This window comes from Rhinopithecus roxellana, chromosome 11 (genome assembly GCF_007565055.1).
Source record: "Rhinopithecus roxellana isolate Shanxi Qingling chromosome 11, ASM756505v1, whole genome shotgun sequence".
NCBI classification, from domain to species: domain Eukaryota; kingdom Metazoa; phylum Chordata; class Mammalia; order Primates; family Cercopithecidae; genus Rhinopithecus; species Rhinopithecus roxellana.
In genome coordinates this window covers 138,086,937-138,231,115 of record NC_044559.1, presented here as the reverse complement: position 1 = coordinate 138,231,115, position 144,179 = coordinate 138,086,937, and the positions used below count along the sequence as shown (strand labels likewise).

At 45.0% G+C, this 144,179-nt stretch overlaps 1 protein-coding gene and 1 non-coding gene across 5 annotated transcripts; one reads left to right on the top strand and one right to left on the bottom strand.

The window, feature by feature from the left end:
* Nucleotides 1–56,110: 56,110 nt before the first annotated feature.
* Nucleotides 56,111–103,791, bottom strand: BMS1 (BMS1 ribosome biogenesis factor). 4 transcript variants are annotated; one of them, XM_030940556.1, is made up of 23 exons: nucleotides 103,261–103,791; nucleotides 101,472–101,680; nucleotides 100,381–100,571; nucleotides 99,145–99,224; nucleotides 95,894–96,082; nucleotides 94,664–94,806; nucleotides 93,817–93,938; nucleotides 93,288–93,475; nucleotides 92,445–92,584; nucleotides 89,716–90,473; nucleotides 89,424–89,525; nucleotides 88,318–88,475; nucleotides 84,812–84,893; nucleotides 70,997–71,070; nucleotides 70,171–70,347; nucleotides 67,255–67,443; nucleotides 66,991–67,171; nucleotides 66,686–66,744; nucleotides 65,445–65,567; nucleotides 64,381–64,528; nucleotides 63,840–64,015; nucleotides 57,135–57,296; nucleotides 56,111–56,651 (listed from the first exon to the last, which is right to left on the bottom strand). In XM_030940556.1, the coding sequence occupies exons 2-23, from the start codon at nucleotides 101,645–101,647 to the stop codon at nucleotides 56,421–56,423; spliced, it is 3,849 nt and encodes a 1,282-aa protein (XP_030796416.1). In that variant the 5' UTR covers nucleotides 101,648–101,680; nucleotides 103,261–103,791; the 3' UTR covers nucleotides 56,111–56,420. The 4 variants fall into 4 exon arrangements, with proteins under 4 accessions (XP_030796416.1, XP_030796418.1, XP_030796417.1 ...); XM_030940558.1 differs by having other exon boundaries at nucleotides 103,471–103,791; XM_030940557.1 differs by having other exon boundaries at nucleotides 103,241–103,320.
* LOC115900607 lies at nucleotides 77,014–77,117 on the top strand. The gene has a single exon (XR_004060276.1). It is a non-coding gene; the product is annotated as a small nucleolar RNA U13 (small nucleolar RNA).
* Nucleotides 103,792–144,179: the final 40,388 nt, after the last annotated feature.

Genomic DNA, 144,179 nt, shown 5'->3' with positions numbered 1-144,179 from the left:
ACTGGGGGAAGGTGAGTGCAGTGATTATGGAACCCTGCACTGAGCTCTGTGCTGCCCTGTCATAGCAGAAAGAAAAACCAGGCTAAATTCACTTGACAGCCACCCACAGAGGAAACATTTAGACCAGTCCTAGGCAGAGGGACATCATCCATCCCAATGGTTGGAACATAAGTTTTTGCAAGCCCCACCACTGTGGGCTCAAAGGCTTTGGGGTCCTAAATAGACCTGAAAGTCAATCTAGGCCACAAGGACTGCAATTCCTAGGTAAGTCCTAGTACTGTGCTGGGCTCAGAGCCAGTGGATGTGGGAGGCACGTGACCTAGTGAGGCACCGGCCAGGCAGGCTGAGGGCATACTTGTGCTATCTTTCCCTCAGCCCTAGGCAGCACAGCTCACAGCAACGAAAGTGACTTCTTCTTTCCACTTAAGGAGGGGAGAGGGAACTAAAGAGAACTTTGTCTTGTGTCTTGAATATCAGCTCAGCCACAGTAGAATAGGGCACTGTTCAGGATCATAAGGCCCTCATTTTGAGCCCTAGCTCTTGGATAACATTTCTAGACATACCCTGGGCCAGAAGGGAACCCACTGCCTTGAAGGGAAGGACCAAGTCCTGGCAGGATTCATCACCTGCTGACTAAAGAGCCCTTGGGTCCTGATGAACCAGCAGTGATATCCAGGTAGTATGCCGTGGGCTTTGGGTGAGACTCTGAGACATGCTGGTTTCAGGGGAGAACCAGCACATTCCCAGCTGTGGTGGTCATGGTAAGACACTGCTTCTGCTTAAGAAAAGCAGAGGGAAAAGTAAAGGGGGCTTAGTCTTGCACCTTATGTACCAGCTCAGTTCAGTGGGGCAGAGCACCAAGCAGGCTCCTGGGATCCCTGATTCCAAAGGCCTTGGCTCTTGGATGACATTTCTGGACTTCCCCTGGGCCAGAGGGGAGCCCAGTGCCCTGAAGGGTGAGTCCCAGGCCTGGCAGCACTGACCACAGCTGACTGAAGAGCTCTTGGGCTTAAAGTGAACATTGGTGGTAGCCTGGCAGTATCCCATGTAGGCCTGTGGTGGCCATGACCATGGGAGAGGCTCCTCTTCCTGTGGAAAGCAGAGAGAAAAATGAGGACTTTGTCTTGTGATTTGAGTGCTGGCTTACCTGCAGTAGAATAAAGCATCAAGCAGATTTCTAAGGTTCTTGACTCCAGTCACTGGCTCCCAGACAGTATATCTGGACCTGCCCAGGGCCTGGGGGAACTTGCTATCCTGAAGGGAAGGACACAAGCTTGGCTGGCTTCATCCCTACTGATCGTAGAGCTCTAGGGCCTTAAGCAAACATAGGTAGTAGCTGGATAGTGGTTACAGTGGGTCTTGGGGGCGACCCAGTGCTGTGCTGGTTTCAGGTTTGGCCCAGCACAATCCCAGTGGTGGCAGCCACAGGGCTGCTTGTGTCACCCCACCTAGCTCCAGCACAGATTTGAATAGACATTTCTTAAAACATACGAATGGCAAACCGGCATATGAAAAGGAGTCAACATCACTGATCTCAGAGAAATTCAAATCAAAACTACAATGAGGTATCATCTCACCCCAGTTAAAATGGCTTTTATCCAAAAGACAGGCAATAACAAATGCTAGCAAGGATGTGAAGAAAAGAGAACTCTTGTACACTCTTGATGGGAATGTAAATTAGTACAACCACTATAGAGAACAGTTTGGAGGTTCCTCAAAAAACTAAAAATAGATTTATCATGCAATCCAGGAATCCTACTGCTAGGTATATACCCAGAAGAAAGAAAATTAGTATATCAAAGAGATAGCTGCATTCCTGTGTTTTCAGCACTGTTCACAATAGCCAAGATTTGGAAGCAACCTAAGTGTCCATCAACAGATGAATGGATACAGCAAATGTAGCGTATATACACAATGAAGTACTATTCAGCCAGAAGAAATGAGATCCTGTCATTTGCAACAACATGGATGGAACTGGAGGTCATTATGTTAAGTGAAGTAAGCCAGGCACAGAAAGACAAACGTCACATGTTCTCACTTATTTGTGAGAGCTAAAAATTAAAACACTTGAACTCATGGAGGTAGAGAGTAGGATGGTCACCAGAGTCTGGGAAGGGTATTGGGGGAGTAAGAGAAATGAGGAAGATTAATAGGTACAAACAAAATATTAGAAAGAATGAATAAGACCTACTATTTAGTACAACAGGGTGACTGTAGTCAATAGTAATTCGATTGTATATTTAAAAATAACTAAGAGTATAATTGGATTGTTTGTAACACAAAGGATAAATGCTTGAGGGGATGAATAACCCATTCACCCTGATGTGAATTTTTTTTTTTTAGATGGAGTCTCGCACTGTCACCCAGGTTGGAGTGCAATGGCGCGATCTCGGCTCACTGCAACCTCTGCCTCCTGGGTTCAAGTGATTCTCCTGTCTCAGCCTCCCGAGTAGCTGGGATTACAGGTGTCTGCCACCATGCCCAGCTAATTTTTTGTATTTTTAGTAGAGATGGTGCTTCACCATGTTGACCAGGCTGGTCTCAAACTCCTGATTTTGTGATCCACCTACCTTAACCTCCCAAAGTGCTGGGATTACAAACTTGAGCCCTCGCACCCAGCCAATGTGATTATTGTGTATTGCATGCCTGTATCAAAATATCTCACATACCCCATAAATATATACACCTACTAAAATATACCCATGACAATTAAAAATTAAAAAAAGAAAGGGTCAACAAAACCAAAATGGTGGTTCTTTGAAAATACTAATAAAAATAAACCAACCTCTAGAATAATTGACCAAAAAAAATGAAAAGAGGGATGGCACAGCATACAATACAAGAAATCAAATGGAAACATAACTTGAAATATAACAGACATTTTATAAATTACTATAGAACATTATTCTGCCAATAACTGACAAAACAGACAGTAACCTGAAGAGATCAAACTTGGAACGTGTCTGGAAAAGACACAGAAAACCCAAATATGCCTATGAACCTTAAGACAATCTAGTGGGGATTCAAAATCTCCTCCCAGAACCAGCAACCACAGGTTCGGGCCCAAGGCCCTCATGCTGTGTTCCACTAGGGTGTGGGGTGCAGGACACGAGTCTCGCAGAGCAGGGCACTGGCCCCATCCTAGAGAAGGGGAGGCTGCCCCCAACACACGGGCCCCTGGTGATGCCTGGACCTCCCCAGTCAGGCCTGCCTGGCTGCCCCCTCTCTGGGCCAGGGCCTGTCCAAGGCCCTTTCTCCCTGCTGGGGTTGGGGTGTACCTGGCACCAAGTAACTCCCTACCCCACCAGCCCTGGTGCCCCCAGCACATCCAGTGGCCTGTCCTTGGCTCTGAGTTTCTCAAAAGCAGAGGCACCTGCAGGGAGGAGGAGGTGACCAGAAGGGCCCTGAGGCCCTGCCACGAGGCCCAGTGGGTCCAGCCTCCTGCTTACAGAGCCAGGCAGCACATCTGGCACCAGGGAAAGAGGTGCCCAAAGCCACAGCCATGCTGCCCACTGTGCACAGCTGCAGGCATGGCTCAGCATCCCAGCATCTGTCCCAGTAGACCTCCCATCTGGCGCCATGGTGACATCAACCCTGAGTCCCAAATATCCACCATTCCCTTTCAGTGGGAGAAAGGAAATTTCCAGCTGGGCAACTTCAACCTGAGAACTTTGTGCCTCTTCCCTCTGAACTGCAGCTGTCCTGACTGTAGGAGGTGACCACCTCCACCTTCCCAAAGTCCTGGGCTGAGACAGGAAGCTTCCTAGAAAGCTAGAGAGGCATGGATGTGTCCCTGATGGGCAGCCCAAGTGCCCCCTGCCCTCTGCAGGGTCCAGGGTAAGAACTGGTGTAAAGTTGGTCCTCAGCAAGGGAAAGCACTGCAGGCTTCCTGGAGGAGGCAGCTGGGAGCTGAATCTTTTTTAAATTTTATTTTTTATTGACAAATAATAATTGTATACATTTGTGGGATACAAGGTGATGCTTTGATATGTTTACAGTGTAGAATGATTGAATCAGGCTAAGCAACAATCTATTTCCTCACATGCTTCTGAAGGAAAAATCAAACATTTGTGGTCAGTGGGGATGGATGAACTGGGCACAGGGACTGCTAGTGGGACATGAAGTCATGAGATGCTGGGGGTCCTTTGAGGGTGGAGATATCTGGCATAGAGCTGTGGACCAAGCATGTCTCACCAACAAGCCTGGCCTTGACTGGACATATTCAGACCTCTGTGCTCTGAAGACCTCTGTGTGAAGGAGCAGAGGGAGAGGTCAGGACAGCTCAGTCCCTGGACAAGCAGGGCGGGCGGCAGAGGAGGCCATGGGCCTCAGCCTCTGGCCTCCGAATGCCATGCTTTCAGACCCAGTGCTCAGACACACCGCTGGTTTCAAGGGAAGAGGGGGCAAGCCAGGTGTGGGGTGACCCTGCTCACCTCACTCCTGGCACCTGAGGACCGTGCTCCTGCATCACTCTTGGCAGAGTCCCCAGGGCACCAGGCACTGGGGCCTCCATCAGGATTCAGAAGCTGGATGAGCTTGTCAGTCTTAGCCCTGCTGTGCTTGGGCACAATGACAACCACCAGCCACCCTGGTCCCCACCCAGCCCTCACCCATCCCTCTCCCTGCCCCCTGGGGACTCAGAGAAACAGGTGCCCCATGACCCCTCCACTCAACTCGCACGGACATCTCACCTTCATCAAAACCTGGCTTTCACTGATACCCACTTCCCCTGAGCAGCTCGCTCCCTTTCCCAAAGACTTTTGTTCCCTTAAATCCCAGCTGTACCCTGTAAGCAGAAGGAACCCAAAATCTTTCAGGCTCATTAGGTCTGAGTGGTCTCTCCACACCACTACCATGCACCTCAGTAATCCAGGACTCTGGCATGGATTCCCATGCCTCTACCTCCAGTCTTGCCAAATCCTGGTGGGGCCTGATGTCTATCTTGATGGTTCATCCACACAGCACAGTCCATCCTCAAATGCTGAATCCAGCATCCCTGACCCACTCCCCACACTCTCAGCAGGACTCCGTCCTTGACCCATGGCCCCAGGCCCCTTCCCCTGGCCACTGCTCTCAGCCTCCCTGAGCTCTCCTTCTCCAGCCCAGCTCTTCCTTCAGCCTCTTCCCTGAGTCTGTTCTGTGCCTCTTTTCCTAACATCTGGTGTTGAAAACAGAGCTCATTAATTTGCCTTCTATCTTGTTCTCTAACATAGCACTTAAGGTTACAAATTTCCCTCTAGTGCCATTTTACCTGCATCCCATGAGAGTCAATATACGCTGTTTCTGTCATTGCTTGGTTTATATCTTTTGTATTTTCCATTATCGTTTTTTCTCAGGCCCATGAGTTATTGTCTTTTCCAGATGTAACTGGGCTCGAGGCTGTCTTCCTGTGATTGACTTCTAACATTATTGCATTGTGATTAGAGATGTCCTGCTTATCATCTCTGCTATTTGTTGAAGCCTCCTTTGTGGCCACCTTCATGGTCAGTATTATAAATGTTCCATCTATGCTGGAAAAAATGCGAATACCCTGCAAATGGGGTATATGATTCTGTATCTGCCCAGCAGCCCAAACTTAAAGTCTACATTTCAGATCTCTTTATTTTCATGATTTTTATTGTTTGATGTAAATTTTAGAGTGAGATATGCTCAAAGTTCCCACCATGCCTGGGGACATGATAGGTTTGCTGTCGTCTCACTGAGGCTGGTGGCTGTGTCTTCCAGGTGCGTGACCTCCTTCCAAGTTACCTGGTACCACCCCCCACCCGACCCCATGCACCTCTCCCTGCCTTACTGGTCGTTTCCCACGCCCACTTCCTTTCTGTTAACATTTCATAGCAGATAGCTTGCTTTAAAAACAAAACAAAGCAAAAACTAAAATACCACAGCCTGAGAATCCATGTTTCGAATAGATGAGTTTAATCTTATTGAAACCATCCCTATAGGTTTTACAAATTTAATTAGCGAAGAGGGAAGGGAGAGAAAGGAAAATAAACCAAGCTTGCAGTGTCCTGAGCGCTGGCTTTTAGGCCAGCTCGCTCTCTGACCCTTCCTCACTGCCGCTCCATGCGTACTGCCTCAGAATCACCTTAAAATCAGTTACAAGACTCCAGTTCTCCTAAGTTCAGATAGATAACAACTATCCTCTATAGATAGCAACTTGAACATTGTGAAGTGTTAAGTTGTCCACTTGAGATATCCTTCTAGGTCCTGCATGCCAACCAAACAGCTGACTGCATCTGCTCTGACTCACCAGAGCATGCAGTGTCCACACCCCAATGATTGCATTCTCTTTAGCCCCACCAATCAGTGGCCCCAGTTTTCCACCCCTTGCCCTCCATGATCCTTTAAAAACTCCAGCCCAAAACTCCTCAGAGAGATGAAGTGAGGGTTCCTCCTGCCTTCTCACTCAGCCACCCTGAGATCGGTAAACTCTTTCTCTGCTGCAAAGCCTGTTGTCTTTGTGCATTGGTCTGTAACTGTACAGCAGGTGTAGGAACCTGGTGGTCCTGTAACATCATTACATTTTACTGTCTTAAGGATATTTTGAATGGCTTTTACCATCTTATTTTCTTTCCACCACTTTTTCTTGGTCCCCAGTGGATTGTGTTTCCTTATTCCCTTTCCCTCCCTACAAATCTAGAGGTGATAAAATTTCCCTGTTTTAAATGGCTTTCAGATGCACAAAGCTATGTGGTCCCCAGTTGGCAGGGTGCCTCTCTTCCCCCTCCTTTTCATCTGTCTGTGAGGGACCCACTTCAGCCCCTGATACTGTTGTGCTGGTCTAACCCCTTCTCCCGTGTCCCCATCTCCGTCCTCACACACTTAACATCGGCAGCCTCCCCATTTATGTGGTACCTCTCCAGGCCACGTGCCACTTACTTACAGTTGACCCTTGAACAACATGGGTTTGAACCACACACATCCACTTACACACAGATTTTCTTCTGCCTCTGACACCCCTGAGAAAGCAAGACCAACTCCTTCTCTTCCTCCTCCTTCTCAGCCTGCTTAAGACAAGGATGAAGACCTTTGCGATGCTCCACTTCCACTTAATGAGTAAATACATTCTCTTGCTTATTATTTTCTCTGGCCTACTTCATAGAAGAATACAGCATGTGATACATCTGTGTAGTGTGAGTAAACAAAAAGATAAAAATAAAATAAAATAAAAAATAATACAGAATATAACACATATAACCTACAAAACATGTGTTCATTGACTGTATGTGTTATTGGTAAGGTTTTGGTGAACAGTAGGCTATTAGTAGTTACATTTTGAGGAGTTCAAAAGTTATATGCAAATTTTCAACTGTGAGGGGGTTCAGTGCCCCTACCCCCCACATTGTTTAAGGGTCAGCTGTATTTCCATCTATTTGTAGATAAGAAAAATACAAAGCATCATTTATGTGGGCATTAGTGGTGCACACTAATAGTATATTGGGCTGAAATTCCAATTTGATCCTTCTTGTTATTTAGCTATGCCCGCTTCACACCTCCCGTCCATGCTCCCCACTGACCTGGTGACTTGGTCTCCTGCCTTCTGTGGGGCCTTGAGAACTCTGAGGTCAGACTCACTCTTGTTTCTCTGTAGCTGTTTTTCCCTCTATGATTCTAATTTTTCTGGTGTGTGTGCCTGCCACTCTGAACACTTCCATCTAAAGTCTTGTGTCTGTGTTTAGTTCTGGGAAATTCTCTGCCAGCCCTTCTTCAAATATATTCTCCTGCCCTGTATTCTTCCTTTCTTCTCAGGACTCCTTGGAGATGGGCAGGGCTGTCTTGTTCCACCTTCCTCACCTCTCAACCTGCCTCCCACCTCCTTATACCCTCCTGATGCTTTCTGGAGAGTCCCTTGGTGAAATCTTCCAGTCCCTTTCAACAATTATACTTATTTAGAATTATATTACAGTTTCATACATTATATTTATGAATTTTAGTCTATCTATAAATTATATTTTTTACACCCAACATCTCCAACTGGTTTGTCATGATAGCCACTTCTTTTGAGCTCATGTTCATTGTATGCTCCCTTACGACGAAGTCCTCTGAGGACTTTGGTCACTTGTTCTAAATCCTGCTCTGTCTGTCTTCTATGGCACAGGTGTGTCCTTTAGGAGTTGGGCGCAGCTGGGAGCTGCTTCTGCAGACATGTTTGGATTTTGTGTTGGGTCTGAACTGTCCTGCTCTGATACCTGCTGTACCCAGGGGCAGAACAGCCATGCCAGCTCAGAGGTTGTGTGCCCCTTGGGCTGGCTCAGCCCAGGGAGCAGGAGGGGGCCAACACCATGTGGAGGCTTCCAGCTGTCCTCCACCTGTGTCATGGCGTCCTCGGCAACCTGAACCCGACCCCGTCTGTGCCCCAGGCATCCCTGTGGGGCTGTATTTGCTTTGAGTCTTTCTCCTCCAGCATTTCCTGGGCTGTTTTAGGGGGAGGCTGCCAGCAACCCTTGATGGCTCACCATTTCCTCCACCAACAGAACACGCAAAATGCAAAGGCCTCTCTTCTCTCTACCTCACCACCATGCCTGGAGCGCCCCTCACCACCCCTCATTCTTCTGCCAACCCCCAGCGGGGCCTCCAACCTGAGTCAACCCAACCACCTGCTCCTAGGCGCCTTCACTGCCCTGCACTTCTGTGGGCAGCAGGCGGCCCTGACCAAAGGGCTGTCACCCTCGCCTCGTCCAGTCCCCATCTGTGCTCCCTACCACACACACATGTACCCAGCCTTGCACACTCACCCTCGCACACCCACACGCACATGCATGCCCAGACACTCCCACTCGCACCCCCAAGAAGGCGGTGGGGCCAGGGGCTCACTCCTCTGTACACTCCAGGACCCTCTCCCCCAGTTCCTTTCATCCATTTCCTTCTCTGCCCATCTCCAAAACTTGTGACTCTGCTTCTGTCTCTTCTCTCTTCAGAAAAGGTCAGGGGATAAAAGCCTCCCCAGTCCCGCACTCCTCTCCACTCAGCTCTGGCCTCCCTGTCTCTCCACTGTGGCTGCTCCTCCCATCGGGGCCGCAGCACCCTGCATTCCCTGCCCTTGCAGGAGCCCATGGTGGGCCCTGAGGGGAGTGGTTGTGAGGAATTCAGCTTTCTCACACCTACTAATCTCAGTGCCGTTTCTCACGTGACACCCCACACAGCCCACCACGTGCCCTGAGGAAGCCTTGGAGAACCACTGGCCATGCCCCCCATCTTGTTGGCTCATGCTTGTCTCCTCATGGAATGCTGACTGGCAAATCTGAAGGACGCTGGCGCTCCCTTGTCCCTTCTCGGCCCTGATGGCACCTGCCCTGTGCCCTCTTTCCCTTCTTGGCATCTGTGCCCTGACCCACTTCTTGGGCCCTCCTCCAGCAGCCCTGGACCTGGCCCTTCTAGCCCTGAGCACTGAGGGAGACTTCGCTTTCGATGACCACCTCACTGGGGGCCCTCCAATCGTGGAGCCTCCAGTCTGGGCCCCCTGTACTTCAGCCCTGCCCTGCTCTGGACACCTCCTCTCCCCCGGCCCGGCACAGAGATGGTCAGCTTCCTATGAGGAGCAGTTCCCCACCTATAGCCACCTACCCAGACACAGAGCCAGGACCTGGGCCAGGCCTTGCCTCACCCCAACACCATCCAGCCCCGAGTCCCTGATCCTGCCCCCTCCACACCTTTCAGGGTGTGTACTCCCTGGAAGCCCGGCTCCAACTCTGTGCCTGCATCACAGAAGCCCCTGATGGACCCCGTCTCCCCTGCCCATCGTCCTTCCAGACACAGCCCAGACCTGAAGCCCCCAACTTTTCCTTGGTCCACACCCCCTAGGTCCAAGTCTAAGCTCCAGGTGGCTTGTTGCCATCTGAGCATCTCACCTTACTCCCACACCCTGCCTCCCACCAGGGGAATAGCCATCCCATCTGGGCTGGGATGGGCACTTTCCCAGGTAGATTCTGGGCAGAGGGACGAGCTGGTCACCTGCAGCCTGCTCTATGCCCAGGCTGGTCTATGGCCCCTTCAGCCTCTTCCCCTCCAGGCTGCCCATCCTATCCCAGGGCTCACTCGGGGCCCTCCCAGGTGGGCTGGGGGCTCGTGTGCTCCCCTGGCTTTATCCCATCTCTGCACAACTGTGGGCTCTGACCCCTGCAGAGAAGGGACCATGGGCTTTATCTCTGCATCCTCATCTCATGAGTGCCTGCAGCCCCAGTGGTCTCCACTCACAACCCATCTGATTATCACGAAAGGGGGGCTGGCTATGGCTACACGTAACCCCCAGTCTCTCTGGGGGAGTGAGAAGGACAGAAGAGAAGCCCAAAATCTTCAGGACCCGCCCTGAGTCCCTGGGCGTGGTGTGGGGCTGGGTAACCAATGCAGAAAGCAGAAGGTTCACCTGCCTCTCCAGAAAGCGGTAAGCACTCATTCACCCAGACCCCAGGAGGGTGCGCCATGATGCAGTGGCCTCCCCTCTCCCTGGGACAGGAAAAGGGTGTGCATCCAAGGGGCCATGTCCTCTCCCTCCCAACCCTGGCTGGGCTGAGGATGGGGCTGCATCGGGGGCTCCTGTTCCTCTGCAGTGAGTAAGCAGGTCCCCAGCAGACCCGCAGTCAGCCTTCCAGCCATCAGCCACCGACCTCACTGACTTCATCCATAGAAGGATGCCTCTGGCCATCCCAAGGACACTGCCCCTCTGTCCCTGCCATTGGACCACCCGCCACCACCCCAGAAGCCCAAGGGGCATGTCCAGACACTTTCACTCCTGAGCAGTGACAGAGACACAGCCCCAGGGAGGGGAGGCAGAACCTGCCCCCCAGGAACCTGCCCAGGATCCCAGGGTCAAGCCTGGGCTGGGGGCGGGGCAGCCCCACTTGACATCCACTCAGGTGGCCACAGGGGATGTTCAGACTCCCACTGGGCAAGGCTATGAATCGCTCACCAAGCTCTCAGTGCGGTTGACACTCCTGACACAGCTCCAGGCAGGTCTCAGGTGACACTGCTGGGGGACCAGAAGATAGTGAGGGAGGCTAATATCATGTGGAGAAGAGACAGGAGGGCACTCCAGTGTGGGCAGGCAAGAGGGCCATGCTCAGGGCCCTAGGCCCTGAGAAAAGCTTGGGGCCTGCTCACCCTGCCTTGCATGTTCTCTGCCTCCGTGTCTCCCGTAAGAAGGCAGCAAGACTGAAGATGAGTCTAATAGCCCAGCCATGGTTGCCCTGTGCACTGAGGCTTCCTGGTGGAGGCTGGCACCTCTCCAATCCCCTTCTGTTCTGTGGTCTTGCTGAGCTCTCCTCACTGGGTCCCTTTCACAGGGAGAGGGTGGCAGCCACATGGCTCTGGACCCACCGAGGTTCCCGTGCTGGGGGGCACCCTATGCAGGGGAGCACCCTAAGCAGCTGAGAGCTGTATGCAGCCAAGCATCCTATGCAGCTGAGCAACCCATGCGGGTGAGTACTGTATGCAGGGGAGCACCTTATGCAACTGAGTGTCCCAGGCAGGGGAGCGCCATCCAGCCCCCAGACATAGCTCTGCAGTTGGCCTCTGAGCATCTCTATTCATCCCTGAAGAACGCAAGCACTGCCCTCGGACTGAGCTGGGCAGGGAAGCGGATCCACCAGTGATCCTTGGACACAGGGCTGCTGCAGGGGGTGCTCAGCCAGTTTCTAGGATGAGCCAAAGGAGGACATTAGTGCTTGGAAAGTCTTCTATTTAATTCCAACAGAAACCTCTTATCTGTCTGTCTTGTTTGTTTTTCACAACTGGCTGGGCTGTATCCACCACCTCCATGTGTGTGTCAGGGTCTTCCAGAGGAACAGAACCTGTAGGAGACGCTCAGGTTCATGGCACAGATTTATCATGGGAACTAGTTCACAGAACTGTGGAGGCCAAGAAGTCCCAGGATCTGCTGTCTGCAGGCCAGAGCTTGGGGAGCCATTGTTTGGCTTTAGTCTGAGTCCAGGGGCCTGAGAACCAGGGGAGCCCATGGTGTGAACCCCAGTCCAGGGGCAGGAGAAGACCCATGCCCCAGCTCAAAGGGCAGGCAGGAAAGCGTCCTACTTCCTTGGCCTTTCTGTTCTCTCCTGGCTGTGAGCAGAGTGGATGCTCCCCACTCACAGGCAAGGGGTCGGCTTTACTCAGGCGGCTGATTCCGACACTAATCTCACCCAGAAATGTCCTCACAGACACCCAGAATCATATCTGACCTGGGCACCCCAGGGCCCCATCAGGTTGACACATGAATTAACCAGCATAACATCTTAGTTATGCCCACCTTGTGCCCCATGCCTGCTGTCATGCTGGGGCTTGTGGGCTGTCCTGCCGAGACAGGCACCTGAACAGCAGGCACATGAATGACCAAAAGGACCCTCATACATCAATCTAAATGCCAGATGCAGCAGCACATGTTTCAGGCTCACATGGCCCTGAAGGTTGAGGAGAGCTGGCCACACAGGTCACTAGTGGGGAGCTGGGACCTAAACCCAGGCCCAGCTGGCATCCGAGCTAAAGCTCCCCACCACTGTGCAGTGACTCAAGGGATGCGCCAGTCCCAGGTGCCTTATGGCTTTCCCACTGTCTGATGACAGGAACGAGGGCGCCACTGTGCCAGGAGCTGCATGGCACTGTGGTGACAGAGACCACCCCCACTGCCCACGCCCCAACCCCCAAGGACTCTAACCAGCTTTCCAGCATCCTGTAGCTGGTGGGTTATATTTATTTCTGCCCTTACTTATCTGAATGAATTTGTAGCAGCTCACAACAGAACACAAATATAAGAAAACTGAAACCATCATGGCTAGACAACAGTTGTGTGTGTTTATGTGACCATATCACACAGATAACAATTTGTAGGCACACGTGTGTATCACACACACACACACACACACACGAGGTCTGCCCAGATTTCCAACAAAAATGGTGCCGGTGCAGCATCTGAACAGCTGAGCAGGGATGGGAAGGCCAGGAAAGAAAACAGCAGCGTGAGCCTTCAATGATTTCTTAAGGACATGTCTCTAAATGATTTAATCCCTTCCTGAGATACTGCCCATGAATTGATGACCTCTGCTTTTCCTTTCTCTGATGAGCAGTGGCTCTTCTGACAGGCCAGTAAATTTCTCTCATTGCTTCTGCTAAGAAATTTTTTTTGAGATGATGAGGGGAAAGTGCTTTCTTGCAAGCACTCTGCACCCCGCCCCCTTCCTCTCCACAGTGGAAGGAAGGATGAGCTGGTGGCAGAGCTCCGGGGATAAGCCAAGTCCCGTTAAATTAAAACAAATGCGGGTGACTTCCTGATGGTGACTCATACACAAGGAGGCTGGAGACAGGGGATGCAGAGCTGGCTGCCTTCCGAACTGTGCCCAAGCCCATCATGAAGTGGCCATGAGCGCAGCACCTCCTGGACTCCTGCCTGACCCAGAGAACCCCAAATCTCCACACTCGCCTCTGAAGTGGGGAGGGAATGCTAGAAGGACCCATAAGGAACCGCACTACAAATGCATGCCTACCGTGCATTTCTGCAGGCAGGCACACAGCAAGCTTGTGCCTGCCAGACACCTCTACTGGGAAGTCCTCTAGGATACACCACCAGGAAGTGCTGTGCAAAGCCCTGGAGACTGACTACAGCAGCCAGTCAGGGAAGGCTGGAGGAGGAGGGGACGGCTGCAGAATCAGGAGCATGGTGACAGGCGAGGAAGGCACCCCGAGGGAGGGTGCAGTGGGCAGGGGGCTGAGCCCACACTGATCTGGGTACCCTGTGAGGTGGTCTGGAGACCCCAGAGGCACGGGGAGGGGACTGGGTGAGCCCAGTCCTCTGCCGGGTTAGCAGCCCTGGCCTCTTGTCTCTGCCGGGGTGCTGGGAAGCTGTGTCACGAAGACCTTTCCCATTGCCATCAGGGTTTAACCCACACATCTGGCCGCCTGCTCTGCCTGCCTGCAGGGAGAAGTGGGAACCGAGGTCTCAGGTATGGGCAGGATCTGGGACAGCCTGGATGTCCTCAGTGAGGATTCAGGGGTGGCCACCCCCGGGGGCTGAGCTGGGAACTCCCCACTGTGGCCCCTCTGGCCTGGGAGACTGGTGAAGTGCTCCCAGCCCTTCTCCAGGTGTCTGACCACTCCCAGCTACCAAGCCTGCTGGGGAGAGGCCCTCAGTGGGAATGAAGCAAAATGCCAGTGTCCAGGCGCGGATCCTCCAGTGCCCAAGACCTGTCCCGGGGAACACGCACATCCAGGGCAGCTCCTGGGCTGGACTCGGGGTGAGGGTGTGGCACTCTCCCAGGGAGGCCAGCCAGGGACTCAAGGGACATTCCCTCCTTAGTGGAACCAGGGCGGTGACTGACTAGAAAACAGTCTGAACTTATGAGTGGATGAAAAAGAAACAAAAAGAGATGGAAACAGGCCAGAAAGATGCTTGTATCAAATATGACAGACCAATTGCTAACATTATTATATATTAAAAATTTCCTTGCGTTTTAATGAATTTAAGTTCTGGATTGATAGAATCGTGATGGGTATGAATACATCATTCATGGGTGAAATACAAAGAGCAGCGAAACCAATACCAAAACCCAAAGTAGGGCGAACTGCTCAGCCACCACGGCAGTCAAGGAAACTCAGACGGAAAGAGACGGTGCAGTTTTATACCAAACTAGTGTTACCATGGCAAAGCCAACAGCAATGAGTCCGGGTGCAGGAGCCAGGTCGGGGCAGTGTCCTGGGAGCCCATGGCCCACAGTTCACTGCATTCACAATCGGCTGGAATGGTCATTCCACACTCAGGGGTTCACCCATGGAAATGATTGGGAAAAAGAAAAGCTGTGTGTACTGCTAGGCTCACCATGGCACTGTCTTCATCAGTAAAAATCAGAACAGTCTATGTGAGCCCCAGCAAGAGGTATGGAGGAAACCTTGAGACAGGACAAACTGTCAAGCCGCTTTTTGGCACAAGGTTAGGGGCAAAGCCCTTGAACAGACAGACACGTCTGATGTTGCCCAAGCGATACGTCAAGATGGCCAAAGAGCATGACAGCAGTGGCGAGTAAGGAATGCTTCCCCCATATGCAGGAGGCTTCGCCATGTCCTATGCATGTCATGAGCAGTGGCTGTGATAACACTGCAGGCATGTGCTCCCCGAATGTGCTCCTGGTTGCCCCTTGAGGTGCAGGGTCCTCATCTTCCTACCCAGCCCACACCTCATAGCCCACATCCTTGGCAGAGGGCCCTGTCACAGCCTGCCATCATCTACTCTATGCCCTATCTCCTTCAGGAAAGGGTGTCCAGCCGTCAGCACCAGTGGACAAAATGTAGAGAAACCAAGCAGGCTCATGTGATAAAGAAGGGAGAGACTAAGGGCTGCACCCGAGGACCAGTCGAAGGAAAGTAGGTCTAGAGTGGAGCATAAAACTTGGCACTGAGCTTCCTGGAAGCCAAGGTAAAAAAGGGGGAAAGGTCTACGACAACCCTCCTCAAGCAGGACAAAAAGTCACGCCTATTTCTTGGGAAAGAGCTTATCATGTGTTTCCTTAGAAAAAGGTCCTGATGACATCCTGGAGTCTCCAGCTGTTTCCCCCCTAACTTGGGGACATTCTTCTGTGACCTGATCTCACCTCAACCTCATCCAAATGCCCTTAAGTTCTGGTTTTGTGACACATTTCCATGGAGAACTTCATGATGTCATCAAGGCAGGCCACTCTGAACTATTCCGAATGTGGATATCAGCTGGAGTGGGTGACTGTCTCATGGCCACAGCCCCTGGCTCCGATAACACCTTGGGTTTCGTCCCGTGATGAGCACTAGCATGAGGGAGGGGGGCGCCTGCTGCTCGCTTGTGGGTCCTGGTTGCCTCTGGGACACAGGAGGCCTTGCTGCCACGTGCCTGAACGTACCCACAGACACACCAGCAGGAGGGAGAGGGAGCGGGGTGTCAGCCCAAGCAGCCGCCATCATGAGCAGTGGACGCAGGACCAGCTTCCAGGAATGATCCTGTCCTCTCCTAGCACAGCCCTGCGCGCGGACGGGGCATCTACGCCATCCGTGTCATCCAGGGCAGGTCACTGAGCCTCCTACAGCCCCCTTTCCCCGAATCGCCCAGACGCGGTGGAGCATATACAGCACAGTTGTTTTAGAAATTGGATGACTCATGAAGCTCCTGGCAAGTAGCAGGCCCGGCACGTGGTTGTGGCACTTTTTTCTAACTGCCTGGGTTCCTCCATCTCAGCTCCCAGAGAGTGAACATCCCACCTCTCATCTCAGGACTGGTGCTCTCCGAAGCATTAAGTAGGAAATTGAGAGTAGCAGCAAGTGAGACTTAGAGGGCAGGTGGGCAGAAATCAGTAATGGCATAGCCGTGCCACTGTGACCATCCTGGCCATTGTCTCCGGTGTCTCCTGCTCCTCGAGGTCTCCAAAGTCTCATGCCGCGTTCTCCAGCAGCTGCTCTCTGTGATGGGAGGGTGGGTACAGGGTGGGTTTGCGGGTGATTCTGCTGAAGCCAGGGAGATGTCCTCTGTCCAAGGACCCTCAGTCTGGAGCCCAGGCTCCGGAAGCTCTGCGGCGGACAGCTGACGTCACTGGGCATCTCCTTTCTGTCTGCTCTGCACACAGAAACCTGCAGGACACTGTCCATAAGGTGAAGTGAGCAGCGAGGTCAGGTCAGTCCTTCCCAGCCCCACAGCAGCCAGCTCAGCAGGACCCCACAAGGATGGGCTTCTGCAACTGTGAGCAAAGCCTGCCCATCAGACCGTGCCCAGCACCTAGGACACACATGGGAAGGGCTTCTTCCCAAGACCTGCCACCGGTGCCTCTGCATGGCTGTGGTGTGCACCCTGCTGCAGGGAGCAGGCACCCTCATCCCTGTGGCCCATCTCCCCCTTCTTGTCCTCACTCTGAGGCCATAGAAAACTGGCCTGCAGCATCCTCACCCTCAACCTTACCCTGCTGGGAAAACTTAGACCCTCAACTAAACTCAGGCCCCCAGACGCACTCGCTCGGCTGCAGTTCTCAATCTTCCCTCTGCCTGGAAGGCCCTGTCCGGTGTTTCACACTTGCTAAGCAGAGTCCCCTCTGAACTCAGCCCCCTGGATCCAGCCCAGCCCTCCTGGATCCACCTGCCAGAGCACCCCCTGACCCCGCCAGCCCCTCCCACTGACTCCAGTGCAGGTCGGTGAAGGTGACTGTGACAGCTCTGGTAATCCTGGGAGAAACCCCGGGAGTGAGCGCAGCTCTCAGGCTCTGATTACAGCCGATTACCATAATGGAGAGAATATCTGGATTCTCCCCTAATTTCCTCTCTTCTTAAAATTTTCAATTAAGGGCCTAATCTTGATGGAAAATGGCTGCTTTCTGGAGTATTCTCCGCAGTGCTGATTCCTCATTGCTAACTGCTTTTTCTGGACAGATACAGGCTCTCGATGATTCCAAATAAAATCAGAGCAGAGGAGCTTACCCCAAGAAGGGAGGAGAGCAGAGCAGCAACGGACTGTGCCCCGGAGCCCTCCCTGCTGCCAGAGACAACGGGTGGGTGGAGGGTCTCTTGGGCCCTTCCAGCCTGCAGAGCTGCTGAGAGCCAGGCCTGGCCGCCAACAAAGCAGCTGAAGTCTTGAGAAAACTTCCTGATTGCATTAGCGAGGTCGCACCACCAGGACATAATCAAATCTCCCTGGAGGACGTGGCTTCCGGAAGGGCTGCTATGAGCCGGTGGCAGAACCAGGGCAACCAGGGTCAGACACGGCGGAAGGAGGGAAGTCCCAGGGCTGAGTGTGGGTGGGCATCAGAGGGGTGTGGGCTGCACCATCTGGGTGCAGGGGCCAGTGGGCAGTGCGGGTCCACCCAGCCCAGAGCCAGCCTTCCCAGCGGTCACGTGCAGAAACCTGGCACACGTCATGGGGCAGCGGTCCCCATCATAGGCCCTCCTGGTGTTAGCAGTCAGGAAGGTGCCTAGAAAAGCCCCACGGCCACAGGGACAGCAGGATCTGAGACCGCCCTCCACACTGGGAGCCTGGCCAGCACCGGGTGCTCTTCTCAGGAATGAGTTCTGATTCCAGCTCAGCCATCCTAGTTCCACCCTGTCTGTACCTCAGCCGACCAGGAAGATGGCTGTGAGGACCACAGAAAACTCCCGACACAGAGCTGGCACGAAGGAGCTGTGTCCATGGGAGCTTCGGAGTCCTCAGGCCAGGTCGGCCCCGGCTCTGCCACCTCCTGGCTGGAAGACCGTCAGGCACCTACCGAGCCTCTCAAGGGCTCAGCATCCTCGTCTGTGGGACAGGGATAATAACAGGGTTGTTTTGAGAGTCAAAGCACAAAACACAGAGCCTGGCTGGAGTAAGCACAGGTAGCTTAGGTCGACCGAGGCTGAATTAAATGTTCTTCTTAGAAGAGCAGACAGGCCATCCCCCGAAGGCATCAGTGCGGGCAGGAGGGAACCTGCACTTTGTAGTCCCAACACCTCAGGGCACAATTCCTGCTAACCTGACCCACAAAAGACCAAAGGACGCACCCAAGACCCTGGACCAACATCCCACAACGATGCCTCCTGGTTTCTTTTCTAAGAATACTTCTTTAGAATTTCCCCAGGAAGCTAACTCTGTATTCCTAATGTACGGACCATGGAAAGAAAACAAGTGTCTCAGTAGGTTTGTTTAACAAATGTGCAAATGCAGGGATGAACGAAGACACCCAAAGTCACGGAGCAGCTCAGTCACCTCCGACGTGCTCGGGGGCCACATCCACCTCCAGCCTCTGCCCTGTTCACGCTTTCCTCCACCCAGGTTCCCCTCTTGCCCGGGCACTCCAGGAATTATTTGCTGTCCTGGAAGCTTCCTTTCTCTGTTCCACAGACCCTGAGCCTGGAGCCTCCCTGCCTGTGTGTCCATCTCGCCCTCCGAGTTCCAGGAGCAGGCGTCTGTCCTGCTCACCCTGACTCGGCAGGGAGGGCTGAGCTCTGGAGCCTGAGTAGACCCAGACCTGCCCCATGGCCTCCTGTGCCTCTGTGTCCTCCTCTGCCTCCATGTCCTCCTCATCCTCGACTCACCGAGGAGCCCTGAGGACATGAGGACTGGAACATGCCCAAGACCCACGTTGCCGCCTGGCACACACCAAGCGCCCAGTGAATGCTCGATGACTTAGGACAGCATCGCTTCTTCTAAGAGGGGAAAAAAAAAGGAAAGTCAACCAGAGACGATTTGTAAAAGATGGTTTTGACTGAGGCCTTGAAGGATGGGCAAGGATGGGCAAGAGGAGGGGGGGACTCAAAGTGCAGAGATAGAAGGCTCTAGGTGCATGAGTGCCTGTGCATGTGTGCCTGTGCATGTGAACGTGCATGTGCATGTGTGCATGTGTGCACATGTGCATGTGAGCGTGCATGTGTGTGCACGTGCCTGTGTGTGTGCATGCGCCTTGCAGCCTTGCATGTGTGTGCATATGCATATGTGTGTTCATATGAGCATGCATGTGTGTGTGCCCTAGTCCAGACAGGGCTCTGAGTGCACTGTGGGGGACAGATGATTCCAGACTCTGCCTTGAGTCTGAAATTAGTGGGACAGATGATCTTGAACAAGCCCTTATGGCTCACTTAGTGTGAGCCAGACTCCGTAGAGACAGTGACGGCAGGACACACTCGTGGGGGTCCATCTTCCCTTCAAGGGAAGTCCAGGGGCTGAGGGGCCCAGGAGGCCCATTCATGTGATGGACCCAAGGAGGCTTTGGTAGCTTCTCTGTTAAGATTTGAAGGGGGCCAGGTATGGTGGTTCACGCCTGTAATCCCAGCACTTTGGGAGGCTGCAGCAGGGGGATCACAAGGTCAGGAGTTCAAGACCAGCCTGGCCAACATAGCGAAACCCCGTCTCTACTAAAAATACAAAAAAAAAAAAAAAAAATCAGCCAGGTGTGGTGGCAGGCGCCTGTAGTCCCAGCTACTTTGGAGGCTGAGGCAGGAGAATCACTTGAACCTGGGAGGCGGAGATTGCAGTGAGTTGAGATCGCACCATTGCACTCCAGCCTGGGAGACAGAGCAGGACTCCGTCTCAAAAAACAAACAAACAAAAAAAGATTTAAAGGGAGCCCAGGGCTGGGTGGTCACAGGATGGAGACAGTGACACCCTTGGTCTTGGGTAGCCCCTGCCAGCCCCAGCGTATCCTCAGCAGATGGGGTGACAACAGCACCACTACCTCTAGTGTGAGGCTCGAGAGAAATTCACGTGACACACCTGCCTGGGCTTGGTGAGTGGAAAGCTCCCACTGACACGAGCACTGGTGGTGAGGATGGAGAGGGAGGTGGAGATGGAGGCGACAGTGTGGGCAGAGCAAGAGCACGGCCGTGGCAGGGAGGTCCTCCCAGCCAGCCTTCGGGAGGCCCATGGCCGGCCTCTGGATAGGAGGAAAGAATGTGGACCAAAAGCGGAACGTCCAGCCAGGGGAGGCCCCAGCAATGGCTGTATCAGGGCTGAGTATGATCACAGGAAAAGCGACCCAAGGATTCAAATCGAGTGGAGTCAAGACCACATGGAAGCCTACCTCTCCATGACGGCAACTTTGGAAGAACGTGTGAGCTTGCGGAAGTGCACAGAAGGCACTGCTGGCCTGAATGGGTCCTTGGGCCCTAGTCTCAGGCTGGCTTCTCTCCCTTCCCCAGACCTGCCGCAGCTCCATCCCCTCTCTCCTGCATCCTGGAATTGCCCCCAATTAACTACCTGCTTAATTGCCTTTTCTTTATTTTCTTTTTGCCTTTTCTTCTTTACATTTAAAGCATGAGTCCATCTGGAGCTTATTTTAAAGCACAGTATGAGGACTGACATTGACCTGTTTTTTTAAATGAAATAACTAGTTGTCCCAACCTTGCTTGTTGGATAACGCTGCTCTGTTTCAGGAGCACCCCCACTGTCATACACCCGTGGGTCTGTACCCCTGGGCTCTCCATCTGGGCACTCCCCTGCCTGTGGCACCTCCTTCCTGAGGGCCGGCCTCACCCAGAGCCCAGCTGCCCTCTCCGTGGCCTGTGCCTTCCTTTCCTGATGCTTCAGATTTTCCCCATTCTCCAGCACTCTCTCCATCCTCCTGGCCTCACTCCGCACCTCCCCTGAGGTGCAGGACCGCCCTGCTGCAGCCCCCAGCTTCCTCACTTCTGAAGACTTGTGCCCCTGAAGAGGAGCCCCAGGTTGCACCTGGATGGCAGCTTCTCTCCTGGCCAACAAACGCTTGGTGCTGGTTGCCCTCCCAGCATCTCCCCTCAACTCCTCAACTCCAGCCCAGGGACTTGACACACACATGCACAGCACACACACATACAAACATATGCACACACAGACATGCACACAAATGTACATATGGACTTACACAGACACATACAGATGTGCACACACTCATGCATACACAGATGTGTTCATGCAAACACACATGTGCACACTCACGGGCACATACACATGTGTGTGTTATGCTAAGAAATCTATTTTGTGTAAAAGACACTCAGGCTCAAATATGTGTCCAAAGTCACACAGCTACAGAGCGGCAGAACTCAGGTCTCTAGTGCACACAGCCCCTGACTTACTGCAGTTCCACTTAACAGTTTTCAACTTTATAGGGATGCAAAAGCCATCACATTCAGCAGAAACCCTCATTTGAGTCCCACACGGTCACTCGGTTTCTTACTTTCAGTACAGTAGTCGATGATTACATGAGGTATCCGACACTTGACTGCAAACCAGGCTTCGTGTTGATGCTTCTACCCACCGCAGGCTCAGGGCAGTGTTCCCAGCCGGCCAAGGTGGGCCCCCACGCTGTGCTATTCGGTAGTCAGGCGGACTTAGTCATGTTCCACTAGCAGTGGCCTTATCGGGCCGCAGCCAGGGGTAAGTTGAGCAGGGTCTATAGTTTTAGCTCCACTCGGGGTATTTTTAAGTGGCAAATTTACAAAAACAAAAAAACAAAAAAACAAAAAAAAAACACACAGGGTTCCAAATAGTAGGGACATAAAAGGAGAGAATGCAGGTTGCGGTCAGCCCATGCCTGGGAGCATAAGCACTACAGGGGCATCAGCAGGTGTAACTGGCGATTGCTCCTGCTCTTCCTGGAAGCAGCGGCCCGGGCCTGCCCTGGCAAAAGCCCTAGGCGAGGCTGCGGTGAGCCGGGAGCCGCCGCGCTCCGCGGTCGCGAGTCTGCGGTGCCACCTAGTGGCCGCTCTGTGGAACTCTCCGTGGTGCGGGCAGGGAAGGCCAGGTCCCCACAGAGCCGAAGCACAGCGGTGCGCGCTCGGCCCAGAGCATCCCACAGCACCCGGAGACTGGGGCTGGTCCCCCGAAACCCCCAGGGGTGAGAGGAAGGAGATCCTCAGCCTGCTGAGACCTGTTCTCTGAGCACACACACGCGCACACTCACACGTGCATGTGTGCATCTTTGGGCAATCTGACGCATTCACACGCACGTACACGCGTGTGCACACGCACCGTCTTTCATAAGCGTGTGCACATGCACGCACACTCCCTCTCCCTCGAGCCTGGAAGGCACACTGGGCTCATAGGGGTGGAAATCTCTACCGCGGGAGAGGCACAGCGCCAGGGTCAGGATGCGCGCTTTTATTTCAGACGCGAAAACCGAGGCCCGAAAAAGACAGCAGGTGTCCAACCCTGTCCAACTTATCTGCTGACCGCGCCTCCGGTGTGCGGCCAGGGCAGATGTGAGGGCAGCGGGCCCACCGCACGCCTGACCCGCCCCGGGGCCTCGAGCCGCTTCCTCAGCAGCTCCTGGCAGCTGCAGCGACGGCGCACCCAGCGCCTGAGGGTCCCGTGGAGCCAGGCTTCCCAGCACACAGGTGCGGTGGAGCCTCGGGGCGGACATACACTCCGCGACCTCGCCGGGGCCAGGCACTGCGGGTCCTCGGGTGGGGACTCTGGAGTTGAGTTTTGAAGGACAAGATCACTGAGGATCAGGGAACCAGGAGGGCAGGGAGGGTGGGGAGGGGTGCCTAGGCCTAGTGGGAGAAGCATGTGAAAGTTTCCTAAGAGGGCTGGGGGTGAAGAAGCACTCGGGCCGGCCTCTCCTGGTAGACTTCTCTGGTGCCCTGGAGTCTCCCTTCTCCAAGGCCCCACGGACGCCCCAGAAGGGTGACGCCCTTGCCCACGCTGAGATCTGAGTGCTGCACGAGAACGCCCAGAGCCGCGTGCCAAGGCACACGCGCTCCCCGTGTTATATGCAGGATTGAGGCACCAGGAGGCCCAGGTACTGGCTCAAGCTCGCAGAACTTCATGGGAGGATCTGAAGCAGGCAGATCAGCTCCAAAATCCATGCTGTTTTCAAATTTTTTAATTGTGGTGAAAATATACCTAACACAAAATGCACAGTTGTACCACCTTTTAGTATAGGGTTAACTGGCATTAAGTGCACTCACATTGTCGCATATCCGCTACCACCGTCCATCTCCAGAACTTTTTCATCTTCCCAAAAGGAAATCATACCCACTGAACACCATTGAACACTGAACTCATTGAACACCAACTCCCTCCTTTTGTTAACCATTGCTTTGTCTCTGTGAATTTACCCCTCATGTAAGTGAAATCGCAACGTATTTGTCCTTTTGTGGCTGGCTTATTCCACCTAGCACAATGTCCTCAAGGCTCATGCGTGTTGGCACGCCTCTCAGAATTTCCCTCCTGGCCCGGCGGTATTATAGACTCATGCCTATTTTCCCAGCTCTTAGGGAGGCAGAGGCGGGAAGATAGCTTGAACCCAGGAGTTCCAGACCTGCCTGGGCAATATAGCAAGATCCCATTCTCCACAAAAAGAAAGAAAAAAAAGACAAAAAACAAACAAACTAACAAAACCTCCTTTCTGGCAAAGGTTCAGTAACAGTCTACTGTATGCATAACCACATTTTGCTTGCCCATCTACTCACCCATAGACCCCCAGAATGCTTCTACCTTTTGACTCTTGTGAATCATGCTGCTTTGAACATGGGTGTGCAAATATCTGTGAGAGTCCCTGCTCTAAAAAAAATCCATATTCTTGGCACCGTGAAGAATCACCTCTCACAGATACCAGGGAAGAACAGGTCTGTCTGAGAGCAGAGGGCGAGGAGGGGAAAGTGGAGCTGCAGGCTACAGTGGGAGGAGGAAAGCCCACCACTGTGTTCCCATGTGTGGGAGGAGAGAGGAGAGATGTCCTCTAGTGAAGGAACTCTTGTAGCAGCCAGCTGCATTCCTGCTTGGCCTGCGGAAGACCAGCTCAAGAGTCCAGGCCAGGAAGAAGCCAAATGATCGACAAGATCCATCAGGAAACAGAAGTGGGCAGTGTCTCAGCTGCAACAACAAACAGGCAGGACCAGCCACCCACCCCCTAACCCAGGGGAAATGCATCCACCACTGCACTCATGACACTCTCAGGGACAGGCATGGGAGCTCCTGGTAAGGCACAACCAGGGCAAGTGACAGTTTGCCAGTCCTTGGGCAAGCAGACACCTGTCCTCTCTCCAGTCCCCCATCCTACCAGCCTGTGCAAGCAGAGAAACATCCTGCATAAATTAAAAGATTAACCAGATCATCAAAAGATCTGAGCAAACAAAACAAGTGAGACAAAAAACACACAAACAGAAAAACCACCAACAACAGAAGAACACTCATTTTTACAGAGAGATTTTAGCCCATCCCAACAGAGTACAACGCTCTTTCCAAGCTCATGGACAGCATTTGGAAAAATTAGCTGTGCTAAAGGAGCAGGAAGCCTCAGTCCCTTTCCCGGAATTACTGTTACACAAATCACATTCTCTCACCAGGGAGCAACAAAATTAGAAACATGCAATAACAAAGATCATGTTAAAAGTGCATTTTGGGGCCGGGCGTGGTGGCTCATGCCTGTAATCCCAGCACTTTGAGAGGTTGAAGCGGGTGGATCACCCAAGGTCAGGAGATCGAGACCAGCCTGGGCAACATGATGAAACCCTGTCTCTACTAAAAATACAAAATATTAGCTGGGCATAGTGGCAAGCACCTGTAAACCCAGCTACTGGGGAGGCTGAGGCAACAAAATCGCCTAAACTTAGGAGGCAGAGGTTGCAGTGAGCTGAGATTGTGCCACTGCACTCCAGCCTGAGCAACAGAATGAGACTCTGTCTCAAAAAAAAAAAAAAAGAAAAAGTGTGTTTTGGAAACAAATTTTCACAATGAAAAATATAAAATGCCTGGAAATAGCAATAGGATATTACATATTAAAATTATGAACCCAACAAAATAGACATTTAGGGAGAGATTTATATCCTCAGATTAATTTGTCAGAAACAGGATAAAAGGAGAAAGCTGATGATAATTTGAGTAAAAGAGAAAATAAAAACTAACATGAAAAACTTTTCAGAAACAAACTACAATAAGCGTGTGACCTATCAAAATCTTTGGATATGTCCAAAGCAGTTCCCAGGGGAAATGTTATAGCTGCAAGTGTTTATTAATACGCTTGAACAAAAGACATATAAAATTATATAAACTAAGTAAACATGCAAGAATCTTTTTTAAGGGAAACAAGAAATCAATGTATTTAATTTTAAAACAGCCATAATAAAAGTAGACTTGATAAATAAAACGCACAACCACTTCTTTGAAAAGACAATTAAAATAAAAAAACCTCTGGGAAGTCAAGCAAAAGAGGAAGAAAAGGCACAAATTTCAAAACGTTAGATTTAGAAAAATGGCATAATAGCCAACATGGAGAAGCTGCTTCAAATCAAGGAGACTGGAGACCAGCTTCATTCCACGGGAGGCCAGCTTCATTCCACAGGAGGTCAGCTTCATCCCACGGGAGACCAGCTTCATTCCACGGGAGACCAGCTTCATTCCACGGGAGGTCAGCTTCATTCCACGGGAGGCCAGCTTCATTCCACGGGAGACCAGCTTCATTCCACGGGAGGTCAGCTTCATTCCACGGGAGGCCAGCTTCATTCCACGGGAGACCAGCTTCATTCCACAGGAGGCCAGCTTCATTCCACGGGAGGCCAGCTTCATTCCACGGGAGACCAGCTTCATTCCACGGGAGGCCAGCTTCATTCCACGGGAGGCCAGCTTCATCCCACGGGAGGTCAGCTTCATTCCACGGGAGACCAGCTTCATTCCACGGGAGGCCAGCTTCATTCCAGTAGGTTCTGTTTCACCTGGATGAAATGCAAGATTTTCTTGGAATGTATAAGTTGGCTTAGCAGGAGGCAGAAAACCTGAATAAACAGAACAAACAGAAATGGTAAGCAGAGGTGGTCGAGGGGCTCCATCAGCCTCCAGGGACGGGCTGCTGTGTTAGGGAGGGCCAGAGCACAGGGGAAGTGGAGCGCAATTCTTTCTACAAGATTAGCAAGCTGAACTTGAATCTCACACACACACACATGCGCACACACACCACAGTGACATGGAAAGAACCCCCAGGACACTTATGAGATGTAAAAATAGAAGGTTTCTGCACAAAACAATTCTGTGTGTTTAAAAGATACCAAGTGGCAGCAAATAGTGATCTACGTATGCCAGTGTCTAGGAAGAAATCTGGAAGGCGCACGCCAGACTGGCGGCTGGGTTGACTGGGGAGGAGACGAGGGGGTGGGAGCAGCTAAGGAGGACACACACTCGTTTAACTCTGTTCCCGTGTTGCCAGGACATTTACCAACTGAAAATATTTTTTAAATTATCTTTTAATTAATTAATTATTATTTTTAAAATTTTACTTTAAGTTCTGGGATACATGTGCAGAACGTGCAGGTTTATTACATAGGTATACATGTGCCATGTGGATTGCTGCACCTATCAACTTGTCATCTAGGTTTTAAGCCCTGCATGCCTTAGGTATTTGCCCTAATGCTCTCCTTTCCCTTGCCCCCAAACCCCCGATAGACCCCAGTGTGTGATGTTCCCCTCCCTGTGTCCACGTGTTCTCATTGTTCAACTCCCACTTATGAGTGAGATCATGCAGTACAAACTGAAGATATTTATACATTACTTTAAAGTAATTAAATTAAACTAAACTAAATGTAAGCCAATCAATACATGTAAATAAATAAAACCAATAATTAATAACAAGAGAAAAGTAATTCATACTTTAATAATTACTAATTTAAATATCTCTCAGCTAAAAATTAAAAATTTAGAAAATGTGGAAATATGTTTCATAATAGGAGGATATTACAAATGAAAGAGCATTTCTGTAGTCAAAGGGGTAGGAAAGGCTCACCCAAACAAGACACAACCTCAAAACCAAAAGGAAAACTACCAGGTTTTGATTATATGAATATCTAAAACTCTGAATACAGAAAGGCCTCATGGACACATCAAAAAGTAAGCTTCACACCAGGGAAAAGTATTTTATAACATGTATAAGCAGCCACGGGATTTATATGTAGAACATATAAAGAGCTTTTACAAAATCAATGTGTGAAGGACAACCAACCCAACAGAAAAATGGGCAGAGGATTAGCACAAACCACAGGAGACAGGAGAATGGCCAGTAAACACTTGAAGGGATGCTAAAGCCTCCTGCTGTCTAATAAGAATGCAAATGTAAACAATAATGAAATGCGCCTTGTGCTCACCAGACTGGCAAGATGAAAAGCTCTGAGCCCCTTCACCGCCAGTGGAGTTGGGAGATGGGAACTTCCTGCCCTGCAGGAGGACATGGGATCTGGCAGAGCCATTTAGGAGCACGGAGTGACTTGAAAATGTGGAGGGGAAATGCACCTACTCCCTGACCGACGATTCCAGTCCTGCTTCAAATAATCTACTCCAGAAAAGTGGTCACCAGCATGTGCTGGGATGTGCCCCCCAAAACAGCGAAGGATTTAAGACTTATCACCATTATAAAGATTAGCAAATGGAGGCTGGGAAAAATTAAATGTCTGTCCCAAGTCACAGGACTGGCAAATACAGTCGTCCCTAGGATTCTGTAGGGGATTGGTTCCAGGAACCCTGAAGATATGAAAATCCACAGAAGCTCAAGTCCCTGAGCATGACATAGTATCTGTATGTAACCTGCGCATATCCTCCCGTACAGCTGAAACCATCTCTAAGTTACCTGTAATACCTCATATACTGTGAATGCTATGGAAACAGGTGTTATACTGTTAGGGAATAACAACAAGACAAAAAGTCTGTACATGTTCAGTACAGACAGTACCATCCACTTCTTTTTCTGAATATTTTCAACCCACGATTGGTTGAATCCAAGGACTGGAACCCATAGGTAGAGAGGGCCCACTGCAGTAGAAACACGTTTTGAGTTTAAGCAGTGGAAGTCCTTTGCTTTCAACCTCTACACTGCACAAAAGCCATCACAACTGGACATGCAGGAAAAGTGAAAGCAACCAAAATACACTCCTTAAATAAAGTATGGTCTAAGCACTCCGTGGAATTTTTGCAGCTATTGAAACTGGTAACACAGTGACATGCAGTGGTCAGTGGTCTCTGAAGCATATTTTTATCAGAGGCATTAAAGGAAAAAGAATTAAGTTTATCTAAAAGAATAAACACAAAAGAACAGGCAGAAAAAAACCCCAAAATGAAGAGAAATTTGCCCTGCAAACGTTAAAATGCCAGATACACCAAATCATGCAAACACAACATCAAAACACAGCTTGGTGGAGATGGAGGGACAGATGGGGAGGCGGAGAGTGTGGAAAGGCTGGAAAACAGTCCCAAATGGACACACGTCTCCATGTGACACTTCTTCTTTTTTTTTTTTTTTTGGAGACAGGGTCTTGTTCTGTTGCCCAGGCTGGAGTGCAGTGGCGTGATCTCAGCTCACTGCAACATCCATCTCCCGGGTTCAAGCGATTCTCCTGCCTCAGCCTCTTGAGTAGCTGGGACTACAGACATGCACCACCATGCCAGGCTAGATTTTACATTTTTAGTAGACATGGGGTTTCCCCATGTTGTTCAGGCTGGTTCTTGAACTCCTAGCCTCAAGTGATCAGCCCGCCTCCGACTTCCAAAGGGCTGGGATTACAGGCACCTGCCACCACGCCCAGCTAATTTTTGTATTTTTAGTAGAGACAGGGTTTTACCAGGTTGGCCAGGCTGGTCTCGAACTCCTGACCTCAAATGATCCACCCGCCTGAGGCTCCTAAAGTGCTGGGGTTACAGTGTGAGCCACGGTGCCCGGCCAGAACACATTTCCTTTTAATGGAAACAGTAATTCTCTGTGGCCACCCAGCCATCCCACATTCCTCCACCAGGCCACCAACCGCCTCCGAGGAAGCTGGACTGTGCGGCACACGCGTAGATCATTGCTTACTTAGATGACTGTGAACCATCCACGCTGGGGAAGCACCACTCCTCCCCAGACCTGGCAGCATCCTCCCCGGTTCCTTTTTCTTGCTGAAATATTTCTCCAAGAGTGTTTCTCGGGTTGACTCTCAAGGGGCTGATAGGACTGAAGATGGCTTCCTGCGCGCCCGTATTTCATGGCGGTGAGCAGGACGCAGCCCTGGGTTCCAGCGTCCTTTCCCCTCGCGTCTGAAGCTGTCACTCCCTTTCTTCTTGCATCCGTTGTCTGTGCCGCGATTCTATCGTCAGCACCACTCCCGTTCCTGTGCGCGTTACCTGCTTTTTCTCTTTGGAAGTTTTTAGCAAATTTGACTCAAAATGTAGATGTTTTTCTTTGAAATTACACATAACATTTTAACTTTAAAATATAATTAACGCTCCGCAAGCCCTTTCAGTCTGAGGATGTGCGTCTTTTCTTAATTGGGGAAAGTTCCTAGTCATTTTTCGGATACCTCCTCTTATCTATTCACTTTTCCTCTTCTGAGCACTGAATATTTCTCCCTCACCTCTGTCTCCTCAGCCCCTTCAGGTCCTTCTAGAAGGGCTCAGAGCCTGATCTGTCTCACTCGTTCATTTTCTGCTCTCCAACCTTCCCATCAAGTTCATCACTTAAGTCCCCGCGTGTTCCATCCAGTCCAGCATCCCCGGCTGCGGCTTCTGCATAACTGCCGATTCCAGCCGCTCTCTCCCTGCGTCCTGAGGGTATGTGACGGATTGGGCTCTTGTCCCCTCATCTGCTCCCTCCCATGTAAGACCTTGGAGTTTTTTCCCTCCCGGAGTTCACTCCCCTCGCTGTCTCTTTTCCTCAGGCCGCTCTCTGTTCCCTGGGAACAGTCAGCTGCCTTAGGCCCCAGTTGACACCTTCCTGATGGGTTTCAGGGAGGCAGGCAGGGGCTACTTGAGGCAGAGCCTCTGGCAGGATGACTGGGGCCCTCTTTGCTCATCCCCGGGGGCTGCTCTGATCTGCAGGGAACGCCCCTGTCCTTCTAGCCGGTGCTGTCTCTCCAGGGCTGCCCCCTGCTGTAACTGGCTGTCCTTGGGCTGGGGAGGAGGGCTGCCCAGGGGCCACCAGCCAGCCTGCTCAGGCGTCATGGCCCTCACTCCAGGAGGCTGCTGAGGTGCTCTGGCCTTGCCTAGATTCCTGGGGCTGGTACGGGTGGGATCTTCTACAGGAAAGCAGGGCCGGGCAGATGACAGCCCCAGGTGGGCCCCGGAGCAGAGAGCTGCAGCCTGGTCCGGGCGCGTGCAGTGTGGCCACCTCCACCCAGACTGTGCTTCCCCTCCCGCCCCAGACTCCACCACGTTCGCCCGGCCTCCGCGAGGCTCTCAGGGATTTCCTCTTAGGTTCTAGGCTCCAACAACTGTCATCCCTTTGATGGCATCTCCAAGGTCTGGATTCATGGGAAGGAGCCAGCAGCCTGTATTAATTAACCACCTCATAAAGGAACCAAAAGCCAAATTTACAAACAAAAATCGTAACATTAGATGTTGTCAGGGGCAGAGGAAATGGAGATGTGGAAACATTGCTGGTGGGTGTGTGAACTGTCACACCCACCCGAGGACCTTGTGGCAACACGTTCCAAATGCCTGGAGAGTGGACCCTGGTGTTCTATGACGAGGTGGCATCTGCTCTCTAAATACAACTGGACACCCTGGAAATAATTTAACAGACATAAGAGGACTCTGGGAGGTGGAGAGGAAGGAAGGCTGTCCAGGAACCTCAGGACTTTGGGGGTGACGCTGTACCAGGCCTTGAGTTTTCTTTTTCTCTCTCATATCCTGGATGGGCCCAGAGAACCCTGCAACCTGCAACTGCCAAACATGCAGGGGGAAAAAAGAAAAGAAAAAGAGCCTGTTCTCTCTGGTGAAAGGACTGAGAAGGGCATCTCACTGGAGACCCAGTGAGGAGATTCCCACTGATTCATGTCACAGCAGCTCCGCCCAGGCCTGCCCTCAGCATCACATCCAGGCCACAACAGCCTCTGCTGACTACGGCTCAGAGACCACACCCAGCACCCGGCGTTCCTTAACTTACCCCCACCACACAGGGCAACCCTGGCAACACACGCAGGGATTGAACCAGAGCCCCAGCAGATCCAGAAGAACAAACCAGACCGGAATAGCACTGGGAGGGCTTTGAAAACTAAATTGTCATTGACTCTACATTTCCCCAAAGCAGGCTGGGGCCTATATGGTAAACCAAATTAAGGGTACCATGGACTGAACTGGAATGTTCACATAGGATCAAAAGTTTCCTTACATAATAACCAAAATCTCCAGAATATATTTGAAATTATTTGTCATATCAGGAAACATAAAAAGGAACTTGAAGCCAGGTGAGGGGGCTCCCACCTGTAATCCCAGCACTTAGGAAGGTCAGTCAGGAGGATGGCTTGAGCCCAGGAGTTTGAGATCAGCCTGGGCAACACAGTATGACCCTGTCTCTACAAAAAATTTTAAAATTAGCCATCTGTGGTGGCACACACCTGTGGTGCCAGCTACTTAGGAGGCTGAAGCAGGAGGATCGCTTGAGCCTGGCAGTTTGAGGCTGCAGTGAGCTGAGATCATGCTACTGCACTCCAGTCTGAGTATCAGGGTAAAACTCTGTCTCAAAAACATAACAGAACAAAACAAAAAACAACTTAAATAGCAAAATAAGATTAATCAAGATAAATCAGATGTTAGAACCTTAAAGCAGCCATCATAAAAACACTTCAGATAACAATGGCGAATTCTCTTGAAACAAGAACAAAATGAAAATCATACAACTGAAAAATGCAATAACTAAATGAAAAAATGTGCAGTTGGGTTCAATAGCAGAGTGGAGATGACAGAGAACAGAGTCTGTTGATTCAAGGACGATTAATAGAGCTGACCCATAGGAACGACGGAGAGATAGGAGACTGAGAAATAAACATCTCCTTGAGGACGGGCGGGCAGTGACAAAAGGCCCAGCATTACTGTCACCAGAGTCCCAGGAGGAGAGGAAGGAATGTGTAGTGAAAAAGTATTCAAAGGTACAATGGTTGAAAACTTCCCAAATTCGGTGAAAGAAATAAACCTGCAGATTCAAGAATCTGAGCAAACCCCAAATAGGATAAACACATCATAACGGAACTTCAGGAAAGGAAAGACAAAGAAAAAAATCTTTTGAACCACCAGAGAAAAATGATGCATTAAGGGACACTGGTTCCGAGGATGGTGGGCTTCTCTAAAACCACGAGGGAGAGGGAGCAGCACACCATCGCCACGTGCTGAGAAAAACTGTCTGCCCAGAACCCTATTCAGTGAACATATCCTTCAGGGATGAGGGGAAAATAAAGATATTCTAAGAGGAAGGACAACTAGGATAATTTGTTACCAGAAAACCTACCCTTAATAAATGGCTAAAGGAAGCTCTCCTAACAAAAAGGAAATAAGGAAATCAGAAATAGCAACAACAGAAGGGGTAATCATATGGTAAATATAATTGAATACGATAGTTTCTTAAATTATATTTTATGGTTGAAGCAAAAAATAATAACATCATCTGCTGTGGCGCTCTACATCTGAAGAGGAAATATTTATGATAATTACATGTTTAAGTGGGGGAGGCAAAGGGGAAATAAATAAAAGTAAGCTTTTTGATATTTCTCATGAACTGGTGAAACACTGATGGCAGCAGGCTGTGATAAGTTACATGTGTATATTATAATCAATCCTAGAGCAGCCACTTAGAAAACGATACAAAGCAATGCACCCAAAAGTATAAATAATTCAAAATGAAATGCTAAAAACTGTTCAACTAATCCATGACAAGTGAAACAGAACAGAATAAACATAAGAAACATGCAGAAAGTAAATACAAATGGCACATTTGAGTCCTAAATGTAATTTCTGTGTGGTAAAGAATTCGGCCTAGCCCAAAGAGAGGTCTAGCCTTTGTCCTGGCTCCTGGTAAGTAGCCCTGAAGCCATGTGACAGGAGGGTCTTTGTTATTCATCGTGGGCCCCTCAGACCATACTGAAGTTTCTGCCACCAGCTGGCCCATGGTGGGTCCTCCCAGGAATGTGCTGTCAGCCCCAGATTCCGGGAAAGGGAGCGGTGACGACAGAGTTCCAACCAGTCTGCAGCAGATCAGTCAATTATGGCTGCACAGTGCAGCTCCAGGAAACAGTCTGGACACCACAGCTTGGGTGAGGTTCCTAAGCTGGCAGTGCTTCATGGTATTGTCACACGTGGATGTGGGGAGGGTAATGCACCTGAGGACAATAGAGGCTTCACAGACCCTCCTAGCCCTGCCCTCTGTGCTGGTTCTGAGTTGTATCCTTTCCCTGCAGTAAACAGTAACCATGTGTATAGCAGTTTTCAATGAGTTATTTGAGTTCTTCCAGCAAATGATTGAAACTTAGGGTGCTTTGGAAACCTCTAAAACTTGCTGTTGGTGTCAGGAATGAGGGAAATTTTAGGAACCATGCCCTCAGACTTTGCAGTTTGGATAGATCTGGGAAAAACATGGGAACAGCAGAGTAGATGCAAAAATATGACCCATTATATGAGGTCCATAAGATATTCAGTTCTAATATCATGGTATTTAATAGATTGAAAGTGAAAGAATAGAAAAAAATATTTCATGCAAACAAACAGGAACTTTTAAAAAAGCAGGAGTTGTTATAATAATATCAGATAGAGTTCACAGCAAAAAGAATTTCTAGGACAAAGGAGGAATATTACATAATAACAGAAGAGCAAGAGTATATCTTGATCCTAAATATATGTGCACCAAACAACACAGCTTCAAAACACATGAAGCAAAACCTGATAGAACTTAAAAAATAAATAGAAAAATCCATAATTATAGTTGGGATATGTCAACATCTCACTTTCAAAATTTGTAAAATTACTAGACAAAAAAAATCAGCAAGAATATAGGATAACTAAGCAATATTATTAGCCAGCAGGGTATCCTTAACATTTATGGAAAACTCTATCCATCAACAGCAAATATGCATTATTTTCAAGCTCTTATAGAACAGACTCTAGATCTTAAAACAAACCTTAACAAATTTTTAAAAACTGAAATCATACAAAGTATGTCTTCTGACCACAATGGAATCAAACTAGAAATAAATTGCAGAAAGACAACTGGAAAATCTGCAAACACTTGAAAATTAAGCAGTAAACATTTATATACAATATGGACAAGAAGAAGCCTCAAACGGAATTTTTAAAAAGCAAGTAACACAATGAAAAGATGGCATATCAAAATTTGTGGATGTGGCTGGGTGCAATGGCTTACTCCTGTAATCCCAGCACTTTGGGAGGCTGAGGTGGGTGGATAGCTTGAGCCCAGGAGTTCAAGACTAGCCTGGGCAACACTGTGAAATCCCTATCTCTGCAAAAAATTAGCCAGGTGTGGTGGCATGCACCTGTAGTCCCAGCTACTTGGGAGGCTGAGATAGGGAGGATTGCTTGAGCCCAGAAGGTTGAGGCTGCAGTGAGTGAAGATTGTGCTACTGCACTCCAGCCTTGGTGACAGAATGAGACCCCGTCTTAAAAAAAAATTCGTGGGATTCATCTATAGCATAGCTGAGAGAGAAATTTATAGCACTAAATCCTTATATTAGTAATATTGAAAGTTCTCAAAGCAGTAGTCAAAAAAACTAAAAGAGGAATGGCAAAATAAAGTTAAGGCAAATAGGACGGAGAGTGAAGAGCAGAAATTGATGAAATTAAAAACAAGAAAGCAATGCAGAACATTAAGGAAATAAAAAACAGGTTCTTCGAAAAATTAGTAAAACTGATAATCCTCTAGCATGATCAACAAAGATAAAAGGAGATAACACACAAATCACCAATATCAGGAATGAAACAAGAAATATCACAAAAGAGGCTGCATCTATGAAAAATGCTATAAAAATTTCATGCTCATAAATTTGACAACCTAGGAAAAAATGGATCAATTCCTTGAAAATCACAAATTACTACAACTCAGAAAAGATGAAATATATAACCTGAATAGTCCTATAACCATTATATAAATTGGATTTGTAGCTAAAAAGCTCCTGAACACAATATATCCAGACCCAAATGGTTTCACTGGAGAATTTACCAAATATTTAAAGAAGAATCAACACCAGTTTTACACAATCTCTTCCAGAAAATAGAAGAGAAAGGACTATGATATCATTATTTTGATATCAAAACAAAACAAAGACAGCACAAAGGAAGGAAGGAAGGGAGGGAGGGAGGGAGGAGGAAGGGACAGAGGCAAGAACACTGCAGGTTGATTTTGCTCATAAGCTTAGATGGAAAAATCCTCAAGACAATGTTAGCAAATTGAATTTAGTAATGCATAAAAAGAGTAGTAGACCACAATCAAGAGGGAATTTCACTCAAGTTATGCAAGACTGTTTTAATATTTGAAAAACTAATCGATGTGTTCCACCTTGTAAACTGAAGAAGAAAAATCATACAATCTTATCAACTGACATAGGAAAAGGTTTTGACAAAATTCAAAACACATTAATGATAAAACTCTTAGCAAACTTGGAACAGAGAGTAATTTCCTCCAACTTCATAAAGAGCATTTACAAAAATCTACAGTTAACATCACACTTAATGGTGAGAGAATGAATGCTTTCCCCTTAACAGCAGGAACAAGGCAAGAATGTTCCCTTTCGCTATTTTAATTCAAGATAGTACCAGAAGTTCTAGCTAGTGTAATAAGTGTAATAAGACTAGAAAAGGAAATAAAAAGTACACAGATTGAAAAGAAAGAAAGAAAACTATCACTACTTGTATGTGGCATAATCATCTACATAAACAGTCCCACAGAATAAACAAAACATCCTTGATATAAAGAGTAAGAATATCAAGTCTGCAATACACAAGAATAACACACATACACAAATTGTATCTCTCTATGGTAACAATAAACAAGTGGAAACCAAAATAAAAACTGCAATACCATTTACAACTGCTCAAAATATATGAAGTATTAATTTGTAGGTATAAACCTAACAAAATATATACAGGAGGATACAGTGCACATTACAAAATTCTGCTGAAAGAAGTAAAATATCTACATAAATGGAGAGACATGCCATGTTCAGGGATGGGAAGTGTCAACATAGATGTCAGCTTCCCCCAAATTGCAGATTTAATACAATTCTAAATCTTGGAATTGTTTTTTGTATACATATGCAAACTTACTGAAACAATTTTGAAAAAGAATAATTAAATGGAAAAAATCACTGTACCACGTATTAAAGCTTACTCTACAACTACAGTAATCAACTCAGTATAGTGCTGGTGGAGGGATAGATACATTAATTACTGGTGCAGAACAGAGAACCCCAAAGTACCCACAGAAATATGCTTAATTAATTTTTGAGAAAGATGCAACAGCAGTTTAGTAGAGGATTGATAGCCCTTTCAACAAGTGCTGCAGGAGCAATCAGACATCCATAGGCAAAAGAGATGAGCCTTGGCCTGACTTCCACATTTTATAGAAAACATAACTCAAAGATCATGGGCTTAAATGTAAAACTGTAATATTTTCAGGAAAAAAAATAGAAGAAAATCTTCAGGACCAGGGACTAGGCAGAGCTCTTAGACTTGCATTCAAAATACAATTCATAAAAGAAAAAATTTATAAATTGAACCTCATCAAAATTAATTTTTTTTTTTTTTTTCTCTGCAAAAGACCCTGTTGGGATGATGGAAAGTAGTTACGGAATGAGAGAAAGTATTTGCAAATCGCATATCTGATAAAGAACTTGTATTAAGAATAAAGAACTCTCAGAACTCAACATAAAATAAATAACTAATCAAATTAAAAATGTGCAAATGACACGAACAGATATTTGACCAAAGAAAATATTCTATGTATATGAAAGGATGGTCAGCAACATTAGCCATTAGGAAAGTTCAAATTAAAACCACAATGAGAGACATCACTACATATTAGAATGGCTTTTTAAAAAGTGATTAACACTAGGCTGGGTGCAGTAGCTCACACTTGTAATCCCAGAATTTTGGGAGGCCGAGGTGAGTGGATCATTTGAGGTCAGGAGTTCGAGACCAGCATGGCCAACAGGATGAAACCCCATCTCTACTAAAAATACAAAAATTAGCCGGCCGTGGTGGTATGAGCCTGTAACCAACTACTTAGGAGACTGAGGCAGGAGAATTGCTTGAACCTGGGAGGAGGAGGTTGCAGTGAACTGAGATCACACCACTGCACTCCAGCCTGGGTGATGGAGGTGCCAACAACAACAACAACAAAGAAAAAAAAAGAAAAAAGAAAAAAATGAATAACAGTAAATCCTGGCAAGGATGCAGAGAAACCAGAGCACCCACACTTGCTAGTGAAAATGTAAAATGGTACAGCCACTCTGGAAAAAGTTTGTCAGTTCCTTATAAAACTGAAAATGTACTTATCATAGGACCAAGAAAATGAAACCATGGGCATTTCTAGCACATAAATAAAAACTTGTTTTTAGACAGAATTTTATATACAAATGTTCACAGCAGCTTTATTTGTAGTAACCCCAGACTGAAAACTACCCAGATGTCCTTTAATGGTGAATGGTTGGATACATTATGGTACATCCATATTATGGAATACTACCCAGCATTACTAAGAACAAACTACTGATACATGAAACAACTTGAATGAAACTCAAATAAATTATCAATCTTAAAAAGAACAAACTATTGATACATGAAACAACTTGAATGAAACTCAAATAAATTATCAATCTTAAAAAGTCAATCTTAAAAAGGTACATACTATATGATTCCACGTATATAGCATTTGTGAAATAATATAATTACTGAGATGAAGAGAAAATTAATAGCTGCCAGGGGTTAGGGATGGGATGAAGGATATGTGGACCTGTGCCTCTAAAGTGGTATCACAAGGAAGCCTGTGGTGCAGAGGTATGCATCCTGATTTTGATGATAAGTACAAGTATGTACTTGATAACATTACAGACAGCTATATGCACACATACACAAGTAAGCACGTTACTGCCTCGTTGAATATTAGTAAGCTCTGTGGACTGTACCAATGTCAGTTTCCTGTTTTGATATTGTAGTTATATCAGATGCTAGCCCTGGGGCAGCTGGGTAAAGGGCACAAGGAACCTTTCTCTACACTCCTGCCCAACTGTGTGTGAATCTATAATTATTTCAAAACAATGAGCATTTAAACAAATTCATATGTTTGTAGGAATTCATTTCTAGTTTATAAAAAACTAAGGGAATTTCAGTTTTGGGGAAAATGCAGTAAGCACGTTTCACTGTGTGTCTCCCACTAAATCAGAGAGAGTACATAAAGAAGCTATTTGAAGACTTTTAAAATCAAATAACCCCTAGGAGAATTGGGGGAAAAAACCACCATAATTCAAAGTAACACTGATCTGGCATTGAGTTTTACCATTTCCCTTCTCTGGTGTCTCTCAGTCTGTCTTCAAGGAGGCCTGAACTTGGAAGTGGACTTGCGTGCAGAGAGGGCTCAGGAGAAGCCTTCCTGATCTGACTGAGGAGAGGAAACAGTCTCCTAACACACAGAGACAGTGCAAGAAACTCTTTTCTCTTTACTCCATTTTCTTATGCCTCAGTTCCCTGCAGCCCACTGGCACCTCATTTCCTGATAACTAGAGCAGTGGTCTAAGCAGGTGGGCACACTCCATTGCTTTTTTACTCTTTCTGTCCTTTTCTTGCTTGATGCTGGATGTGGGCATTGTCATGACAAGCAAGGAGCAGAGTGAAGTAAATAATCCCCTTGCTCAGCTGGAGCGCTGAAAAGGAGAGCTCCTAGGAGCTGAAAAGTACCAGGGAAATGATGGCACGTGAGTTCAGGACGGTGACATTGAAAAGTTGTTTATGAGCTTCTGGGCTCATCTCTGTGATAGTTAATTGTTTCCTTTTAGTTTTAGTTGACATGTAATAATTGTATATATTTATGGGATACAGAGTAATATTCCCATATGTATATACAATGTGTAAATGATCAAATCAGGATAATTAACATATCCATCACCTCAGACATTTTCATTTCTTTGTTTTGTGAACATTCAAAATCCTTTCTTCTTCTAGCTTTTTGAAAATATGCAATAAATTGTTGTTAACCACATTCACCCTACAGTGTTGCAGAACAGAACTCATTCATCCTATCTAGCTGTAATTTTGTATGTCACCCAGCCTCCCCCAACCTTCTCTCCTCCCTACCCTTTCTAGCCTCTAATACCCACAATTCTATTCTCTATTTTCATGAGTTCAAAATTTTTCTAGCTCCCACATATGAATGAGAATATCTTTCTGTGGCTGACTTATTTTGCTTTACATAAGGTTCTCCAGGCTCATCCATGTTGCCTGAATGACAGGATGTCATTTTTATGGCTAAATAATATTCCATTGTGTATACACACACACACACACACACACACACACACACACACACACACACACACTTTCTTTATTCATTCATTTGTTATAGACATTTAGGTTAATTCCACAAAAGCTGTGATTGTTAATTTTATGTGTCAACTTGACTGGGCTACAGGGTGCCCAGACATTTGACCAAACATTATTCTGGGTTTGTCTGTGGGGTGTTTCCCCTTGAGATGAGTATTTGGATTGGCAAACTGAGTAAAGTAGATTGCCCTCCCCAATATGGGCAGGATCATTCAATCAACTGAAGACCTGAATACAATAAAAAGCCTGAGCAAGAGGGGACTCCTCTTGTCTGACTGCTTGACAGGGAACATTGGCCTTTTCCTGTCTTTGGACATGAACTGAAACATAGGTTCTTCTTGGATTTTGAGCCTACTGACTTTTGGACTGGAACTCAACCATCAGTTTTCCTGGTTCTCAAGCCTTCCAACACAGACTAGAACTATATCATTGGTTCTCCCGAGTCTCCAGGCTGCCAAGTGGACTTCTCAGCCTCCATAATTGTGTGAGCCCATTATATATCATATTGGTTCTGTTTCTCTCAAAAATCCGGACTAATACAGATTTTGGTACAGATAATGGTTCTAGAGGAACAGAATTTTGAGAATGAGTTTTCTGGGTTTGTTCTGGGGTTTCTGGAATGGGTTCTCTAATCAGATTTCATTTAAACTTGTTAATAACTCTATTTCCAATAATAAAGAGAGCACTGATAGTTCATGGCATAATCTGGCAATAGAGATAAACAAATATCACCATTGGAGACTCCTAATCAACCACTTAATAAGAAGCAAGGATCTGGGTGACTGTGTATAGGACATTTCAAACATTTTCAGCAAACTAATAAATACTAGATGGTTGCTTCTATTGTCACTAGACAAAGGGGAAATGAAAGAATGAGCTCAGGGATTCCAATTCCCAACTCAAGTATCACATAAATGACCTGAAAGCTCCTATGTGTGCCCTCAAGTAGACCCTTAGCCCAAGTAGCCCCTCAGCTGAGATTGCTGAAAATCAAACTCAGAATCTCATCCTGTGGCTAGCTGAATTATAATGCAAGTTGAACTATTTGGAGTTTTGATGAAGCATATTCCTCATTTGGGTGTGTTGCTCCAGCTCATGTAACAAGTGACCTGAAAGATTGCTGGTGTTGAGAACAAGAGAAGGCCGTGCAGCAGGTCCAGGTGCCCGTGCATGCTGCTCTGCCACAGGGACCATGTGACCCAGAAGATCCAATGGTGCTTGAAGCATCAGTGGCAGATAAGTTTGGAGCCTTTGGCAGGCCCCTATAGGTGAGTCACAGCACAGGCCCTTAAGATTTTGGTGCACAGCCCTGCCATCCTCTGCAGATAACTATTTTCCTTTTGAGAAACATCTGTTCATCTGCCACTGGGCTGAACGCTTAACTGGGGATCACTAAGTTCCCATGTGATCTGAGCTGCCCAGTGTGAACTGAGTTTTATCTGACCCACCAAGCATGAGGTGGGCATGCATGGCAGTACTCCATCATCAGAGGAAAGGGGTTTGCGTGTTAGCAGGCTCCAGCAGGCCCTGAAGGCACAAGTCAGCTACATAAGTGGCCCAAATGCCCATGGTCCCCATCCCTGGTACACTGCCTTCTCTCTCCCGGCCTGCACAGATGGCCTCATGGGGAGTTCCCTAGGAAAAGATGACAGAGGAAGAGAAGGCTTAGGTCTTCTCTTGGCCCTTACAGATGGTTCTGTGTGATACCCAGGCACCACCTGAAAGCAGACAGCTGCAGCATGACAGCCCCCTTCTAGGACATCCCTAAAGGACAAAGGTGAAGGGTAACCCTCCCCGTGGGCAGAGCTTGGGGCAGTGCACCTGATTGTTCAGTTTGCTTGGAAGGAGAAATAGCCAGGCGTGAGATTATATACCAATTCATAGGCTGTGGCCAATAATTTGGCTGGCTAGTTAGGGACTTGCAGGGAACATGATAGGTAGATGGATGACAGAGAAGCCTGGGGAAGAAGGATGTGGACATACCTCACTGAAGGGGCAGAAACTGTGATGATATGTGTGTCCTATGTGAATGCTCACTAAAGGGTGACCTCAGCAGAGCAGGACACTAACAACAGGTAAATAAGATGACCCATTCTGTAGATGTCAGTCTCTTTCCACAGCCACCCCTGTCATCACCCCAGGGTCCCAGAAACAAAGTGGCCATGGTGGCAGGGATGAGGTTATGCATGGACTCAGGATCGTGCACTCACATTCACCAAGGCCAACCTTTCTACAGCCACCACTGCATCCAGTCTACCAGCAGCAGAGACCAACACTGAGTCCCCAGTATGACACCATCCCCTGGAGTGATCAGTGAGTCACTCAGTGACAGGTTGATTACCTACGACCTTTTCCATCATGGAAGGGGCAGTATTTGTTCTAAGTGGAATACACACTTTGCATATGGATTTGCCCTCCCTGAGTACAGTGCTTCTGCTGAAACTACCACATGTGGGTTTACAGAACACCTTCTCCACTGTCATGGTATCCACATAGCATTTCTTCTGGTTAGGAACTCACATCACAGCAAAAGAAATGCCACGATGGCCCAATGTTATGGAATTCACTGGCCTTTCAGGCTCCCACCGTCCTGAGGCAGCTGGCTTGACAGATGGTGGAATAATGGCCTGTGGAGGACTCAGTGACAGTGCAGCTCGGTGGCAGTGCCTTTCAAGGCTGGGGCGAGGCTCTTAGAAGGCTAGATATGCTCGGAATCAGTGTCCAATACATGGTGATATTCCTCCCCTAGCCAGGACTCCGAGCACAGCACTACTCACCATCACCCTTAGTGACCCACTAGCAACAGTTTTGCTCTTCGTCCCCACTACCTTATGCTCTGCTGGCCTAGAGGTCTTAGTTCCAAAGGGAGGAATGCTGCCACCAGGAGACACAGTGATGATCCGTTGCACTGGAAGTTTAGGCTGTCACCTGGCGGTGCCAAGTTCATCATGCCTCTGGATCAACAGGTAAAGAGTTACTACGCTGGTGGGGGTGGCTGGTCCAGACCACCAAGGAGAAACTGCCCTGCTGCTTCACAATGGACTGGGAAAGAGAATGTCTGGGGTATAGGAGGGCCCTCGTGGCATGCGCTGTGATTAAGATCAATGGAAAAGCACAACAACCCAATCTAGGCAGGATTAATAATGGTCCAGAACCTTCAGGAATGAAGGTTCCCCACCAGGTTAAAAACCACAACCAGTGGAGGCTTCCTGAAGGCAAAGGGAATACAGAATGGGGAGTGGAAGAAGGTAGTTATAGGACCATGTGACCAGCTACAGAAACCAGGACTGCAATTGTCATGAATGTTTCCTCCTTATTTGGTACGAGAGAGAGAGAGAGCGAGCGAGAGAGAGAGAGAGAGAGAGAGAATGTGTTTAAAGTTTTGGAAGAAAACATAGTAATGAAGCAATCTTCATTACTTGAGGTTAGGGAAATTGTTCTTAGACATGACGCCAAATGCATGTAAAAGCAAAAATCCATCAATTAGGCTTGATCAAAATAATAAACATAAGTTGGCAAAAGACACTATTAAAAGACATGGAAAAGACAGCTATAGGCTGGGAGAGAATATCTGCAAACCACATATCCAACAAAGAAAGTAGTCCGAGGTACATAAAGAACTCTCAAAATCAACAGTTAGAAAACCATCCAAACAAAAGTGGGTAAAAGACTTGGACCCTCACCGAAGAGGACGCTCTATGTGGAAGACAACAAGCCTATGAGAGACCATCAACACTAGTCATTAGGGAAATGCAAATCAAAACCACAGTTCGGTGCCACTGGAAAGCAGTTTGACAGTTCTGTTAAACCACATGGACCAGCAGTCCCACAACGATTTTCCCAGGAGTAAGGAAAAATTGTGTTCACATGAAAATGTCTGCACAAATGTTTATAGCAACTCTCCATAATCGCCCAAATCTGGACACAACCACACGTCCTCCCATGGATGAAGGGGTAACCACCCGTGTCTCCCTGTACAGGCAGACACCATTCCACAATCGAAAGGAATACGCCACTGACACACAGAGCATTGGGGTGGAGCTCAAAAACATGATGCTTAGCCAAAGCAGCCAGTTACAGAGATCCTATGCTGTGTGTCTCCACTCACGTGACCTTCCCGAGACAACAGTGTGACAGGGATGGAAGGTGCATCAGCAGTCAGCAGGGATGGGTGGGGAGGGCCGGACTCCAGCAAGAGGGGTGCAGCTCCTCGGCATCCTGGAGTGGAACTTTGTACGTGTGAAAATTCTCAGACCTAAACACTTCTTTTAAATGGGACCAGATGGGGAAATAAAACTAACATTTTTTGGTCCTCTGTTTCATATCAGTCACCACAGGTACAGTTGTGACCCTTGAACACACAAGTCTGAACTACATGCGTCCACCTACATACAGATTTTTCTTTAAAACAAATTTTTAAAAATTAAATCTTCTTAAATAGACACGGAGTTGGCCAGGCGTGGTGGCTCACACCTGTAATCCCAGCATTTTGGGAGGCTGAGGTGGGCGGATCACAAGGTCAGGAGATTGAGAACATCTTGGCCAACGTGGTGAAACCTTGTCTTTACTAAAAATACAAAAAAAAAAAAAAAAAATTGGTGGCACGTGCCTGTGGTCCTAGCTACTCAGGAGGCTGAGGCAGGAGAATCGCTTCAACCTGGGAGGTGGAGGCTGCAGTGAGCCAAGATCACGCCACTGCACTCCAGTCTGGGCAACAAGAGTGAAACTCTGTCTCAAAAAAAAAAAAAAAAGAAAGAAAGAAAGACACGGGGTCTCTCTATGTTGCTTAGGCTGTTCTTGAACTCCGGGACTCAAGTAACCCTCCCAATGTTGGCCTCCCAAATTGCTGGGATCACAGGCATGAACCACCACACCAGGCCCAGTTTTTTTTCAATAAATATATTGGAAAAATGTATTGGAAAATTTCACATCAGCCATGCCAGCAGATGTGAAACCTTGCTCTTTTGGCCAAATACCTTTTTACCTGGTCTTGGAAATGCAGCTTTTGGACAGATGTAGTAGCTCATGCTTGTAATCCCAGCACTTTGGGAGCCTGAGGCAGGAGAATCACTTGAGCCCAGGAGGTGGAGGTTGCAGTAAGCATTGCAACCATTTGAAGAAACTTGCAGATGAACCTTGAAGCCTAGAAATATTGAAAAAGTTAAGAAAAATGTATGTCATGAATGCATAAAATACTAGCATAATTTTATTTACCACTATAAGACGTGCATAAATCTATTATAAACAGTTAAAATTTATCAAAAGCTATGCACACACAGTACATGGTACCATTCAGTCAAGAGAAATGTAAACAAATGTAAAGATGCAGTATTAAGTCATAACTGCATAAATTAATGGGAGCCCACTGTACTGCTGTAGTAATTCTGTCGCCCCTCCTGCTACTACTGCAGTGAGCTAAGGTATCGAGTGTCCACTTAAAATGCCATGTGGCACTAGCCATCTCTGCGTGAGCACTTGTCTCTCCTGTAGATTGTGTATCATAGTGAAAAGTAATCTCTCATGGTTCTCATGTATTTTTCATGTTTAGTACAATACTATAAACCTGAAGAAGACAATGGGACGTGTACGAAGTGCCACTAGTGATGCTGGAAGTGCTGCCAAGAAGCAGAGAAAAGTCTAGTCAGTACAAGAAAAAGGTGGATTGATTGATATGTACTATAGACTGAGGTCTGCAGCTGCAGCTGCCCACCATTTCAAGATAAATTAATCCAGCCTAACAACCATAGTAAAAAAAGAAAAGGAAATTCACAATGTCATCACTGCAACCATGCTGGCAGACATGAAACTTTACTCTCTTTGACAAATGAAATCTTTTTATCTAGTCTTGAAAATGTAGCTTTTGGCTGGATCCCAGCACTTTGGGAGACTGAGGCAGGAGTATCACTTGAGCCCAGGAGGTGGAGGCTGCAGTAAGCCAAGATCACACCACTGCACTCCAGCCTGGAAGTGAGGCTCTGTCGGAAAAAAAAATAAAAGAAAAGAGGAAAGAAGGAAGGACAGAGAAAGAGAGAAAATGCAGCTTTTATGTGGGTGCAGAATATCTATAAGAAAAGCATATCCATAGACTCTAATATGATTCAAGAAAATCTGATGTCATTATATGACAACTTAAAACAAAAGACTGGTACAGGTTGGTGACTTAAAATTATGAGATCTACAAATTTGGAGAGGCTAAAGTACAGTGGCACAATCATGACTCACTGCAACCTCTCCCGGGCTCACGCGTTCCCCTACCTCAGCCTCCCAAGTAGCTGAAACTACAGCTGTGTGCCACCATGCCTGGCTAATTTTCAAACTTGTTTTTGTAGAGACAGGGGTCCTACTATCTTGCCCAGCTGGTCTCAAACTCCTGAGCTCAAGCAATCCTCCCACCTTGACCTTCTAAAGTGCTGAGATTACAGGCATGAGCCACTGTGCCAGGTCAAGAGCCTTATTTTATTTCTTTTTCTTTTTTTTGTCTGACAGAATCTAGCTCTGTCATCCAGGCTGGAGTGCAGTGGTGTGATCTCAGTTCACTGCAACCTCCACCTCTCAGGTTCAAGCAATTCTCCTGCCTCAGCCACCTGATTAGCTGGGAAGTCAGGCACATGCCACTGCACCTGGCTAATTTTTGTATTTTCTTCTAGGTAGAGACAGGGTTTCGCCATGTTGGCCAGGCTGGGCTCAAACTCCTGGTCTCAAGTGATCCACTCACCTCAGCCTCCCAAAGTGCTGGGATTACAGGCGTAAGCCACTGGGCAAGCTCAAGAGCCTTATTTCTTAGAAAGGTTGCAGCCTGCAGGCTGGCCATCTTGACAGGCTGGGAAGTGTAGCCTCCAGCAAAGACCAAAAGCAGGCACTTCCAGGGACAGAAAGGTGAGACAGGAAGTTATGATGAAAGGGTTGGTTAAATGTACATATTCAACAGGTTATAGAAGACTCTATGAGTATTCATGAAGGGGGTGAGACACACCTATTTCACACATTACATACGTCCCATGTTCATTTTGGGGTGGAGGCAACATTTAAATGCATTAAAATTGGGCCCTATATGTCAAAAGGTGAAGCAGAAGGTTCGAAGGCTCTCAGTGCCTAGCCTTCCTACTGGAAAAAACTGTGTCCAGATTTACAACAGAGCCAATCAAGGAAATCATGAAAGAGTGTGCCTATGGCAAAACAGATGGGGAATGGAGGCTTTCAGGATACGGATCTTGGAGAAATTCAAGAGTGAACAGACATCACACCAGAGGAATTAACAGAAGACCACTTGATGGAGATGAGTGCTTTCAAATCAGCACCAGATCATGAGGAAGAGGATGTAGACGCAGTGCCAGAAAACAAGTTGACATTCGACAATCTGGCAGAGGGGTTCCGATTATTCAAGACTGCTTGTGACTTCTTTTACCACATGGACCTTTCTATGGTACAGGCACCGAAACTAAAACAAATGGTGGCAGAAGGATTGGTATCATAAAGAAACATATTTAGAGAAATGAAAAAGCAAAAATGTCAGACAGAAATAATGATGAATTTCTTAGCGTGCATGCATCTCCTGCCTTCATTCCCATCTCCCCCACCTTTTCTGCCTCTGCCATCCCTGAGATGGCAGGACCAACCTCTTCTCTTCTTCAGCCTACTCAATGTGGAGACGATATGGATGAAAACCTTTATGATGATCCACTTCCATTTAGTGATAGTGAATACATTATCTTCCTTATGATTTTATTAGTAATTTTTCTTTTCTGTAGCTTACTTCATTGTAAGAATACAGTACACAATACAAATCACATATATGTTGAGTGTTTATGTTATTGGTAAGGCTTCTGGCCAATAGTAGGCTATTAACAAAAGTTGTGGTGAATTGAAAGTTGTATGTGGATTTCTTGTTTTTTTTTGAGACGGAGTCTCACTCTGTCCCCCAGGCTGGAGTGCAGTGGCGAGATCTCGGCTCACTGCTATCTCCACCTCCTGGGTCCAAGCAATTCTCCTGCCTCAGCCTCCTGAGTAGCTGGGATTACAGGTGTGCACCACCACGCCCGACTATTTTTGTATTTTTAGTAGAGATGGGGATTCACCATGTGGATCAGGCTGGTCTTAAACTCCTGACCTCATGATCTGCCCGCCTGGGCCTCCCAAAGTGCTGGGATTACAGGCGTGAGCCACCACACCAGGCCTATATGTGGATTTTTGACTGTGTGGGAAGGTCGGCACCCCCTCCCCTTCATGGGAACTGTAGTCTCATTAAATCCTCACATGCTGCAAGGTTGGTTTATTATCCCCATCTTACAGATAAGAAACTTAAAACCCAAGAGATTTTATATGTTGCCCAGAGTCACATCACTGGTCAGTGGCAGGAACTGGAGCCCCCATCCAGACCATCCCCGACCTGAGCACAGGTTGCCAAGTGTGCATGCAGTAGTCAGACACTGGGAGATGGCGACTACCCTCTGTATTGAGGCCATTTACATATCTGGCTTCTGTGCCACAGCCTTGCTTAGCTCCACCACTCAGTTTTGGTCAAATGAACCACAGCAGGATCATGTGGACTTCTTGAGCACTGGTTTGCATGTATGGATTGCACTTGGTGATCTTTTTGAGGTGTATGGAGATACTAAGCTAGTGGAAAAAGTGCTGAACAGGCTGGGACCAGTGGCTCAAGCCTCTAATCCCAGCCCTTTGGGAGGCCAAAGCAGGGGGATCTCTTAAGGCCAGCCTGGGCAACATAGTGAGACCTTGTCTCTACAAAAATAATTAAAAATTTTTAAAATGCTGAACAAAAACCCACCTGTGTTCAATCTTGGCTCCTCCCTGGATAATGCACCCACTCCCAAGTGTAGGTGTTGGTAACTCTTGGGAGTACATCTTAAGCCCAGTTAGCACATCAACCGGAGTTCCAGACAGTTCTCCAGCTACTGCCTCAGATGTCTCTACCTGGCAGTCCCACAGGTGCCCATCACTCCACCTGGTATCCCAGCCAGACACCTGGGGGCCCCGGGGTACTCCCCGAAAACCCCTTGTTCCTCACAACCCCCAGACCTACTACCCCTCCAATGTTACCTCTCAGAGCTCTAGCACCCATCACTTCTCCCTCTCTGTGCCTCCTTCCCCTGCACTCCCTGCAAACTATGTCCACCCAGTAGCAAAACAGCTTTTAAAAAATGGAAATCTGACCATTCTGTCCCAGCTAAATGTTCTCCCAGGGCTTCCTGGTGTCTTGGGATGAAGATAGCATCTTAAGGTGGCCTCATCCCCTGCCTCTCTATTTTCCTCCCCAGCTCCTAGGACTCTCTGTTGCTGTCCTGGCTGGTATGCAGGCATCATGCTGCCCTGTGTCACAGGCCTTTCCACATAACATTCCTGTGCTTGACACACTCTTCTGCTTCCCCAACTCCCAGACTTTGCCAAATTAACCAACTTCTGGTCATGGCTCAACCATCACTTGCTTCCCTAAGGAAGTCTTCCCCAACTTCCTAAGCCATGTTTAGAGCTGTGCCGTCCTCTACGGGACCACTGCCACATGGTGCCATTGGGCCCTTGAAATGTGCAACTGCTGCCGAGAACTGGAAAATTTTAATTTTAATTACTTTGAATTTCAAACAAGTGACTAGGTTCAATTACATTTGAAACAAGGGGATATACATCTATTTTTTTCAACTGTGAATACTGTGAAATCTAAATATAGATTATTTCCCACAAAATTTAAATCTGAATTGAGAGGTGCTATAAGAGTACAACACACTGGGCTGGGCATGGTGGCTCAGGCCTGTGGTCCCAGCACTTTGGGAGGCCGAGGTAGGCAGATCACCTGAGGTCAGGGGTTCGAGACCAGCCTGGCCAACATGACGAAACCCTATCTCAACTAAAAATACAAAAAATTAGCAGGGCATGGTGGTGGGCGCCAGTAATCCCAGCTACTTTGGAGGCTGAGGCAGGAGAATCTCTTGAACCTGGGAGGCAGAGAGTTTCAGTGAGCTGAGATGGTGCCATTGCACTCCAGCCCGGGCAATAAGAGCGAAACGCTGTCTCAAAAGAACAAAAACAAAAACAAAAACAAACAAAAGCACCAAATTTCAAAGACTTAGCACAAAACAGGAATGTAAACCAGTTCAATAATCATTTTTATACTGAGTCCATGTCGTGATGGTATTTTAGGCACACTGGCTTTATTTATTGATAGGGTCTCGCTCTGTCACTTAGGCTGGAGACCTACTGAACTCAGGTCATCCTCCCGCCTCAGCCTCCTGAGTTGCTGGGACCACAGGCGCGCGCCACCACTGCAGGTTTTTTTTTTTTTTTTTGGTAGAGATTGGGTCTTGCCATGTTGCCCAGGGTGCTCTGGAGCTTCTGGGCTCAATCGGATCTTCCTGTCTCGGCCTCCCAAGTAACTGGGATTACAGGCGTGAGCCACCGCGCCCGGCCGGTATACTGGCTTTAAATGATAAAAATGTTCTGAACATTCACCTTCTGGTGTTGGCGCGCAGGGCGTGGCGCGGAGTGACCAGCCCTGCCCGGGCTCCTTTCAGCAGCAGGTGAAGTAGCTGCAGCGCGTTCAACTTTCCCAGAACGACCGACCGTTTGTAAAGCGCGCGCTCTCGTGCACGTCCCGGCCCGCCCGGCAGCTGGCGGTGCAGGGCCATGTCCAGCCTGGGACGCGGCAGGGGCTTCGCTCCTGGGTCCCGCCTCCTGTGCGTCCCCGGGCGCGGCGCGACAGTCCCGAGTCCTGCGCACCGTGGGTAGCCGCGCTGGGGGCGCCTCGGAAGGATGCGGTTCTTCAGCCCTTTCCGTGCCTAAACAGGACCGAGGCTGAGTTTCTTCGCGTGGGTGGAAACTAAAGCCGGGTTGGGGACGGGGCGCTGGCCGTGGGTGCGGTTCCAGCGGCGGGCGCGGGTCCCAGGGCGCAGGCACAGCGTGGGGTCGAGGGCGCAGCGCCGGGAGCGCAGATCCCAGGGACCCTCAACGCACTAGGTGATGGAAGTGTGCAGCAGCGCCACGAAGCGTTCCACGGGGCACACATACAACAAAACAGCACGCTGTGAGCAGTAGAGATACGCAAGTTTGTCAGTTATACCTTCATAAAGCTGGGGGAAAGAGAAGAAAAGGAACCATAACAACAAAAAATAAAGCCGAGAAACATTTAAGGTATTTATTAGTTTGTTTTAAAATAACAGAAGCAAGCGCATTACATGGTAACATAAGTCGCATATTTTTGTGAGAAATGTTTTCTAAAGAAAAAAAAAAATTGTGGGAAAGTGACAGTGCTTCAGTTGTGCGAGCCGTCACGTCCTAACACAGCCGCATCCTCAGTCGGCTGCCCCGCGCAAGACGCTCCCACTTCCAGTGAAGAGAGGTCAATAACATCTCCTTATTGTCATGAAACATTCTTGACTCGACCTCACCCAGCCGCTGTCAGGGTCGTGAAAATCCCAGGGGTCCCTGGACTGCACAATTGAGTGCCACTGGTTTATTGAAGAAACGTGTGGAGGAGTACTGGGGAGTTCGAAGAGGGTCCAGGGAAGGCCGCACCGACCAGTGGTCTCAGGGCCAGCGTCAGAAGGAGCAGCGAGGAGGTGGAGGCCGGGAGGGGGACTTAGGAGCTGCCGCATTCCAGGCAGAGGGAACTGCTTGTGCTGAGACCCCCAGGCAAGTGCACCGAGGAATGAAAGGCCACTGTGGCCAGAGCTGGAGGCAGCAGAAGAGAGGCCCTAGAGGAGGGCAGGGCCAGAGCAGCAGCGAGGCCAGACAAGGGCTGCGGCCTAGAAGTAAAGGGAAGCCATGGGAGGAGCCTCGGAAAGTGACATCAAATTTGCATGTTTAAAAGTCACCCTCAAGAAGTGCCGTCAATCATTAGAGACAGGTATCAGCCAAATAATCGCATAAATACTTTTAAAAAACTAAACAATAAGTTAGTAATTTCTTGGCTATGACACTAAAAGCACAGGCAACAACAACAAAAAAAAATAAATTGGACTTCATCAAAATCAAAAAACCTTTGCACATCAAAGGACACTATCAGAGTGAAAAGACACCCCAAAGAATGAGAAAATGTTTGTGAATGGTTTATCTGATAAGGGTTTAATATCCAGAATATAAAAATAACTTCTACAATTCAACAACAACAAAAAACCTGATTCAAAGGACTTGAATAGGCATTTCTCCAAAGAAGGTCTATAGATAGCCAATAAGCACACAGAAAGATGCTCAACGTCACTAGTCATTCCCAACATGCAGATCACAACGAGATGTAACTTCACACTAGGATGCCAGTTTTTTAAGAAACCAATCAACCAAGCAACCAAGAAAAAAACAGAATAATGAGGGTGGTTCAGGCTGTGGGGAAATTGAAACCCTTGTACATATTGCTAGAAGGAATGTAAGATGTGCAGCAGCTGTGGATACAGTGTGGCAGTTCCTCACACAATTAAACACAGAATGACATTTGACCCAACAATTCCACTTTTGCACACAGAACTGAAAGCAGAGACTCACAGATATTTACACACCAATGTTCACAGCAACATTATTCCCAACAGCCCAAACGTCCATCAGCAGCTGAATGGATAAGCAACATACAGTAAAGACATTCACTGGGAATATTATTCAGCCTTAAAAAGGAAGGAAATTCTGACACATGCTGCAACTGGACACACCTTGAAGACAGTATGCTAAATGAAATAAACAAGACACAAAAAGACAAATATTGTATGATTCTATTTGCAAAAGTACCTGGAGTAGTCACTCAGACAGAATGGTGGTTGCAGGGGCTGGGGGAAGGAGGGAATGAGGAGATATTGTTTAATGGGTACAAAGTTTCAGTTTGGGATGATGGAAAGGCTCTGAAGATGGCTGCAACAGCACTGTGAAGGTAATTAATGCCACTGACTCATACAATTAAAAACTGTTAAAATGATAAGTTTTATTATGCATATTTTATCACAAAACAAAAATTGGAAAAAACCAAAACATACAAAACTCAAGCCCACCCCTCCCCCCCAAAAAAGTTACAGGACAGGCCACCTGGTCTAAATGTATGACACATCCTTCCCTCTCTACATGCCAGTTGGCAACCTTATTTTAGAATGTCCAAACTTTGCTTAAGAAAAGATTTAAAAGATTCCTCCAAATACCCACTCAACCAAAGTTTATGAGATTTTTCAATAATAAGGTACCACCCCAAATATGAAATACTAAGTCTCATAATAAAACACCTTTGGCATTTAAATGTCCAACATCTCAACCTTTTGTCTTGTTAAAGGATTACAAAAATGTACAATACTTTGAAACCATGAAATAAACTAGGTAAAACGAAGGAGACACAAATAAAATACAATCTCCTTGCTGAAGACTCTGAATAATGACTTTAAGAAATATATTGAGTCTGGCAAAATATTAGATAATAGAAGTCACTACCAAGGGCAATTAAACCGATGCTCTTTTCCCGTCAGCGGGGTAAGCTCTGAAGCCTCCAGAGAGCTGAATCAGACCTGGTGGCTTTCCTCTTTGCTCATTTATTTCTGAAATGGTGAGCATGTCATCAAATGATAATACTTAAAAAGCAAGTTCACAGGTTTTGTTAAAAAAAAAAAAAAAGAAACAATCTAGTACATCCATGAATAGGAAACCAAACACACCTGAACACATCTATGATTAAATAAGAATATTTAATGGCATGGAATGATATGTACACTATAGATTCAATGTTTTCAAAACATACCCAGCACCTATGGCTGCCTGTGCACAGTAAAAAGATAGAAAGATGTAACAGAATAATTTTTACAATTTACAAAGTTAAATGCAATTGAGAAAGGTTTCTATAAAAATTGTTAAAATATTTTAGAGGGCAAATGCTTACTTTGCATAGCAATGCTTCAGTTACCTGGAATGCCCTCCCTTCTTTCTTCCAAGCAATTTTATGCAGCGCTAAGCTCAGTGGCTCTACTCCAAGTGCCAGCAAGGTGAACAACCCAGTTCCTGTTCTCATGGGACTCACATTCTGGTGGTATTTATTTTTGCAACATACTTGCTGACAGTATCAAATGAATAAGCCATTAGTATTGAAAAATAATTTACACACTCCCCAGTGTGGTCCTTATTTTGATATGTCTTCCTATGAGATGGATGCAAACTCACAGCAAAAACTATGTGTATACATACAGCCACATGCTGCATGATGGGACGGACCACATATATGGCGGTGGTTCCACAAGACTGTATTTTTGCTACGCCTTTTCTATGTTTTGATACATAAATGTTTACCACTGTGTTACAACTGCCTACAGTAGTCAGTACAGTCATATGCTGTCCAGGTTTGTAGCCTAGGAGCAACAGGCCATAACATAGAGCCCAGGTGCACAGTAGGCTGTACCATCTAGGTTTGCTCTATGACACAATGACAGAATTGCCTGATGATACATTTCTCAGAATATATCCCCATCCTTAACTGATGTGTGACTGGTAAACTGATGCATTTACTAACCTGGCCAGGTGGGATCTTCACCAATAAAAACTCTACATGGAAAATGCTATTTATTGTTTCTTTCAGACATTAGAGATTCCTTAGTTTTAAATAATCTTGATATACAAACTTTTTATTTCCCTTGTTCTCCAAATATGATAAACCAAGATTTTAAATATTAACAGGTATGACTTCTGCCTACATACATTGTCTTTGGAAAAGGCAATTATCTGCAACTGTAATTAAACATTCTTTTATTTCCCCCATTGCTAAAGGATTTCACTCTTTTGGCTAAAATATAAAACTATACAATTATAAATACTTATTTGCAATGCTTCTCTTTGAACAAATTTGCTTGTTGTATAAGACACTTGCTGATCACACTGTAAGCTACTTAAATGTAAAACATGGTACGACTTAGAGTGCCTTGTATATTTTAGTTGAATTACAGTTTTGCATTTTAAAATGTATCAATTATGCTATATAACAAATTGGTTTTAAATTATAATTGTTATGGGCTTACTATGTGTCAGTCCCCAGGTCTATCAGCATGCTGGATGATGAAATTCATAATAGCTCTTGAGGAATAGAGCAAAATTTACACCCGGAGTTGCTCAGAAAGGTCTGGTCTGGGCATGTTCCAACTGTCACTTCCCAGATGGATCCAGCCCTAATGGGATCCTCACATCCCCTTCCCTTCTTATGGAGACACAAAGCTGAGCACCTGTCTACTGACAGCTTTAGACTTTTAGACAGCCTCTCAGACCAGGCCAACTGCTCACAATCCTGCTCATCCTCTTTGGCCCCTATGATGTCGTAAAGGCAATGTGGTACTCATGTCAGCAGCACGCATACTATAACTGGTATAACACAGAGGTCAGCATGCACAGATGACATACAAATTCATGAAGTGTTCTACATATATATAATTTTTTTTTTTTTTTTTTTTTGGAAACATGGTCTTGCTCTGTCACCCAGGCTGGAGTGCAGTGGTGCTATCATTGCTCACTGCAGCCTTGACCTCCCAAGCTCAAGTGATCCTCCTACCTCAGCCTCCCAAGCTCCTGGAACCACAGGTGTGCACCACCACACCTGGCGAATTTTTGTATTTTTTGTAGAGATGAGGTTTTTGCCATGTTGCCCAAGTTGGTCTCAAATTCCTGGGCTCAAGTGATCCTCCTGCCTTAGCATCCCAAAGTGCTGAGATTACTGGCGTGAGTCACTGTGCCCAGCTGCGTTCCGTATTTCTACACACACATGCACACATGGAGCATACGTTGGGGAAAGTAAAGCTGGGGAAATGTGAATAAAATCAGTGGGCTGTATTGATGTCAACATCCTGATTGTGATATGTGTGAAACGTTATCACTGAGAGAAATTGGGCAAAATATACAACTATATGTGAATCTATGATTACATCGTATAAGATTAGATTCCCCATAACTGTATCAACATACAATCATAAAATACATACATCACCTATGTAATAATATGATTACATCAATATAATGTTTAATTTAAAAAAAGGCAATGTAGCTAGGCAGGTATAACGCATAAGCATAATACGGGAAGCCTATCTCACTGATACATACGATTTCCTTGGTCTCTGCACCTGAGACAACAATCTCCTAAGTCTAAAACTTTAAAAAGGTACTTACTGTTACCTTGTCACTATACTAATGTGCAGAACATATGAAATAAGATAGAAAATGTCCGCAAGGGCCAGTGATCAAAGGAGCCCATAGAGCCCAGGTGCACAGTAGGCTGTACCATCTAGGTTTGCGTGTCACTCCAACAAAAAACACAACAAAAACACTACATACCCTTCTCTAAAATTTTCCACGGGAGCTGAGGATTCAAGTGAATATTTCTATTTTGGAAGACTCCTCATGAAGGTGGTAGCATAAATAATTATCCACAAAGGATTGTCAGGCATTCGTCCCTAATGAAAACTACTAAGCCAAAAGTAACAAAAAATATTTTAATGATATTTTGTAGGACAAAATAATTAAACTGAGGCAGGCAGAGGGAAGTAAGAGAATCCGTATAACCACAGCTTACATCACTTTAAATCTCAACAGCCCCAGGTGGTGAGAACGAACCCAGTCCCAGCAGTCTAGGCTTCTCCATTCCTCCTCTTGCAGGCACAGTTTGGGTAGAGACATCTCTTGAGCTCTTGCCCACTGACTTGTCATTCACAGGCATTCAAACTGTGATGTTTGAAACTGTCCACCTCTGCGGATCCAGGGACAGTCCCTCCAGTCCAAAGGCTCACTGCAACTGGCCCTCAGCCCCCTTCAAACTGGACTTCTGGTTTCTTCTTTCCTTCTGCCCCTGAATTCGGAAGAGCTTCTTCCTGAGATCCTTCTGCCGCTTCAGCTTCTCCTCCTCCTCCTTCTGCTTGGCTCTGAAGTGCTCCTTATTGTGCAGGTGCCGCTGCTCCTTGGCCTTCTTCATCTTCTGACTGTGCACCGTACTCAGAGCATCCAGCAGCGCGAGGATCTGACAACGACAAAAGCCAGTGAGTATCAGAATGCTCTCAGTCACCTAACACACTCGCATCCTAAGCACTAAGACTAGAGGCAACCCACGATCCAAATGAATATTAACTGCATGAAAATGCATCCTGCGCTAGGAAGTCATTGTTGGCATGGAGACACAGGTGTGATTGCATTTTACCTTTACCACCTGTGTTCATCATTCTGTGGACACTGTGTGCAGCTAACCAAGACAGAGGAGTTTCCCAGCCATGTGCCTATTATCCCCATCAAAAGCACAGGGCAGAGCAGGACCGGGAAGGGTCCTGAGCAAAGGAAGAGCAAAGGAAGGGTCAGAGCAAAGGAAGGGAAACGAACTCTGGCTCTTCCTCTGACTTCAGTTCCAGTGCCCTGAATAACTGAGACTGCAGTAGAAACAGGAAGTATGCTGCCGAGAGCATTCTTTCCTATCTAAATGCAGTGTGCAGTACAGCATGGGCGACAGTACCTTTCTTTCATGAGGCTCGCGTATGACGGCCGGTCTCCGCCTGTCCTTTGGCACCTTGCCTGCCTTTGCTTGGGTCTTGGGCTTGTTCTTAAATGGCAGGGCCTTCTGCAAGGCTTTTGGAATGTGCAGTGAATTAAAGTGTTTCTTTTGCCTCAGGATTGGCTGAAAAGAAAAATAAAGACTGTGACATATTCAAATTATGATCAATGTGTATTTAAAACTTCTGCATACAATCTTCTCACTGGGTTAACTTTTCCACAAGATCAGTAACACCAGAGTCCACTGGCCCTGAGAAATCAGGACTCAATCATCCGCCAAATATGAACTGCCTCAGTGGACACCCACAATTCTCAGTATACAGAGTAACAGAGAGCTTACACTTACAACTCTCCCTCAAAGCCCTCTGTGCCCATTTCTATGGTATGGAACTATGGGATCTCAACAGAACAGATGAATAGATCCCAGTTTCTTTTAATGGAAATTTCAGGCCTCATTTTTGGGGCACTGAGGTGCTTATTTCTCAGCCTAACAAAAATAATCTAGCTTTTCATCTTGACTATCAACCACTCTGGATTTACCTTTTTTTTTGAGATGGAGTCTTGCCCTGTTGCTCAGGCTAGAGTGCAGTGGCAAGATGCTGGCTCACGCAACCTCCACCTCCTGGGTTCAAGCAATTCTCCTGTCTCAGCCTCCCAAGTATCTGGGACTACAGGCGCACACCACCACATCCAGCTAATTTTTGTATTTTCAGTAGAGATGGGGTTTCACCATGTTGGTCATGCTGGTCTTGAACTCCTGACCTCAGGTGATCCACCTGCCTTGGCCTCCCAAAGTGCTAGGATTACAGGCATGAGCCACCATGCCCAGCCCACTCTGGATTTAAGGATAGTTCTTCCTTTAATCAGCAGCCAAAGAGTCCTGATTCCTGATTCTAATTAAGAAGTTTAACTTTATTCTATTTCTGATGGAAGGCTGGCGAAAGAAGGGAGACTCAAAAAAACAATTTTGAAGGCAAAATACTCTGTACTGAATTTTCAAGGTAATCTTAAATTCTATGTTTAATTGAGATGACCCAAATTCTTTTTCTTCTTTTTTTTTTTTTTTTTTGAAACAGTGTCTTGCTCTGTTGCCCAGGATAGAGTGCAGGGGCACGATCTCAGCTTACTGCAACCTCCACCTCCCCGGTTCACACCATTCTCCTGCCTCAGCCTCCCAAGAAGCTGGGACTATAGGTGCCCACCACCATGCCTGGCTAATTTTTTGTATTTTTAGTGGAGATGGAGATGACCCAGATTCTTAACTGCCTCATAAATACTGTTAATAAATTGAAAGTTTTGCCCTAGGCTTTTATTAAAGTCATCTATATAGAACAAGTTTCTGCTATCTTGAAATGTATTATTAAAGACATCATCCCCAATAATATTCCATATTCTCTGTTTAGGAACCCCAATTGTTTTTGAATTCAAGAATTCAGAGAAATCTGCTTCTTACAAAAGAGTAGAATGGATAATGGGCACCACATCCTGAAGTGTATTTTAATAAAAATTCATGTAAGATGGTTCAAAATTTCATTAACTACTTTATATAAAAAGAAATGCCTGGGAGACTTCTGTTTCTAGCAGCGTGGCAGACTGATGCCTTGAACAACCCTCTTATTACAAAATTGAATACTCCACATGAAAACAAATCTTTTCAAATGCATTGTTAAGCTGTGAAGAGAATAACGAAAGTTCTAAGAAACCAAAATCTAAATGAAAACACAAGTCCACCTTAAACCTTAAAAAACAAACAAACAAAAAAACCCTGAAGAGGCCAATTGTCGGCAAGCATATGGAATAGAAGGAACTCTTTAAGCTGTGCTGTTGGTGGAGGCCAAGCCGCTGTGCTCCCAGAACACGACACAGAAGCCTCCACACTGAAGCAGAGCACAGGTGCCCTGGAGTCTCCACCCCACTCAGGGATCCTCCAGCAGCAGTATGTGTGCCCCTGCATACCTGCAAGTCCCATATCCAGACGTTAGTGTTAAGGGCTGTGGGATAACGGCCAAAAACAGGAAATCATTTTACCCATCAATGGATAAATGGTGACACAGTCATATAATGGAACTCAACCATGACAATAAATCAATGTCTGCCATAGACAAGAACATGGATGTGTCCTGTAATACTGATCCAAAGAAGCCAGGCTAAATAGAATGTGCTATATTTTATAAAAGTCAAAACCAGGCAGAACAAATCTACGTCAGGAACTGGGAAAGTAGCTATTTTGTGGGTTGGGGTGGCAGTGCCTGGGAGAGGCCACAGGGCGAGGCTACTGCTTGGTCCAGGGTGTGGCAGCCTGGTGTGCTACAGTTCATCTAGCTGCACACTTATGATTTGGGCACTCTTCTGTATGTACATTAACATTTCAATAAAAAGCTTATTAAAACATTAAAACTTTCAGAAAAATCCACATTGCTTCAATAGAAATTAGCACATTAATGTTTTAAAAATACATGTATATGGTGGGGAAAAAATAGTTCAAAAGAGTACCCAGTGAAAAGTTTAAGAGGGAGGGACATTAGCAAGGGGCCAATCAATAGTCCCTTGCGTTCGTCCCCTGACAAAGACAGCCAAAGCAGCAAACAACTATATTTTGATGAAAGTCACTAAAGGAGAGCCCCAGCGTGCATCAAGGAGTAGCAGAAATCCAGTAGAGCACAGAAAACTAGGAAGGTCACATAAAGGAGAGAAGGAAACATCTGCCCCCCACCACCCATCCCCAGAGGGATCAGCCTGAAGCGGAGGGGATGTCTCCCTGCGGAGATAAGGAAGCAAGAGGGGCCCAGCAGCCCCAGCACTCCCCTCAGAGAAGGAACTGACGTTGCGCCCCACCCCCATGGACCAGCTGCTGCTGCAACGTGACCTCCTGGACCCGGAACCACTTTGGGAGCATGTCCCGCCCAGGGTGAGCAGCCACCGCACCCTTCTACCATCCTCAGGGTTTGTTGCTCTGTATCACCCCCGCCTAGTAGCCCACCACCCCCGAGCTGCTGTTACACTGTCTTAGGCCATTTAGTATGGCTGTAACAGAATACCTGAGACTCAGTAACTTATTTTATAAAAAAGGTTTATTTGGCTCACCCTGCTTGTGTCTGAAAAGTCTGAGATCGGGCAGCACATCTGGTGAGGGTCTTGTGCTGTTTCATCTCATGGGGAAAGTGGAAGGGGAAACAGGTATATGCAAAGGGTTCACATGGCAAGAGAGGAAACACGAGAGTCTAGGAAGCTGAACTCACTCTGATAATCCACTCCTGGTAACTAATCCAGTCCCATGAAAAGTCATTAATCTATTCATAAAGGATCTGTCCCTGTGACCCAAATACCTCCCACTAGGCCCCACCTCCCACACCACCACATTTGGAATCAAATTTCAACATGAATGCTGGTGGGAACAAACGAAGTCCACATCACAGCATACACCCCAAGCTGTGGGGCCACGCTGCTGTGCCCCTCCCCTCCCAGCTGTCATTGCGCCCTGCCCCTTGGGGCCTGAGCTGACTTAGTGCCCTGCTTTCCAGGGAATCAGTGCCTTGGCCACTCTGAGCAGTCACACCCCCCACTGCACAAGAGCTGAAGCACTGCCCCGCTTCACAGGGAATCAGTGTCTTAGCTGAGCTGAGCAGCCACACCTGCCACGGATGAGCCAACATGGCACCCACCCCCACACCCCAGGAAAATGGCATTGGCTGAACTGGGGTACCTTGCCCTTCAGGACAAACAACTGTAGAACTCTGCTTCCTTGGAACTGGACTTGTGTTTGGAGAATCTGAGTTGCCCAGGCACCTGCCTCCCCAGGGAGAGAAGTAGTTGCTGCACTGGTCCCTGCCCCCGACGGCCCAAGCCACAGGAGTGCTCCACCATTCTAGGGTCCTTGCTGATGCTGCTGTGTCCCACCACTACAGGGTCCAGAGTCACTATCATGTCACTCCCATGTCCAGAGTCACTCCCATCCCATGGAATTTTACTTCTTAAACTCTTGGCAAAAACAGAGCGAGAGGAAATAATTCCAAACACATTTTACCAGGCCAGTATTACCTTAATACCTGAGCCAAACCAAAACACACACACACACACACACACACACACACACACACACACACACACACACTAACACACACACAAAACAAACAAAAACTACAGGTCAACTTCTCCAAAAATTTAAACACTGATGCAAACATCCTAAAAAAATTTTAGCAAATAGAATTCAACAACACATCAAAAACATTATACATCATATTTAAGTGGGATTTATCCCTGGCATGCAAGGCTGGTTTAATATATGTAAATCAATCAATGTGATATATCACATTAACAAAATGAAAAAACCACATGGTCACCTCAATTGATGCAGAGAAAGCATTTAACAAAGTTTAGCAACCTTTCTTGATAAAACCTCTTAATAGTTTATGTATAGAAGGAAAGTTCCTCAACGTAATAAAGACCATTTATGAAAAACCCAGTCTACATCATAGTTAGTGGGCAACAACTAAAAGCTTTTCCACTAAGATTGAGTACAAGATAGGGATGCCCAGCCTCATCACTTTTATTCAACAGAGTACTTGCAAGAGCAATTAGATGAGAAAAAAAGGCCACTAAATTAAAGAAGTAAAACTATCTCTATTTGCAGATGACAAGATCCTATATGTAAAAAACTCCAAAGACTCCACAAAAAACTGTGAGAACTACTAAATCAATTCAGTTAAGCTGCAAGGTATAAACTCAACATATAAAAATCAGTCACATTTCTATATACAAATAACCTAGCCGACAAAGACATCAAGAAAATAATCTCATTTACAATAGCATCAAAGAAAAATGAAAACTTAGGAATAAATTTAACCAAGAAGGTGAGAGATGTGTACACTTGAAAACCAAAAAACACTGATGAGAGAAATTTAGACATGAACAAATGGAAGAATTAATATTGTGTTTATGGATCAGAAGAATTAATATTGTTAAAATGTTCACACTACCCAAAGCAAATATACAGATTTAACATAATCCTCATCAAAGTTCTGATGTTTATGGATCAGAAGAATTAATATTGTTAAAATGTTCACACTACCCAAAGCAAATATACAGATTTAACACAATCCTCATCAAAGTTCTGATGGCATTCTTTACAGAACAGAAAAAAACAATCCAGGCGCAGTGACTCACGCCTATAATCCTAGCACTTTGGGAGACCGCAGCGGGCTGATCACAAGGTCAGGAGTTGGAGACCAGCCTGGCCAACATAGTGAAACCCTGTCTCTACTAAAACTACAAAAACTGGTCAGGCATAGTGGCACGTGCCTGTAGTCCCAGCTACTTGGGAGACTGAGGCGGGAGAATTGCTTGAATCCAGGAGGCAGAGGTTGCAGTGAGCCAAGATTATGCCACTGCACTCCAGCTTGGGTGACAGTGAAACTCTGTCTCCAAAAAAAAAAAAAAAAAAAAGAAAGAAAAGAAAAAACAATCCTGAAACTCATATGGAGCCACAAAAAACCCCAAATGGCCAATAGATTACTGTGAAAGAAGAAGTTGGAGGCATCACACCTCTTGATTTAAAATTGTATTACAAAGCTATAGTAATCAAAACAGTATGGTGCTGGCATAAAAACAACAACAAAAAAATAGACCAATGGAACAGAACAGAGACCTTTGAAATAAATCCAAACATATACTGTCAACTAATTTTTGACAAGGGGAAACAAGACAACACGATGGAAAAAAAGATAGTCTCTTCAATAATAGTGCTGAGAAAACTGGATTTCCATTTGCAAAATAATAAAATTGGACCCTGATCATACACTATACACAAAAATCAACTCAAAACAGATATGAGACCTAAGACCTAAATAAGACCTGAAACCATAAAACTCCTAGAAGAAAACACAGGGGAAAAGCCTCTTGACATTGGCCTTAGCAATAATTTTTGTATATCGCACCACAAGCCAGGCTACAAATGTAAACAAGGAGGACTGCATGAAACTAAAAAGCTTCTGCACAGCAAAGGAAACAACCAACGAAATGAAAAGGGAACCTACAGACTGGAAGAAATATTTGCAAACCGCATATCTGGTAAAGTGTTAATATCCAAAAATCAGTAAAGAACTCATAACATAATAGCAAAAAAACAACTCAGTTGAAAAATGGGCCAAATAGGAAATGACCAATAGGAAATGGGGAGACGTACATTAAAATAATACCAAGTAGCAGACATGTAGGATGAACAAGTTAGAGATCTAGTGTACATCATAAGGGCTATAGTTAATAAAAATGTATTGTCTTTGGGATTTTTGTTAAATCAGTAGATTTTAGCTGTTCTTGTCACACAAAAAAAACTATGTGAGATGGTAGATATATTAATTTGCTTCACTATAGTAACCAGTTTAATATCTATGTGTGTCCTTTAAGATCATGTGTTCAACCTCAAATATATAAAATAAAATTTATTTTAAAAAAGATAAGTTTGTCTTCAATCCAGAAAGAACCACTATTACCATTTTTTGGTGTTCCATTTCCAAAATATTCCATGAATATACAGTTGTTCAATCAAATTTAACGTTAGACTTTACACTTGAACATTCAAAGCACGTACGAAATTATAGAAAAGTATCTGTGTTACTCCCTGTCTGGAGAGCACAGGCTTCATCTCCCCTAACACACACGCAACCAGTACCTTATACAGAGAGTCCTTGTTTGCCTTTAGTCTGACGCCATGGGCGAGCCTGAGTTGGCCTGTGGTCCGCATTCCTGACCAGGTGTCTTTCTCACCCACTGGTTTCAACAAAGATGTTACTGGGTTATAGAAGGCTGGGATGGAAACAGGATACCAAGTTCGCATGAAGACAATATCTGAAAAGAGAGGTAATTTACTTAAACATTTTCAAAAGAAGATTCATATCCATATTGCGAAGAAACAAAGAAAAAAACCTTCACTCCAAACTTCTCTGCCTGGCTGCAAAGTATTTGAAGGGAAAGCTCGCTAAGGAAACTATTCTCATAGATCACAGAACTGTTACTGGGTGTGGCCAGGGGACTGCAGACACAAGGCGAATGGGCACACCGCGTAAGACTGGAAGATCTAAGGCTGGAGCCGCTCAACTCTCTAAAGACCTGACTCTAGCCTCTAGAGACCTGACTCCAGCCTCTCATCACACTGGCTAGAGGTCAAGCATGAATGGTAACACTCTGCCCTGAACACTACTCAAGACACTCACCGCTCATCAGCAATTTATCCTCAAAGCTGGCCCGGAAAGCGCCTTCTGGAGCTCGGAGCGCTTTCTTGATCTGCCCCCTTATCCCACTGACAGTTCGAATCACAGCACCTTCAAATTTGGCCACTTCCAAGGCAGAATTAAACATTCCCTATAGGTATAGTAAGATAAACACACACACACACAAAATCATATACTTTATGCTTTACTTCTTACTTCAAAGATACATACTTGGTTAAAGGACAAAAACAACTCACTGAAGGGTGATACAATAATCAAAATGTATTTGCCCCTGAAAGTGGAATTACTACCTCAAAAATACAACCCTTTCATTTCCCCCAAAATAATCATGTGGGCTCATGGGCATGCTCATCACCGCTGTCTGTGTGGAAGAGAAGATCGAAGAGGGATTTACTGGACTGAACTGGCCTAGGCAGCCTTTGCTGGTGTCTCTCAGACTGGACTGCAGCTCAGATCCTTTTACTCAGGTGTATGCACTTAGAACATGAAAACAGTAAGATAAACGCCGGTGGTATTATTACCTTATATTGCAAGAACATTTTATGATCTTCCTAACTCTGTGTTTCTAATGGAAACATCCACACTAATGAAACTGTCAATAAATGCTGCTCAAACCACCCTCCCGGAACACTGAAAAACAGTACATCCATTTCTCTGTACCCTTGCCAAGTTGTCTGCAAATGCTTTGTCGATTTTTCTGCTGAATGGTTAGACAAACTTGTGATTTTTTTTTTCCTTTGTTAACACAAATTTTAAAAGTAGGAAACAAAACCCAGTGGATAAAATGACATATTTTCAATATGACTTCTGTGGCAGTCTCACATGGAAGTCATGAGTAACAGCCTCAATTCCTAAATAGCTGTTTTACTACTGCTTTCTTTGGCATAGTTAAGTAACAGAATATAAAGGAGCAAACAAAATATGAAGTTTATAAAAGATTTCAAATACTTTTCTAAAAACATGAGGCCCATATTTTAGAGGTATTTCATTCCTTTTCTCAAACAATATGGATATTTATACATATGAGAATATATATATATACAGACCTTAATAAATGAAGTGTTCTTGAAAATTTTATATGGAAAACCAGTTAGCTTTAATTTCTTCACAATTTTTATGGATTTATCCAGATCAAGGACAACTCCTGTGGCAGCTATCCGAAAATCAGGCTAACAGGAACCCCAAAATTTGAAATAGGAATAATGTCAGCAAGAGAAAAACTTCAATTCTATGTGACACAATACATTACCAAAGTGAATTTTACTTACAATTAGCTAAGAAAAACAGGAGAGACTATCTGAACTTGCAACCCAGTGGTCTGACAAAAGCAATCCAAAACTAAAGTTAGTAAGCCAAAATAACAAGGGTGACATGAGGCCGGGCACAGTGGCTCATACCTGTAATCCCAGCACTTTGGGATGCTGACGTGGGCGGATCACCTGAGGTCAGAAGTTCGAGACCAGTCTGGCCAACATGGCGAAATCCCGTCTCTACTAAAAACACAAAAATTAGCTCGGCATGGTGGTGTACACCTGTAATCCCAGCTACTTGGGAGGCTGAGGCAGGAGAACCGTTTAAACCCAGGAGGCAGAGGTTGCAGTGAGCCAAGATCGTGCCAGTGCACTCCAGTCTGGATGACAGACTGAGACTCTGTCTCAAAAAACAAAACAAAACAAAACAAAACAAACAAACAAACAAACAAAAAACCAAGGGCTACTTGAGTACTTTCCTGAGAGTGATTTCAGAGGAATGTTATTTCACTATAATGATTTATTTGGAATGAAATGGAAAAGAAAATACAGTTGCAATGTTTAGGAAATTAAAATTTGGACCTCCAGGGCAGATTCCATTTGCTCATTATTCTGCTTTCTTCTCTGTTAAATGGGACCGATAAACCCTGCCCTGCCTGACTGGTCAAATGAAAATGGTGTGAACAGACTGCTACCCCAGCACGCTGCAGGGAGTCTCGTGTCTGGCTGGTCTCTGATGGCTCCTCACAACCTCATATAGTGCTTGGCACATGGTGAGCACTGCTTAAGTACTTGCTTAGATAAATAAATCCAAAAGATGCACAAAAATAGGAAATGTACCATTATAATTCTTCCACCTCCCCTCCTTTAATCCCACACCCTACTGAAAAGGATGTAGGAAGAGTAAAAGCAAAGGGAAATTTACTTTATATTAATAAAAATGAGTAATTTTCAACTTAAAAGTCTCATGCATATAACCCACATTCAGGATATATTTCTCAAACCAATCTGTAAAAGAAGTCATCCAAGATAGTTACCATTACGCCACTGACAGACTGTATTGCCAAGAAACCAGTTCCCTGTGGAGTGATAGGGCCTTAAAGGAAAAGCAAAAAAAGAAATGTAACAAACCACAAATTTTAGATTCTAGTTTAACATACTGGATATGGACATTTGGATTTGGATATAGATTTACATATATACTCCAAACCACCTCCCCGCTCCCAGAAAAGAGAAAAATCTTAGGAGTGAAATTTTATGAAAGGAAAAGCGAAAAGCTATAATAATGCAGCTTGTAAGGCTTAATCTCGGCAATAGGCAAGTTATTGTCATCATATTTTACCCCAAAAGGCTGCTCCGCAATGCATGTGCTGTGGGGTATACTTTAGAAGCCTTTGTCTTCCATTGTGGTCTTCAATATAATACAGTGGGATGGTCTGAAACCTCCTCCACCCTACAGAAAATATGATTGGATCTCGGGACTTGAGGATTTTCTTATACCAGCGATGTTTCTTCAGACGCATCTGAGGGGACACGAGGGTAAGATGATTGATGGAGGGGAAATCCACAGAGCCTCAGGCACCAAATATGCAGCAAAGGGACCCACCTGCACGTATCCAACATTTCCCTCACTGTTGCCCAAGCCACCCAGGATAATGGGGTAATGGGGGTCAAAGTTCTGCACAAATTCACAGGGAACATTTTCAATCTCAACGCGGACGTACATCCCAGGTCGAAAACCCTCATACTGAACTCTGGCTTCATCATCTTGATCTTCAAATTCTGCGCGATTCAGCTACACATGACAGGAAAAAAAAAAAAGCAAACCCATATGCCGTTATCTGTAATAAACATAAGATTAACATGAACAAAGGAGCAATTTCTAAATAAAGAAACTATGGACAGAATTATGTAGGCTTTATCCTATTAAAAATACTACACATTTGGCCAGGCACAGAGGCTCACGCCTGTAGTTCCAGCGCTTTGGGAGGCCGAGGCAGGCGGATCACATGAGATGAGGAGTAGGCGGATCACATGAGATCAGGAGTTTGAAACCAGTCTTGCCAACATGGTGAAACCCCGTCTCTACTAAAAATACCAAAATTAGCTGGGTGAGGTGGTGTGTGCCTGTAGTCCCAGCTACTCAGGAGGCAGAGGTGAGAGAACTGCTTGAACCCGGGAGACGGAGATTGCAGTAAGTTGCGATTGTGCCACTGCACTCCAGCCTGGGCAATAGAGCGAGATTCTGTCTCAAAAAACAAAAAGCAAGAAACAAAAAAAAACCCTACACATTTTACCTCTACAGTCTGCTCAGAATATGTCCCAACTGTTTTCTTCTCTGCTGCTCCAAGGGACAGCAAATGTAGATAACTCTGTGGAGCCCTGCGTGCCTGAACACTGGAAACGTCTCCAGTCCACACCTTCTTTTCTTCCTCTCCAAACAATTCTTTCACACTTTTCCCGTCTTCAAACACCCAACACCACCCTCACCTCCACTCAGCTGATGGCTGTTTCCTGATTCACTCCAAAACCAAAAGAACTTCCATGGTCAACCCTCTACCAGGGTTTCCTCCCATATCCAGCCTTATCAGAGCTCTGACCTGGCCCATAGGGGAGCTATGTGTGGCTGTTTAAATTAAAATTAATTACAATTAGGTAATATTCAAAATGCAGTTCCTCAATCATACTAGTCACACTGGAAGTGGTCCATATCAACCTGCAGCCAGGGTTACAATATTGGGAAGAACAGACATGCATCTCCATGATCACAGAAAGTTCTACGGGCAGCTCAGGAACAGATGATTTGTCCAGGCCTCTACTCAGGGCCACACATCACTGCCTCATTAGACACCATCCACTCTTCCTGGACTTTATTCCAACAGCTGTTCCCTCTGTTCCCTCTCTTATCTCAAAACCTTTTGATTCCACTTTTTCCACCAACAACTGCTCCATTTCTCTGCTTCTCTCTGCAGCAAAACCCCAGAAAGTTTTCTGCAGTCACAGCTTCCAGTACCTCTGCTCCCATTCTCCTACATCCATGAAAATTGGTGCTTGCCAAGATTGATGAAGGCCTCCACACTGAAGGACTCTTCCAGTGGTCAACTCTGCCTTCACCATAGTTAACATGGCAGCAGGGTCTGAACAACGCTTCGCCTCCGTGTACAACTGGCTTCCCGTGTGCCTGCATGCTCACACTGCTTCTCCTGCCTGGGCACTGCTCAGGCCTCACAGCCACAGTCGCCCCATCTCGCCCATGCCAGTCTTGCTCCTCCCACTCACTCTACACTCACTCCCCGGCCACCTGACAACGTTAAGTGGCATCTACATGCTGAGGGCTGTACATCTAAGTCCCTGGCCAGACCTCTCTCCAGACCTGACACTCCACTTGTCTGCATGACACCCAGCCGACCCAAACATCATCTTCCCAAAGCTGCATCTGCAGAGGGTTTCCTGTCTAACTTACAACAACCCATCCTTCCAGGAACTTCCAGTCACCATCCTCATTTTCTCTCACACACCCCACATTCAGTCCACCAGGAAATTCTACTGACCCAGCTTCCAAATAAAGTCTATCCGGGTTTGACTTTGTCTCATTTCCACTGCCAGCTCTCTGGTTTGTGCCACCCGACTGATCTTTTGGCAGAGTGATCTGATTACCTGAATGTCTCTCCTCTGCTCAAATCCCTCTAAGGACTCCCATTTCAGAGTGAAACATTCAGTCTTTTCCAATGGCCCACAAGGCTCTAGGTAATTTTAAATTGTAAATGTTGTGAAGCAAAAACTTCATTGTTAGCCTAGTCATGCCAATCAAAGGTCAACACAGACTTGCAACCACAAAGCTAATGCCTAATCAGGAGATAGTTCTTTGACTAAATGAAGACCTAGATCTGTTCCAGCTTACACAGGCACTCCTGGCCTCACTAACAAGGCGCAACTCAGATGCTCACCATCAGCTGCACACGTTTCTGTGTCTGTCTCCTTCAGAGTGAGATCACCGCCTCCAGCAACCTGCTCAGCACCCCCAGGCAGGAGGGCCACACCATCTCCCTTTATCTCTGCATCGGACCTTACACTCCACATGTCCTTCTGAACTCTGACCAGGATGAGTTTTCAGAGCACTCCTCCTGGGAGCTCTGGTGTGTCCATAAGCCACAGGGGCCACTGATCACCTGCCATTCAAATCAGGGAGCAGCAATCGGAATAGGCAGCCAATGCTTGCACTGAAATGAACACACAGTCTCAGATCACTACATTTTAAAAGTCTCAAAAGTAGAGACCATGCCTCAGTCATTTCTGTTTCCTAATTCTTGTTATAAAATAGGTATGGATCTTTTTCTGGTGACCTTCTGACTGCAGAAACAATGAGCTCACTGCATGAATAAACACACTCACATATATCTCTACCCAGAAGTCCAAATGAAAGGCACAGAAGCAGGATAGGAAGCAGAGACCCAAACAAAATCAGGGATTCCTGTGCTATGATAGTCTTGACAAGGGGCTGAGAGGAACTGAGGCTTCTCACCTGTGTTTGTTTCTGCATTTCTCCTTTAAGATCATCAAAATATGTGCTTTCTCCTTCATCATATTCTGCATCAAACATCTCCTTCAATTTTCTCTTCTTATCCAAATGCTTTTTCTTGGCACTTTCTTCTTCATTGGGGTCAATTTCTTCCTTAAGTTCTTTCTCTATATGTTCATTCTTAAATTTCCAGAAGAAAAAATTTTGTGTATGTTTATGAAGGTCTTTTCTTTAAACATTAGATTTTTTAAAGTTCGATTTAAACAAAAATCTTACCAAAATCTGTTATCACTATCAATAAAATAAAACAAAACAAAACACAACACAACCTTTGTCTCTGAATAACATGGTACTGCTACAGGAAATGGTTACATCTGCATTACAATTAGCTGCCATTCCTTAAGCTGGCTGGGAACACAAACTAGAATAAAAATAATAGATGTGTCCCTCACTGAGATGCTCCCAGACCCTGTTCCAAAGAAATATTAGGGAGAACAGGGACTTCGTTCTTTTAAATGACACTTAAATTTAAGAAGAGGAGAATGATGGCAATGGTCGAATGTAAGTCCAAGAAACTAAGACTTCTGTGAGTGAAAAATCACAGTGGACTTGGCAAATGACTATGGCAAAAAGCGGTAGTAACTGTCATCCAAAACTTAAGAAGTAAACAAGAAAGCTTCTCTTTGGTCTCCACATCCCCACCCTTTAGGAAGGAATCTATCCATCCAGTCTGCAGTCTTCACACATCACAAGTAAGATTTGCATTTCTCAATGTGGGCCTCTCTCAGAACACAATGACCAAGAACAGCCAGCCACAGCAAAGTCATACCTGAGTATCAGGACCTGATTTTCCCTCGTGCACATCCCCTGTTTCCAAGTCTTCAAAGTCACCGTAGAGCTCCTCTGGGAAAAGAACACCCAAGGGCTACTCTGTGAGCCAGGCGTGCAGGTGCTGCTGGCCCCATCCACCACAGGCCCACAGCGCACTCCACGTTCCAAGCCTCATTCTCACTGTTCCCGTCACCACACACACAGGCAAAACTGCACTAGGGAATGTTTCGTAAAACAATTAGTATTTCATCATCTGTTTAGGTAAAATAAATGGACCCAATCCACATTTCCACACTTTATGTCAAAATCCCAATCTCAATTTTTCCAGTGTAGATAATGGATACTCTTTTTTTTTTTTTTTTTTTTTCTGGATCGGAGTCTGGCTCTGTCACCCAAGCTGGAGTGTAGTGGCATGATCTCGGCTCACTTTAACCTCCACCTCCCGGGTTCAAGCAATTCTACTGCCTCAGTCTCCCAAGTAGCTGGGATTATAGGCACCCGCCACCAGGCCTGGCTAATTTCTGTATTTTTAGTAGAGATAGGATTTCACCATATTGGCCAGGCTGGTCTCAAACTCCTGACCTCATGATCTGCCCTCCTCAGCCTCCCAAAGTGCTGGGATTACAGGCATAAGCCACTGCACCCAACCAATGGACACTCAAAAGACACAGAGGTCTGTGTCCCCCAAATGAATAGTTCAAAGAGTGAATAGAAAAGCCCCACGCTGATAGCAGCACATGTGAAAAGGAGTCTCAATGTAAGTTCAACACAACACAATCATGTAACACACCTAGGGGAAATCTTAGATTATATAAAATACAGCATTTAGATTAAGAGTAGAGCCCCAAACCACACCAAACCCATGGGAAGAGCTTATTCACTCATTCATTCTTTCATTTGTTTTTGGAGCTCTGGGCTCAATTATAGTTCTCACTCTTAAAAGAAATAGACAAGTAGGGCTGCGTGCAGTGGCTCATGACTGTAAACCCAGCACTTTGGGGGCCTGAGAGGCAGAGGTTGCAGTGAGCCATAATTGCATCACTGAACTCTGGCCTGGGTGACAGAGTGAGACCCTGTCTCAAAAAAAGGAAAACAAAAGAAACAGGCACGTTAAAACTCATTTGGGAGAGCAATGTTTAGAAGGCTATTAAAACATTTTCACATAAGGGCCAAAGAACCAGGTAGAAGTTATAATAGATAAGAAGTGCCTATTTGTAATAAAACCAAAAAAGGATAAAATAGGAATAAACCTAACAAGAAATGCACCGGAACTTTATTCAAAAAAAAAAGAAAAAAAGCTTTAATATGCTACCAAAGACGAAAGGAATAGCATCACCAACAACACTCGTATGTGCTCTCCACACCAGGCACTGCGTTAAGTACTTTCCTAAGCTTAACCACATTCTTCAACCCAAGGAAGTAGGTGTTGTAAATATTATCTACGGAATAATGATATGTTCTCATTTCAAAAGAAAGACTTGACTTCACAAATACGCCAGTTCTCCCTTTAGCACAGTTACAACCGGAAACCACCACTAAGGATTTCTGGTCTAGAGAAGATAACACATTATTCCCTCCTAAAAAGTGTAACCTAAACTCTAGAAATAATAGACAGGAGATGATCAATGGAGAATTCTGAAAGGTGGAAAGAAAAAGGCTGCTGAGAGACTCTAGGACTAGGGAATGTATAGTGGCCAGGTGTCTTCTTGGACCTCATCCAATAGGAAGGTGACCCAGGCCCAGAGTCTCCCAACTCCCAAGGTAGCAATAGAAGGCAACCCAGGCAGACTCAGTTCTCCCAGATCAAAGGAGATCTTCCCCACAACAAGAAAACCAGCTCCACACACCAAGAAAACCACCATTCCCCACCCACCTAGCTGCAGCAGGTGGCCCAGCCTGGGGCAGCTCCCCTGTTCCCTCAGGTGGGCATCAGCAGGGACTGGTGGGAGAACCCCAGTGATACCAGATACGCCAAACAGACCAAAATAACACCATGAAGGCTCTGAAATTAAATTATCAATGGAATTACAGCCCACAAAGTAGACCAGGACTTACAGACTAAACCGAAACAGGAGGACTGCCTGCAAAAATAAAAAAATTACATAGGCAGATGTTGGAACCATCATCGCTTATAACGGTCAGTATAAAAATGCTTCAACAAGCAACTACAAATCCTATGGCAACAAACAAAGAACTGAAAACGTCAGCAAAGAAACTGAAGAAGAATCAAATGGAAATTACAGAAATATAAAATACAGTAACAGAATTAAAAAAAAATCTATCTGGATGGGCTCTATTGAGTAAAAGTGGAGACGACAGAGGAGAGAATCGGAGAAGCTGAAACCTGATCAACAGAATTCACCCAGTCTGAACAACAGAGAGAAAATAACCTGAAAACAAATGAACAGAGCTGCACGGACCTGTGGGACAATAACAAAAGACCCCGCATTTATGTTATCTGAGTCCCACAGGAGACCAGAGCTGCGAAAGCATGCAAATAACTGATTCCTGATGCTTCCCACATTTGGTGAAAGATATAAACTTACAGATTCAAGAAGCTGAGCAAACCTCAAAGTATACCAAAAGAAAGCAACACTGATTAAACTTTCAAAACTAAAAACAAAGATCAAAAAAGGCAGAATGCCAGCAGGGACACGCCAACTCAAATGCCAGTGTATTTCTCCTCCAAAATCATGGAGGCCAGAAGGAAGTGGCACAACATTTTCAAGTGCTTAAAAACAAAAAAACAAACAAAAAAACCTGTTGGCTATAAATTCTATATCCCATGAAACTACCCTTCAGAAATGAAGAGAGAAATAAAGACATTCTCAGAGGAAGAGAATATAGGAATTTGTCCCTGGTAAATTTAGAAATGCTAAAAAGTGGCTAGAGAAACATGTTCTGTCAGTTCCACTACACAAAAAATTAAAACAAAAAAATCAAAATAAAATGACTACAGAAAGTTCTTATGCAGAAGGGATGAATATGGCACTATGGGAGGAGGGACAAAGGAAAGACCAGAAATGTGGAAACCACACACTAGACAATCCACAGTTCTTAAAATCACATTTGACGACTCAAACAAAAACTATACCACCACCTAATGCTCAAGCCAGTGATTTATAAAAGTGGAAAAGGTAAAGAGACATAAATGCAAGGCAGGTTTCCACACTTTGAAGTGGTAAATACTGGTACCAGTGGACTACTATATTACAATATGCATGTTGTAACATCCAGAGCAAACACTTTAAGACTATACAAAGAGATACACACAACATTATACAGAAATAGATGAAGATGGAGCTAAAGAAAAAGGAAACAAAAAAGCAAACAATAAAAACATCAGACATAAGCAATTATGTAACAATAAGCACCTTAAATGTAAATGGTCTAAATAAACCAAAAGACAGATTGATGGAGAGCCTATAATAAACACATGGCCCAACTAGATATTGTTCGTAAGAAACTTCAAACTCACTTAAGGACCTAAGTAGGCTGAAAGTAAAAGAATGGAGAAAGACATCTTATATAATCATTAATTTTTTAAGGAAGCAGGAATGAATATATTAATATCTCATGAAGTAAGACTTCAAGCAAAATAAGTTACCAGAGCTGGAGAGGGTCTTCGCTGAATTTTAAGATCTAAAATTTCCTATGCTGCCTTGGCATCTTTGAGCCTTACAGGGCCCCAAAGGCCTAGCCATGGGTTTTCCTGTTTCTGACAGACAGCTCCTACCCTGCCACCCAGCAGGAAAGGCTCCCCACCTGGCTAGTTCTTTTATCAGCCAGAGCTGCTGCACCTCAGCCTAAGAAGTTTCACTTCACCTGTCTGCCAGCCCATGAATTTATTCAAACAAGCCAATTGCATTCCCCCTCAGGAACCATTAGTCATTGTGCGCTCTTGTTACTACCAAGCCTGCCTGCCTCCTCAGCCCCCAGCCCTCACTCTGCTACAGAGTATGGTGCCCATATGACCCTGTGTGGCATTCAGTGTTCTCCGAGCTGTGGGTATATGTGACTAAAACACTGCTGTCAATCTCATCCATCTACACCAGGTGTCATGTTCAGCCATCTTCTACACTTTAGGGCAGGGACCCCTCCTTCACCAATGGCGTGAAAAGGAAGTGACCATAACAACTGCTTAATGACAAAAGGATTAACCCACCAAGAAGACACCTACTTCAACATCCTCCTCTCAGCAACTGTTAAAACGAGGCAGAGGTTGGGCGCAGTGGCTCATGCCTGTAATCCCAGCACTCTGGGAGGCCAAGACAAAGGATTGCTTGTGGCCAGGAGTTTGAGCCTGGGAAACATAGCAAGGCCCCGTCTCTCCAAAAAATTTTAAATTTAGCCAGGTATGGCGGGACACACCTACAGTACCAGCTACTCAGGAGGTTAAGCCAGGGGAGCTGCTTGAGCCTAGGAGGTCAAGGCTGCAGTGAGTCATGTTCGTGCCACTGCACTCTAGCATAAGTGACAGAGTGAAACTAGGCAGCAAAGGAGCAAGGATTTACAAAAGATCTGAACAGTCAACCAGCAAAATCTGACATCTGTACAACAGCCCACTCCCCAATAGCAAAATACACACATTTTTAAAGCCAATAGAAATCTACAAAGATGAAGTATATTTGGGGCAATAAAAGAAATCACAGCAAATCTAAAAGAATTCAAATCATAAGAATATGTTCTCAGAACATAATGTAATCAAGCTAGAAATCTATAACAGAAAGACAGGAAACGCTCTAAATACTTGATAATTAAAACAACATATTTATAAATAATGCATGGGCCAAAAAGAAGTCCCAAAGGAAATATGAATGAAAATACAACACATGAACATTTGTGGGGTACAGCACAGCAGTACTGAGAAGGAAATTTAAGCACTAAATGCTCACATTAGAAATGAGAAAAGATAAACCAATAACCTAAGAAACTTCAAGATGAACAAAATAAACCCCAAACAGAAGAATAGAAATAATAAGGGCAGAAATCGGCCGGGCACAGTGGCTCATGCCTGTAATCCCAGCACTTTGGGAGGCCAAGGCGGGTGGATCACCTGAGGTAGGGAGTTTGAGACCAGCCTGACCAACATGGAGAAACCCATCTCTACAAAAAATAACAAAAAATTAGCTGTGCGTGGTGGTGCATATTTGTAATCCCAGCTACTCGGGAAGCTGAGGCAGGAGAATCACTTGAACCAAGAGGTGGAGGTTGCGGGGAGCCAAGATCGTGCCACTGCACTCCAGACTGGGCAACAAGAGTGAAATTAAGTCTCAAAAAAATAAAATAAAATAAAATAAAAAAATAAAAAATAAAGGGCAGAAATCAATAATAAAATTGAAAACAGAAAAACAGAGAATCAATGAAACAAAAAGCTGGTTATTTGAATAGAATCAACAAAACTAATAAATTTTACGACAAAGATAAAAACAGAGAAGATACAACCCAACAACATCACGAATAACACAGGGTTATCAAAAAGGCTCCCACAGCCGTTAAAGAGTGTTAAGCAAATACTCCAAACATCACCCTCAGACTACTCAAGCTGGTCTCTTCAAGAAGGCACTCAGTGCAACTTCCACTTCCCTAACAGGACTTGAAATACCTTGAAAATCATAAACTACCAAAATTCAGGCAAGATGAAATAGATAATCTGAATCGTCTTATAACCATTAAAGACATAAAATTTGTAATTAAGAGCTTCTGGAACAAGAAATCTCCAGGCACAGATGGTTTCACTGGAGAATTACACCAAATATTTAAAGAATTCATCCCAATTCTATGCAAACTCTTCCAGAAAACAGAATAGGGAACACTTTGCAACTCTTTTTATGAGGCTAGTATTATCCCAATGCCAAAATCAGATGAAGACAGAACACCACAAAAACAAAACAAAACAAAACAAAAAAACCCACAGACCAATATCTCTCATGAATGAAAAAGTCCTCAACAAAATACTATCAAATGGAATCCAACAACACATAAAAAGATTTCTATAAAAATTTTCACATGGCGATCTTTTCATAGTTCATAAGTGTCATGACTGGGTATTCATGCATGTATGTGGGATATGCCACCCTTGACCCTTGTTACAACATTAGCACATTAACCATCTGACAAGAAAAGAAAAAACAAAAAACACACATATTTCCATATGTTGTATCTTCATTTTCATTCATGATCAAGTGAGAGTTATTCCAGGAATACAAGACTGCTTTGACATTCAAAAAAATTAATCAGGCCAGATGCAGTGGCTCCTGCCTGTAAACCTAACGCTTGGGAGGCTGAAGTGGCAGGATCCCTTGAAGCCAAGAGTTCCCTTGAAGCCAAGACCAGCCTAGGCAACACAGTAAGACCTGGCTCTACAAAAAAAAAAAAAAAAAAAAAAAAAAAAAAATTAGCCAGGCATGATAGCACCCACGTGTAGTGCCAGCTACTTGGGAGGTGGAGGCAGGAGGATCACTGGAGCACAGGAGGTCAAGGCTGCAGTGAGCCATGATCGCACCACTGCACTCCAGCCTGGGTGACAGAGGAAGACTGTGTCTCAAAAAATAAAAGGATCAGTGTAATCTATATCAAAAGAGTAAAGAATGAAACCCATATCCAGATGATCATATCAAGTGACACCAAAAGGGATTAGACAAAATTCAACATCTAATCATGACAATAAATAAATAACAGCGAAAAGATTGGGAACAACATAGGAAGTCCACTCCCAGCACTCTTACTCCACATTGTACTAAAAGTCCAGTCACTGAATTAAGGCAGAAAAATTTAAAACAGAAAGAAGGCTGGGCGTGGTCGCTCACGCCTATAATCCCAGCACTCTGGGAAGCTGAGGCAGGCAGATTACTGGAGTTCAGGAGTTTGAGAGCAGCCTGAGCAACATAGTGAGACCCCATCACTACCCCCAAAAAATTTAATTAAAAAAAAAAAGAAGGAAAAGCCATACAGGTTGAAAAGAAAGAAATAACACTGTCTCTATGTTTTCTACACAACTGTCTTTGTAGACAATAGCAGGCAATCTACAAAGACAAAACAAAACAAAATCCTCCTACAACTAACAAATGAGTTTAGCAGGATAAAAGATAAACAAATGAAAATCAATCAAAATGAAATACTTAGGTCTAAACTTATCAAAACATATTCCCAGCCAGGATGCTGAAAATCATAATACTGATGAAAGAAATAAAAAAACTAAAATGAATAAATATACTGTGTTCATATATTTTAATACTCAAAATAGAAAAAGATTCTCCCCCCAAACTGATCTATAGGTTTAATGCAATCCCTATCAAAATCCCAGCTAAGTTGTTATAGACATAAACAAGTTTATTCTAAAATTTATATGGAAAGTCACAAGACTTGGGATAGCTTAACCAATCTTGAAAAATAAGAATAAAGTAAGACGAGTCACTCTACTCAACATTAACACTCACTATAAAGCTACAGGAACCTAGACAGCAAGGGTGGTACTGGCCAAGGGATTAACACATGAAGTCAGTGGAACAAGAGAATCCAGAAACAGATTCACACAAAGATGCTCAACTAACTTTTTACAAAAGTCAAAAGCAATTCAATAAAATAAATGGTGCTAGAAAAATTATTCAACCGCAGGCGAAAATACAAACCTTGACTAAGCCTCATAGCTCATAAAATGAAAAAATCAAAATAGATCATGGGTGTAAAGAGAAAACAAAAAATACTATAAAACTTTTAGAAAACAACATAGGAGAAAAACTTCAGGATCAAAGAATAGGAAATAATTCCTAGACTTGATACAAGTTTCATATTCCCTAAAACAAAAAACAAAAAAACTGGCAAATTGGATTTCATCAAAAATAAAAACTTTCGCTCTGTGAAAGGCCCTGTTAAGAAAATGAAAACTACAGACTAGGAGAAAGTATCTGCAAATCACACATCTGACCATGGAGTTAAATATGTAATGAACTCACAGTACCCAACCCAGTTTTTAAAAGTGCAAAAAAAAAGACATCCCCAGACATTTTTTATCTGTATAGAAGATATAAAAATGCAAATAAACACATGAAAAAATGCTCACCATTATTAGTCATCAGGGAAGTGAAATATCACATATCTATTAGAATAGCTAGAATAAACAACAGTGAGAACACCACACACTGGCAAGGATGTAAAGAAACTGGATCACTCACATAATTGCTGGTAGAAACATCAAATGGCCCAACTACTCTGGCAGTCTCCTATGAAACTGTGCCATTACCATATGACCCAGCAATTGCATTATTGGGCATTTATTTCCCAGAAAAATGGGAAGTGCATATTTACACAAAAACCTGTATACAAATGTTCATAGTAGCTCAATTCTAATAGGCAAAAATTGAAAATAGGCCAGGAGTTCAAGACCAGCCTGCGCAACACAGCAAGATCCTGTCTCTATAAAACAAACAAACAAATAAAAAAATATTAGCCAGGCACGGTGGTGCATGCCTGTAGTCCCAGCTCCTTGGGGGTGCTGATGTGGGAAGATTACTTGAGCCTAGGAGGTTGAGGCTACAGTGAGCCAATACCACACCATTGCACCCAGACTGGGCATCAGAGCAAGACCCTGTCTGAAAACAAAACAAAACAAACTGAAAACAATCCAGCTTGATCTTGGATGAATGGTTAAACAAACCAGTACATCCATACAATGGAACACTACTCAGCAATAAAAAGGAATGAACTATGGTATATGTACCAACTTGAATGGATCTCCAGGAAATTATGCTGAGTGAAAAAAAGCCCCTCCCAAAAGGTTATAGACTGTTATGATTCTGTTTATTTAACATTCTTGAAGAGGACAAAATTGTAGAAACAGAAAACACATTATGGTTCACAAGGGAAGGAACTGGGGGCTGGGGAACAGCAGGGGCGTGGGTATGTTTATAAAACAGCAATACAAGCAATCCTTGTGATGGAACTGCTCTGTATCTTAACTGTTGGTAGACACACAAACCTACACGTGATAAAAGAGCACAGAAGTATATACGCACACACGTAAAACACACACACACACAGGTAAAACTGGAAAAATCTACATAGGATCAGCAGATTGTATCAATGCTGGCATCCAGGCTGTGACCTTGTATTACAGTACACATAGTATACACAGTGCATATATATAGATAGTGCTACAGTACAAGATACAGGAGATCTCTCTGTATTCGTTCTTTCAAGTGCGTGTCAATCTACAATTACCTCAAACTTAAAAGTTTAATTAGGAAAAAACGTACCACAAACTTTTATTTTGGAAATAGAAAAGGTGTTTCTTTTTTTTTTTCTGAGACGGAGTCTCGCACTGTCGCCCAGGCTGGAGTGCAGTGGCGCGATCTCAGCTCACTGCAACCTCTGCCTCCTGGGTTCAAGCAATTCTCTTGCCTCAGGCTCCTGAGTAGCTAGGATTACGGGCGTGTGCCACCATGCTCAGCTAATTTTTGTATTTTTAGTAGAGACGGGGTTTCACCAGGCCAGGCTGATCTCAAACTCCTGACCTCGTGATCCGCCCGCCTCGGCCTCCCAAAGTACTAGGATCATAGGCGTGAGCCACTGCGACCAGCCAGAAAAGGCGATTCTTAAGTTCACGTGGAAAATAAGCAAAATCAGGACAAAGCAAGGATGTTTACTTTGACTTCTAATCCACACTGTCCTGGAAGTTTAGGCCAGGGCAGTAAGACAAGAAAAATTAAGTCATTCAGATAGGAAAGAAAGAAAGTAAAACCACTGGGATCTATCTCAGCCTTTCTGTAGATAAAGAGAATCCTGCTTGGCTCCCAGAACCATCCCGCACAGAAACTGGGGGAACCATATGAGATTGGACCAGGGTGAAAGGTCAAAGCAGAACTTGGAAGCCCACGCAGAACAGGAGAAAAAGCAGCACAAAAGAAAAGAATCCTTGGGGTAGTAAGAAGTATTTACTTAGAAAACCATGAATACTGTTTAGTCAAAGTTTACCCCTCCCCTCCAAACACACACTTGAGGTCAGGAGTTTGAGACTAGCCTGGCCAACGTGGTGAAACCGCATCTCTACTAAAAATAAAAAAACTAGCCAGGCGTGGTAGTGGCTGCCTGTAATCTCAACTACTCGCAAGGCTGGGGTACGACAATTGCTTGAACCTGGAAGGCAGAGGCTGCGGTGAGCTGAGATCATGCCACTGCACTCCAGCCTGGGTGACAGAACGAGACTCTGTCTCAAAAAAAAAAAAATAACAAACAAGTAATTTAGCAAGATTGCAGGATACAAGATCAATATAAAAAAATCAACTGCATTTCTTATATATTAGCTATACATAAATACAAGTTGATATGAAAATAAATTGCTGAGAGTGATATAAGACCTGTATCCTGAAAACCTTGCTGAGAGAAAGTAAAGAACAAGATAAATGGAGAGTTACTATGTTCATAGATCAGAAGACTCAATGTGGTTTTCAAGATGTCAATTTTCCCAAATTGTTTACAAGTTCCATGAACTCCCAATCAAAATTGCAGTGGGCTTTTTTATAGCAATTGACATGTTCATCTTAAAATTTACATGAAAATGCAAAGAACCTAGATTAACCAAAACAACTTTGAGAAGGAGACTAAAGTTTGAAAAACTACCTAAAGTTAAAAACTACCCAATTCCAAGACTAATTATAAAGCTGTAAGTAACACAGACAGTGTTGGTATTGGTACAAAAATAAACAAATACATCAATGGAACAGAACAGAGAGCCCAGAAATATGCACTCATAATATGGCCAACCAATACAGCGCAATTCAACAGGGAAAAAAATAGTTTTTCAGCAGATGGTGCTGGGAAAAGTGGATATCAATATGTCAAAAGGAACCTAAATCCATACCCAACACCCTATAAAAAATTAACTCAAAAAGAATTATAGACCTAAATGTAAACCTGTAACTGTAAGACTTATAGAATATATGAGACAATTTGTGACGTTGGGTGAGGCAACGATTTCTTACATACACTATCAAAAGCACAGTCCATAAGAGAACATTTTGGGCAGGGCATAGTGGCTCATGCCTGTAATCCCAGCACTTTGGGAGGCTGAGGCGGGTGGATCACCTGAGATCAGGAGTTCAAGACCAACCTGACCAACATGGCGAAACCCCATCTCTACTAAAAATACAAAAATTAGGCAGGCATGGTGGCAGGCACCTGTAATCCCAGCTACTTGGGAGGCTGAGGCAGGAGGATGGCTTGAACCCAGCAGGCAGAGGTTGCAGTGAGCCGAGATCGCATCACACTCTGGGAGACAGAGCAAGACTCCATTCCCCCTGAAAAAAAATTTTTTTGATAAATTGACCTACACCAAAATTAAATACTTTGCTCTGTGAAAAACACTATTAAAAACAGAAAAGACAAGGCACACACTAGGCAAAAATAATTGCATATCACATGTCATACAGAATTTGTATCAAAAATACATAAAATGTCTTAGAATGTAACCAAATTAAAATAATGTGCAAAAGATTTGGACAGATATTTCATCAAAGAAGACACAGATGGCAAATAAGCACGTGAAAAAATGCCCGAAACCATTAGTCACTAAAACTTCAAGATACCACTCTACGCCTAAAAGAAAGCCTACAATTTAAAAAGACTGACATTACCAGGTACTGGAAAAGATGTAGAGTAAAGCAACCGGAAGTCACATAAAGTTATGGTGGCAATGGAAAATGGTGTAAACACTTTGGAAAACAGTTGGGTAATTTCTTAAAAAATTAAATGTGTACCTATCATATGACCCATTTAGTCCATTCTGAACTACTTATTTACCCAAAAGAAATAAAAGTGGTGGTTCATATAAAGACTTCTACAAAAGTGTTCACAGCAACCTTACTCATAATAGCCAAAACCTGGAGATAATTGTTTATCAACAGGTTAACAGATAAATAAATTGCTACACATCATACAATGGACTACCCACTAGCCAACAAAAAGAAATGAAGATGCAACAACATGGATGAATCTTGAAATAATCATGCTGAGTAAAAGAAGTTAGACAGAAAAGAGCACATATTGTAGGATCCCATTTCGATTAAATTCTAAAGGGCACAACCTACTGAATAGTGACACAAGGCAGCTGAATGTACCTTGCGATGAAAGAGGACAGGATGGAGGGTTACACAGTGGCGTAAGAAAACTGTGAGGGTGACAAATGTGTTCATTATTTTGATTGTGGCGACGGTATATTCACATATTAAAGCTTATCAAATTGTACACTTTAAACACTGTAGTTTACCATCAATTATACCTCACTAAAGTGATTAAAAAAGAAACCCACCACACTTTCTTTTGAAAACAAAAGACGATTCTTAAGTTCCTATGGAAAAAACAATAAGCAAGTGAGAATAGTCAGAAGAACCCTTAAAAAAGCCCCCAGCAGAACATAAAGAGAAAGAAACTGTTGAGACACAGTTTTAATAACTGGGGTCTTAATAACATGATAAAGCTACATAGAGTACTAAATTATAGTAAAAATAAATGAACCAACAGAGATCAATGATATTAACCTGAAAGCCCAGACCAAAACACACACACACACACACACACACACACACACACACATATATATATAAAGAATAAATTCACATACTACAGACTAGGCACAGTGGCTCATGCCTATAATCCCAGCACTTTGGAAGGCTAAGGTGCGAGGTAAGGTGCGAGGACTGCTTAAGCCCAGGAATTCAAGGCCAGCCTAGGCAACATGGCAAGACCCCCATCTGTACGAACTATTTAAAAATTAGCCAGGCATGGTGGTACACATTTGTGGTTCAAGCTACTTAGGAGGCTGAGGCAGGAGTATCTCTTAAGCCTAGGAGTTTGAGACAAGCCTGGGCAACATATAAAGACTGTCTATACAAAAAAATTTAAAATTAGCTGGGTATAGTGATGCAAGCCTGTGGTCCTAGCTACTCAGGAGGCTTGGGTCTGCAACGCTGAGGCTGCAGTGGGCCATGACCACACCAAAGCACTCCAGCCTGGGTAACAGAGCGAGATCCTGTCTCAAGACAAAACAAAAAGAATGACCTTCCAAAAAACCATGTGGCAGTTGTAATCCATAAAAATGACTCAATTCTAACACTTATGAATCTATCTTATGAAAATAAAAAGCATGAGCCAAGAATTATTTCAGAGTTGTTCAATGTGGAGTTCTTTATAAAATGAGCAAAGTACAAAACTACTTAGATATTGAAAAAATTATGACTTCAATAATGGTATGATATTTAAATAATAAAAATGAAATCTTTGAAAAAATTTAATGACAAAATTTATATAAAGTACATCACTTAAGCAACCCTCCTGTCAAAAATTATATAAAGTACAACTAAAAACGTTTATACACATGATTTTTAAATGACTAGAAGGAAACTGTTGAAGAGCTTAACAAAGGTTTTTTATGGGTTAGTAGAATTCTGGTATATTATGTACTTTTCATTCTAAATTTTCTACAATGCATACTACCTTTATTATGAAAAGAAAAACATAAATGCCATTTGTATGTATTTTTCACATCACACAAAATCTATTTTTAACAAACACATGATTAAAATTTATGGAAAGTTTCTCACTTTTAAGGTCCATATGTAGTAAATCAGTTAGCCAACTGAGAAAATAAGATCATCATAAAAGGAAAATCCAGAATATTACCTGGCTCATTACTCCTGTCTGAATTCCCCAAAGCATTTCACAAGTGACTATGATTTTCAATTTGACTATTATCTAAGATACAGAAGAAAATAAAGTTTAGAGAAGCCAGTGTTCCTGAAGAACCCAGCTCTTCACTTACCATCTTCTGCTAAGACCTTGGCTGCATCTTTATCATCTTCCCACTTTCCAGTCACGAAGCAATCTCTGATACTGTTCATAACCTTACGCAGAAAAGTCAGCACTTAGATGAGATGTTCCAATCACTCAGCAAACAACTCTAAGAAATGGCAGTAGGCAACAACTTGCCTTTAAATATTTCCCACCTTCATGGATATTCTCATTCCAAATGAGCCCAGGAAATAACTTTACCTTTGATGGAGACAGTGTAACCACAGAGATAAAACACATTAAGCAGCAGATAGGGAAAGTATTAAATACTACTTGTCTACTAACCTCATAAGTAAACAAACAGATAATTACTAATTCAACTAATTTTCAATTGTATTAAGGTTTCTAAGGCAATGCAATGAGACAGTAGTTTACAAAGTTGGTCTTGCTATTTGTTAATCTAAACCTGTCTGTTTGAAAACTTAATTCCTATAAAATGGGAGAAGATATTTGTAAATTACGTATCTGGTAAGGGACTTATATCCAGAATATATAAACAACACATACAACTAAGTAATTCAATTTTTGAAATGGGCAAACAATATGAAGAATATATACAAATAGCCAATAAGCACATGAAAACATGTTCAGCATCATTATCAGGGAAATGCAAGTCAACACTACAATGAGATACAACTTCACCCCCTCTAGAATGGCTATAATCAAAAAGACAGATAATAACAAGTGCTGGTGAAGAAGTGGTGAAACTGGAACCCACATACAGTGCCAGTGAGTAAGTAAAATGGCACAGTCACTTTTGAAAAGAGAAATGAGAGAGTATAAAGCAAATGAATAATTATGCGATTCTCTAATTTCATCATCTTCTGATTCAACCAAGGAATAATTCTCTAGTGGAAGAATGAATAAGATGTAGTCCTGAATGTGAACTGGAAATATCTGTATGGACTCTCCTAGTTCGGGTCACTGAGAAGGCCTAGAAGTAATGACCAACTCACGGCAGTAAGCATTCCTATACCTAGGCTGTCATGTTGAAATACCATTTTGTACTAAAATAAATCAGGACTTCTTATGGGTGATTCCAAGTGCTCTCTCATATCACAGAGCACGAATTGATCCAGAACGACTACGATTGTAACACAAGGACTCAGGAGCTGGTGTGCACAGACTCTCACAGGCCACAGGTGGGATAAAGAGGAGCTTCAATAACGGATAACAGGTGCAGGAGCACAAGGCACATCAACTACATTTATATCAATGACATCACAGTGATACTTACAAACAAGTATCCTTTGGAGAATCACTCCAAAAACTGATTAAAAAATCAAGCACGGGCTGGGCGCAGTGGCTCACTCTTGTAATCCCAGCACTTTGGGAGACCGAGGCAGGTGGATCACAAAGTCAGGAGTTTGAGACCAGCCTGACCAACATGGTGAAATGCCATCTGTACTAAATACACACAAAAAATTAGCTGGGCATGGTGGCGGGAGCCTGTAGTGCCAGCTACTTGGGAGGCTGAGGCAGAAGAATGGCATGAACCTAGGAGGCAGAGCTTGCAGTGAGCCAAGATCGTGTCACTGCACTCCAGCCTGGGTGACAGAGCGAAACTCCGTCTCAAAAGAAAAAAAAATCAAGCATTTACCCTACATACATGGAAGTGAATAGTAGAAGAGGAAAAGTTTCTCTTTAAAGTATTACAGCTAATATATAAAGAGAAATGATCGAATAGAACACCACCACTCTACGTTCTTAAGAAATTGATGGTTCTAGGCATTGAGCACCAACAACTGATAACATCTAACATCATTAAAAGGACACAACCAGTCTTTATGCGCCTCCTAATGAGAAAACACCACCACTTAGGAAGCAGTTTTGCTGAAAAATAAAAATCAAATTTAAATCCTGTCCAACTGCTAGATGTTTGTCTACAGGGTAACTACAAATACATGGCTATTTAAATTAATCTTAACAAAGATTAAATAAAATTTAAAATTTAGTTCTCCAGTCTCATTAGCCACATTTAAAGAGCTTAGTAGCCACAAGTAGCCACAACCCACAGCTCAGATACACATTCTGCTCATCACAGAAGTTCTATTAGTATTGCTCAGTACCCATTCACAGGAAATACAGGAGGGCCTGTGAAACTGCAGAGGGATGCAAAGCAATCCACAAAGTCCAGAATACAAGAAACTCTACAGACCAAAGACTTGGTTTATTAAATAAAACGTAACCAAAAAAAGAAATGGGAAGGTAAGATTGTTCACTAAAAATGTTAAAAGATAGACTGAAAAACAGTAAGGAAAATCAGGTAAAAGTAAACAGTGATGCTTACAGAAGCATGGAGGAAGAAACCAGGAAGAAAAGGAAAGCATCACCTTAAGAGGCTGGACAACACCTCCTTCTACAGGGAGGAAGGGGACTGTGGCCTGGTGTCACAATTGAGCAGCAATGCTTGATTTCCCAGCCTGAGTGTTGAGTACAGGGATATTCACCTTCTGGCAACCCATTAAGCTAAACAATTGTTTTTACGTGGTTTTCTATATCTGTATTAAATTTCACCATAAAAAATGGTTAAATAAAATCTCATAAAGTGCACTAAGTGTTATCTGGCGAATTACAATAGGCAGTATGATAGCAGGGCCTCTGTGAGAAGTGACATCTAAGTCAAACTGAATTGACAAAAAAGAAGGCAGCCTTTGGAAGATCAGAATATTCTAGAAGGGAATACAGAGAAAGGGGCTGGCATGATGGTTCACTCCTGTAATCCCAGCACTCTGGGAGGTTCCAAGGCAGGAAGATCACGCGAACCCAGAGTTCGAAAGTAGCTCAACATGGTGAAACATTATCTCTACAAAAAATGCAAAAATTAGTCAGGCCTGGTGGCTCATGCCTATAGTCCCAGCTACTGTGGAGGCTGAGATGGGAAGATCTCTTAAGCCCAGGAGGTTGCGGCTGCATTGAGTCATACACTTGTGCCACTACACTCCAGCCTGGGCTGCAGAACAAGACCATATCTCAAAGAGAGAGAGAGAGAGAAAGAGAAGAGGTCTCAGAGGAGGTTGAGCTGTGCTGAGTTTGAGTACTGAATGAATTCCAGTGTGATTACAAAGTGGTGAGCTGCAGGAAGAACATTTAGAGGTATCACAGATTTCTCTATGCTTACAAACAGTAGAAACTATAAATGTTAACTCAGGGGTGCTACATATATCCCAGTGATAAGACATAAAATACATCTGATGTATAAAAACTTATATGTAATGCTTCAAAATAAAGATGCACACTACTGTCCACACTGGAAGCTGAACCTGTCCTCCGTGGGCCACGTACATGGTCTAACTAAACTCAGAACATGTTACTGTTTAGGATGCATGAAGTGCTCACTGCAATATCTGGGAGAATGACCTGTAATCCTGTAAAAATAAGAAGCCAACAACAGGTAAGCAATATTGACATCAGATAATCTTATTCTAAAATAATTCTCTAATTCTCTATTAAACCAAATGTACTACCCAGCCTTACCTCCTCTAAATCCCAGTCATGTGGGGCCTCCACAAGAAATCTGGAACAGTCCAAAGAGTCAGCCTTATGCTTACACTCTCTGTCAGGCTGGTTGACACGAAACAACCCTCCAAGCTCTTCTCGGGTATCTCCAACTTCTTCTTCATTATCTTCTGCCACTAAAGAGGACACCATGGTAGAAAAGCGAGAACAAAAACTACAGCCGTAGAAGACCCATCGTTTTTAACCAGTTAGGCCATGAGTCTTCGAACTCAGGAACTGAGGGCCTCTGTCTGTGATGGGTATGGCAATAGCCACATATGAGTTAGGCATTGAGAGGGCAGGGCGGTCACAGGATAAGAGAACCAGGAAGCTATTGCTCTACATTTGTGGGGCTCCTGCACTCCTGCACGGCAGCAGCTAAGAGGCCGAGAAGGAGTGAGAATATTGGCGGTGGAGGGAGGGAAGGGACATTTAAAGGCTGAGCTTTAGATTACTAAAGAAGAGCGCTAAAGAGTGTTGAGCCTCTCATCACTAAGAGTACCTAGACAAAACCTGAATGAAAAACAGTATACAGCAACCTTCCCAATTCACTGGGCTGAGCTCAAAAGTCTCACCATGTGGCCTTGATCTCACCATGCAGTAACCAGGGAGCACAATGTAAAGTTCATCACTATATATTTATTTTTGCATTAGTTCTACCAGAAAGAATATATAGGTAAGTTTAGTAAAGCATAAAATCAGAGGACAAGGGCAAAAGGGAGAACAAAATGTGTTATACAGTGTTCTAATTCTCAGAAAGGAAAAAAGTAAATATTTTTATGGACAGAAATTTTTTTTGGCACTAATCTACAAAAAAATTCTCATGAAGGACTTTTAAATAGGGAACATAACATAATGCAATGGACAGCATTTGCATCAAGTTTTACAGCAAACCCATTAAATCTACTTTATGAGACCAATGTGTAGTCCTCATAAGCTGATGATTAGAGACATCTGTCAAACATGAAATGTGATGGACAGCAATTATGGATGTCAACAATACCAGCCCAATCCTCCAACCAATTCCCTCATCTAAATAATCAGAGAAACTAAAACATTTCCAGCTCTGAACCAGAATTCTTTACCTGTCCCATAAATAAGCTTTCGGAGGTTTGGAGCTGCTTGCTGCTGCCTCAGAAAGGCCTCAGCTGCCTTTCTGGAAAGGTCTTCCTTCCACTTGAGGGCACCTGAAATGACCAATGCCAACCTCCAGTTAGGCTTGTTTACATGCCTCCCCTCCCTCAAGATCCATCCACAATGCAGCATTTCAACAGTTAACAAAATCACAGAATCAACAGACCCCCAAATGGAGACATTCCATTGGGTACCATTTCGAGAGCCAAGTTCATAGCAGAAACCAACTAAATTTAAGCTTACCTGAGGTTTCTTTGGAATCATTATTTTCTTCCTTGTAATCTTCTTCCTCTTTGAGTAAATCTTCTATATCACTGGTCTCATCAGTTAAGTTCCTTGGCCCCAGTTTCTGACCACTGCTCACTTGAGAAGGCTTTGAAAGCTTTTTTCTAATAGCCTCTTCATTTTCTGAGTCCTCTTCCTCTGCACCGAGTGAGGAGCTTTCTTCAGATTCATCTTCAGACGCAAACGCCTCTTCAGCTGTGCAATGCCCAGAATCAGAAGTGAGGAGAGCTGCTTTCTTCATCAGCAAAGACTTCTCCAGATTCACATGGTCACTCTGGCGATTAGCTGGCGACAGCCCTGCTTTACTACCTTCTCCAACGGCCTTTGATTCTGAAATGCCCCTCTCTCCTGCAGTGCAGTCCTCTTCTTCACTGCTTTCATCAGCTTCCTCTGCTTCCCCTTCTTCCGCTGAGCTCCTCTCAAGGTCATCGTCACTATCAGCAAATGCTGGCAAATCCATTTCACTGTCTTCTTCCAACTCTCCAAGTTTCCGTCGTTTGACGCCCTTACCAGCCATAAACTGATCAGTCATCTCAGCATCTTCCTCCTCTTCTGCTTCCTCATCACTAGAGCCATTTTCCAACTCGTCATCTTCGGACATTTCATCATCTTCTTCATCACTATCTCCAGATTCATCTTCATCTCCAAAAATGGCTTTCCGACGCATTCGCCCAGTTTTTAAGTCCATTTGTTTTTCCTCCTTTGGCATCAATAGCCTGTATTACCAAGGAAATACAAAATAATTCAATTTGTACATTAATCAGCTAATCTAGAAATGGCAATACATTCAATGAAAAATACAAAGAAACAGAAAATGTCAAGGAATTGTTTAAGATGACATAGCATAAGGAAAAAATGATTTGATAAACAATGGAAGAATTAATAAGCAAACTCGGGCATGGTTCCCTAACACCACACTTCAAAAAAACTTAGAGAGAGAATAAAGGAATAACCCTTAAAAAACAAAAATCTAATTTTAGAAAAAAATCGCTCAAAAGGGAAGTTAGTGTTTTGTAGATTTTTTTGAAAGCTGATTAATTTCTAAGCTAAAAATACATGATCTTTAAGAGAAATGGCTGAGTCCAGGCCCAAGGCAGAAAGAAGGCAAAATGAGCCTGGATCCTCTTGTTCTGTTAGAAAGTAAGAAATGCTCAAAGACTAACAGAGACAGTTGAAAGGACACAGGAGACAGGCTGAAGGCTCCTGCGGCCAAATCTGGGACAGCATAGGCAACAGGAAGAATAATGATAGTGATGGAAAATAATCCATGGAACAAAACGCAGTGCATTAGTTAGCAGTGATATGGAAATAAAGGGGAGAAGTGAAAGCTCTTGGTTAAAAATGCCAGCTAACAAATGTAGGAGGAATGACAGAGGAAGAACATACATTTTAAGTCACCAGTGTCATAACTGATAGAGAAGAATCATCAGGAGGCTAAAATCACAGTATAAAAGAAAACTGTATGAAGCTATTTAATGTAGCAAGATATATAAAATTATGAAAACATAAATTTGAAAAAACTGAAAATCACACCAAAAGAGATGGATAAGTTAGAATATAGCAATAATAGGCCAGGCATAGTGGCTCACATCTGTAATCCCAGGACTTTGGGAAGCCAAGGCAGGAGGATTGCTTGGGCCCAGGAGTTCGAGACCAGCCTGGGAAACACAGTGAGACCTAATCTCTAGGAAAAAAAAAAAAAAAAATTAGCTGGGAGTGGTGGCGCACTCCTGTAGTCCCAGCTACTTGGGGGGCTGAAGCGGGAGGACCACTTGAGCCTGGGAGTTCAAGGCTGAAGTGAGCCCAGATCATACCACTGCACTCTAGCCTGGGAGACAAAGCAAGATCTTGTCACACACACAAAAAAGAATACACCAATAATAACAAAATGGTGACTACATAAAGACTGTATAGAAAAAGGAAATGCTCAGAATATAGAAATAAAATTATATTTTATTTTAGACTATTAGAACAGAGTATTCTTGTAGACAAAGATGACTAGAAGGATATACAAAAATGAAAATCGCTAGCAACCTCATTATAAAGGAGTGATCTTTCGGCGAACACTTCGTATCTGTCAGGCATTCTGCTAGGTAGTTTATGCACATTGTAACAAATTACAAACTAGATAATCTCAAAATTTTCAGATAAATTTTACTGGGAGTCATCAATCAATACAACAAAACCAATGTTTTGCAAACATTGACCATGTATAAAGGTATACAGATTCCCAACCCAGACTGAAAAATAATTCACATAAGACATACATCCATGGAAACCTACCCACGGGAGATAATACAGCATAATCTAAATAAAACTTTCAGAGACAAGGCATGTGGCTTCTGGACAGGAACAAACTCCTTGACTCTGCTCTAGTGTTTTGGCCACCAAAAGAAAGCCAAGTGGCCTCAAGTCTCTTAAAACACAAAAGGCAACCTATGGAAGATGGCGTGGTATTTGAGGAATATTTGGGGTCTGTTGAAAAATGCATCCTGTATTTTATTTCAAGAAAAGACTCCCTGTAATATCAGGTAAGTGAAGAGCCCTCAGAGACACATGCACACACAAAGAAAAACAAAACAATATAGAATGAATCCCACCAAAATGTGTTATGATGGCTGAATTATGGGTGATATGATCTTCTGTAATACATCTTTTTATTAAAAATAGAAAAAAAGCAGACTTACCCTTGATTATCTATATCCTCTGACCCAAGTGGGTTGGAATCAGAAAACAGCGTCACTCGACTTGAAGCCATCTTGGCATCAATGGTGGAGTAGGTAGAGATGAGACTCTGGACCAATTCATGGGTGGGCCCCACCTCGTCCTGTCAAGATCACCAAGAAAGAGCACGTGAGAAAAGCACAAACATCCTGGAGAGACACTGGTTTCACTCAGTTTCTCAAAATTATCTTAGACACATTTCCTAAGAACCTTTCTTAATGCCTCAAAAAGCAGAGAAGAAAATCCTTACAACAAAGCTTGAAATGGATCCCCATCTCCATTAAACTTTTCCAAAGTTCAGGGAGTATATAACCTGATAACCTAAACACCTAGCTAAAAAAACCTCAGCTCCAATGCTACAACAATGTTAGCTTTTCTAACATTTTAAAATAACCCTGATTTTAACCCAATACAATTCCACTTCAGAACTAAGAAATAAATATTTGAAATCCACTTTAAAATACAGAATGAGGAGATCATTGTGAATGAGAAAAAGACCAATGAGAGCTGAAAAGCACACTGATTCTGTAGAAACGGGGATGGGCCGTGCAGGCACCACATGGCAGCAATGCCTGCGCTGGGGCCATGGATCAAGGAGGAATGGACAGGACTCTTCTGCTTGGTACAATGAAAAAAAAGTATTCTTTTTATCCTATATATTTACAATATGCATTTGGGCCTTTATTATAAGTACAAGAGAAAAATCTTCAATAAATAAAAGCTGACTATATTATTTTTTGTGATTAAAAAATAGATTCAGAAAGAATAATGAGAGTTCAGAGAAAGGACTCCCATCTCACTGATACCTGAAAACCGTGGCTGCCACCAAGGTCAACATAGACAGCGTCTTTGTCATACAGCACACCCCCAACTCCAGAAAGTGGCGCATAAACCAGCTTCTCCTTCTCATTTAAACAGCGCTTCTTTTGTTGTTCAGGAAGAGCACAAGGGTCTGGGAGGAAACTGATGTCACTCACAGCAAAATCTCCTACCCCTGGAAGACAGGACCAAAAGCAGGCTTCAGCTGACAAGAAGTCAGAAGTATCTACTGTTGACTGGGGGGTTAAAAACGAGCCATAGTCCAAGGGCTTAACCCATGACACTAAAGAAGGGCATTGTGCCACACTGGAACAGTGGCCCTCTAGCTACAAGACAAGAGGACAGAGAAGAGGGGATTTGATAACACCTCTGCAGGCCTGCACATAGCTGGGTTACTTTAAAAGCCTCCAGCGAGGCCATCTTCCCTTGTTTGGTCATTTTTCAGTTTTCCTGAGAAATGAAGTCATCCCAAGAATCCTATGTCTAATTCTAGTATGTTCTACAACAAGAGAATACCTGGCATGTGAATTTGGCTTTTATTTTTCAAGTGTGCTCCTCTTAAATAACCATAAAGTGACACCTTCCGGTCACATTTGATGTTTGTTCGGATATCCTCTGGGTTTGTCAAATCTTCCATCCTAGAAAAATAAACTCAATCATGCAGCAGAAATGAACGCCAAAGTTCCTATACCTCCTTTCGTGTGTCAGTGACTCATCACACTATTGTCCACTAAGCACATCATTTAGAAAACTAGAAAATGCAGAAATAAGGAAGCACCGTTCACCATCCAGCAGCGGAAAAGGGGTAGGCACACAACTGTGTCTCTAGGCTGAAAGTGACATTTTCATCCCAGAAGACACCAGACAGAGAGATGATGTCCACCTGGGGTCGGGGAAGAGTGAAGAACATATTTAGAAAATCCCTTTCTGGAAGAGGGCAAGCCTGTGCTTTGGGATTTGTACTGTGGCTTGGATTCTGGCAGGTGGAGAAAGGGTATTCCAGGCTGAGAAAACCACACGAGGAAGAGCACAAAGGAAGGAAACTGAAGGCACACACGAGGACTCAAGCACCCGGGCACGAAGGCGGCATCACTCAAAACTGAGGCTGAACGTAGGATGGGGCCACACTCTGTAGCCTTAAATGCTTCCAAGTCCTCCCATTTTCCTAAACATCTCATAATTAATTTACTCCCAAAGGCACAGCATCTTTGAGCAACTATATAAGTAGACATTTTCCATCAACTACACTTCTACCTCCACTATTCAAATCGGCACAAAATGAATCCTATCACTGTTCTTTTTCTAGCCTTTTTAGTTTTGAAATATATGGCCCAGGAAGCAACAGTTTACAATCATGTTTTACCTGTCTGCCAGGATATAAGGGTGAGAAGTTTGCCATGTGAGAGGCCTAAACTTCATAACTGTAATAAAACGGCCCAGATTGTGGATTTCTTGGTTTTGATATTCTCCATGCACCATTCCAGAAAGGTAGAACAGCTTGGCACCCTAAACATTAGAGCAAAATTAAAAATTAAATTTCAATTAAATTCTCATCAATACTGCCAACAAAATAAAAGTTCTAAACAAGAAGCAATCCTAAGAGGGGAGACTTCCAGCAAAGCCACCGTCCTGAGGCTTCCAGGGCCTTGCTGGCTTCTTTCAGGACTTATTAGAACCCCACAGAGGCAGACTGCTCTGCAGTTGAGCCGGGGCATCCATCTAAGTAATGGTGAGGAGAGGGAGGTGAGGTGTCTCAGCACAGAAACGGTTCTGTGGCCAATGGACCAGAACAGTATAGAAAGGAAGGGGCAGTGCCTGGTCCTGTAACAAGGAGAAATTTCTGATGTACTCTATTATATAAAATCCTGACCCCAAAACAGCCAGACACTGCCTGGCGCAGCAGGTACAGAGACAAATGAGATACACCAAGAAGCCCAGAACAAGCACTCTCCTGAGGGAAACCTTCCAGAAGACTGAACACACACACAAAGGAATTCAGCAGGCCAGAGACTGAACACATACACAAAGGAATTCAGCAGGCCATAGACTGTGAACACGCATACACAAAAGAATTCAGCAGGCCAGAGGCTGAACACACACACAAAGGAACTCAGCAGGCCATAGACTGTGAACACACACACACACAAAGGAATTTAGGAGGCCAGGGACTGTGAATATATACAAACGGAATTCAGGAGGCGAATCCTAGAGAGACGTTTAGTAATGTCTCTTCAGTAATTTTACTTTTTTTTTTGAGACAAGAGTCTCACTCTGTTACCGAGGCTGGAGTGCAGTGGCGTGATCTCAGCTCACTGCACCCTCTGCCTCCTAGGTTCAAGCAATTCTCACTTCTCAGCCTCCTGAGTAGCCGGGATTACAGGTGCGCGCCACTACACCCGGCTAATTTTTGCATTTTTAGTACAGATGGGGCTTGGTCATGTTGCCCTGAGCTCAAAACTCTAGGCTCAAGTGATCCGACTGCCTCTGCCTTACAAAGTGCTGGGATTACAAGTGTTAGCCACTGCGCCCAGCCTCTTCAGTCTATTTTAAAAGGATTATACTGCTAGTATCCAACAATCATTTCTCCTCTTACCGGGTAAACTTCTGTCCAGAACCTGTGTTTTAATCGCTTCTTTGTCTTCTTTAGTTGCTTATTATGCTTGAAGGAGTCGAGGTGGGTGAGAACTCCCATAATTTTAGGAAAGCCATGTACTTGACAGATGTTTAGAAACTCAAATGTTTCCATTTCAAACCCAAAGCTGGCATCTATAAGCATCAGTACCTAAAAGCAGAACACATCATTTTTCAAAGAAACTACCAAAACAGACCACTTACACTAGGGGTTGGCAATTGGCCACGGGCAAAATCCCACCCATCACCTGTGTTTGTAACTAAAGTTTTATTGGAACATAGCCACATTAATTCACTTACATCTTGTCTATGGCTGCCTGTGCACTACAACTGCAGAGCTAAGTAACTGCAAGAGACATGGCCCACAAAGCCAAACATATTTACAATCTGGCCCTCAACAGAAAAGTCGCACTCCAGACTAAATCAAATAACTACATAGGCATCACCCAGACAGAGAAACCACCACCCTCTGACTTGCTCTAAAAGCCAACCATAAGATGATGTCCACTAGGATGCAAACTTCCATTACAAGAATTTTAATGTATGAGAAGTAACTCAGAAAAGGCTGGGTCTCACCTGGCCCTTACCTAAGAAATTCTAATTTAAAGAAATCAAGTTTTCTGTGAGGTATTTTAAAGCCAAATAACAGGTCTCTGACATCCAAAGAATGGGAAGAAAGTGATAATCAATGAAATATATTAAATATGTACAGAAAACCAATCTCTTCTTTCAATCTCCTCATAGAAAAAAAAAATCTGTTTTTCACTGAGAAGTATGCAGTGGAAACCTCTATCTTATATGTTAATTTGGATAACTCAATTTCTAAGAAATTTTTTTTAAATAGCTGCCATTTTAGAATTAGGTCAAAAAAACAGTAAGATGATGATGAATGGTAGTCTGTAAGAAAATATAAGCAGATGAGACCAATTTTTAACTTTTAAGATGCTTCAAAGATGCAAAATAATTTCAGAATTGATTCCTGGAAACTTCTAGTTTTAAGTATTAAAAACATTTCTGTTCTTATCTTTGCATAGATAACTAAAAATAACAACAACAAAAAAAAATGGAAACAGAAAGGCCCATCTTTGATTAAACTAGGAAACATTCAAAATCCGAAAGCACAGAATATATGAAGGTGGGCTTGTGAGAAAGCACAGCTGCCACTGTGGACTGAGGCAGCAAGCACAGCTTTCCAGCAATACTGGACCAGCTCAAAGGACAGGTGGAATATCCTCACACTACATTTAAAGCCACAGAATGCCGGGGGGCAAGCAGCTGGTTGTAGGGTCAGGAATAATGGGGAACAAACAGTCCCTCAGCTGCCAGTCTTTGTCATCTAAGCCAGTGTTACTCCCCTAATCCACACACGCACGTACACACCCAAATTCACGTATTGTGTGTGCCTTTGCTGTACACAGGAGGCTTTGACAACCCACAGCAGAGCAATCAACATAAGCTAGGCTAAATAAATTATGGTGCCTCCATAAAATGGAATATTATATTAAAAAGGAGGCAGAGTTACAGTACGTACTTATTATATACCTCCAAGATACATTATACGAAAAAAGCAAAGCATAGAACAGTGTGTAAAATAAGCTACCATTTGTGTTTTTAAAGGGTGGTATGTGTGTTTATATGTATCTAAAAGGATACTGCTCTGCAGGGATCTGAGAGACCAGCGGTTATACCAAGGAAAAAGAAAAATGCACATTGTGTGTATCCTGCATTACAGTTAGAGTACTTTACCAAATGTGTGTGTTCCTTTTGAAAAATCTTTAAAAGATTAACATAATAGGCATCTCTCTCAATGATGGATAAGAGGCTGGGAAGGCGAGCAGGGAGGGAGGGACAAAGAGGGAAAGGTTAACAGGTACAAAAATACAGTTAGACAGAATAAATTCTGGTGTCCAACAGCACAATAGGGTGGACTATAATTTATCATATAATTCAGAATAACTACAAGAATGAAACTGAAATGTTCCTAACACAAATAAATGATAAATGTTTGAGGTGATAGATATCCTAATTACCCTGATTTGATCATCACACATTGTATGCTTCTATCAAATACCACATGTACCCCATAAATATGTATAACTATTATGTATCCATAATAATTAAAAATAAAATTAAAGGCATCTCTTAATATGTATGTCTTTAATATTAGAAACTTGCTACATTTTACATAAAAGAGAAACAAATGACTTCTATGAACTATTTTGATCATTTCAAGTACGTAAGATTTAGTAAGCCTACACTACATTAATAATAACACTTATTTTTACTAATAGTAGCATTACATGTTCAAAATTTGAATGTTATTTAGTTTTCCGACATTACAATGGCACAACTTTAAAATCTGTATTACTTTTTACTTTATATTTTAGGAGTATTCCTGGGCCAAAGTATAAAATCTGTAGCTCTTTGTCACCAAACAGCTGTCTAAAAAAAACCAAGGTATCTCTCACCCCACACTTCCTAATCAATATGGTTTACTTTTTTGCTAATTTGTTTTTATTTTTGCTAATTTAAAACATAAGTTAATAGAATACCAGAATAGTGAACATTATCATTTCCATAAATGCAAGAGTGTGTACATTTTCCAAACACTGAGTACTGTCTAGATTTTTTATTGCTAAACTCTGACCACTTCTTCAGGGCAATTCATGTACTTACTTTAGCATTATCATTAAGGATGAAGGTTCTGGAACCATCAGGAACAAGGGTCCCATCTTCACACAAGTTATTTAACTGCTGGGAGGTTCTATTTCATCTTATGTAAACTACAGATAATAACTACTTAACTCAAGGGTGCATCAAGGATTTATGTAGCTAAATTTGTAGAAAGCAGTTAGCACAGTGCCAGGAAGAGTCCAAGAAAAAATGGTACTTACTATGATATATTTGTACGTATATATGTATACATATTAATGAGCTCTTATTAGTTGTGTTCATTAAAGGTTTTCTCCATCCTGTGATTTGCTTTTAGATTTTGGAATACATTTCACTGTGCACATTCCATTTTTATTATTAATATAACAACATTTATTACCATAATTATTATCATCAATTCAATCATATCTACTGTATCACTGATGATGACCATGATTCCTTTAATAATCATAGGACTCTCTTCCCTTCATCATGGGATAAATAACCTATCACGATGCTGTAAGTCTCCATCAACACCCCAGGCTGCCCCTGTTGACTTACCAGATCTGCTACTTTAGCCAGATCAATCATCATGTTAATATCACACCCGCATTCAATAATGGTGAGTCTGCGCTTTTTACCTATAAGTGAAAAGATGAAAATTTTACTTTAAAAAGATCCTGAAAAAACTCTAACCATCAACTCTAATTTTCATTTTTTAACTGCATCCAGTAAAACATCATATAAGTTTACAGGAGTGTACCAGAAGTTCGTTTTTATAGGCAAAAACTGGTAAAATAAAATAAATTCCATTCTGTTTTTCTTACTGTGTTCTAAATTTAAATAATACCAAAAGTCTACCCAGATGAATAAAAGTGCTCAAACAGGGAAAATTCTGACTGCACAGGCTCCATGATAACCATGATCCTGCTGTTCAGCTGCAGGCCAAAGTCTTTACCTCTATCAAAACTTCCCGTATTCCCACTGTAGCTACAAACATCTTCAAACATAATGCAACAGAATATTCATAACAGTAATTATTTCTAAATTAAGGTAAAAAGAAAATGGTCAAGAAAATATGGGCTGGGTGCAGTGGGAGGCCAAGGCAGGCGGATCCCTTGAGCCCAGGAGTTTTGAGACCAGCCTGGGCCACATGGGGAAACCCCATCTCTCCAAAAAAAAAAAAAAAAAAAAAAAGGAAAAAAAAAGAAAAATTAGCCAGGCGTGGTGGCATACACTACTCAGGAGGCTAAAGTAGGAGGATTGCTTGAACTTGGGAGGCTCAGGCTGCAGTGAGCTGTAATCATGTAATCACACCACTGCACTCCAGCCTGTGCCACAGAGTAAGACTCTGTCTCAAAAAAGGGAAAAGAAAATATGGATGTTCCAAAGATAAAGAAAAGTCTCAATCCAACTATACTATTGCAATGACAAGAGATTTCAGACTGCACCTTCCCATTCTACCACTGGAAGTTTGTTTCATTTTCCCTCAAACTTGGAAAGGTCACCATCTCCCAAAGCAGACAATTCTCATAGGAAAAAGAGAACACTCGCACTTCCACCAGAATGTGGCTTCATAAGGCAAGCATGTGCACATTTTCAATGTGAACATTATTACATACTTATCTCCAGGAACTTACCCTTTTCTGAAGCTATAGCCAACTTAGTAAAAGTATAAGAGAGGTAACACGATATGACAATATTTAACATGTTCCGCTCAAGAAAACAACAAACGCATGCATGTCCCTCAGATGACAACAGCCACGCCAACTCTGCGTCTGTGGCGGCATCTCCTACCTGACACAATCGTCACAGGGCCTCTGATCTCGGTCAGCTTCTGCCGGGTGAAGTTCCGAATGAGGCATTGTATCAAAGTGCTCTTTCCAACTTTTGGAGGCCCCATCACCACTACCACTATTGGTGGGGGCTCCAGTGGAGTTCGATCAACCACTGGAATATGATGCTTTTTTGTCTTCAAATCCTGAGTCCTATTCATTAAAAATAAATAAATAGATAAATAGTAAACTCACTTTCAAAATAGAGTAAAAAGTATCAACTTTGTAAGTAGACTTTTTTAGTACATTCATATATATGAGTACTTTAGCACATTTTATTGAGAGGACAACAGACAATACATAATTAACTTGTCAGTTATTAACTTGTTAACTTCTGGCCCCATCCAAATAACTGCTGTTCAATAAAGATGTAACAAGACGACTTCAATAGCATAGAGAGCTGAAAATTAAACACTCCTTAAATTATCTGACTGTTTTAAGAGTGATTTTAATAGTTTTTTTAAAAACCAAAAGGTAAATACCGAGGCAGTGCATCATAACAGAGCAGAGGCTCTGGAGTTAAATTTGGCTCTCCTACTTAATGGTTACATGATTGGAGGTAACTTGTTCTCTTGACCTCAGTCTTCTTACCCATAAAATGAGGGCAAGAATGATTCCTACTCTGGTAAGGCTGCTGGAAGCATTTAATTGAATAATGTTTAAAGTATACCGCTAGGCATATCACAAGGACACACTAAATAAAGCTACGTTAGTATTAAATACTGTAATTTTTGTATTTTATATTATAACTATATAAAACATACCTGGGGGGGAAAAGCACACTTATCACCATAGAAACAGTTTAAAATTTAGGAACAAACAAATTCTATAAATTCTTGCATCTTGGGCAATAAACACCAACCGGTGTGCAGATGCTGGAGGCAAGGCAGCTTCTATGGGAAAGCTTCTCACGTTTTAGTGAAAGCCACACACCACGCATCTCCATGTCCTTTGGAGCTGGACTAGACTCATGAATCCAAATGTCACCTGTGAGAGACTCCTACTATTTAAAAAGAATCAATGGAGGAACGACCAGACTGTACCCTAACATACCTGTGAAAGGATCGAGCCATCCGCACAGCAGACTGAACTGCAAAAGCTTTGGGATTTCTCTTCCGGGCATCTTCTTCGTCTCCTAGCTGGAGATCCTGCAGATGCCGCTTCTTTTTCTTTTCAGCTTTGGGCCCACTGTTTTTCTTTCTGTGTTTTTTCTGGTCCTTAGTCTCCATTGTGGCTATTTACCAATAACAAGTAACTCTAACCTACAAGGAAGAAGGTTGGGGTAAAGAGGTGGGAGAAGCATTTTACAATCCAGGCAATAGCCAGGGAAAAACAGTAAATTTCATTTATTTCTTTATGAAGAGATGATGTATTTATTTACTGAACAAGGGTAGAAATTGCTTAACCATTGCCAATTTCATTTCTCTCTGTTATGCTATAAATTAGATGAGTTACCTCTCCTAAAGTTACATTTTATTGTTGTTACTTTTTATTCATCTTAAGTGTCAACATCAGCAGTATCTATTTCTGCAAGGATAGAAATATTCTATATCTGTATTTTTCAGCCATTTAGCCATCAGCCACATGTGGTTACTTACAATATACTTAGGGAAACTGAAAAAATGAATTTTTAATTAATTTCATTCTAACTCTAAAGTCACATATGGCTACCACACCTGACAGCTCAGACCTAGGTATCAACTGGAATAATGAAGTGGTTTCCCAACTTAAACTAAAACTCAAATTTTAATAAAAAATGTAAAACGTTTTTATGAACTTCCAATATGATCGCAGTATTACTTTTAGTACCTGTTGACTCTGTGAAACTCCTAAATTACCACTTACTTACATACATTTGAGAAATAGCAATATCTTAGCACATTTTATAGAGTACAACAGACAATATATAATTAACTTGTCAATTATTAACTTGTGAGATAGGACTGGTTCTAGATGATACCTGGAGACCCCATGAACTTACAGAGACCCTTCCAGTGATTTCTGAGTTACCTGGGAATCTGTGGCTAATAAATTGGTAATCACTGAATTAGTGAGTTCTTTTTTTAGGAAATCGGGCTGCATAAAATCTGACAGCTTGATTAAAAAAAGGGGGGAGCAGGATGACATTTCATTCAATTAAGGTACTGTATTCATTCTGTTTAATAAATATTTTGTCTGTCTATGATGTGCTAGGCACTGTGCCAGTAAATGGATACAGCTATGGTTTGACTTGCAGAGGAAATCCAAACTAGTATCTTCCGCGCCATGCAATAAGGGCGACATTGGAAGGCTGCACAGGGTGCTACTGGAGCACGGAGGTGAGTCAGAGGCTTCCCACAGACCCACACACCAGCGGAAACAGAAAGTCTTTATATATCACCATAATGTCAAGAACACTGGACGGGAGTTAGGAGAGCTAGGCGGTAGGAACGCTTTGAATCTGAAGAGCTGTGTGATTTCAGTGATTATGTTTCTTCTCTGCTATATTTTAGTTCGGAACTTGTACTAATGTTTCTTTCCCTGTCCTTCTTCGGTGGGAAAAGCACAATTTCGGGTCAACAGATCCGGCTCAGGTCTAAGTCGCCTGCAGAGACCACGTCGCCAGGAAACTACGTCTCCCAGCCACCTTCCCTCCCTGTCCGGGCTCTCTGTAGGGATTCATCCGGTCACTCTCCCAACTACCACAGGACACCTCCGGCAGATGAGAAAAATGCCGCTCCTCGGGAGCAAAGATGACCCAGAGGACCAGGGAAGGACCTTCCCACGCGCACGACTCGTGATCTTCCCAGTGCCCCAGAACCAGCGACCCCACCGCCGCCTACCCCAGCCCGCTGTACTGAACCTGCTGGCAACTGCGACTCCTCAACTCAGCATGGACACCGCCGGAAACGGAAATTCACCGTCGCGCCGACTCGCCGGAGGGAAACAAGAAGGCAGAAAAAAGAGACCGGCGTGGGGACGGCTTTCAGGGCCTGAAGAAACACTGCTGAAAAGCTGAGTGCGGACGCAGGCGCAGTCCACGCAGTGCGTTTCACCGGGTCCAGGTACCTACCGAAGTCGCTCCACCACGCCCTGGGAATCCGCGGCCTCAACTTCCGCAGTGGGACTCTGGAGCAGCGTGCACCGCGCTCGCCCAAGTCCTCGCCGAAGGCCAGGGCGGCTCTGCGGCCTGGCGCCGGTTAGTTAGTGTGGTGCAAAAGCCGGAAGGAGATACATTTGGTCTTGGCCTCCCGGCAGTCACTGTGCCAGGGACGAATGGACTATCGCTCGATTTGGAGTCCACTTCCTCCTCTTTAAAGATGACAGATGAGGGGGATCTCGCGTTCTGGAGTGCCCTAAAGCCCTCTTTTGGCAGGGCGCGGGGTCTCAGGCCTGTAATCCCTACACTTTGGGAGGCCGAGGCGGGAGGATCGCTTGAGCCCAGGAGTTCAAGACAAGCCTGGGCAACATAGGGAGACTATCTCTCTCTCTCTAAAAAAAGAAAAAAAATAAAAATAAAAAAATTAGCCGGCGTCGTGCCGGGCACCTGTGGTGCTTGTGGTCCCCGCTACTCTGGAGGCTGAGGTGGGAGGATCGCTTGATCCCAGGAGATGGAGTTTTCAGTGAGCTGAGATGAGCCACTGCATTCCAGCCTGGGCGACAGAGCAAGACACTGTCTCTAAGAAAAATAAATAAAATAAGGCCCTCTTTTGCCAGGACCAACAAACCCTGAGGGCAGGGACAAACTGACCAAGCCCAAACTGCCTCGCCTTCCCTGCTCCCAGGAAAGGGCTTTCCCTGAGGGAACAGAGCATCTTGCCATTTTTTTCCTGCACAGCTTTGCCTTCCCAGGGATCCGCCCATTGCCACCTGAGGAAATGCCTTGGAGTCCATCTAATCCCCAGCCCAGCTACTTGAGACGCCTACAGAGCGTACATTGTCAGAGGATGTATCTTCCTGTAGTCTTAGAGGGTTTCTTTTCAATATGATCCCGCTGGTGCATTCAAGGCTCAATTCTACACCAAAAACTAGGCCCACTCCTGTCACGAGAACCCCAGGTGTCAGGTCCTCTCACAGGCACCTTGTTCTTGCCCTCAGCAGCCCCCAGGTATTCACTCCGCATATACTATATACTGGGTGCTGGACTAGGGAGGCTACCTACTTGGCACATGCTTCTCTTTCTGTGAAGAGCTTAGAATATTGTAACTTCTTCACACTACACTGCTTACTTCTTGAAGATTTCAGTATCCAGGTAGATAATCCTTCCAATGTCATTTTGGTCTCATGAAGCCCACTCCGGTCCTCTGCCCTACCTTAGCTTCACCCTCCCTCCATGATCAGACCTTAGACCTTGTCAGGTCCAAGGACTGCAACCCCCACAGTATCCCACTCTGACCACCACCTCCTGTCTATCCAGGTCACTCCCTATACTGCCCTGAAACAAAACTCCTGCAACCTTACCAGCACCTCCAATCCAGATCTTACTACCTGTTTACTGTTTCTTCCTTCCTTTATGGCCCTCTCTAGTGAGCCAGCTTAAACTCCATGGCCAACCATTCTCATTGATCCCTTGCACACCTCCTTAACTCGTGCACCTCCCTGTCACCTTCTATCTGCTTGGTAAGATGGGAGCCCTGGATAAACCCAGCTCTCCATCTATTCCATGCCACAACAATGCAACTAAACATGGCTGGAGGAAAACAGGACCATGCCAGCAGTCCTCACTTTAATCATTCTTTGCCTGGTCTATTCAATCTCCCATTGTTCCAAGTGAGTGTTTCACACTTCCTTCTCTCTGTTCAATCCTTCCCACTGCCTCTCCCTTCCTTGCCCCCTGCTTTGCTAAGAGAATAGAAGTGGTCAAAGTCTTCCACAGACTCCCACCTCCACCTCCACCCATCTACCTCCTATTGCCTGCCTGTGACTTTGGATGAACAACCGCTATGTCCAGCCAAAGAATCCTGCACTGGACTGCTGAATCCCATCATCTCTTACTGCTCCAGGGTGTCACTCCAGCCAGCCTATCCTTTCTCTAACATCAACAGTATTTCCCTTTCTACTGGACTCTTCTCATCATCACACAACATGCAGCTATTTCTGTCATCTTCAAAACAAAGAAATTACTCGACCCTATTTCCTATATCAGGACCTGCACCTTTTCTACGTTCCCTTTTGCAGCAAAACTTACAAAAGAACAGTCAATACGTACTCTGGCCCCTCTCCTATTCTCTTTGATTCACTTGTCTCACAGGACTCCACCTGCAGCCCTGGATGCTCTTTCTCAGCTGCCTTTGCTGGTTCCCCTGCTCTCACCTATTTAAATTAGAGCAAGGCCATAGGTTTCGGGCTTCAGTTTTCTTTTCTTCTGTGTCTGTATTTATTCCCTGGATGATCTCATTCTGTCTCAGTTTTATATTCCATCTGTATCAGTAATTGTTATGTTTTGGGTCTGTCCCTGCCCAAATTTCATGTGGAATTGTAATCCCCAGTGTTAGAGGTGGGGCCTGGTGGGAGGTGATTGGATCATAGGAGCAGAGTCTTCATGAATGGTTTAGCACCATTCCTCTAGTGCTGTTCTTGTGATAGAGTTCTCACAAGATCTGGTTGTTCAAAAGTGTGTAGCACCTCCCCGCCCCCCACTTCCTCCTGCTCCAGTCATGTGAGATATGCCTACTTCTCCTTCAGCTTCCACCACGATTGAAAGTTTCCTGAGGCCTCCGCAGAAGCTGTTATGCTTCCTGTACAGCCTGCAGAATAGTGAGCCAATTAAACCTCTTTTCTTATAAATTGCCTAGTCTCAGGTACTTCTTCATGGCAGTGAGAGAATGGACTAATACAGTTATCAATTTATTGCATCTCTGCTATAAACTCATTCTTCATTGCCTGCTCTGCAAAAACGGAACTGGGCCGTTTAAGTATTTCCTTCAGACATGATGTTAGGTTTTGTCAGTAGAGAGCAATGGAGAGACCTTGCAGGCGAAAGCAGACTTTGTTCCTGGTTCTCCTATGCTCCTGGCCTGGCTCCTGCAGGTGGGTGTCTTCTCCAGAAACCCAGTGGCCAGTGCCCAGCAGGTCCCACTCCTCCCACCAGCTCCAGGCAGTTTTGTTATAGAGTAACTCTTCTGAGACACCGCTCCTTCCCCCAGCACCTAAAGAAGTATTTCTAGTAAGTTCCAGTGACATAGCACCAGTGACTCTCCTGACGTGCAGAGGGCCATGACTGGGTTCCTCTGATGAGGTGCAGGGGAAGTGCACTAAGAGGAGAGGACTCTCCTGGGCTCTCTACCTCAGCCCTAGACTAGTGGTTGCTCCTTCTTTACTTCCTACTAGTCTGTGCCTGGTTACTCCACTTCCCTGTTGCAATTAACACTTCTTTATGTACACATTTCCTGTTCAAATGACTGTGGGGCTTCTCTTTCCTAATTAGACTCTGACCAATACACTATCATTTGCCAACAACTCCCAAAGTTTTATCAATGACTCAGACCTCTAACCTGAACTCCAGCTGCCTCCATGACATATCTATTTGGATATTTAATAGACATTTCCAAAGTGATATGCCGAACAGAACTCAGGATCTTCCCTCTCAAACCAACTGCTCAGCAGTCTTATGATCTCAGTTGATGGCAATTCCATCCATAAAGATGATTAGTCAAAATGCCTCCCACACACCTTTGTGCGCTTTTTCTATCCTCAATTTCCAATCCATCAGAAAATTCCTGTTGACTCTACCTTTGAAGTATAACCAGAATCCAACCACTTGTCACTACTTCCACTGCTACCCCTTTGGGCTGTGCCCCATGCACTCACACAAGGATGACTGTGAAACCTTTCTCTTGGCCTCCCTGCTCCTACCTTTGCCCTTGAACAGTCAGTTCTCAATGAAGCAGCCAGAGGGCTCCTGTTAAAACATAAGGCACTATTGGTAATTTAAATTGGTATAAATGCTTTGGAAATGATTCAGCATGTCTATTATTACTGAGCATGCACTTACCCAGTGAGCCAGCAACAGAAGTAGATACAGAAAGGCACATAAGAATGTTTGGCCGGGCATGGTGGCTCATGCCTGTAATCATAGCACTTTGGGTGACCGAGGAGAGTGGATCATGAGGTCAAGAGATCGAGATCATCCTGGCCAACATGGTGAAACCCCGTCTCTACTAAACATACAAAAAATTAGCTGGGCTTGGTGGCACGCACCTGTAGTCCCAGCTACTTGGGAGGCCAAGGCAGGAGGATCACTTGAACCTGGGAGGTGGAGGTTGCAGTGAGCCAAGATTGCGCCACTGCACTCCAGCCTGGCAACAGAATGAGACTCCTTCTAAAAAAAAAAAAAAAAAAAAAAAAAAAAAAAGAAATGTTCATAGCATTATCCAAACTGGGAAAAACCCAGACATCCACCAGCAAAAACCTAAAGACAAAACTGTAATATATATTTGCAATGGAACTGTATAGAACAATGAAAATAACCACCACATGCACCAACCCAGAGGATACTTAGCGAAACAAGCCAGACACAAAGAAGAACATATCAGTTGATCCATTCAAAGCTTGAACCCAGGCAAAATTAACATGTGGCAACAGAAGTAAAGATAATTGTGACTTTTGTGGAGGAGGGAATGTATAACTGTTCCCTGGGTGAGGGCTGTTCTGTTGCTGGTGCTAGCTGATGAGTGTGTTTACTTTGTAACTATTTACTGAGCTTTAATATGGCAAACTGTACTCCTAGCTATTTAGCCAACTGACTTGAAACTTATGTTCACACAAAAATATGTATAGCAGCTTTATGCATAACTACCCCAAAGTGAAGTCACCAAGATGTCTTTCAACAGATGAATGGATGAACACACTGTGGTATCCATACAATGAAAATCATTTGGCAATAAAAAGAAGTGAGCTATTGATTCACACTATAACATGGATAGATTTTAAATGCATTTTGCTAAGCAAAAAGTCATCCCCAAAAGATTCTGTTTATATTACATTCCAGAAAATGAAAAACTGTAGGGATGGAAAACAGATTGGCAGTAGCCAGGGGCTGAGGAAAAGGAAAGATTAACTACATAGAGGATGCACGGGAGAATTTTAAGGGGATGGAACTGTTCTGTATCATACTGAGGAGGTACTTACATGACTGTATCTTGATCAAACCCATGGAACCATGCATGATGAAGGGGGAACTTTAATGTATGCAGAATTTAAAAATTAGCCAAGATGTCTGGAGCATCCCAGGATGGAATGCAGCTTGTAACAAATGACCTAACTTAACTATAAATGTATGATATAACGTCACTGGAGCAGGTGGAGAAAAAAGAAACTGGCCTAAGTAACTTTGGAAAGTAATATTATGACTAGAAACTGAAAGACTAAGGATAAAAGGAATTGTCCACAAACATTGTACTCTAGTTGGTGAATTTGTTTTTCCAAGGGGTATGCACTAACAAGTCAGAGATGGCTTTACTTGCATATTAAGGTTGAATAAATGAGTCATGGATAGTGAGAGCCAGATTTCTCACTGTTGGAGAGAGAAGTCACAGTGAGCAAGGTGGGGAAGCTAGAATGAACACTGTGGTGCTGGATTAGAGTCAAAATGTGTTTGTGTGTGTGTGTGCGTGTGTGTGTCTTGGCTCTGCCTAGTATGCCCCAAAGCAATGACATCCCAGCATTAGTGTGCACACTGAGCTCCCAGATCTTGGTTTCTAAAACCATTCTCCGATAAAAGGAACCAGAGCTCCTTGGAGAAATGGCTGAGTCTAGGGCTAGGGTAGCAAATACATAAGAGGAGCCTGAAGCATCTTGTAGTGCCAGAAAGTAAGGAAACTGCTACAAACTGAAGGATGTTGGTGTGTCAAAAAAGTCAGAAGCCAACTTAATGAGCTCCCAATGGCTGAGCTGGAGCAGGGTGAGCTGGTAGGAGGCAGGGTCTGGGTGAGAGGGCTGGTGGGAGCTTAGGGCATCACGTAACTAACCAGGGAAATCCTTGGAATGGGAATCAGCCTGGCAGAAACAAGAAATTGGCAGAATGTTTAGGAGAAGCATGCATTGAGTGGACATTCGTGTTGAGAAAAAGAATGACGGGGCAAGGGTATTAATCAGAGGTGGCAGAAATGGAGGCAGAGGATGGGAGGTTTTTCTGACAGCAAGTTGCAGGGGGCAGAGCATCAGGGAGAAGTAGCCCATGGAAACCAGGGCTGAACAACAGTCCCAGAAGGGGAGTTTGGTAGCAGGTGGGGTTTGTGAGAGATCAATAAAGGAGACTGCTGGACAAAGTGTAGGGGTTCCCATGGTCTCTCGGAGTTAGAAAGGACCAAGGGATCTTACAAAAGGGAACTTTGGTTAGTGAGTGAATGTGGGGCCCTTTGACAATAGGTGGGAGCTCTGCATAGCATGGGTGACACTGGCAGACTGCTCAGTGGGCTCTGTTGAGACCCGTCAAAGGCCCTGCTCTCCTGCAGTTTGGTTTTGAAAGGAAAGGGTTCATCAGAGCCAGGTCAGGGATTTCTGCAGGATGGGAGCCTCACTTGGGGGCTGATTGGAGGTATCAGGTAAAATGTCCTCCTTGAGGAGGGATTGATTCAAGTGGGAGGGGCAGGAGCCCTCATCCAGAGGCAGTGTCTGGAGGTAGGTGAACCCAAACTCCACCCACCTTGTCTCTTATTCCACTGGGGCTGCTTTAACAAAATACCATAAATTTCTATGGCTTATAAACAACAGACATTTATTTTTCACATTTCTGGAGGCTGGAAGTCCAAGATCAAGGCACTGGCAGATTCCACATCTCCTAAGGCCTGCTTCCTTATAGATGGCAGCTTCTAGCTTTTTCTTCTCGTGGTAGATGGGGAAGCCCTTTTCTCTTCAGCCCATTATGAGAGTACTAATCCCATTCATGAAGGCTCTACCCTTATGACCTAATCACCTCCCACAGGTCCCACCTCCTAATACCATCTTATTAAACTTTAGCGTATGAATAGGTTGGCGGTGGTTCACAAACAGTCCAGGGTACCTTGTGACATCCTGAAGGCCAGAGTCAGGGTGAGAGGGCCCCTTCCCTCTTCCTCTTGGAGAGTGAAGCAGGGAATATGAAGGGAAATCAGAGTCTGTTTCAAAGGATACCGCATGTTAGTCAAACACCCATATTACAGATAGAAAGCCTGATGCCAAGAGAGCAGGGAGAATGGCCCAAGGCCATACAGCAATCCATTGGTAAAGGGGCCAGCCCATATCTCTGTGGCAGGAAATAGAAGCTTTGAAAGCATCCTTGCAATGACTTTAATGATACAAGTGACCACTACTGCATGCATTCTTCCATTTCTCACAACCACCTGTGAGGTCAGTTTTGTGTAGCCCGTTTGACAATGAGGTCCGAAAGGAACACAGTGTGTTGTGATGTTGTCAAAGTCAAAACACCTGCCATCAGTGCAGCCACTGGCTAAATTTCAGATGTGCACACAAGGATTTCATTAAACTTCATGAGTGGTTCTCAGAGCCAGACCAGGCACTGAGGAGCGAGGCAGCTTTGAGGAGGAAGTGGCACTGATGCTGGAAACTTACGTTCTAGTGGGGACAGACCTAGGAGAAAGAGGACTAAGAGTGACAGGTGGGAGACAGAGTGAAATCATTCAGAGGAGGGAGAGGCAGCTTTTCTCTGAAGGCTGAGTGGGTGGAAGAGAACTTCACGGATGAAAGGGGGCTCAGAGTCTAAACATCTCCGAGAGCTGAGAAGCTATTTATCTGGCCTCTGGATGTGTATCTAAATGTATATATATTTTTGGTCAAAATGAAGTCACTTACAGACTGTATTTTAAGTGAAAAGATTCTGCAATTTACCACCTGCTGGCTCTGACCCAGGATGGCCCAGCCCTTCCTTAGTTTGCACTTCTTTCCTCATGAAGTTAAATTGTTTTCATGTTTTTAAGGTATGCATTTTGTAGTCAGTGAGCTGTCATTTTACATTCTTTGCCCACATCTCCTTCCCTTTAATAATTATGGATTATGATCTCCCATTTACATCCAGGAAACTTCAAGAGGTTGCTGAGGGTTGCCTTCAAGAAAGGGTTTGTAGCCTATCTGAACTTGTAGATTTCTTGGATAATTTGATGCATGTGCAGAAAAATGAATTTTTTTTTGCTTTCACACACATTAATATTAGTCTGTTCTCACACTGTTAATAAAGACATACCTGAGACTGGATAATTATAAAGGAAAGAGGCTTAATTGACTCACAGTTCCACATGGCTGGGGAAGCCTCATAATCATGGCAGAAGGCAAGGAGGAGCAAGTCACATCTTACATGGTGACAGGGAAGAGAGAATGAGAGCCGAGCAAAAGAGGTTTCCCCTTATAAAACCATCAGATCTTGTGAAACTTGTTCGCTACCATGAGAACTGTATGGTGGGAAACCACCCCCATGATTCAATTATCTCCCACCAGGTCCCTCCCACAACACATGGGAATTATGGGAGCTACAATTCCAGATGAGATTTGGGTGGGGACACAGCCAAACTATATCAGATTCAATTTCACATATTTTTGGACCCAGGAAACCCCACTAAGGCCAAGATTACATATGCTTTTCCGGAGTCTGCTTCTGAAGTCTTCAGGAGGCTCCTGTGGAGAAAGGAGCTGGTGTCCAAGCCAGCGGGCCTGTGGGTGGGATGGGCAGCTTCCTCCACATTCCCTGTTTCCCAGGCTCAGGGGGGCAGCCACTGGGAAACAGGATGCAGTCGGGTCACCTGCAGGCCATTCACCTACCAGAGAAGCCACTGGGGTGGGAAATGGCTCAATAGGATGAAAGCTGGACCAGGTCTGGTCAGTGTGACCACCTTGTCCTGAGCTTATGATGATGAAGCTGCAGTTGGTCAGGGGCACCCAGAGCAGAGTGCAGCAGTCTGTGTGGTCTCACTCCCCGCAGTGGCATCTAGATGCTCTGCATGAAGGGCAAGAGTGTCTCCATATCTCAGGGCTTCCATGGCAGGAAAAGAACTGATGAGGAGCAGTTCCAGGGATGGGAGAAGATGGTAGGACAAGCCTCGCTGTAAACTCAGGACAAGCCTCTTGGAAACAGTTTCAGAAACAGGCTGGAGGTGGATATGAGGAGGTTGGGGTAGAGGGGCTGATGGCCCCAGTCAATCAGTGGATGGTACTCCCAAGGCTCAGGAAAGCTGCCCAGGGTGTCTAGGCACCCCTTAGGTCTCAAACGCTGGTATGAATCAATTCTCCTGGAAGGCTCATTAAAACATAGATTGCCAGCCAGGCACGGTGGCTCACGCCTGTAATCCCAGCACTTTGGGAGGCCGAGGTGGGTGGATCACGAGGTCAAGAGATCGAGACCATCCTGGCTAACATGGTGAGACTCCATCTCTACAAAAATACAAAACATTAGCTGGGCATGGTGGCGGGCGCCTGTAGTCCCAGCTACTCAGGAGGCTGAGGCAGGAGAATGGTGTGAACCTGGGAGGTGGAGCATGCAGTGAGCTGAGATCGCACCACTGCACTCTAGCCTGGGCGATGAGCGAGACTACATCTCAAAAAAAAAAAAAAAAAAAAAAAAGCATAGATTGCCAGCTCTGCTCAGGTTTCTGATTCAGAGTGCTTGACTTGGTGCTGGGAGCTTGTATTTCAACAAGTTCCCCAGTGAGGCTGTTGCTCCTGGTGCTGGGATCCCTCACTGAGAACCAATAATGTTGCAGGATCCTTGGGGTGTCACTTTTCCGGCCAGATACCTCTGTGGAGGGTGGAGCCATTGCCCAAGATTTGTTTGGGACCACTGGGCTTATTCCACTCACTGAGCGAATCATTCCACTCACTTGGTTTGGCAGGCTGCACTCAGCTTATGCCACCAGCCTGGATTCCATGCCTGCCAAGGGTGAGCCAGGTGTGGAGTAGTGAGGGGTGTGTGAGCAAGTGAGCAGGGGGTCTGGCCACTGCACAGTCAGGCATGCCAGATGCTGCAGTAGGATGGGCAGTACTAAGTGCAGGCATGGGCACCAGCTCTCTGTGAAGCTGTGGCTGAACTAAGGACACTGCAAGCAACTTCCACAGCTGCCACCAGGGAAGACAGTGGTGCCCAGAAGCTTGAAGACTCCAGGAACCACAAGGCCCCAAAGAGGGAGTCAAAGCCCTGGCCTGGGGATCTCCCAGGTCTGGGATCCCTGAATGGCTGAAGATTTTCTCTCCTTCTCTTCATCTGCAACATGGGGAGCAAGGGACATGTATCAACCTTGTTTGTGTTACAACTCTTTCAGCAAGTACTGAGTTCTTGTCCCACATCCAGGAAGAATGAGGTACACAGACAAGTGAAGAATGAGCAAGGTGAAGAGGAGCTTTATTGAGTGACAGAATAGCTCAGGGGAAGTCCCGGAATGGGTAGCTCCTCCCTGCAGCAGGCCATCATGTTGAGTGTTCAGCAGAGAGGAGGCTCTGAAGTGGGTGGCTCCTCTCTGTAGCTGGTTATCCTGATGTCTACTCAGCTCTGGCTGAGCCTGGGGCTTTTATGGGCCTCAGAGTGGAGGAAGTGCCACCCTGATTGGTCCATGGATGGCCACAGGTGGGCTGGAAAAGGAATCACAAGTTCCCACTATGGTCCACGGGACTGCCATCCTGGCCACCAGCCTTCAGGACATCCCTGGCCTGAAGGTGGGGCCTCACCAGGGACCCACCCCCTTCTACCCCATAACCTGTCTGTCTCCTGCTGTCTCTCATGGCGCCAAGGCTGTAGATGCCAAGGGGTGCCTGCAGGCCAGTGCTAAGCTGTCCTCAGGCCCCCATCAGCTTCCCTCCTATGCTCATCAGGGCCCAAAGTCCGGAGGGTGCTGAGGTAGCAGGGGGCTGGCGTGTCAGCACTGCCCCAAGCAGGTGCACACCCGGCTGGGTTGTGACTGCACCTAGGCTTAGCTGGACTTTGCTCCGAGATTGGAGGGCATGCCAACAGCAAGGAGAAGCCAGGTAGTGGGAGCAGGCATTTTCAAGCCTGCAAGGGGAGGCCTTCCCTGGCCCCCAAGGGTGCAAGGATGCCTGGGTCTGCAGTCACAGCTTGGGCAGCTACAGCTGTGCCCAGCATGGGTGGGGCTTCTGCTTGCTCCATGGAGCAGGAGGCCTGGCTCTATAGCCAAGAGTTGGGTGGCTGTAGCTACATCCAGGGAACTCCTGCACCACCAACTCTGAATGAGCAGGGTTCCCACTTGTCCCTAGCTCCTGCTGGCTCCACAGAGTGTGCAGCCCTGGCTGTACCTCCTTGCCACAGCCAGTGTGATGGCAGCAGCCACTTCAGACAGGCCACCACTGCCATCAATAAGAGGTATACAGGTTCCTGGTTTCCAGGGTCCTGGCTGCTATGAACATAGTACCCATGTGGTTCATCCTGGAGACATGGCTTTTGCCTATAACTGTGGCTCACCAAATCCTTCTGTATGACACAGACCATGACCAAGAACCAGTAAGAGCCACTCCTTGTATGTAACAGAAACCAGCTTAATGCTGCTTGCAGGACAGTTCTCTGGGTGGCTTGGACCAATGCAGTTCTTCCCACCTTTTTAAAAATTTTGAACAGAATCTCACTCTGTTGCCCAGGCTGGAGTGCAGTGGTGTGATCTCAGTTCACTGCAACCTTCACCCCCAGGGTTCTCGCAATTTTCCTACTTCAGTCTCTGGAGTAGCTGGGATTACAGGCACCTGCCACCACGCCCAGCTAATTTATTTTTGTATTTGTAGTAAAGATGGGGTTTAGCCATGTTGGCCAGGTTGGTCTCAAACTCCTGACCTCAGGTGATCCACCCGCCTCGGCCTCCCAAAATGCTGGGATTACAGGCGTGAGCCACCATGCTCGGCTCCCACTTTTTTACTTATAGTTCTCTAGAATAACTATAGGATGTGCTGAAAATGCAACATCCTGAGATAAGGAGGAACTGACCAAAACAACCCAGGCTCTGTTCTTGTTTCCCCTAGAATCAGAGTGTTCTTCAATGCTTTAGCCCAGCAATTCCCACTACCTTGGAGCATAACACCCAGCACCGGCTGCTCTGCAGGGTCTCTTAGTTGTGGTACAAGTGGAGCAAACAGATGAGAGTCCATCCACTCTGGACAGCTTTCCTGAGGCTTGGAGGACTGGCTTGTCCTGAAACCTAGGCTTCTATTGTCCCTCACAGCTAGTCTGTAAGTAATAAACCCACTTCAGGTCACATGTTTATGGAGTGGGCAGTGTGTGAGGCCCTGGGGTGATTCAGTGAATCACATCAGGTGAGCATGAGGGGCTGCCTGGGAGAGGGGAAAGGCCATGTCAGGAAGGAAGGCCAGGAGAGGGGACCTGGTGTGACAGAGGGCACTGTCCCTGGGGGAGTAGTGAGAGCCCTTAAGAGAGGAGGTTTGGATCCCAAAATTAGCAGGGAAGCCTGCAAAGATTAGCTGCAGAGGAGCAGACAGGGGTTCCAACCTAATGCCTTGCTGGATGAAGAACTGCTTGGGTCAAATTTGCCTTTGAATCCCAGAACCCGGTGCCTGGTTTTCCCTCTGCATGTTGCCCTGTTTCTCAGCCACCTGGGTGTGCCTGTCCTGAGGTGGGGTCATCATGGCACACTTGAGGAGGGGCTCCATGTGGGACCCCAGGGATTCACAGTTCAGAGCTGGTTCCTCAGGGAGTAACAAAAGGGGTGGGGAGGAACCCAGTCCTGGGTCTAGGAATGGATACAGCAGAAAGTGAAAGTCAAAAGTGCAAGCAAAGAAGAAAACAGTAAAACAGTGCCAACACTGCACATGTTCAGTGGAGGGCAAGGCACACCTTGCATTTGCAGTCACTAAGTCAGACCACCTTCTCAAAAACCCTGGGGAGTAGGTGCTGACTTCCCAAGGCCAAGGAGCCAGCAGTTGCAGAGCAGGATTTGCACTTTCCTCAGCCAGGCTGTTCCGCTCTGCCACGCCCACGCCAGGAGGCCACGCCCCCACAGCTTGCAAGGCTGGACTGCAGGCGGGTGAAGGACTTGGTGTCCTGTCTCGTAATTCGGCTTTTTTTTTTTTTTTTTTTTTTTTTTTTTTTTTTTTTTTTGAGGTGGAGTCTTACTCTGTCACCCAGACTGGAGTGCAGTGGCGTGATCTTGGCTCACTGCCAGCTCTGCCTCCCAGGTTCATGCCATTCTCCTGTCTCAGCCTCCCCAGTAGCTGGGACTACAGGCACCCACCACTATGCCCAGCTAATTTTTTATTTTTTTAGTAGACATGGCGTTTCACCATGTTAGCCAGGATGGTCTTGATCTCCTGACCTTGTGATCCACCTGCCTCAGCCTCCCAAAGTGCTGGGATTACAGGCGTAAGCCACCACACCCAGCCTGTAATTCGTCTCTTAAGTGTGATGCAAACACACACACACACACCACGTTTGAAATTTGCTCCATGACACTCAAGTTCAGAAATCTCATGCAACTTTAATGTTCAAAATCCATGTCAACCCCAGTCATGTTTGTGGGGTTTCTATGGGGTCTTAAATGAGGAATAGCTAGCTAGATTCCAGTCCACAATGGGCACCCTCATTGTTCAGCAGCATCCCAGGCCACAGTCCTCACGACTGGCTGGGCCAAAGAGACCCAGGACGCTGCAGATTCAAGGCCAAGACACTGGCCAGCCCTATGCCCTTGAGCTGGACCCAGCTCAGTCCTTGTTCATCCTCAGCTCCTCCCCCACCACAGAGAAGTCACATCCTGGTCAGGAGTGAGAGGTGACAATGTGCTAGCAGCCCTTGCTCACTCTCGGAGCCTTCTTGGCCTTGGTGCCCACTTTGGCCATGCTTGAGGAGCCCTTCAGTCTGCTGCTGCACTGTGGAAGCCCCCCTCTGGGCTGGCCTAGTGAGGAGCTGGCTCCCTCTGCTTGTGGGGAGGTGTGGAGGGAGAGGCGCAGGCGGGAACCGGGGCTGCAAAGTGATCGCCGGCCAGCGCAAGTTCTGGGTGGGTGCGGGTTCACCATGCCCTACACTCAGAGTGACTGGCTGACACTGCCGGCCCTGGGCAGTGAGGGGCTTAGCATCTGAGCCAACAGCTGTGGAGGGTACGCCAGGTCCCCTAGCACTGCTGGCCCACCTGTGCCAGGCTCGAATTCTCATTGGGCCTCAGTCACCTCCCTGTGGGGCAGGGCTTGGGACCTGCAGCCCGCCATGTCCAAGCCCCACCCCCACCCCATGGACTCTGGCGTGGCACAAGCCTCCTCAACGGGTGCCGCCCCCTGCTATGTGGCGCCCAGTCCCACTGACCGCCCAAGGGCTGAGGAGTGCAGGTGCCCCACTGGGAACTGGCAGGCAGCTCTGCCCATGGCCCCTGTGCATGATCCACTAGGCAAAGCCATCTGGACTCCTGAGTCCGATGGGGACTTGGAGAACATTTATGTCTCACTGGAGAATTGTATATGCACCAATCAGCACTCTGTGTCTAGCTCAGGGTTTGTAAATGCACCAATCAGCAGCTCTGTGTCTAGCTAATCTAGTGGGGACTTGGAGAACTTCTCTGTCTAGCTAAAGGATTGTAAACGCACCAATCAGCACTCTGTGTCTAGCTAAAGGTTTGTAAACACACCAATCAGCACCCTGTCAAAACGGACCAATCAGCTCTCTGTAAAATGGACCAATCAGCAGGATGTGGGTGGGGTCAGATAACGGAATAAAAGCAGGCTACTGGAGCCAGGAGTGGCAACCCACTCGGGTCACCTTCCATGCTGTGGAAGCTTTGTGGTTTCACTCTTTGTGATAAGTCTTGCTGCTGCTCACTCTTTGGGTCCATGCCGCCTTTATGAGCTGTAACACTCACCATGGAGGTCTGCAGCTTCACTCCTGAGGCCAACAAGACCACTAACCCACGGGAAGGAATAAACAACTCCAGGTGCACCACCTTTGAGAGATGTAACACTCACCGCGAAGGTCTGCAGATTCACTCCTGACATCAGCGAGACCATGAATCTACCAGAAGGAAGAAACTCCGGACACATCTGAACATCTGAAGGGAAAATCTCCGGACACACCGTCTTTAAGAACTGTAACACTCACTGCGAGTTTCCATGGCTTTATTCTTGAAGTCAGTGAGACTAAGAACCCACCAATTCCAGACACATTTTGGTGACCATGAAGGGACTTTCACCTATCGCCACGCAGTGAGACTTTCACCTATTGCCAAGCAGTGAGACTCACCTATCGCCAAGTGGTGAGTACCATTGGAACCCTTTAACTTGCTATTCTGTCCTATTTTTCCTTAGAATTTGGAGGCTAAATACTGGGCACCTGCTGGCCAGTTAAAAGCGACTAGTGTGGCTGCCGGACTAAAGACACAGTGTCAGGCTTTCTGGGAAAGGGCTCTTTAACAACCCCCGACTCTTTGGAGTTTGGAGCGTTGGTTTGCCTGGAACCAGTTTCCACTTTTCCTGTACTTCTGGGCTGACCCAAGCATCAACAGAGAGGAAAGTCATTCAGCTCTGGGGTCCTGAAAACAAGTTGGTTGATCCTGCGGCCATGAGTGGAACTCTCAAAGGCATGTCGCCCAAGGGAGACTCACCCATCTATCCTATCTATCCTGACCTTTGTCTCCTGGATCCTAATGACTATCAGACAAACTTCCTCTCACCTCTTTTCTCCGAGGCTAGTCCCACTTCTAAAAACCACTCCCTGTCTCTGGTGCTTTTCTAGTTTCTCCTATAAGAATGATTTCTAGTACAAACTCCAAGACTCTGTTACCTTCTTTAGGCACCTGGGCTCACCAGTCAGAAAGACATAATTTTTGCCCAAAGCCCTGTCATAGAGGAGACTATCTGGAATTTTAGGATCCCTCCTCAGACAAGCAGGCCTAACTTAAGCTAGGGTATGGGGAGCCTCAGAAATTCTGTCCTTCCTATTCAAGTGAGGACAAAAGGTGTCACTCTTCCAACCCTGGAGGTCCCTTCCCTCCCTCAGGGTATAGCCCTCCCCTTCATTTTGGGGCATAACATCTTTATAGAAGATGGATAAGGTCCCAATACTAAGAGGAGAATGCTTAGGACTCTAACAGGTTTTCGAGAATGCATCGTTAAGGGCCACTAAATCCGATTTTTCTCAGTCCTCTTTGTGGTCTAGGGGGACAGGCAAGGGTGCAGGTTTTTGAGAAAGTGTCAGTAAGGGCCACTGAATCCAACCTTCCTCAGTCCTCCTTGTGGTCTGGGAGGAAAACTAGTGTTTCTGCTGCTGTGTCAGTGAGCACAACTATTCCGATCAGCATGGTCCAGGGACCATTGTGGGTTCTTGGGCAGGGGTAGAAACAAACAAATCAAAACTGTGGGTGGTTTTGTCTTTCAGATGGGAAACACTCAGGCATCAACAGGCTCACCCTTGAAATACATCCTAAGCCATTGGGTCCTATTTGACCCACAAACCCTGAAAAAGAGGTGGCTCATTTTTTTCTGCACTATGGCCTGGCCCCAATATTCTCTCTCTGATGAGGAAAAATGGCCACCTGAGAGAAATACAAATTACAATACTATCCTGCAGCTTGACCTTTTCTGTAAGAGGGAAGGCAAATGGAGTGAAATACCTTTGTCCAAGCTTCTTTTCATTGAAGGAGAATACACAGCTATGCAAAGCTTGCAATTTACATCCCACAGGAGGACCTCTCAGCTTATCCCTATATCCTAGCCTCCCTATAGCTCTCCTTCCTATTAATGATAATCCTCCTCTAATCTCCTCTGCCCACAAGGAAATAAGCAAAGAAATCTCCAAAGGACCACAAAACCCCCCAGGCTATTGGTTAAGTCCCCTTCAAGCTGTAGGGGGAGGGGAATTTGGGCCAACCCAGGTATATGTGCCCTTCTCCCTGATTTAAAGCAGATCAAGCAGACCTGGGGAAGTTTTTAGAAGCTCCCGATAGGTACCTAGATGTCCTACAGGGTCTAGGGCAAACCTTCAATCTCACTTGGAGAGATGTCTTGCTATTGTTAGATCAAACCCTGGCCTGTAATGAAAAGAATGCGCCTTTAGCTGCAGCCCGAGAGTTTGGAGATGCCTGGTATCTTAGTCAAGTAAATGATAGAATGACAGCTGAAGGAAGGGACAAATTCCCTACTGGTCAGCAAGCCATCCCTAATATGGATCCCCACTGGGACCTTGATTCAGATGGTGGGGACTGGAGTTGTAAACATCTGTTGACCTATGTTCTAGAAGGACTAAAGAGAATTAGGAAAAACCCCATAAATTATTCAACGATGTCCACCATAACTCAGGGAAAGGAAGAAAATCCTTCTGCCTTCCTCGAGTGGCTATGGGAGGCCTGAAGAAAATATAATCCCACCGGGCGCGGTGGCTCAAGCCTGTAATCCCAGCACTTTGGGAGGCTGAGGTGGGTGGATCACGAGGTCAGGAGATCGAGACCATCCTGGCTAACATGGCGAAACCCCGTCTCTACTAAAAATACAAGAAAATTAGCCGGGCGTGGTGGCGGGCGCCTGTAGTTCCAGCTACTCGGGAGGCTGAGGGAGGAGAATGGCATGAACCCGGGGGGGCGGAGCTTGCAGTGAGCCGAGATCACGCCACTGCACTCCAGCCTGGGGCACAGAGCAAGACTCCGTCTCAAGAAAAAAAAAGAAAGAAAATATAATCCCCTGTCACCCAAATCACTCAAGGGTCAATTGATTCTAAAAGGTAAGTTTATTACCCAATCAGCCACAGATATCAGGAGAAAGCTCCAAAAGCAAGGCCTGGGCCCTGAATAAAATTTAAAGGCATTATTAAACCTGGCAACCTTGGTGTTCTATAATAGGGACCAAGATGAAGAGGCCCAAAAGAAAAAGTGAGATCAGAGAAAGGCCGCCGCCTTAGTCGTGGCCTTCAAACAAATAAACCTTGGTGGTTCAGAGAGGACAGAAAATGGAGCAGGCCAATCACCTGGTAGGGCTTGTTATCAGTGTGGTTTATTAGAACACTTTAAAAAAGATTGTCCAATGAGAAACAAGCTGTCCCCTCGTCCATGTCCACTATGCCGAGGCCATCACTGGAAGGTGCACTGCCCCAGAGGACAAAGGTTCTCTGGGTCAGAAGCCCCCAACCAGATGACCCAACAACAGGACTGAGGGTGCCCGGGGCAAGCGCCAGCTCATGTCATCACCCTCACTGAGCCCCAGGTATGCTTAACCACTGAGGGCCAGGAAATTGACTTCCTCCTGGACACTGGCACAGCCTTCTCAGTGTTAATCTCCTGTCCTGGATGACTGTTACCATCCGAGGGATCCTGGGGCAGCCTGTAACCAGGTATTTCTCCCACATCCTCAGTTGTAATTGGGAGACTTTGCTCTTTTCACATGCCTTTCTTGTTATGCCTGAAAGTCCCACACCCTTATTAGGGAGGGATGTGTTAGCCAAAACTGGAGCTATTATGTACATTAATATAGGGAGCAAGTTACCCATTTGTTGCCCCCTACATGAGGAGGGAGTCAATCCTGGCATCTAGGCATTGGAAGGACAATTTGGAAGGGCAAAAAATGCCCGCCCAGTCCAAATCAGGCTAAAAGACCCCACCACTTTTCCTTATCAAAGGCCATATCCCTTAAGGCCTGAAGCTCATAAAGGTTTACAGGATATTGTTAAACATTTAAAAGCTCAAGGCTTAGAAAGGAAATGCAGCAGTCCCTGCAACACCCCAATTCTAGGAGTACAAAAACCAAATGGTCAGTGGAGATTAGTGCAAGATCTTAGACTCATCAATGAGCCAGTAATTCCTCTATATCCAGTTGCACCCAACCCCTATAGCCTGCTCTCTCAAATACCAGAGCAAGCAGAATGGGTCATGGTTCTGGACCTCAAGGATGCCTTCTTCTGTATTCCCCTGCACTCTGACTCCCAGTTTCTCTTTGGCTTTGAGGATCCCACAGACCACACATCCCAACTTACATGGATGGTCTTGCCCCAAGGGTTTGGGGATAGCCCTCACCTGTTTGGTCAGGCACTGGCCCAAGATCTAGGCCACTTCTCAAGTCCAGGCACTCTGGTCCTTCAGTATGTGGATGATTTACTTTTGGCTACCAGTTTGGAAGCCTCGTGCCAGCAGGCTAGTCTAGATCTCTTGAACTTTCTAGCTAATCAAGGGTAGAAGGTGTCTAGGTCGAAGGCCCAGCTTTGCCTACAGCAGGTCAAATATATAGGCCTAATCTTAGCCAGAGGGACCAGGGCCCTCAGCAAGGAATGAATACAGCCTATACTGGCTTATCCTCCCCCTAAGACATTAAAACAGTTGCTGGGGTTCCTTGGAATCACCGGCTTTGGCTGACTATGGATCCCTGGATACAGTGATGTGGGGAAAAGAAAGAGAGATCAACCTGTTACTGTGTCTATATAGAAAGAAGTAGACATAAGAGACTCCATTTTGTTCTGTATTTGAGATGCTGTTAATCTGTGACCCTACCCCCAACCTTGTCCTTGCAAGAGACATGTACTGTGGTGACTCAAGCTTTAATGGATTTTGGGCTGTGCAGGATGTGCTTTGTTAAACAAGTGCCTGAAGGCAGCTTGCTGGTTAAAAATCCTGCCCATCCCTGGGCAATGGAACATCTCGGTGTAAAACCCGATTGTATGCTCTGTTTACTGAGATAGGAGAAAACCACCTTATGGCATAAGGTGGGACTTGCTGGCGGGACTTGCTGGTGCAATGCTGCTAAGAGGTTTATGGAGATGTTTGCATATGCATATCAAGGCACAGCATTTTCCTTTGAACTTACCCATGTCACAGAGATCTTTACCCATATGTCTTACTGCTAATTTTCTCCCTAAAATGATCCTATTGTCCTGCCACTCCCTTATCTTTAAGATGGTAAAGATAATTATCAATAAATACTAAGGGAACTCAGAGACCAGTGCTGGCGTGGGTCCTCTGTATGCTGAGCGCCAGTCCCCTGAGCCCACTTTTTCTTTATACTTTGTCTCTGTGTCTCATTTCTTTTCTCAAGTCTCTCGTTCCACCTAACAAGAAATGCCCACAGGTGTGAAGGGGTAGGCCACCCCTTCAAGCGAGATAGCCAGGCCCCTCCATATTCTAATCAAGAAAACCCAGAGGGCAAATACTCATCTAATAGAATGGGAACCACAGGCAGAGACAGCCTTCAAAACCTTAAAGCATGCCCTAGTACAAGGTCCAGCTTTAAGCCTTCCAACAGGACAAAACTTCTTTTTATACATCACAGAGAGAGCAGGGATAGCTCTTGGAGTCCTTACTCAGACTCGTGGGACAACCCCATAACCAGCGGCATACCTAAGTAAGGAAATTGATATAATAGCAGAAGGCTGGCCTCCCTGTTTACGGGTAGTTGCGGCGGTGGCTGTCTCAGTGTCAGAGGCTATCAAAATAATACAAGGAAAGGATCTCACTGTCAGGACTACTCATGATGTAAATGGCATACTAGGTGCCAAAGGAAGTTTATGGCTAGCAGACAACCGCCTACTTAGGTACCAGGTGCTACTCTTTGAGGGACTGGTGCTTCAAATACATATGTGTGTGGCCCTCAGCCCAGCCACTTTTCTCCCAGAGGATGGGGAACCAATCGAGCATGACTGCCAACAACTTATAGTCCAGACTTACACCACCCAAAATGATCTCTTAGAAGTCCCCTTAGCTAATCTTGACCTTAACCTATATACTGATGGAAGTTCATTTGTGGAGAATGGGATATGAAGGGCAGGTTATGCCATAGTTAGTGATGTAACCATACTTGAAAGTAAGTCTCTTCCCCCAGGGACCAGTGCCCAGTTAGCAGAACTAGTGGCACTTACTCAAGACTTAGAACTCAGAAAGGGAAAAAGAATAAATGTGTATACAGATAGCAAGTATGCTTATCTAATCCTATATGCCCATGCTGCAATATGGAAAGAAAGGGAGTTCCTAACTTCTGGGGGAACTCCCACTAAATACCACAGGGAAACCATGGAGTTTTGCACTCAGTGCAAAAAGCCAAGGAGGTGGCAGTCTTACACTGCCAAAGCCATCAAAGAGGGGAAGGAGAAGGGAGAACAGCAGCATAAGTGGCTGGCAGAGGCAGGGAAAGACCAGCAGAGAGAGAAGGAGACAGAGAGACAGAGACAGGAAGAGAGAGACAAAGAGGGAGTCAGAAGCAGAAAGTCAGAGAGAGAGAGAAAGACAAAGAGAGAGATAAAGAAGAAGTCGAAGAGAGAGAAAGAAGGAGATAGAAATAGTAAAGAAAAAACAGTGTACGCCATTCCTTTAAAAGCCAGGGTAAAGTTCTGTCTACCCAGCCAAGGTATATTCTTCTTATGTGGAATGTTGACCTATATCTGCCTCCTCACTAACTGGACCAGCACCTGCACCTTAGTCTTAAGAGGTCCCAACATTAACATTGCCCCAGGAAATCAGACCCTATCAGTACGCCTCAAAGCTCAAGTCTGTCAGCACAGAACCATACAACTAATACCCCTACTTACAGGGTTAGGAAAGGCTACTGCTACAGGAACCGGAATAGCTAGTTTATCTACTTCATTATCATAATACCACACACTGTCAAAGACTTTCTCAGACAGTTTGCAAGAGATAACAAAATCTATCCTTACTCTACAATCCCAAATAGACTCTTTGGCAGCAGTGACTCTCCAAAACCGCTGAGGCCTAGACCTCCTCACTGCTGAGAAAGGAGGACTCTGAACCTTCTTAGGAGAAGAGTGTTATTTTTACTCTGACCAGTCAGTGATGGTATTAGATGTCACCCAAAATTTACAGGAAAAGGCTTCTGAAATCAGGCAACGCCTTTCAAATTCTTATACCAACCTCTGGAGTTGGGCAACATGGCTTCTCCCGTTTCTAGGTCCCATGGCAGCTATCTTGCTGTTACGCACCTTTGGACCCTGTATTTTTAACCTTTTTGTCAAATTTGTTTCCTCTAGAATTGAGGCCATCAAGCTACAGATGGTCTTACAAATGGAACCCCAAATGAGTTCAACTAACAACTTCTACTGAGGACCCCTGGACCACTGCTGGCACTTTCACTGGCCTAAAGAGTTCCCCTCTGGAGGACACTACAACTGCAAGGCCCCTTCTTTGCCCCTATCCAGCAGGAGGAAGCTAGAGTGTTCATTGGCCAAATTCCCAACAGCAGTTGGAGTGTCCTGTTTAGAGGGGGGATTCAGAGGTGACAACATGTTAGCAGCCCTTGCTCACTCTCGCCACCTCCTCGGCCTTGGCATCCACTCTGGTTGCACTTGAGGAGCCCTTCAACCTGCCACTGCACTGTGGGAGCCCCTCTCTGGGCTGCCTGAGGCTGAAGCTGGCTCCCTCTGCTTGTGGGGAGGTGTGGAGGGAGAGGCAATGGTGGGAACCGGGGCTGTGCAGCACTCATGGGCCAGCGTGAGTTCTGGGTGGGCACGGGTTTGGCATGCCCCACACTTGGAGTAGCCAGCTGGCGCCACTGGCCCCAGGCAATGAGGGGCTTAGCACCCGGGCCAGCAGCTGTGGAAGGTGTGCCATGTCCCCCAGCAGCACCAGCCCACCCATGCTGTTCTTGAATTCTTGCCAGGCCTCAGCCACCTCCCCACGGGGCAGGACTCAGGACCTGCAGCCCGCCATGCCCAAGGCCCCCCCCCCCGCCATGGGCTCCCACATGACCCCAGCCTCACTGGTGGGCACCGCCACCTGCTCCATGGTACCCAGTCCCATCAACTGCCCAAGGGCTGAAGAGTGTGGGCGCGTGGTGCAGAACTGGCAGGCAGCTCCACCTGTGGCCCTGGCACGTGATCCACTAGGCAAAACGAGCTGGGCTCCTGAGTCTGGTGGGGACTTGGAGAACTTTTATGTCTAGCTGGAGGATTGTGTATGCATCAATCAGCACTCTTTGTCTAGCTTGGGGTTTGTGGATGCACCAATCAGCACTCTGTATCTAGCTAATCTGGTGAGGATTTGGAGAACTTTTATGTCTAGCTAGAGGATTGTAAATGCATCAATCAGCATTCTGTATCTAGCTCGGGGTTTGTGGATGCACCAATCAGCACTCTGCATCTAGCTAATCTGGTAGGGACTTGGAGAACTTTTATGTCTAGCTAGAGGATTGTAAATGCACCAATCAGCACACTGTGTCTAGCTCAAGGTTTGTAAACCCACCAATCAGCGCTCTGTGTTTAGCTAATCTAGTGGGGACTTGGAGAAATTCTGTGTCTAACTAAAGCATTGTAAACGCACCAATCAGCACTCTGTGCCTAGCTAAAGGTTTGTAAATGCACCCATCAGCACTCTATGTCTAGCTAATCTGGTGAGGACTTGGATAATTTTTTGTCTAGCTAGAGGACTGTTAATGCATCAATCAGCATTCTGTGTCTAGCTCGGGGTTTGTGGATGCACCAATCAGCACTCTGTATCTAGCTAATCTGGTGGGGACTTGGAGAACTTTTATGTCTAGCTAGAGGATTGTAAATGCACCAATCAGCACACTGTATCTAGCTAAAGGATTGTAAATGCACCAATCAGCACTCTGTGTCTAGCTCAAGGTTTGTAAACCCACCAATCAGCGCTCTGTGTTTAGCTAATCTAGTGAGGACTTGGAGAACTTCTGTGTCTAACTAAAGGATTGTAAATGCACCAATCAGCACTCTGTGTCTAGCTAAAGGTTTGTAAATGCACTGATCAGCACTCTATGTCTAGCTAATCTAGTGGGGACTTGGAGAACTTTTGTATCTAGCTAAAGGGTTGTAAACGTACCAATCAGAGTGCTGTGTCTTCTAATCTAGTGGGGACTTGGAGAACTTCTGTGTCTAGCTAAAGGTTTGTAAATGCAGCAATCAGCACTCTTTCAAAACGGACCAATCAGTTCTCTGTAAAATGGACCAATCAGGCAGGATGTGGGTGGGGTCAGATAAGGGAATAAAAGCAGGTTACTTGAGCCAGCAGTGGTAACCCACTTGTGTTCCCTTCCACGCTGTGGAAGCTTTGTTGTTTCGGTCTTTGCAATAAATCTTGCTGCTGCTCACTCTTTGGGTCCGCACAGCCTTTATGAACTACAACACTCACTGGAAAGGTCTGCGGCTTCACTCCTGAGGCCAGTGAGACCACAAACCCACCAGAAGGAATGAACAACTCCAGAGGCACCCCCTTTAAGAGCTGTAACACTCACTGCCAAGATCTGCAGTTTCACTCCTGAAGTCAGCGAGACCATGAATCCACCAGAAGCAAGAAACTCTGGACACATCTGAACATCTGAAGGAACAAACTGCTGGACACACCATCTTTAAGAACTATAACACTCACCATGAGGGTCCACAGGGCTTCATTCTTGAAGTCAGCGAGACCAAGAACCCACCAATTCCAGACACAGGAGGACCTGCCGACAGCCCACACTGTGTCCTTAGGGCGAGGGAACTGTAAGAGTCAAAGACAGAGGAAAGAAACATGAAAAGTGGCTCAACAGTCAAAGACAGGTTTATTTTGGAAAATAAACCTAAGGGACTTCTAGCCTATTTCCATCAGGAGCATTCTGTCTTACAGACTAAGAGTATATATTGAATTTAGGGTGAGGGAGATTATAACAGGTTTGAAGTGTTTCTGTGTGGGGGAGAAGTTTATGGTGGGGTTGGAATGTCTCCCGCCGAAGGGGAAGTTATCTCAGGGCTGGTATGTCTCTGGTCAGAGAGGGGTTTATCTTAGGGCTGGAATGTTTCTGGCCACAGATGCGATTTGTGGTTTATGGTCATGCTGACCATAGCCATTAGGCTGATGACCTTTGGGTTTAGGCAGTTTTTGATTAAGGGGAACTTTAAGATGGAGGTGCTTGTCTAAGATGGCCATCCATCTTGTCTAAGATGGCTCTGTTGGGTGAGGAGAGGCAACTCTGGGTGAGACCCCAGCAACAGCAGCAAGCAGAAAGGACCAACTTGCAGCTGAGCACAGACCTGTCAGCAGGTCCTCCTGACCAGGAGGCGACTTCCCTGAGGTGGGGGAGGAGCTGAGGATGAACAAGGACTGGGCCGGGTCCAGCTCACGGGTGTAGGGCTGGCCAGTGCCTTGGCCTTGAACCTGCAGCGTCCTGTAATCTCAGCACTTTGGGAGGCAGAGCTGGGTGGATCATGAGGTCAAGAGATCGAGACCATCTTGGCCAACATGGTGAAACTGCATCTCTATTGAAAATACAAAAAAGTAGCTGGGCACGGTGGCAGGTGCCTGTAGTCCCAGCTACCTGGGAGGCTGAGGCAAGAGAATCTCTTGAACCTGGGAGGCGAAGGTTGCAGTGAGCTGAGATCGCACCACTGCACTCCAGCCTGGGGACAGAATGAGACTTCACCTCAAAAAAAATAAAATAAAATAAAGTACCAACCTGCTAATTTTTGGCACATTGTTATAAATAATTCTTCCGTTAACTAAATGTGCGGGCTAATGCTGCTGCTTTTGCTGTGAGGCTCTCATCTCAGCTTTGGAGGACAGAGACCAGTTGCTGGTAGAGTTCATGCACACAAGCAGAGAGGGACTTCTGCGGTCCCCACAGCACGTGATTGGCCGGCAAAGGGCCGCGCAGAGGATGGACGCCCACAGGTGGCCCTGCTGGGAGACGTCTGCCTGGGCAGCACCTCTTCCCCACTGCCGGTCCTGGGCCGGCCCGCCTTCTTGGTTTTGGAAGCCAGATTCTCTGGTCCTGGCCAACTGTGCTCAGTCATTCTTGTTTGTTGTTGTTTTCTTTTTTTCCTTTGAGATAGGATCTTGCTCTGCTTCTCAGGCTGGAGTGCGGTAATGAGATCTCGGCTCACTGCAGCTTCAAACTCCTGGGCTCAAGTGATTCTCCCACTTCAGCCTCCTGAGTAGTTCGGACCACAGGTGCACTCCACCACCACCCGGCTGATTTTCTTTTTCCTTAACAGTAGAGATGGGGTCTTGCCACATTGTCCAGGCTAGTCTTGAACTCCTGGGCTCCAGTAATCCTCCCTCCTTGGCCTCCCAAAGTGCTGGGATTACCGGTGTGAGCCACCACCCGGCTGCTTAGCCACTCTTGAAAGCGCATTTGTTAGCAACAAATTCTCTTAGTTTTCCTTCATCTGAGAATGCCTATTTGTCCATTCTTGCAGGGCATTTTTGTTTGTTTGACGTTTTTTTTTTTTTCTTTCCATAAGGGGAAAAATGTGCCACCTCCTTCTGGCCTTCAGAGTTCCATATGAGAAATCTATTGTCACTTTTGATGTTTTCCCCTTACAGATGAGGTGTCATTTCTTTCTCACAGCTTTCAAGACTTTTTATTTGCCTTTAAGTTTACGGAAGTTCAACTATGATGTTGCTTGGAGTGTCTTTGTGTTCATCCTGTTTGGTGGTCAATAAGCTAAGCTTCTTGAGTCTGTAGCTTTGTCCTTAGCCAGAGTTGGTGAGTTTTCGGTCATGATTTCTTCAAATACGTTTGGAGAACCGCCTTTCTACTATCCTTCTGTGACTGCAATGGCGGGAATATAGGGTATTCCATGTGGATCCCACAGGTCCCTGAAGTTCGTTTTTACAGCCTATTTTCTCTCCATTGTTCATATTGCTCTATCTTCAAGTTTATCTGTTCTTTTCTTGTTACCTCCATTCTATTGTTGAGCTCGTCACCTGAGTATTTTAAGCAATCAATACACTTCATATTTTAGTCTAGTTTTAGATTTACAGACCAATCAAGTAGGTGGTATAGAATTCCGTCTGCCCACCCCACTTCCCTGCCTGTTTCCTCTACTGTTAACGTCTTGGACTGTGGTGGTACTTTTGTTAAAATGAATAAACCGTTATTGACACATTATAAACAACTATCGTCTATACTTTACATTAAGGTTCACTCTGTTGTACAATTCTCTGGGTTTTGACAAATGCATAAAGGTATCCACCTTTACAATTTCATATAGAATAATCTTACCACCCTAAAAGTCCCCTGTGTTTCACTCATCTATCCCCCTCCCCCAAAATTTCTGGCAACCCCTGATGTTTTTACCATCTCTATAGTTTTGCCTTTTCTGGAATGTTATATAGTTGGATCCATACTATATATAACGTTTTCAGACTGACTTCTTTCCCCTATCAGTATGCATTTGAGTATCCTCTGTCTTTTCATTGTTTGATAGCTCATTTCTCCCTCTCTCTCTTTTTTTTTTTTTTTGAGACCAGTTCTCGCTCTATCACCCAGTGGTGCAATCGCCGCTCCCTTGCAGCCTCAAACTCCCAGGCTCAAGCGACCCTCCCAGTTCAGCCCCAGTAGCTCTTCTCTCCTCTCCTCCTCTCCTCTCTTCTCTTCTCCTCTCCTCTCCTCTCCTCTCTTCTGCCCTCCTCCCCTCCTCTCCCCTCCCCCCTCCTTCCTTTCTCTTTCTTTCTCTTCTTTCTTTCTTTCTTTCTTTCTTTCTTCTTTCTTTCTTTCTTTCTTTCTTTCTTTCTTTCTTTCTTTCTTTCTTTCTTTCTTTCTTTCTTCCTTCTTCTTCCTTCTTCTTCTTCTTCTTCTTCTCTTTCTTTCTTTCTTTCTTTCTTTTCTTTCCTTCTTTCCTCTTTCCTTCTTTCCTTTCTTTCTTCTTTCTTTCTTTCTTTCTTTCTTTCTTTCTTTCTTTCTTTCTTTCTTTCCCTTTCTTTCTTTCCTTTCTTTCCTTCCTTCTTCCTTCCTTCCTTCCTTCATCCTCGTTCCTTTCTTCCTTTCTTCCTTTCTTCTTTTTCTTCCTTTCTTTCTTCTTTCTTTTTTCTTTCTTTCTTCTTTCTTTCTTTCTTCTTTCTTTCTTTTCTTTCCTTCTTTCTTTCTTTCTTTCTTTCTTTCTTTTTTTCTCTGTTGACCAGGCTGGACTGCAGTGGTGCAATCTGCAACCTCTGCCTCTTGGGTTCAAGCCATTCTTCTGCCTCAGTCTCCCAAGTGGCTGGGATGACAGGCATGCCCCACCACGCCTGGCTAATTTTTGTGTTTTTGGTAGAGATGGGGTTTCGCCATATTGGCCAGGCTGGTCTCAAACTCCTGACCTTGTGATCCACCTGCCTCGGTCTCCCAAACTGCTGGGATTACAGGCATGAGCCACCACACCTGGTCTCTTTTGGTATTTTTTAATCATGTTGCTCATTTTCTTACTGTTGAGTTTTAAAAGACTTTTGTATATTTTGGATACAAGTCCTTTATTAAATATGTATTTTGGAAATATTTTCCCCATCTCTTTCTCCCATCTTCATTCTCATAACAATTTTTAACTTTAATAAAGTCCAACTCACCAGTGTTTTTTCTTTCATCACTTTGCTTTTGGTTGTATCTTATTTATCTATTTAGGGATGGAGTCTCACTCTGTCACCCAGGCTGGAGTGCAGTGGCACAATCTCAGCTCACTGCAACCTGTGCCTCCCAGGCTCAAGCAATCCTCCTCCATTAGCCTCCCAAGTAGCTGGCACCACAGATGCATACCACCACACCTGCTATTTTTTTGTATTTTTGGTAGAGATGAAGTTTCACCATGTTGCCCAGGCTGGCCTCAAACTCCTGAGTTTTAGTGTTCTGCCTGCCTCAGCTTCCCAAAATGCTGGGATTACAGGTGTAAGCTACTGCACCTGCCCTTAGCTGTATCTAAAAACACATCACCAAACCCAAGGCCACGTGGATTTTCTCCTTTGATCTTCTAGAAGTTTTATTATTATTATTATTATTATTATTATTATTATTATTATAATACTTTACGTTCTAGAGTACATGTGCACAACGTGCAGGTTTTTTACATATGTATACACGTGCCATGTTGGTTTGCTGCACCCATTAACTCGTCATTTACATTAGGTATCTCTCCTAATGCTATCCCTTCCCCATCATGCCACCCCATGACAGGCCCTGGTGTGTGATGTTCCCGGCCCCCTGTGTCCAAGTGTTCTCATTGAACAGGTGGTGTTTCGTTTTCTGTCCTTTGTGATTCTGCATTCTACATTTAGATCTTCGATTCATTTTGAGTTTTAATTTTTGAGAAGGGTATAAAGTCTGAACTTAGATTCTTTTTTTTGTACATAGATGTCCAGTTTTTAAGCACCACTTGTTGAAGAGACTATATTCTTTCATTTAATTGCCTTTGCTTCTTTGCCAAAGCTCAGCTGACTATATTTGTGTAGGTCAATTTCTGGGCTCACTCTTCAGAACCATTGATCAATCTGCCTGTCCTGTTCTTTCACTAATGCCATGCTATCTCAATTATTTAGCTGGATAGTAAGTCTTAAATTTGGGTAGTGTCAGTCCTCTGAGTTGTCATTCTTCAGCATTTTGACTACTCTGAGTCTTTTGCCTCTTCATATAGGCTTTAGAATAAATGTGTTGATATCCTCAAAATAACCTGCTAGAATTCTGATTGGAATTGTGTTGAATCTATAGATCAAGAAAGGGAGTATTAACATTTTAACAATATTGAGTCTTGCTATCCTTGCACATGAAATATCTATCAATTTATTTAGGTTTTCTTAGATGTCTTTCATTAAAGTTTTGAAGTTTTCCTCATATAGATCCTGTACATATTTTGTTTACTTTATGCTTACATATTTGATTTTGGAGGTGCTCATGTAAATAGCATTGCATTTGAAATTTCAAATTCCAATTTTTTTCATTGCTAGTATATAGGAAAGCAAATAACTTTTAATATTAACCTTATGAAAATGGTGTAGATTTGTATCCTCACTCAAATCTCATGTTTAATTGTAATCCCCAGTGTAGGAGGAGGAGCCCGGGGGGAGGTGATTGGATCATGGTGGAAGATTTCTCCCTTGCCATTCTTGTGATAGTGAGTTCTCACCAGATCTGATTGTTTAAAAGTATGTAGCATCTCCCCTTTTGCTCTTTCTTCCTCCTGCTCCAGCCATGTAAGACGTACCACCTCCTTCTTAAACTTCTGCCATGATTGTAAGTTTCCTGAGGCTTCCTCAGCCATGCTTCCTGTGCAACCTGCAGAATTGTGAGCCAAGTAAACCTCTTTTCTTTTTAAATTACCCGGTCTCAGGTAGTTCTTCATAGCCATGCAAGAACAGACTAATACAGAAAATTGGTACTGGGAAGTGTTTGGACGAACGGAGGTAAGATGGCGCACTTCCGTGTTCTTCATCACCAACTTTTCCCGCACGCGCGAAAATGTAGCCGGTGCCCGGGAAGGTGCAGATCAACCGGGCACGCGCCAGGTGACGTCAATCCGAAGAGACCAAGATTTACCTGGTCGCACCTATGGAACGCCACCCGACACGCCAGTGCCCCACCTATTGCCCTCCCACTCCCAGAAAAGCCACTCCCAGTGAGCGCGCCGTGTGGACTTCCTCATCCCCCACTCCTGTCGGGGCTGCATCAGGAACTCCACCCGAGAGCTCCACCAGGTGACTCTCTCGGCCTCCTTTGCCGGAGGCCGACAGACCTCACCCTCCACACCTTCTTCCCTGAAGGTAGGTGACCAAAAAATAAATTTGCAGTTTTGCTCCTGGCCTTGCCTACTCGCTGGTTCTATTGTACTCGCTCTGGTGGTCTTAGAAAAACAAATCAGTTGGTGCTGAAACCCTGGAGGAGACCCCTCCTCAGGCCTCTAAGGGTTGAGGAACGTCCTCCTGCTTCCATGCCACAGACGGACCAGGACCTGAGACCTGCTTCCCTCACTCTCACGGCCTCTCTGGGGTAAGTGCCCTTGTCTCCTCTTTACCTCCCTCAGCCAAAAATCCTGCGCAGGTCCAAGGCCCACTTTTGAGCCACCAAGTGGCTCGGGAGACCCGTTGAGGACGGAGACGTCTGCCTGAAGGTAATCTCCACCTTGGCTCCAAGAGCCTCCAGTCTGTCTCTGGTGGTTCCAAAGGACGCTTTGAAGCCAGGCAGAGATCCACTTCCATTTTCATTGTGTCCATTGTGTAAGTAAAGAGGAAACAAATGGGAAACCCCCAGTCCAAATTTCCAAAGAGCACCCCCTTAGGGTGCCTCCTAGCCAATTTAAAAACCTTACAGCTCGAACAAGACCTTAGGAGGAAGCAGTTAATTTTCCTTTCCACTGTGGCGTGGCCCCAATACAAACTAGACAATCAGTCTCAGTGGCCACCAGAGGGCACCCTAGACCGCAATGTTCTGATCGACCTCAGCAATTTCTGCCAGCGGCTAGGCAAGTGGTCCGAAATTAATTACATACAAGGCTTTTGGGCCTTAGGCTCTCGTCCCGACCTGTGTAGCCGGTGCTCTTTGGCCCAGGTTATGCTAGCCAAGGATGCCGGCTCACAGGAACCTGAAAAAGAGGAGTCTTCATTCCTTTCTGTTCAGCCGGAGGACCCAGGGTTTCCTTCCGCCTCCGCACCCTCACTCCTGCCCTACACTCCTCCTCCTCCCCCTGTCCAGACTCCTCCTTCCTCCTCCTTATCTACTAGTAATCCACTCGGTCCTGTGCCTCCTTCGGGGCCCCCAACTGGCTGTCTTGAGTCCCCTATCTCTGCACACACCCTCTCTAAGTGCCCTGCTGATGCCCCCACTCCTGCCCCACACCCTCCTACAGTGTTAGCGCCTTTGCGAGAGGTAGCTAGGGCGGAGGGGATAGTCAGAGTACATGTCCCTTTTTCACTGGCCAATCTTTCCAAAATTGAGAAGCTTTTAGGGGATTTCTCAGCTAGTCCTACTATATACATAAAGGAATTTAGACACCTTTGTCAGGCCTATGACTTAACTTGCAATGACCTCCAGGTTATCCTAACCTCTACCCTAAACCCTGAGGAGCAAGAGTGTATCCTAGCGGCCGCCAGGCAGCACGCCAACCAACTACATTTAACTGATGCCGCCATTCCACTAGGGGAGCAAGCAGTCCCCTTGGCAGACCCAGACTGGGACTATCAAGCAGGCCAGCCTGGGCACCATAGGCGAGACATAATGGTCCAGTGTTTGCTGGCTGGTATGCAAGCAGCCTCAAAGAAAACTGTAAATTTTAACAAATTAAAAGAAATTATTCAAAATCTGGAAGAAAATCTGGCCGCATTCTTAAATAGGCTGACTGAGGCTCTAGCCCAATATACCCGGTTAGATCCGGCCTCCCCCACAGGGGCCACCAGTTTGGCATCTTATTTCATTTCTCAATCAGCTCCTGACATTTGTAAAAAACTTCAAAAGGTAGAGGATGGTCCTCAGACACCAATACAAGACCTAGTTAAATTAGCCTTTAAGGTCTATAACTCCAGAGAGGAGACAGCTGAGGCACAGCGGCAGGCTGGCCTCAAACAGAAGGTACAGCTCCTAGCGGCAGCATTATAGCCCAGTCGTAACCCCAGACCAGAGAGCACACACCCCACAGACTCCAAAGCTACAAAAGGAGCCTGTTATAAGTGCGGCAAGACAGGACACTGTGCCGACAGGTGTCCACAAGGTCCCTGAGCTCCAACGCAGCCTTGCTATAAGTGCAAGGCATCAGGACATTGGGCCAGCGAATGTCCTAACCCTAGTCCACCAGCAACCCCCTGCCCTGCTTGCCAACAGGAAAGGCACTGGAAGTCTGATTGTCCCACCCTGAGAACAGGTGCCACGCCTCAACGTGACCCCCTTTCCCAGGATCCTGGGAGCTCCTTCCAGCTCCTACATCTGGACGACGACAACTGAAGGTGCTGAGACTCGGGGACCCCCATCACCCTCGCCGAGCCATGGGTAACTCTCCTGGTAGCGGGTAAGACAATTAATTTTTTAATCGACAGCGGGGCTACCTATTCTGTTTTGCCGTCCTTCTCTGGACCTAGCCTTCCATCCAATATCTCTGTAGTAGGAGTAAACGGAAAACCATCCACTCCACGAAAAACTCCCCTCCTTAATTGCTGCCTGGCCAACAACTACTTTGTGCAACAACTACTCGTTCCTCATTATACCCTCATGCCCTACCCCCTTACTAGGCCGAGACATCTTAAGCACCTTAAAGGCCTCCATATCCATTCCCACCAACTCATCCACTCCCCTTCAATCCCGTCACTGACCTGTTGCTCATGCTTTGTGCAGGCGCACACGCTCCTCCTATGTCACCCCCACCCCCCATCTCCCCTATTTCTGTACACCCTCAAGTGTGGGACACCTCCACTCCGGTCATAGCGGCCCACCAGTTCTTGTCAAGCTCAAAGATCCCACTCGTTTCCCAAACCGCCCCCAATTCTCTCTCTCTCCTACAAATCTACAAGGTTTAAAGCCAATTATCATGCGACTACTTAGCCAACATATTCTTGTCCGCACACATTCCCCCTGTAACACTCCAATACTTCCAGTTAAGAAGGCAGATGGAACGTATAGGTTAGTACAGGATCTTCGGCTGGTCAATGAAGCTATCCGTCCAATGCACTCTGTAGTTCCCAACCCTTACACCCTTCTGTCCCATATCCCCACCAATTCTACTTATTTTACTGTGCTAGACCTTAAGGATGCTTTCTTTACCATCCCCCTACACACAAACTGCCAGTTCCTTTTTGCTTTCACATGGGAAGATCCAGACACACATACCTCCACTCAACTGACATGGACAGTCCTCCCACAAGGGTTCCAGGACAGCCCCCATTTCTTCGGTCAGACCTTAGCAAAAGACCTTGCCTCCTGCCCTCTCACTAGTAGCAAAGTTCTGCAGTATGTAGATGATCTCCTAATCTGTAGCCCTACCAAACAAGACTCTCTTCTAGACACTGCAACTCTCCTCAACATTTTAGGCTCACTAGGTTATAGAGTATCTAAACACAAGGCCCAAATTTCTTGCCAAACTGTCATATACTTAGGAATTGAAATCACCCTAACAACCCAGTCACTAACTACCGACCGCATGGCCCTAATACGAAACCTTCTTCCCCCTCAAGATGCAAAAGAAGTTCAATCCTTCCTAGGTCTAACAGGTTTCTTCAGACATTGGATCCCCAATTTTGGAATCTTAGCCAAACCTTTATACGCTGCAGTTAAAGAAACCCCACATGGGCCTTTGTCCAACCCCAAGTTAATCTTGACTCATTTCACCTGCTTAAAAGCTTGCCTTCTCTCACAACCTACTCTCTCACTGCCTGATTTCCAGCATCCCTTCCAACTCTTTACAGATGAAAGGCAGAAAGTGGCAGTTGGTCTTTTAGCCCAGCCTGTTGGCAGCACCCACCGCCCTGTGGCCTATCTATCCAAACAACTAGACCCAACTGTACAAGGCTGGCAACCCTGTCTGCGTGCATTAGCAGCAGCAGCCTGCCTGACCCAGGAAGCAAAAAAGCTCATTAGAGGCAGTAATCTAACAGTCCTCTCCACACACCGTCTTCAGGATCTCATCTCTCATAAAAGTATTAGCCACTTAACTCCATCCCGGCTCCAACTTTTCCATCTCTTATTCATAGAAGACCCCACTGTTACTTTAGAAGTTTGCTCCTCTCTAAATCCAGCCACTTTACTGCCAGACCCTCTTAAACCATCCCATACTAAACATTCTTTTCCTGAGGTCCTGGAGGCTCAACCCCCCAGCCGCCTACACTTGCATGACCGGCCCCTTCAGAATGCACAACTAACCCTATTGGTGGATGGCAGCTCCTTTATCAACCCTCAAGGAAACAGACAGGCAGGATATGCAGTAGTTACCTCCTCCACAGTTTTAGAGGCAAAACCCCTACCACAAGGGACCACATCACAGCAGGCAGAACTCACTGCACTAACCAAGGCACTCCTCCTATCAAAAGGAAAAACAGTAAACATATACACAGATTCTAAATATGCTTTTCTAATCGCACACACCCATTCAGTCATCTGGAAAGAAAGAGGGTTTTTAACCACCAGCGGTACCCCTATTATTAACAAAAACCAAACACTCAAACTACTAGATGCACTGTCGGCACCTTCCAAGGTAGCCATTATACATTATAAAGGTCACCAAACTTCATCTAACCTGGTAGCAGCTGGCAACAATTTTGCTGACGTCACCGCCAAGTCAGCCGCCAGATTTTCCACCCCTAAGCCTCCTTCTGTCTGTTTTCTCTCCCCCCAGTATGCCCCTAATTACACTCAGGAAGAAAAGGCTAAGCTATTACAAAATCCAACAGCCAAACTAACTACAGATGACTGGATATATATTAATAACAAATTAGTTATTCCTGAAACACAACTCCATACCATTCTAACAGACATACATAATTCTTTACATATAGGACCCAAAGCCTTATACAATTTTCTAAATCCCCTCCTCCACTGTCCAACACTACAAAAACACTTACTTACAATCAACCAGCAGTGCTCTACCTGCCTAAAGGCAAATCCTCAAGGCGCATTGCGTAATCCCCATCCCAGCCACCAACTCAGAGGACACCAACCAGGTGAAGATTGGCAAATTGATTTCACACATATGCCAAGACATAAAAAATTCAAATACCTCTTAACCCTTGTGGACACCTTTTCAGGGTGGATAGAGGCCGATCCCACCACAGGAGAAACCGCGAACATTGTTGCCTCAATACTCACTGAACATATTATCCCTAGGTTTGGCCTCCCGGTCACTCTTCAATCCTACAACAGTCCAGCATTCATCTCCTAGGTAGTCCAACAGGTGGCAGCCCTCCTACACATCACCTGGAAACTCCACATCCCTTACAGACCTCAGTCTTCTGGTAAGGTGGAAAAGGCTAACGGACTCATCAAACAACAGCTCACCAAACTCTCAATCGAAACCCGGCAGTCGTGGATTCAAGAAATCCCTCGCGTCACCTTCAACCAAATGCTTCTTCATCCGTACCTCCAAATACCAACCATAGGCCCCGACCTTAACGACACCCCTTAACAGCAGGAAGTAGCCAGACAGAACACGGCGCCCCCTTATCACTATTATCAATAAAAGGTTGGACTGTTTGGATGAACAGAGGCAAGATGGTGCACTTCCGGGTTCTTCATCACCAACTTTTCCCGCATGCGCGAAAATGTAGCTGGCGCCCGGGAAGGTGCAGATCAACCGGGCATACGCCAGGTGACGTCAATCCGAGGAGACCAAGATTTACCTGGTCGCACCTACGGAATGCCCCCCGACACGCCCGTGCCCCACCTATTGCCCTCCCACTCCCAGAAAAGCCACTCCCGGCAAGTGCGCCGTGTGGACTTCCTCAGCCCCCACTCCTGTCGGGGCTGCATCAGGAACTCCGCCTGAGAGCTCCACTGGGCGACTCTCTCGGCCTCCTTTGCCGGAGGCCGACAGACCTCACCCTCCACACCTTCTTCCCTGAAGGTAGGTGACCAAAAAATAAATTTGCAGTTTTGCTCCTGGCCTTGCCTACTCGCTGGTTCTTTTGTACTCGCTCTGGTGGTCTTAGAAAAACAAATCAGGAAGTAGAGCATTGCTATAAAGATACCTGAAAATGTGGAAGCAGCTTTGGAAGTGAGTAATGGGCACAGTTTGGAACAGTTTGGAGAGCTTTGAAGAAGACAGGAAGGGCTGGGCACAGTGGCTCATGCCTGCAATCCCAGCACTTTGGGAGGCTGAGGCAGGTGGATCACAAGGTCAGGAGATTGAGACCATTCTGGCTAACACGGTGAAACCCCACCTCTACTAAAAATACACACACGCACGCACACACACACACACACACACACACACACAAATTAGCCAGGTGTGGTGGCATGCGCCTGTAGTCCCAGTTACTTGGGAGGGGCTGAGGCAGGAGAATCACTTGAACTCAGGAGGCAGAGTGGTGAAAGTGGGCATCTCTTCTTCCAGATCTTAGAGGAAAGGCTTTCAGTTTTTTTCCCATTCAGTAAGATACTACTTGTGGGTGTGCCTCACATGGCTTTTATTTTGTTGAAGTATGTTTCTTCTATACCCTGTTTTGTTAAGAGTTTTTACAATAAAATGTTGAATTTTATCAAATGCTTTACAGCATCAATTCACATTATTATAAATTCTGTCGTTCATTCGTTGATATGATGATCACATTGATTTGCATTAGGATGCACCATCCTTCCATTCCTGGCATAAATTCCACTTGGTCATTATCAATAATTTTCAATATGTTGTGGACTTTGTTTTGCCTGTAAATTTTCTTGAGGATTTTTGCATCAATTTTCTTTAGGGATATTGGCCTGTAGTTTTCTTTTTTAATGGGTCTTTGGTTTAAGTATGAGGCATTGAAATATTCCTCCCTCCTCTATTTTTTTGGAATAGTTTGAGTAGGATTGTTACTAGTTCTTCTGTAAATATTTGATAAAATAAAGCAGTGAAGCTATTGCTTCCAGGATTTTCTTTGTTGATACTTTTTTATTAAGGCTTTGATCTCATTACTTGTTATTGGTCAGTTCAGGGTTTGAGTTTCTTCATGGTTCAATCTTGGTAGGTTGAACTACTACAAGAAAACATTGGGGAAATTCTCCAGGACATTAGACTGGGGAAAGATTTCTTAAGCAATGTCCCATAAGCAGAGACAACCAAAGCAAAAGTGAACAAATGGGATCTCATTAAGTAAAAAGCTTCTGCACAGCAAAAGAGACAATCAACAAAGATAAAATCCACAAAATAGGGAAACATATTTGCAAACTATCCATTTGACAAGGGATTAATAACCAGAATATATAAAAAGCTCAAACAACTATATAGAGAAAAATCTAATAATCTGATTTTAAAATGGGCAAAACATCTTAATAGACATTTCTTAAAAGAGGAAATACAGAAGGCTAATAGACTCAGGAAAAGGTGATCAACATCACTGATTATCAGAGAAATGCAAATCAAAACTATGGGGAGATATCATCTCACTCTGGTTAAAATGGGTTTTATTCAAAAGACAGGTGATAACAAATGCTGGTGAGGATATGGAAAAAAGCGAACCCTTGCATACTGTTGGTGGGAATGTAAATTAGTGCAACCACTATGGAGAACAATTTTGAGGTTCCTCAAAAAACTAAAAATGGAGCTACCATATGATCCAGTCATCTCATTGCTAGATATATACACAAAAAAGAAAATAAATATATTGAAGAGATAGCTGCACTCCTATGTTTATTGCATTACTATTCACAATATCCAAGATGTGGAAGCAACCTAAGTGTCCATCAACAGATTAATGGATAAAGAAAATGTGCATATATACAATGGAGTACTATTCAGCCATAACAAAGAATGAGATACTGTCATTAGTGACAACATGCAATGGTGCTGGATGACATTATTTTAAGTGAAATAAGTCAGCCACAGAAAGATAAACTGCACATTCACACTCATTTTGGGGAGCTAAACATTAAAGCAATTAAACTCATGAAGATCGAGTAGAATGGTTGTTACTTGAGACTGGGAAGTGCAGTCAGTGGGGGGAAGTGGGGATAGTTAATAGGTACAAAATACAGTTACAATGAATAATATCTACTAATTGATAGCACAACAGGGTAACTACAGTCAGCAATAGTTTTTTGTACATTTTAAAATAACTGCTTAAAACTGAATTGTTTATAATACAAATAAATGACAAATGTTTGAGATAATGAATATCCCATTTACCCTGATGTGATTATTATGCATTATATGTTTGTATCAAAATATCCCATGTACCCCATAAATACATATGCCTACTATGTACCCATAAAAACTGAAAAAGACTCGTAGATGGTGACATCTGGGGATTGCCCTAATACAATAGTGGGTTCTGGCTGATCATCCCACAGGGAAGCCACTCAGCAGCCACACAGTTCCCCTTACACCCACTCCCCTAGTAATCAGCTTTGTTAGTGTATAAACCTTAAAATATGTGCAGACAATATCACAAGTCATACAGGAAATGGAAAGCAAGTCCACAGTGAGGTATAACGCCATACCCACTAAAATAGCTATTATAATGCAAAGAAACAAAAGATGGAAAATAACCATCTGGTACACAGATTATGTTACATCTGGTCATATGTACTAAAGAAGAGGGAGAGAACTCAAGACCCCAGAACAAGAGAAAAGTCCAGGCCAGGCTCTGGGCAGTAACTAGTCATGTGGACTCTGAACAATTATCTATCCTTCATGGCCTCAATTTCCACATCTGTGAAATAAAGGGTCTAGCCAGGAGACACATTACAGCATTCTACATGTAACTGAAGAAATTGTGTCATGGATAAGTGAGGGAGGGTAATTAATGGAATTGCCTCTAGAGGGTGCATAATTCACAGAATTGCCTCCAGTTTCTCCAGAGCTTTCAAAAGAGGGGGTGAAGACTTGTTGGATGCCAGATGTCTTCCAGGGATCCCAGAGAGTTGGTCTAGGGAGGCAGTGCTTTACTGTGTTATAGAAGAGGAATTAATCACACTAATTGCTTACTCTGTACTTTTGCTTAATGATACAATATAAACAAACACAATTAGAATTAATTTTAAAGCAATCAAAGTGCCTTGAAGTTATTAAAGCTCCTGAAGAATTAAACATTACATCCATATATAGAATTATTATACTAGGCATAATTAATGATTTGATTTATAGATTTTTTATATAGGTTTGATATGCAATAAGTCTAGGGGTATAAAAATTGATAAAATCTGTCTTCTAATAAGCAGTGGTTTCTGCCTTTTTCTTAAAAAATAAATTATTATATCAAAATGGTAAAAAATGAATATTTTAAAATAAAAAATTATCAACATATACTATCATTCTGCCTACTGAATTTTAATTTATCCTCAAAGTTTCATGCAAAGTTTCCCCATATCCCTAATTAGGACGAATTATTGAAGCATCCTGGGCGATTTCCTGAACATTTTCAATCCTTCAATTATTCAGGTACAGTTTAATGGTACCTGAGAACAATTATATACTGAGACTGTGCTCAACTGACAAAGGCCACCAAAGAGCTTATACAGGGGCACACCTGTATTCTCACATCAGCTCCCAAGTCTCCAGAGGGAAACGGACAGGACATGATGAATCAGCTCTATTTTTACTGTATTATGCTTGGAAAGATTTGTTATGGAAACACAGAAGACAGATAAATCAACCTTGCCTGGAAAACTGGAAAAAGGTTCAAACAGGAGGCAAATTGAGGCCAATATGTATCAAGAACTCATTGATTCTTACAGGAGTAAGATATTACCAGACAGACAAGTGAGAAGACAAAGCCATTCTAGAAATAGAAATGGTAAACAAAAGAACCAAGAAGTGGAAGTTGAAGGCCACCTCTGGGTGCTTGGTGACAGAGCCCATTTGGCAGTGGGAAGATTTGTGCTCTATACTAAGGACATTCTCTGTAATGACAATCTACCCTGTTGTACTAATAATTTAAGAGCATTTGTATGAATATATACAATTCAGGGAAAGATAAAGAGAAAAACTTGCTATCAACTCTGTGTAGGTTTGGAAAATTGTATCAAAGGAACTGTTTCAGCTGCATTTCTTTGTCTAGAAAGTTTCATTTAAAAATGTAGTCTACAAACTTTAGCCTCAATTTTTGGCAATAAACTAAAAAATGCTACACAAACCATCACAGAATTCACTTTGTCCTTGCAGGAAAGAAAAAAGAAAAACAAACCTCCATACAAGAGGGGGTCTAAAAGAACTCTCCAAACCCCCATGATTTTGCAGGAGACAAGATAAGGATAATCACCTGCAGCACCTGAACCCATCGAGATTAACCAAATTTACTGAGGCTCCAGAGGAAGGTCTTCAGGACTCAGACATTAGTTATAGATAAGAATTTAATCACTTATGTCTTCAGATAGCCCCCATTCCATGTTTGGAGAGAGATCTTTGAGAACCCGTCTTCATACATTTGAGAACAGGGTCGCTGAGAGGGAGTCTCTGAAGTCACAGAGTGTATTAGTTCATTTTCACACTGCTATGAAGAAATGCCCAAGACTGGGTGATTTATAAAGGAAAGAAGTTTAATTGATTCACAGTTCCACATGGCTGGGGTGGCCTCAGGAAACTTACAATCATGGTGGAAGGGG

Bases quoted from the DNA above. Each gene is read 5' to 3' on its own strand.
- BMS1 (XM_030940556.1), bottom strand. From the start codon at position 101,647: ATGGAGACTAAGGACCAGAAAAAACACAGAAAGAAAAACAGTGGGCCC. The intron at 93,939-94,663 runs GTAAAACATGAT...TTATTTTTCTAG, and splicing joins CCTTATATCCTGGCAGACAG to GATGGAAGATTTGACAAACC. The intron at 89,526-89,715 runs GTAAGCTTAAAT...TGGTCATTTCAG, and splicing joins TGATTCCAAAGAAACCTCAG to GTGCCCTCAAGTGGAAGGAA.